This window comes from Nerophis lumbriciformis, linkage group LG28 (genome assembly GCF_033978685.3).
Source record: "Nerophis lumbriciformis linkage group LG28, RoL_Nlum_v2.1, whole genome shotgun sequence".
In the NCBI taxonomy this organism is placed as follows: domain Eukaryota; kingdom Metazoa; phylum Chordata; class Actinopteri; order Syngnathiformes; family Syngnathidae; genus Nerophis; species Nerophis lumbriciformis.
This window is the reverse complement of record NC_084575.2, coordinates 21,439,200-21,583,378: the sequence shown is the minus strand read 5'-3', so window position 1 is coordinate 21,583,378 and position 144,179 is coordinate 21,439,200. Positions and strand designations below refer to the sequence as shown.

Below are 144,179 nucleotides of genomic sequence, written 5' to 3'. Positions count from 1 at the left end.
CGAGCACAGTGCTGCTGTGAACTACTGTGCCACGTTGTGTGCCTTTTTACACATTTTCTAGTTTTGCTAGCTCAATAGGAGTCGAAAGAAAGCAACGGACAAACGATGTGTGGTTTAAAATGGGGATGTCCCGATCAGCATTTTTGATCTCCGATCCAATCCAATTTTTTTGTCCTTGAATCCGATCCGATTCAGAGTCTCTATCCGATACTGCGATCCGGAATGTTAAGGCAGAATATCAAGGAAATTTACATAAATGCAAGTGGAATGTTGTCATTGTAAGGAGAAGGAACATTTGTTTGGGAAAATAATGTGCTCATTTATCTCCGACACACTCAGCCGCCCCGTACTAAACTAAACAATGTGGAGACGGTCCCTTGAAACAATGACTAAAATACGGAGCTAAAGCTAACAAGAACAATCCAAACACCTACACCACATCTCATTTGCTTGTGTTGTAACTTGTGCACGACATTATCGATATAACATCAACGCACAAACAGAACCGCAGTCGCAACTTCAGAGGCCCTCTCTTTTTTACAGCCTCAAATTGTATCCTTACTCGTCGTCAAGCTCAGTTCCGTCCTTCACAATAATAGTGCGGTGCGCCACATCCAGTCTAACTGCGCTAACAAAATAAAGGTTTCAAAAATGTAACTTACACAAGCATAATGTACTTAAAACACTTTTTGATACATTTACACAATTATTATGCTCTGACTTAAAACACTGGTCAAAATTGTCCTAAGATGTATTGCACCATGAAATGTGAGGATTTTTGTATTTAATTAAACATTTTATGTGACACAAAAAACACACACTCTGTGCTGGTAAAATTAGTGTAAAAGGTAAAAAAACTGACTTAAAAACTAAACGTTATCGATTTTTATATTGCTGTTATTTAAATGTACTTTTATTTATATTATTGTTCTTACTTGTTTGTTATTAATTCATATCCATTTTTTTAAACAATACTTAAAGTTTAGTTGTGGTGGCCCAATAAATACTCAAGTTTTCAAATTAATGAATAATTGTGTTATTAATCGTGATTACAATATCAATCAAAACTAGAGTTTAGGCAATTCAGGTAGGAACTGCGTGTGGATGCCCCAATCATTGCTGAAGATGAATGACTGCAAAATTAATTTAACGAAAAAGTTTGAATAAACAGCAGGAATGGTTTAAATATTGAAGAGCTGAAGCTCAACTGAAATGCTAGTGGGATGTAAAATGAATGGTAGAAACATACTAAGAATATAGAAATGATAATCGTCTGTCGTAATGGTTTGAATTAAACTATTTGACTCAAAGTTTTAAAATTGCCAACATTTTTTTTGTTTTTTAGTCCCTTCCAGGATTCAAACACACATTACTTGGGTGAAAGGCACGGGTATTATCCTCTTCGCCAAACAGCCCTGCTGTCCACATATTGTTTCACTTTGGCTGTCAAAGGGAGATATTCAGCCATTAAAAATGACATCTAATTTCCCAGAATTATTTGTTGCAACAGTACTACGTTTTCAGCTAATGTTGGAGACAAAGCAACATTATTTTACAATTAAATATTTTACCCACTTCTATGAATATTTACTTGCAAACAAGCTAACATTTAGAGGGGAAAATTGAACTTATAATAGTATGGGAATTATAGACATCCCTGGCTAAATGATAACACTTTAAAGGTGCCATATGTAATAATTTCATCTCAAGTCATCATTAAATCGCCCTAATATATCAAAAGGCATTAATAAATTAGTTTTTTTTTCCAAATACCTTTATAACTGATAACATGGTCCAGCTGGGAAATGCTCATACAGCCCCAAAAGAGGTTGCCAGTTACACACTGCCATCTTAGTCTGCCACTGGTAAAGATACTAAACATGTCAGACCTTAGTAAATCTGAAAGGCTTTGTTACGGTTTTCAACTTTTTTTTTCAAATTTTAGACTAAATAAATGTTTTTCGACCACAACAAATAGATTTCCAATTGTGTTGATTCTGTTGAACATTTACTAGCACTCAATGTAATTTTCAGGGAGGAAAAACAATATCCTTAAGTGAGAATGGTGGACCGTTTTGAATGAAAATTAAAAAAATTATGAAATGATGGATACTGTAAGAACTTGGAATATTCCCGCTTTAATTGGCAGATAGCTTTATTGGCCTGACTAAGACAAACATTTTAATGGTGGAACGGTTGAAATTGGTTAAAAGACATGGGAGCCAGAAGATTAAAAAAGGGGGTAAATACTGGAAAATTATGAATGACAGTAAAACTGATAATTTTTGGAAAGGTTTGTTGAAAGAGTACACACGTCCTGAATGCGCTGAACATTTTGACGTTTGAACGGGATCAATCCGATGAAGAATGGAGTCATGGATGACCGAAGAACAAAGTGGGAGAGGTAGAATAAATGAACAATGGTGACGAATAACATAAGTGCCTATTGGCATTCACAATAATCGCGGTTATTATTTTTGCCATAATCGTTCAACCCTAGGATTGGTGACAGTGCGTGTGCATGTTGTCAAAAGAAGACAGTTGAGCCAGTTATTAAAGAGAAAGTTAATCCATCACCCCTTACTAAAATATAGAGATGTCCGATAACGGCTTTTTTGCCGATAGCTGATGCTCCGATATTGTCCAACTCTTAATTACAGATTCCGATATTAACCGATACCGATACATACAGTCGTGGAATTAACACATTATTATGCTTAATTTTTTTGTGATGTCCCGCTGGATGCATTAAACAATGTAACAAGGTTTTCCAAAATAAATCAACTCAAGTTATGGAAAAAAATGCCAACATGGCACTGCCATATTCATTATTGAAGTCACAAAGTGCATAATTTTTTTTAACATGCCTCAAAACAGCAGCTTGGAATTTGGGACATGCTCTCCCTGAGAGCGCATGAGGAGGTTGAGGTGGGCGGGGTTGAGGTGGTTGGGTAGCGGGGGGTGTATATTGTAGCGTTCCGGAAGAGTTAGTGCTGCAAGGGGTTCTAGGTATTTGTTCTGTTGTGTTACAGTGCGGATGTTCTCCCGAAATGTGTTTGTCATTCTTGTTTGGTGTGGGTTCACAGTGTTGCGCATATTTGTAACAGTTTTAAAGTTGTTTATACGGCCACCCTCAGTGTGACCTGTATGGCTGTTGACCAAGTATGCTTGCATTCAATTGTGTGTGTGAAAAGCCGTAGATATTGTGTGACGGCCGGCACGCAAAGGCAGTGCCTTTAAGGCACGCCCCCAATATTGTTGTCTGGGTGGAAATCGGGAGAAATTCGTGAGAATGGTTGCCCTGGGAGATTTTCGGGAGAAGCACTGAAATTCGGGAGTCTCCCAGGAAAATCGGGAGGGTTGGCAAGTATGACTGGGAGATGCAACTGCTCTGCACTTCTCCCTACGTCCGTGTACTACTCCGTAGAGCGGCGTTTTAAAAAGTAATACATTTTACTTTTTGAAAACGATACCGATAATTTCCGATATTACATTTTAAAGCATTTATCGGCCGTTAATATCGGCAGTTCGATATTATCAAACATCTCTACTAAAATATATAATTTTGTCGAGGCTGGAACCCATCATTCTTGTTTACATTGTTTGTTATGGAGAAATTTGCTTCAATATACAAACCTTTCTTTTTATGAACCCTGTTTAACAACCACCGTGTTCCTAAATTGAGGTTCCACTGTAAACATTTGTGAGTTACAAGATAAAACAACAAGTTAAAGAACAATTTGGGGTTCAAACAAGAGAACACCTATTGAAACCAACGCCAACAGCGTGTTGGTTGTGCGTGACAGAGAAAGCAGGTGTGCTGCAGCTCACAGACAAGAGTGGAAGTAGAAGAATGAAGGAGCCATGGACAGTCACATCACATGCACACAGGGTACACACACACACACACACACACGCGCGTTCAGAGATACCCACCATCCACATTTATCTGCATTGAGTCGCTGTATCCAGGCCTGCTGCGATAGGCCTCAGGCTTGTGATTGTGTGGGGGGGGATGTTTGAATGGCATTTTCAATTTGGGTGGAGGGCACAATACTGAGATGTCAATATTCTCCTCACTACCTGTGCAGTCTGTTCATACAGGGAAGGGGGAAGCAGATGTGAAACAAGTTTGAAAATAGATTTCATTTGACGTATGCCTATTGGGGATGAGACAAGCATTATGGAACAATGGGATCAATTCAAAAACACTCAGGGACGCCGTCAACATTTGGATGTACTCTACCATTATTTCAGGCCATTAAATGTGGTTAGGGATGCATTGATTATACATTTTGACTGTATGCTTGTAGACTGAGTACCCGGTAATAATCAGGTTCACAATTATGCATTGATTAACTTCACAGCACAAAAATACGTAAAATCAAAGACATTCCTAGGAGATTGTGATGTTATTTATTACTGTCGGAAATTACAGTAGTCAAATATTAACATAACGGTACAAAATAATATATATAAACAAAGAGTATTAAAAATTAATAATGTTTTGTATTACTGTAAGACTAAGATTAACTATATTCATCAGCCAGGGGAGAATAATAAAATATAATTATGCCTAATTATTCATTTTTAATACTCTTTTAAAAGTTACTTTACACTTGCTATATTACCGTAACTTACAATACCTATAGTTTATTCAACATCGATAGGAAAAAGCAATCTTTAAAGTACCAGTAGTGCAAAAACAATTTTGACTTTATATGCTTAATTGTGTTTCATTGTATCCATTAAACCATATCCAATTGTATTTACGATCTGCAAAGTACCGTCTGAATATCACAAAATGCCACAAATTCAGTAATTTCGAGCTGCACAATTAATCAAAGTTTATTCGTGATGACGATTTTGGCCGCTACGATTAAATGAGAGTCTGTGATATTCAAATTTAAAAATCAGGCTCCGCTGCATATCACTGACCAAAAGTCAGTGGACTCATGTGAGAGCAAATAAGAGTGAGTGAGAGGGTGACAGACAGTTATCAGCTGTTCGCCTGTAGCTACCGAAAAGATTTGGAAAAATAAATGCATTATTACAGTGGTGCCCCTCTCTCCCATAGAGTGACCCATATTTTATTGCTTAAAAAAACACGCCCGCACGCCTCACCGTTCTCTCGGCATCCTCCCGCAAACCCTGAAATGCCACAATAAGTTGCACGGCAAAGCTGCGCTGGTGTGCACATTTAAACAAATTATTATGTTGCGGCGGCAGGTTAAGCATTAGAAATACTTTCCTTCTTTCCTCAACCGCCATTGTTTGCCCGTGACGTGAAGCTAATAATCCAAACAGTTACGGTTGCTCACAGAGCTGTCCCCGCCCGTCAACGGCTTACAGCCCCGACCGACGTACAGAGTACTGGAACATCAACCCTGGACTAAGGGACCGACACCATATCCATCCATCTCTCAAACACACGCATAAATAACAGATGTAATACGTTTTATTTAGCAAAGACACAAACCGTAGAAAATGGTTGGATTAATGGATGTCCTATATACACTGAGCAGCACAGTGTGTTCCTTATATCTGTCTTTTCTGCATAATCTTATTTTTTTCACTTATTTGCACTTTATGATCGCACTCTGCAAAGGCATATGTATTTTTAGTTAGCCCTTTGTAAATTTGTATTATATTTAATTTTGAAATGAACGCACAGTTAACACTTATTTGTGTTTAAAATAGAAAGGGCAATAAAATTAGGTTGACATAACATTGTAAATAATCATAACAATCGTGATTTCAACATTGATAAAAAATAATCGTGATTATTATTTTGGCCATGATTGTGCAGCCCTACGGTCAGCCATTTTTGAATATTCCGCTCCGAACGTCTTCGGTAATTTCCGTAGATTGACCTCACTGGAGTAACACTTCTGCACTTCGACCATAGTATCAGATCAGTCATACTGGAAATACGCAAAAATGATCATAATACCAGGGCGTCTAGTGAGGGGCATTTTGTACTCCCTCGTCCCAGGAAGAATGCTTTGCGGAAATCTTTTATTCATAGATCTGTATCACTCTGGAATAACCTGCCTCAAATTCTCACCAGCATTGAAAGTAAACAGGTTTTTAAAAGGAAAGTAATATTTTATCTGAGTCTGTAATTTAGTTTGCTTATTGATGATTTTTGTTTGGTTTTGTATTGTGTAGCTCTATTTATATGGTAATTATTATTCTGTGACTGTAAATTGTTTGCTTGTTTTCTTATTGATGCTTTTATTTGTTTCTGTATTTGTGTCGTTATAATTATGTTTTACTTGTAATTGTATTGAGTTGGTGGACCCCAGGAAGACTAGTGGGTTGTTGTGGCAACTAGCTAATGGGGATCCTTAATAAAAATCAATAATAAAATCATTCACAATCCTTACGTAAGACGTGAACACATATGTTTTTCTTTTTTTATGCATTCTAAGTCGTAAATAAATACATAAAAAGTCCACTAACAATGTAGTCAATGGAGGCTCTCTATTCCTCCCACAAAACCCTCTAAATAAACATCCAAAACCCGCCAACAATGCCCTATATACATATCGTGACCTGAATATTAACCAAATATTAGCAATGTTGTTATTATAAGCGCTAACGCAGATAAACTATTTTTTAGCGGCGGATTGACAACACCCAGCTAAGTAACCCTCTGCTGCTTTACTGTGAGCTGGCCGCGATATCCTACTGGTCTCGCATTATCGCGTCTCGGCTCGTCAAAGTTATTCTAGATTATAAAACCTGCCTCTCATTTGGATATTAGGAGGATTTAGCCATGTAACTAGAAGTTGTTAATCTGTGACATTCAATGTATACCTGGAGACAAACACACACAACCGAAGGTGTCTGCAGGAATAATTTTCATGATTAATTCTTCATATAAAGGGGAATATATGGACATCCTATCAGTCGTCATCACAGTGAGAGCAGACATTGTACAGTAAGCTATATTTATCATGTTTGTAGTTTGTATTTTTTGTTTGGCACTTAGCAACACTGCTACACGATGCTTGGTGTTTCACTAAAGCAAGATCTGTTTAGCAGAGCTTGTTAAACTTGTAGCTCATCCACCTTATATTCAGGATCAAAAATATAAGGTTCTGAATCATATTTTTTCTCCAAAGTAATCGTTTTTGGCTCTCACAAAGTCTGCATGATTTACCGCAAGTCTTGAACTATAAAATGCAGTTCAATGGTTGGAATCTGCGCTTTTGAGTGACTTATGGGATATTACTCGGGATGTCGCATAATGGCTTTTTGCCGATATCCGATATTCTCCAACTCTTTAATTACCGATACAGATATCAATCGATACCGATATCAACCGATATGTACAGTCGTGGAATTAACACATTATTATGCCTAATTTGGACAACCAGGTATGGTGAAGATAAGGTACTTTTTTTTTTAATTAATAAAATAAGATAAATAAATTAAAAACATTTTCTTGAATAAAAAAAGAAAGTAAAACAATATAAAAAGTTACATAGAAACTAGTAATTAATGAAAATTAGTAAAATTAACTGTTAAAGGTTAGTACTATTAGTGGACCAGCAGCACGCATAATAATGTGTGCTTACGGACTGTATCCCTTGCAGACTGTATGGATATATATTGATATATTATGTAGGAACCAGAATATTAATAACAGAAAGAAACAACCCTTTTGTGTGAATGAGTGTGAATGAGTGTAAATGGGGGAGGGAGGTTTTTTGGGTTGGTGCACTAATTGTAAGTGTATCTTGTGTTTTTTATGTTGATTTAATAAAAAAAAAAAAAAAAAAAAAACGATACCGATACGATAATTAAAAAAACGATACCGATAATTTCCGATATTACATTTTAACGCATTTATCGGCCGATATTATCGGACATCTCTAATATATATATATATATATATATATATATATATATATATATTTTAATACTGGTCCCCAGACACATTTTTTGCTGTCAATGTGGGCCCCCCCGAGTCAAAATAATTGCCCAGGTCTGCTTTAACCGCAACTTTCCTTTGGCAGGTTTTGCAAGTGGGTAAGATATCGTCTTCAATTACTTCCTGGTCATTTTTTACGTACCCAAACTGTTGCCACACTGCCGACTACAGCATTTTTTGGGGGTGAGAACAGTTTGCAGCTTTGTCCTGCCGCCATTTAAAGCTACGAGAGCGTGTATCTCGAATGGAGCGTGTAAATTTGTTTTCATCCCGTGCAGGTTGTGCCGAAAATGACGTACCGGCATAATGTCCGTTTAAGGCGAATGAGGAGGACTCTAACACATGGTGTAATGTCGCCTTTGCACTTAAATAACCGTGACGTTTTGAATCACGGCTAATAGTAAAACCGGTTAATCATTGGGTCCCTGAATGTCATATGGCTCATCGGTGGAAGGGAGCCGACACGTACACATACGTACATGCATAACTGAGAGCGATAAGTGTTTGAATGTGTTCAGGTTAGTCATTATTAATTCCACAGTACAATCTGCCTTTCGTGCTGTTGCAATGTAATTAAATCAGGCTTAAGAGATGTGAGAGCATATTATTGGATTGGCTGAATGGGGTGATGGATCCGGTAACAGATGTAACACTTCTCCCACACACAGAGGTTCAGCCACCACAGCAAACAGGACAAAATGGGGGACTCCCATACTGTTCAGCTAAGCCACTTTCACAATGTAACAGTGAGTGGACATGCAGAGCTGCAGATGTATGCAATGGCATGATGCACAAAAGCCTTGCTTACCAGACTGGAGCTTTTTCTTTTTCTTCCTCTTCTTTAGCTTAATGCGAAGGAAGTCCTTCTGTTTGGGTTTTTCTTTTGGCCTGTCTTTCATTAGACCTAGAAAATTTGCAAGAAATGTGTGCAACTTAACACTGCTATTATCCGCAAGTGTGGTCATTTTACACGGGGGAAATATTACTGACCAAAGTCAAAGCTGCACTTGTCTGCCACTTTATCCTGTAGGCATCCATTTCTGTTCAGCTGGTTCTCCTTGCTTTTCTCCCTGAGTAGCGCCCTCTGCTGGTGGCCATGCATGTTGATTGCAGAGGGAGCAGATGTGCGTCTGCCTGCAGGTTTCACTTCACCTCGAGTAGCTGCAGCAGCTACAACAGTGTCTGGGGGGGAAATGTGCGCATTGGGCAAATATGAGATGGTTGGAACCTGCAATAATGTGTTACTTAATGTTGATTTATCGAAGCCACCAGAATCATGAGACTGTGCACTACTAATTAACCATCAATAATGCGGATTCCTGTTTTTAGATGAACACAACCGGTTTAGAACCAGTTGAATCTGCTTGATTAGCATTTAGTGTGAGCCTCGTGAGCACGCTCGTGCTGACTTTCTCTATCTATCCAATGAGGAACTACTCACGCATAGAAGCCGAAATGGTTCTCCTTCTCTTTGGGCCGTCCAGACTGGAGCCTGTGGCTTGTTTTTCTGATGCTCTGGTCTGGATGCTCCTGGAGGGGCTGCACTCGGACTCCAGAGGTTGCTCCTCACCATGGTAATATTTCATATGGTAATGCAACAGCTTAGCCTTACGGAATGACTTTGTGCAGCCGGGGGCACTACACTTAAACGGGTTGTGGTCGAGGTTGATGGAGAGTACGGGAGGAGGTTGGTTTTTGATGACGCGGTACACTGCAAAGTGCAATGGGACAAGTCAGGTATGATTCAGAGACGTCTATTAAAATGCAACGTATCTTTTATAACAGAGGCACACATTTCAGGATGCACTCACGTGGTTCTCTGCTGAATCTGTTTGGATTGTGGAAACCCTGCTTCCTCACCGCTGTCAAAGACAAGAGTGACAAAGACATTCATCAGACTTTCCTCAGCCCCCACATTAGTATTAGGTATGTTCCGATCAGGAATTTTTGCTGCTGATTCCAATCATCCATGAGCGAGACCGGCCCATTATTCTTTTTATTTATGGTGAGTGCTATTGAAAGTTCAACAATATCAGCAACATATTTAAAGGCCTACTGAAATGAATTTTTTTTATTTTAACGGGGATAGCAGATCCATTCTATGTGTCATACTTGATCATTTCGCGATTTTGCCATATTTTTGCTGAAAGGATTTAGTATAGAACAACGACGATAAAGTTCTCAACTTTTGGTCGCTGATAAAAAAAAAGCCTTGCCTGTACCGGAAGTAGCGTGACGTCACAAGTTGAAAGTCTCCTCACATTTCCCCGTTGTTTACACCAGCAGCGAGAGCGATTGGGACCGAGAAAGCGACGATTACCCCATTAATTTGAGCCAGGATGAAAGATTCGTGGATGAGGAACGTGAGAGTGAAGTATTAGAGTGCAGTGCAGGACGCATCTTTTTTCGCTCTGACCGTAACTTAGGTACAAGAGCTCATTGGATTCCACACTCTCTCCTTTTTCTATTGTGGATCACGGATTTGTATTATAAACCACCTCGGATACTATATCCTCTTGAAAATGAGAGTCGAGAACGCGAAATGGACATTCACAGTGACTTTTATCTCCACGACAATACATCAGTGAAGCACTTTAGCTACGGAGCTAACGTGATAGCATCGGGCTTAACTGCAGATAGAAACAAAATAAATAAACCCCTGACTGGAAGGATAGACAGAAAATCAACAATACTATTAAACCATGGACCTGTAACTACACGGTTAATGCTTTCCTGCCTGGCGAAGCTTAACAATGCTGTTGCTAACGACGCCATTGAATCTAACTTCGCTACGGACCTCGACAGAGCTATGATAAAAACATTAGCTCTCCACTTACGCCAACCCTCATCTGCTCATCAACACCGAAGCTTACCTGCGTTCCAGCGATCGACGGAGCGACGAAGGACTTCACCCGATCATCGATGCGGTCGGCGGCTAGCGTCGGATAGCGCGTCTGCTATCCAAGTCAAAGTCCTCCTGGTTGTGTTGCTGTAGCCAGACGCTAATACACCGATCGCATCTACAGGTTTCTTCTTTGCAGTCTCCATTGTTCATTAAACAAATTGCAAAAGATTCACCAACACAGATGTCCAGAATACTGTGGAATTTTGCGACGAAAACTGAGCTTTTTGTATTGGATACAATGGCGTCCCAATACTTCCGTTTCAACCATCGACGTCACGCGCATACGTCATCATACCTAGACGTTTTCAACCGGAAGTTTCGCAGGAAATTTAAAATTGCACTTTATAAGTTAACCCGTCGTATTGGCATGTGTTGCAATGTTAAGATTTCATCATTGATGTATAAACTATCAGACTGCGTGGTCGGTAGTCGTGGGTTTCAGTAGGCCTTTAAACTAGTTCCTTATTCTCTTTTATTAAATACAATTATTTTAGCTAAACAGTCGATAATACACAATAATTAAACAAAATCAAAAACCACTATCTATTACTAATTGATATCATTTTTATCTTCAAAGACCTTCTGTGTCCAGGGAATTATTCTCAGAATTTGTAAACATTAACATACACAGTAAAAAAAATTATGTTCAGAAAATCTAATCATTCTAGTATTCATTGGTTTCGACAACACCTTAATCCATCTATCTGCCCTACTCGTACATGTGTACTGACTGTGACAATGCTGACACACCAACAGTTTAAATATTATCCTTATTAATCTACTTGTTAATATCTGATAACTTTCTGCTGCGAGGTGATTTTGTCTACACTTCTTAAACTTTACTAAGCACTTATTTCTTCTGTTGGTTTTGGCTGGCTACGCTATTAGCATGCCTGCTTCTGCTTGCTCTCGGTGTGTAACATGTTTAGTCTCGTCCTAATAATTGATAATGATACTTAAGATACCGGTACTCAGAAACGCAGTTTCTTTGCCGTAATGGAGGTGATTTGTATTAACTTAGGGTAGCAGCTGCACACTGAGTATGGAGAAACATAATTAGCTGCTACTTTGTCAGCCAGGGGACTAAGAATAAATATTTTAATAGGGAATTGGCGTTTGTGATCGACTTTGAAAGGCAGTAACTGGAAATTGTGAATGCGTAGTTTTTCAAGAAAATCGGCTGATACTGATTGGTGGCTGATCAATAGGCACATCCCTAATTAATACCCACTAAAAAATATGTATTAGTATTTACATCTGCATTTTAGGGAAAAAAATTATTTATTGTTCACTGTATAAAGACTTACGTTTCACAGGCGGCGGGGCAGGCGGCGGCACGTCTTCTGCAGGCTGTGAGGTCTCTGATTGGATGTTTGGTTTCTGCTCCACATCTCCATTGGATTGTGTGGGTGTCTGCTCTACTGGATTGGGCACTTCTGTGCATGGCTTGACTGAGTCAGAGTATTGCTGTGTTGCGCTTGCTTCAATTTCAATATCCTCTTTTTTCACTTCTCCGTTTACATGAAATGTGTCATCATTTTGTTTATGAGAGTCATTTGCTCCGTTTGTAAGTCGGCTGGTCGCTTCTGCATCACCGCAGGGCTTCTTCTGGTCCGCTTGCACAATTTTTTCCTCCGCCTGTTTAAGAGCGGGCTCCATTTTACCATTTGCTCGCTTGTTTTTTCTGTTCGCCATTCTGGCTTCGTGCTCCTCGTCTTCACTGTTACTTTCATCCTCCTGGTCAGAGGTGCTGCGCCTCGCCCGCTTGGTCCTGGGATCGCCGTTAACTTGAGGCCTCCTGCGGTTTGCCACTCTCCTAACCATATTTCTTTCCAAACTCCGAGGTTTCCCTGCAGCTCTCTGTTTTTGGGCAAACAAGGACACTGGGTAAAAAATGGAGTACTGTACCAAGAGATTTGGAATATTTGTCATAAGTACCTCTTTAATAAAAGGTTTCACGTGTATTTCCTTTACTGTCTGAATGACCCCATCAAAGAACTTCACAGTGTACGATGCTGTGGAAGACAAAAGTACAATAAAAACAACAAGGCTTTGTTTTACGGCAGCTTCTAATTTTAAATGGAAATCGAAGCTAAAAAAATAAACGTGCACAATATTGTAATTTGATTCTGTAAAATATGCAGTAATCCATCGCTTGTCACTGTTAATTAGTTCTGGACAAGACTGCGAAAAACACATTTCCGCATAGTAGTAATCATTAATTATGAATCAAATATTTCCTAAAGAATAGAAAGAAACAGATTTTGAATTCACCCACCATCTTTGTTGACGGAGATGACTTTAGCAGGATAGAAACGGCAGTCAGACCAGCTTGCTAGAACCTTATCATTCACTTGAAAACCCTGGAAAAGATAAACAAACATTTCAGTCCCAGTTTGCACAGCCTTGTTTACTGGTTAATGCACTGACATAAAGGTTATGGGATGGGCTTTAGTGACAACACATTTGAGGGCCAAGTCATAAAAAAAAATGTGCAACGCACCAAACACAGAACATTTCACAACCTTTCCCAGTACAGGATAAGAAAAAAAAAAAAAATTGAACTGGAAGCAAAGCCAAGAGCCTTCCTGACTTACAGGCACAGGAGCGTCGTCTTGCAGGCCTTGACGCCTCAACTGGACCCTCTCCACGGGTCTCAAGTAAGGACTTGTCCAGTCAAACCACTCGTCGTAGCGATGGCTCCAGTGACGGTAATGAATTAGCACTTTCTCATCGTCGTAGTCAATCTTTTCAATGGTGCCAGCATACCTAAGGGGCAAAAAACAGAACATTTTAAGCCCTTTGCTTCCCAATAACCATAAAATAAGGATGGTGATATTCTCAAAAACACTTTTTAACCTGATCTAACATCCTCCTGCAGAATTCAGTATGTTTAACATTGCTTTGCCAATGATAGAAAAAAACAAACAATGACGAGACAGATAAATCAATTAGGGGTTGAACGATTATCTGCGCAGATATTTGGTATTTCGACAGGTATATGGGGATTGGCCTTTTTTTTTTTTTTTTTTAAATCGGTATTAGCTTTTTAAAAAAACGTTTTTTTATTGATAATGAATAGAGATGTCCGATAATGGCTTTTTTGCCGATATCAGATATTGTCCAACTCTTAATTACCGATTCCGATATCAACCGATACAGATATATACAGTCGTGGAATTAACACATTATTATACCTAATTTTGTTGTGATGCCCCGCTGAATGCATTAAACAATGTAACAAGGTTTTCCAAAATAAATCAACTCAAGCTATGGAAAAAAATGCCAACATGGCACTGCCATATTTATTATTGAAGTCACAAAGTGCATTATTTTTTTTTAACATGCCTCAAAAAAGCAGCTTGGAATTTGGGACATGCTCTCCCTGAGAGAGCATGAGGAGGTTGAGGTGGGCGGGGTTGAGGTGGGAGAGGCTGGAGTGTAGCGTCCCGGAAGAGTTAGTGCTGCAGGGGGTTTTGGGTATTTGTTCTGTTGTGTTTATGTTGTGTTACGGTGCGGATGTTCTCCCGAAATGTGTTTTTCATTCTTGTTTGGTGTGGTTTCCCAGTGTGGCGCATATTTGTAACAGTGTTATAGTTGTTTATATGGCCACCCTCAATGTGACCTGTATGGCTGTTGACCAAGTATGCTTGCATTCACTTGTGTGTGTGAAAAGCCGTAGATATTAAAAGTACAATGCTACTGTGGCAAGCGGAGTCACATACTCAAAAGATAGTGAAGTAAAGGAGCAAGTAGGATGTATTTGAGTACCATTACCAACTACTAGCCTTACATGCATAATACATTTACAGGTCATTGTGAATTATTTTGATTAAACACTTAAAAAAAGAAAATGCCCTTGTTACTAGGTCATTGTCATGCCAACGTGCCCTTGGTAACAAGCACGAGCAGCAGCAGCAGCAGCAGCAGGTGTTTTCTACTGCTAGACTGACTGTCCAGTGTGCATGTGAAGAGCGGCTTGACAATTAAGAATCTTTGAAGGTAAAGAGGAAATATTTAAATTGTACAAAACTGAGGGCGTACACTCACTAGGCAATTGCACCTTGTGTGGATTAGGTGGTTTTAATTAGCCCTTTTTAAAAAGGCAATTTTTGTTGGTGACTAGAGCTAGGTGAGGGATCAGACAAAGAGTTGTGCAATATACACAACATAAATGATTCCGTCTACAAATAGACGGCATAGAAATTGAAAGAGTAAATGAAACCAAATTTCTAGTTATAATGATTGATGATAAATTGAACTGGGAATCTCATGTAAAAAATATACAACATAAAGTAACAAGAAACACGTCAATAATGAATAAAGCAAAACATGTTCTAGACCAAAAATCACTTCATATTCTCTACTGCTCGCTAGTGTTACCATATCTGAGTTATTGTGTAGAAATATGGGAAAATAATTACAAAAGTACACTTCATTCATTAACGGGGTTACAAAAAAGATCAGTTAGAATAAAACATAATGTTGGATATAGAGAACATACAAATCCTTTATTTATTGAATCAAAAATACTGAAATTCCAAGACATAGTGAATTTGCAAACAGCTAAAATTATACACAAAGCAAACTATAACCTGCTACCCAAGAATATACAACAATTCTTCTCAAAAAAAGAGGAGAAATATAATCTTAGAGAAAAATGTAATTTAAAACATTTGTATGCACGTACAACACTTAAGACCTTCAGTATATCAGTATGTGGAATTAAATTATGGAATGGGTTAAGCAAAGAAATCAAACAATGTACTAATATGATCCACTTCAAGAAACTCTTCAAACTAAAGTGTTTACAAAGTACAAAGAAGAAGAACCATGATAAACATTCTGAATTTATTTCATCCATCCATTCATTCATTCTCAAAATAATCTTACTCATCTCACCATATGAAATATAACTTACTTCACCAATTATTATTTATTAATTTATTTTTATTATGGAGTATATTGTGAATAAATTGAGAACAGGAAGTGAACAAAAGTTTTAGCAACTGTTATGTAAAAGAAAAGGGGTAGGATTAAATAAGCTCTGCTTCTTCCTACTCCTTTTTGAACATGTTGAAAAGAGATACTGGAAATTGTGATGTATCATGTTGTATGCTTGCATGTTCAAAATAAACTCAAACAATTTAGCCAAAGATGGAGCTTTTAATACTTTCCTCATATCGGGATAAAACATGTTAATGACACATTCTAGCTGCGTTGATCTAGCTACAGTTGATAGACAGTTGCGATAGCCAATCAGATCACCAGTTGTTGTCAGTAAGGCCTTCGAGATGGCCTCATGTTGAACGTGGCGTTTACGCGTCCTGTGATTGGATACTCATCAGGACCGTTAGCGGATGAATATGAGAACACATAGAGTTGATAGACAGTTGCAATAGCCAATCAGATCGCAAGTTGTTGACAGTAGCCTATCCAAGTAGCCTGATGTTAACGAGACTGTGATTGGATACTCACTTGTCATTCCAAAGTAAGTATCCAATCACAAGTTTCTATTTAGCAGGAAGCAGGAAGTGTTGCGCCTTAGCCAGACCGGGATAGCAGAGAAGGAGAACAAAACGTTGATATATATTTGCAAGGCTATTTTCAGAAGGATATTTAAAGAGAAACTACATCTTATGAGACGATGTCGGCCAACCCCGGAAGCTAGCTCAGCTGTTCTGGCGTCGAATAGGTCCTACTAATTGTGAGTTCAAATATTTAATTTTTTCCACATTTAATATGTTTTTTGCAATTTTATTTCTGACAGTACCGCGTAAGATATGTTTATTTTGCTGACGCCTTTTACCGTATTTTCCGCACTATAAGGCGCACCTAAAAACCACAATTTTTCTCAAAAGCTAACAGTGCGCCTTATAACCCGGTGCGCTTTATTACGATTAATTTTCATAAAGTTTCGATCTCGCAACTTCGGTAAACAGCCGCCATCTTTTTTCCCGGTAGAACAGGAAGCGCTTCTTCTTCTACGCAAGCAACCGCCAAGGAAAGCACCCGCCCCCATAGAACAGGAAGCGCTTCACCCGCCCCCATAGAACAGGAAGCGCTTCACCCGCCCCCGGAAGAAGAAGAAAAAACGCGCGGATATCACCGTACGTTTCATTTCCTGTTTACATCTGTAAAGACCACAAAATGGCTCCTAATAAGCGATCCGGTTCATAAAAAGACGCAATCTCTCCATCCGCACACGGATTACTACCGTATTTCACAGCAACTGAACCGCACTGTGGAACGGGAGCACGTACGGTGAATATTCGCACCACAGGGAATGAAGTCATCCTTCACTGTGGTTCTAGCTTGCCATGCTAACTTCCACTCATGGTGATATTCAAAAGGAAGACCTTGCCAAAAGAGACCTTTCCAGCCGGCGTCATCATAAAAGCTAACTCGAAGGGATGGATGGATGAAGAAAAGATGAGCGAGTGGTTAAGGGAAGTTTACGCGAAGAGGCCGGGTGGCTTTTTTCACGCAGCTCCGAAGGCGAACACACCTTCACTAAGACGGGCAGACAGCCTCGGACGACATACGCCAACATTTGCCAGTGGATCGTAAATGCTTGGGCAGATATTTCGGTCACAACTGTGGTCCGAGCTTTCCGGAAGGCAGGATTCACAGAACAACAGCGACACTGACTCCCGATGACTTCTACGAGACGGAACCGGCCATTTTGGATACCACGCTTGCACAACTTTTCAATTCGGACACCGAAGACGAAGAATTCGAAGGATTTACGAATGAAGAATAACTTCAGAAGGTGAGCGCTATGTTTATTTTGTGTGTTGTGACATTAACGTTCGAGCAACATTATGTTAATATTGCTCTACACCATTTTGAATTTTACTATGTTTGTGATTGCACATTTGCGTACATTTTGGGACAGAGTTGTTAGAACGCTGGTTTTCAATATATTATTAAAGTTTGACTGAACTATCTGACTGTTTTTTTGACATTCACTTTAGCGCAGCGTTTTTTTGACATTCACTTTAGCGCAGCGTAGGCGCGGCTTTTAGTCCGGGGCGGCTTATTGGTGGACAAAATTATGAAATATGTAATTCATAGAAGGTGCGGCTAATAGTCCGGTGCGCCTTATAGTGCGGAAAATACGGTAATTGATTTTTAAATGCGGCATTTTTTTTGTCATAAAAAAATACAATCATGTGTGCTTACGGACTGTATCCCTGCAGACTGTATTGATCTACGGTATATTGATATATAATGTAGGAACCAGAAATATTAATAACAGAAAGAAACAACCCTTTTGTGCGAATGAGTGTAACTGAGGGAGGGAGGTTTTTTGGGTTGGTGCACTAATTGTAAGTGTATCTTGTGTTTTTTATGTTAATTTAACAAATAAAAATAAATAAAACAATTTTTTTTTTAATTCTTGTTCGGCCCGATACCAATCGATCTACGGCCCGAACCTCAAAGCTATTTTATTTGGTACATGGTGTAATGACAAGTGTGACCAGTAGATGGCAGTCAAACATAAAAGATAAGTGTAGGCTGCACTATGATGGCAATATGACTCAAGTAAACAACACCAACATTTTATTTGTTCCATTGAAAATATAGAACATTACACACGGCGCTCAAAAATCTATCGAAATGTTTTAGTACGACTTTGGCAAGCTATGAAGCAGCACAGCTTGATATGCTTCAACATACTAGTATTACTCTGGTGTGTGTATAAGGTAAGACATTATCTGGCGTTTTGATTCGCAATATTATGCAAAAGACACTTTTCTTACCTTCTGATCTGTATTTGGGATCTGCTTAAGTCCTGAAAATGTGCGTGCGTCCGCCTTTGCAGTCTGTGTCGATAGTCGATAAGCTTCTTCTTTTTCCCTATCTTCTTGTTATGGGACATTCATCCTCCGCTGTTGCCATTTCTAATATAAGGTAGTGTAAAGTTCTTACTTACATATCTGTCAGTAAACTCGCCATGAAAGCTCTAAAACATATTGGTGTAGTGAGTTTACATTATTCACCCAAGGAACTTTAATTATTAGAGAGTTCCGGTCTGACGTTTTTTCACGGGACATATTTACGGCGTTGTTGTTTCCAGACGAGGAGGTGCTCCGTTGTTGATTTAAGTAACGTCTGAATGTCATTAAAACAGTTAGCTCCATCTTTTGACACTTCTTCCACCCCCGTCCTTGCACGCTACACCGCTACAACAAAGACGACGGGGAGAAGACGCTGCCGAAGGTGAGCCACGTAAATAAGACCGCCCACAAAACGGCGCATCAGGAAGCGACTGTCAGAAAGCGGCATGAAGATGATCTGTGAAACATAATCCATGCAACATTTTGACCAAAGAACCACCATTACATGTTATGTAGACCACAAGGAAGTGTTTTTAGAATTTTTTTTGAATATGACTCCTTTGATGTGCCTTATAATCCGGTGTGCTTTATATATGAAAAAAGATCAAAAATAGACCATTCATCGGCAGTGCGCCTTATAATCCGGAAAATACAGTACTTGAAATTTAGGAATATAAATCGATCTATTGATGAATCGTTACACCCATAATGATCTTCGTGAGCAATATTACATCTAGGCCTCCCGGTGGCTGATACGAGGCCTTCGAGAGCGCTTTAATATAACCTTGGATACCATACTGTTCATTAAAGAACAATGACATATGAAAGCTATGAGTGAAACGCTACACATAGAGCAAACACCTAAACACAGTCCCAGAAGGAATGTAAAACTAAAGCGGTGGAGAGTTTCAAGGATGGAAAGGAATGAATGAGGCCATGACTCACCAGTTTTTGAGGCTATCTCTGGCCTCGAGCTGAGCTCCCACCTCAAATGTTATCCCTCTTCTGTTAGGGGGCGTCTTACTCATACTGCCCACATCAAGGCTGTATTCCTGTACACACATACAAACACACACATCAACTAATGAACGCACCATTCAATAAACTACGACTACTGATGAATAATGACACCCCTGACAATTACGTTTAATCACTACCGCTGTATCCCAATTGAACAACTTGTGAGCTGCGTGTGGGAAATGATAGGACGGTGTCAAAGTACACAAGTTAGTTGATGCAACACAGCAAGGAGAAAACTAACACGCTAAAGGTGAGCCAGGCCGGGTAATGATAATGAGATGAGTTACAAATTCAGGTTTAGGATCAGCGTTCCCTTCACCTTAAAATAACAAGTAAACTCCTTTAGTAATTAAACATGTCCAATGACTGGTGATCAGCAGTTAGAAAAAATATGTTTTGCAATTTTTTTTTTGTCATGCAGTCTCACAAACAAAAGAGCAGGCTTCCCTTTGTCTTATGAAAGGGAAATGATCAAGGATAGTCTTTTGTCATATAGAGAATAACCATGCCCTGCCCATAATAGTGCCTCTGATGGGAGACATTCAGTAGACCAGTGTTTTTCAACCACTGTGCCGCGGCACACTACTGTACCGTGGGACATTGTCTGTTGTGCCGTGGGACATTGTCTGTTGTGCCGTGGGAGATGATGTCATTTCACATTATTGGGTTAAAAATATTTTTTGCAAACCAGTAATTATAATCCGCAAATAATGTGCCGTTGTTGAGTGTCTGTGCTGTCTAGAGCGCGGCAGAGTAACCGTGTAATACTCTTCCATATCAGTAGGTGGCAGCATGTAGCTAATTGCTTTGTAGATGTCGGGAACATGGGAGGCAGCGTACAGGTAGAAAGGTAACTAATGTCCTCCATCCATCCATTTTCTACCATTTGTCCCTTTCGGGGTCGCGGGGGTGTGCTGGAGCCTATCTCAGCTGCATTCGGACGGAGTCGAGTCGCCACCTCATCGCAGGGCCAACACAGACCAATTTAGCGTTGCCAATCAATCTATCCTTAAACCAAAAATAAACAAAAGGCGCTAAGAAAAAGGCATTGAAGCTTAGGGATGACTATGCAAAACGAAACTAAAACTGAATTGGCTGCAAAGTAAAAAAAAAACAGAATGCTGGACGACAGCAAAGACTTACAGCGTGTGGAGCAGCAGACGGCGTCCACAGAGTACAGCCGTACATGACATGGCAATCAACAACAAAATAGGAGCGCAAGACAAGAACTGAAACACTACACACAGGAAAACACCAAAAACTCAAAATAAGTCAAGATGTGATGTGACAGGTCGTGACAGTACACCTACTTTGAGAGGAGCTACAGTGATGCATGGTTGGTTACGGTTTGAATTCTTATCAAACAATTTTAAGGTTTTACTACTTACATATAAAATACTACACATTCTAGCTCCATCCTATCTTGCTGATTGTATTGTATCATATGTCCCGGCAAGAAATCTGGGTTCAAAGAACTCTGGCTTATTAGTGATTCCCAGAGCCCAAAAAAAGTCTGCGGGCTCCAGTACTATGGAATGCCCTCCCGGTAACAGTTAGAGATGCTCCCTCAGTAGAAGCATTTAAGTCCCATCTTAAAACTCATTTGTATACTCTCGCCTTTAAATAGACCCCCCTTTTTAGACCAGTTGATCTGCCGTTTCTTTTCTTTTCTGCCCCCCTCTCCCTTGTGGAAGGGGGGAGGGCACAGGTCCAGTGGCCATGGATGAAGTGCTGGCTGTCCAGAGTCGGGACCCGGGGTGGACCGCTCGCCTGTGCATCGGTTGGGGACATCTCTGCGCTGCTGACCCATCTCTGCGCTGCTGACCCGTCTCCGCTCGGGATGGCCCCCTGCTGGCCCCACTATGGACTGGACTCTCACTATTATGTTAGATCCACTATGGACTGGACTTTCACAATATTATGCTAGACCCACTCGACGTCCATTGCATCCGATCTCCCCCACATCTGCGGTCCTCTCCAAGGTTTCTCATAGTCATTCACATTGACATACCACTGGGTTGTGAGTTTTTCCTCGCTCTTTCTCTCTGGCACTCATCGAGGGTGGACGCTCCCCTTTCCTCTCCCTTATCTCTCCTGCTTGCTTCTTTGTCTTGTCTTAACATTCTTGTTGCCTCTTTTTGCACTGCTCTCCAAATGAGACTCTCCTGAAGGACAGTGCAGCGAAGACATAACAAACTCACTTACAACCCCCCCCCCCCCAACCCAAAGCCCTCGACGCTTGGGTTTGGGGGAACCTGCTAGATATCTCGAGATGTATATGTGCTTTGCTATGGAGGTTTTTTCCCACTCCAGACTGGGCCCCCTTAGGAGCCCAGTCTACATTGTATTTTTTTACTCATCCTTCCCCAGCGTTTTACCTTTTTCCCATCTTCTACGGGGCGCCTTATGGCGACCCATCAGCGTTCCTGTTCTGTAACCCTGTACACTGTTTGTTTTGTCCAATCTTGAACGGGTTTGTGCTGAAAACAAAGTTTTGTTGTACTTGTGCAAGGACAATAAAGACTTAACCTATCCTGTCCTTATGTGGGCTCTGAACCGAGGATGTCGTCGTGGCTTGTGCAGCCCTTTGAGACACTTGTGATTTAGGGCTATATAAATAAACATTGATTGATTGATTGATACTTTGAGACGAGCTACAGTGATGCATGGTTGGTTACGGTTTGAATTCATATCAAACAATTGCGAGAACGACTTTTTACTGTCAATATTGGCTGCTGAGTTTCATTTTTGCAAGTGGCATGCCTCTGGATTTTTTTTCAATGAAAAAATATGTGCCTCCTCAAAAAAAGGTTGAAAAACACCGCAGTAGACGGGATTGAGCCATCAAATAAATACGTAATAAGAATGGCAATATCTTCCTTGGGGCCATAGATGGGCTTGGTTTGTGCAGACACAGCAAGTGTCTTGCAGACCAAACCGGATATTCTCCACACACACACACACCACTCAGCCCACGTGGTTGCTGGTCACGTTCAGACACAATGGGAGGCGAAGCTAACAGGCAAAAAGAAAGGCGGCGTTTGTCCCCTGACGACATTAGGGCAAAAAAAACACACAGACTGTAAAAGAGGAAAAATGCTAAAATGGTGACAAAACTGCATGTGTTTTATAGACAGATCCCAGCTACATGCATTACAAACCAAGCTAAAAAAAAAGGAGGGAACCAAAAGAACAGTGCGTCTTAAAATGTCATTTAATTCCATTGTATGAAATTGAAACATGTTTCGCAAACATGTTAAATATTAAGTCCGTATTTCTGTGTTGTTTTTGGTCGCATCATGCCTGGACGTCACACTTTATTGTCCTGTTTTATAACCGGTGGGCGGTGACACATTTGCTTACGGAAGGACAAAGAGCCAAGCGGATTGGTGGAGAGCGTCTGGTCTGCCTTGTCTGATTGGCCAAAAGAGCTGTCACTCAAAAAGCGCGCTGGGCCTCGCGTTAGGCCTTTACTTCTCCATACTTTTCTCACGGCGAGCGCCGCCGCCGCCGCCGCGTGGGAACACAAAGCATTTAACTTCCTCAAGTGTACACGCAGACAAGCCGCACAAACGGCACCAACAAGGGAGCCCGGCGAGGGGGAAAAAACACACCAAATAGCCCGCGCAATTACCGCGGAACAACATTGTATTGCCGACTTTGTCGCATTTGTTTTGAACTCCGAGAGCCGACATGCGGCATCCAGCCAGCTACGGTGTTGATGCGGCGACCAAAACGGTATTTCTGGTACATTATGAGCTCAAGAATACGATTTGGGCTTCTTACCCGTTCCCCAATCACGTTGTGTCCGGTTTTGGTGTAAAATAGGAGCCCGCAAAATCCCTCCAAGACCAGGAAACAACGCCTGCGCCTGTCTGCCTCTCGGATCACGCAGTTGAATTTCTCTCGCTTGCATTCACCACCGGCGCGGGCTGCGTGAAGCTCAAGAGCGCATGCGCGTGCAGCGGTCCCTAGCGTCATTCGCCAAGATATTTTTTTTCTGACGACGATAAAATAATCACGTTTTATATATATACATATATAATTTTGTATGCATTTTGATTAATTTACTGTGTATTTGGTAATAAAACGCCCACGAAGGGTTTTATTTAAAAAATTGTTATCTCACCCATACTTACAGGACATCTTAGTTCAAAATAGTCGCCAATATATTTTTTCTGACGACGATAAAATAAACTTTTTTTTTTCTTTTTTAAATGCATTTTGATGAATTTACTGTGTATTTGGTAATAAAACGCCCTCGAATATTTTAAATTTTTAAATTTTTTATTTTTATGCAATTAAATTTATCTCACACAAGAGGACATCTTATGAACGTTCGTTCAAAATAGCCGCCAATATATTTTTTCTGACGACGATTAAATAAAAACATTTTTTTTGATGAATTTACTGTGTATTTTGGTAATAAAAAGCCCTCGAAGGGTTTTATTTAAATTTTTTTTATGCATTTAAATTTCTCCCACACATACTTAGAGGACATCTTATGAATGTTAGTTCAAAATAGTCGCCAAGATATTTTTTCTGACGACGATAAAATAAACACGTTTATTTTTTTTATTTTTTTTTTGATGAATTTACTGTGTATTTGGTAATAAAAAGCCCTCGAAGGGTTTTATTTTAATTTTTTTTATGCATTTAAATTTATCTCACACATACTTAGAGGACATCTCATGAACGTTAGTTCAAAATAGTCGCCAAGATATTTTTTCTGACGACGATAAAATAAACACGTTCATTTTTTTTATTTTTTTTTATTTTTTTTATGAATTTACTGTGTATTTGGTAATAAAACGCCCTCGAATATTTTTTATTTTTTATTTTTATGCATTTAAATGTATCTCACACATACTTAGAGGACATCTTATGAACGTTAGTTCAAAATAGTCGCCAATATATTTTTTCTGACGACGATGACATAAACAATTTTTTTTGATGAATTTACTGTGTATTTTGGTAATAAAAAGCCCTCAAAGGGTTTTATTTTAAAATGTTTTATGCATTTAAATTTCTCCCACACATACTTAGAGGACATCCTATGAACGTTAGTTCAAAATAGCCGCCAAGATATTTTTTCTGACGACGATAAAATAAACACGTTTATTTTTATTTTATTTTTATTTTTTTTGATGAATTTACTGTGTATTTGGTAATAAAACGCCCTCGAATATTTTTTATTTTTGTATTTTTTTTAATGCATTTAAATGTATCTCACACATACTTAGAGGACATCTAATGACCGTTAGTTCAAAATAGTCGCCAATATATTTTTTCTGACGACGATAAAATAAAATAAAAAATGTTTTTGATGAATTTACTGTGTATTTTGGTAATAAAAAGCCCTCGAAGGGTTTTATTTAAAAAAGAATTATGCATTTTAATTTCTCCCACACATACTTAGAGGACATCTTATTAAGGTTGGTTCAAAATAGTCGCCAAGATTTTTTTTCTGACGAGGATAAAATAAACACATTTATTTATTTTTTGATGAATTTACTGTGTATTCGGTAATAAAACGCCCTCAAAGGGTTTTATTAAAAAACATTTTTTTATGCATTTAAATTTATCTCACACATACTTAGAGGACATCTCATGAACGTTAGTTAAAAATAGTCGCCAATATATTTTTTCTGACGACGATAAAATAATCAAGTTTTTCTTTTTCTTTTTTCTTTTTAATGCATTTTGATGAATTTACTGTGTATTTGGTAATAAAACGCCTTCGAAGGGTTTTATTTAAAAATAAAATAAAAAATTATGCATTTAAATTTATCTTACACATACTTAGAGGACATCTTATGAACGTTAGTTCAAAATAGTCGCCAATATATTTTTTCTGACGACGATAAAATAAACATGTTTTTTGTAAAAAAATTGTATGCATTTTGATGAATTTACTGTGTAGTAAAAAAAATTATGCATTTAAATGTATCCCACACATACTTAGAGGACATCCTATGAACGTTAGTTCAAAATAGCCGCCAAGATATTTTTTCTGACGACGATAAAATAAACACGTTTATTTTTATTTTTTTTTATGAATTTACTGTGTATTTGGTAATAAAATGCCCTCGAATATTTTTTATTTTTGTATTTTTTTTAATGCATTTAAATGTATCTCACACATACTTAGAGGACATCTAATGACCGTTAGTTCAAAATAGTCGCCAATATATTTTTTCTGACGACGATAAAATAAAATAAAAAATTTTTTTGATGAATTTACTGTGTATTTTGGTAATAAAAAGCCCTCGAAGGGTTTTATTTAAAAAAGAATTATGCATTTTAATTTCTCCCACACATACTTAGAGGACATCTTATTAAGGTTGGTTCAAAATAGTTTCTTTTTTTAGGGATTTTGATGAATTTACTGTGTATTTAGTAATGAAACGCCCACTAGGGGTTTTATTAAAAAAAAAAAAAAATGCATTTAAATTTATCTCACCCATACTTAGAGGACATCTTATGATCGTTAGTTCAAAATAGTCGCCAATATATTTTTTCTGACGACGATAAAGTAAACAAGTTTTTCTTCTTTTTTAATGCATTTTGATAATTTACTGTGTATTTAGTAATAAAACGCCCTCGAAGGGTTTTATTTATTTATTTATTTTATTGCATTTAAATTTATTTCACACGTTAGTACAAAATAGATTTAATATACATATTATGACATTTGCTTTGTTTAAAACATGCTTGGATTTAAACAATGCGACCCCAAAAGGGACAAACGGTAGGAAAATGGATGGATGAATATAATTATCAACAGTCAGATTATCATACATTGATATACGACTGCTGAATACAGTGGTACGCGGGCTCCCTCTAGTGGTACGTCAAAGAATGACTAATTCAATATTGTAATGACGTGACTCGAGCCGTTCTCAAAAGCTTTATCGGCCTTCAATGGAAGTCGTTACAGTACGACCACTATAGGCCGTAATCAACACGAAAACAAACAATTAGGACACAACAGAACCGTCATTCTATCACTCAACACGCATGGGAACCGGATGTTCCTCAAATTACTTCCGCCCGTTCCCAGCCTCCCAGCCAATCAACACAGAGCAGACGAACATAGGCAGAGAAAGCTGCACGTAACAATGACAGAATGAAAACAATGCATTTTTATATTTATTTCAGTACAATGTTTATTCAACTTTTATGTGCTATTTTTTTTTTCCAATCAATCAATCAAAGTTTATTTATATAGCCCTTAATCACAAGTGTCTCAAAGGGCTGCACAAGCCACGACGACATCCTCGGTTCAGATTTTTTTTATTCATTATTCAAGAACAATGTTTTATTTTCCTATATTCAAACACAGTGTTACTGTTCAATCTGTGTGTAATGTTACCGTGGCCAAAAAATATTAAATATACTTAAATAAAACCTCTGCCTTGTTTTTAATTAATACTTAGGCCTACTGTGCTACTGCATTTAATGTCGGTCATTATGGTGGTACTTGGAGAGACAAGTTTTTTTCTGAGGTTGGACTTAGTGAAAAAAGTTGAAGAACCACTGGTCTAATATGAACAAAAACAGAACGTGCCAACTTATGTTTGGACCGTGCTATTAAAAAAAAAAAAAAAATTAACAAAAGATGGGAGCTGATCCATTTCGGTAACGTGCTGTTTAGAACATTGCATTGTTTGGCAACGTCTACTTTGAGATGTTTACCAAAAAACAATGTCATCAATTTAGTGATTAAAAAAATGAATAAAATCCAGACCTTTTTACATGACGTACATATATATATATAGTCGTGGTCAAAAGTTGACATACACTTGTAAAGAACATAATGTCATGGCTGTCTTGAGTTTCCAATCATTTCTACAACTCTTATTTTTTTGTGATAGAGTGATTGGAGCACATACTTGTTGGTCACAAAAAACATTCATGAAGTTTGGTTCTTTTATGAATTTATTATGGGTCTACTGAAAATGTGACTAAATCTGCTGGGTCAAAAGTATACATACAGCAATGTTAATATTTGGCAAGTTTAACTGCAATAAGGTGCTTTTGGTAGCCATCCACAAGTTCTGGTTGAATTTTTGACCACTCCTCTTGACAAAATTGGTACAGTTCAGCTAAATTTGTTGGTTTTCTGACATGGACTTGTTTCTTCAGCATTGTCCACATGTTTAAGTCAAGAGTTTGGGAAGGCCATTCTAAAACCTTCATTCTAGCCTAAATTAGCCATTCCTTTACCACTTTTGATGGGTGTTTGGGGTCATTGTCCTGTTGGAACACCCAACTATGCCCAAGACCCAACCTCAGGGCTGATGATTTTAGGTTGTCCTGAAGAATTTGGAGGTAATCCTCCTTTTTCATTGTCCCATTTACTCTCGAAAAGCACCAGTTCCATTGGCAGCAAAACAGGCCCAGAGCATAATACTACCACCACCACCATGCTTGACAGTAGGTCTGGTGTTCCTGGGATTACAGCCCTCACCTTTTCTCCGTCAAACATATTGCTGGGTATTGTGGCCAAACAGCTCAATCATGTCAGAAAACCAACACATTTAGCTCAATTTTGTCCAGAGGAGTGGTCAAAAATTCAACCAGAAGCTTGTGGATGGCTACCAAAAACACCTTATTGCAGTGCAACTTGCCAAGGGACATGTAACCAAATATTAACATTGCTGTATGTATACTTTTGACCCAGCAGATTTGGTCACATTTTCAGTAGACCCATAATAAATTCATAAAAGAACCAAATTTCATTAACGGTTTTTGTGACCAACAAGTATGTGCTCCAATCACTCTATCACAAAAAAAATAAGAGTTGTAGAAATGATTGGAAACTCAAGACAGCCATGACATTATGTTCATATATATATATATATATATATATATATATATATATATATATATATATATATATATATATACATATATACATATATATATATATATATATATATACACACACACACATATATAATGATAATCATCAATCAATCAATCAATCAATCTTTATTTATATAGCCCTAAATCACAAGTGTCTCAAAGGGCTGCACAAGCCACAACGACATCCTCGGTACAAAGCCCACATAATAATATTATAATAAATGATAAATGATAAATGTCTGCTGTGATGAAGTGAGCGCTTATAGTTCCGCTGGACGTCCACCCGTCTGTCATGAGCGCAACAGATGATGCTCAGGATAGTTCATCCACAACTTTTTTCTTCTCCTGCTCATAAAGATCTGGCACAATCTTATTGCTGAAGTGGGTGCGCGACGGGGTGTCGTAACGTGGTTCAAGCACGTTCAGCATGTGTTTAAAACCCTCGTTTTGCACAACCGAGTCTGCACTTATAAACACACCGATTCAATGGTGGGGGCGTTCAAGCTCCTCCGTTACTCCGCTCGCCATGACCACGCTGTGTGTGGACTGAACGTGCCAACAACTTTTTTTCCCCACACCCACACCCACATAGACCGCGCCTCTTTTCTTCTCTCCGGCTTGTGACAGAGGAAGATTCAGAAGAACGACACCGCAGCGCTTCTGTTTCTAGCCGATACTACATCAAAAGTAACGTAAAATAACGCAGTAACGGTAACTAAATTACTGAATTAAAAAAAATAACGCGTTAGATTACTAGTTACCGCCGAAACTAACGGCGTTACAGTAACGCGTTAGTCCCAACACTGCATATATATATATACAGTGGGGCAAAAAAGTATTTAGTCAGCCACGATTGTGCAAGTTCTCCCACTTAAAATGATGACAAAGGTCTGTAATTTTCATCATAGGTACACTTCTGTGAGAGACAGAATGTGAAAAAAAAATCCAGGAATTCACATTGTAGGATTTTTAAAGAATTTATTTGTAAATTATGGTGGAAAATAATTATTTGGTCAATAACAAAAATTCAACTCAATACTTTGTAATATAACCTTTGTTGGCAATAACAGAGGTCAAATGATTACTATAGGTCTTTACCAGGTTTGCACACACAGTAGCTGGTATTTTGGCCCATTCCTCCATGCAGATCTTCTCGAGAGCAGTGATGTTTTGGGGCTGTCGCCGAGCAACACAGACTTTCAACTGCCTCCACGGATTTTCTATGGGGTTGAGGTCTGGAGACTGGCTAGGCCACTCCAGGACTTTCAAATGCTTCTTACGGAGCCACTCCTTCGTTGCCCGGGCGCTGTGTTTGGGATCATTGTCATGCTGGAAGACCCAGCCACGTTTCATCTTCAAAGCTCTCACTGATGAAAGGAGGTTTTGGCTCAAAATCTCACGATACATGGCCCCATTCATTCTTTCCTTAACACGGTTCAGTCGGCCTGTCCCCTTAGCAGAAAAACAGCCCCAAAGCATGATGTTTCCACCCCCATGCTTCACAGTAGGTATGGTGTTCTTGGGATGCAACTCAGTATTCTTCTTCCTCCAAACACAACGAGTTATTTTGGTTTCATCTGACCACATGACATTCTCCCAATCCTCTGCTGTATCATCCATGTGCTCTCTGGCAAACTTCAGACGGGCCTGGACATGCACCGGCTTAAGCAGGGGGACACGTCTGGCACTGCAGGATTTGATTCCCTGTCGGCATAGTGTGTTACTGATGGTAACCTTTGTTACTTTGGTTCCAGCTCTCTGCAGGTCATTCACCAGGTCTCCCCGTGTGGTTCTGGGATTTTTGCTCACCGTTCTGATGATCATTTTGACCCCACGGGATGAGATCTTGCGTGGAGCCCCAGATCGAGGGAGATTATCAGTGGTCTTGTATGTCTTCCATTTTCTGATAATTGCTCCCACAGTTGATTTTGTTACACCAAGCTGCTTGCCTATTGTAGATTCACTCTTCACAGTCTGGTGCAGGTTTACAATTATTTTCCTGGTGTCCTTCGACAGCTCTTTGGTCTTGGCCATAGTGGAGTTTGGAGTCTGACTGTTTGAGGCTGTGGACAGGTGTCTTTTATACAGATAACGAGTTCAAACAGGTGCCATTAAGACAGGTAACAAGTGGAGGACAGAAGAGCTTCTTAAAGAAGAAGTTACAGGTCTGTGAGAGCGAGAGATCTTCCTTGTTTGAAGTGACCAAATACTTATTTTCCACCATAATTTACAAATAAATTCTTTAAAATTCCTACAATGTGAATTCCTGGATTTTTTTTTCACATTCTGTCTCTCACAGTTGAAGTGTACCTATGATGAAAATTACAGACCTCTGTCATCATTTTAAGTGGGAGAACTTGCACAATCGTGGCTGACTAAATACTTTTTTGCCCCACTGTATATATATATGAATATATATACATATTTATATATATATATATATACACATACATACATATACATATACACATACATATATATATACACATACATACCGTATTTTTCGGACTATAAGTCAGTTTTTTTCATAGTTTGGCCGGCCGGGTGTGCGACTTATACTCAGGAGCGACTTATGTGTGAAATTATTAACACATTATCGTAAAATATCAAATAATATCATTTAGCTCATTCACGTAAGAGACTAGACGTATAAGATTTCACCGGATTTAGCGATTAGGAGTGACAGATTGTTTGGTAAACGTATAGCATGTTCTATATGTTATAGTTATTTGAATGACTCTTACCATAATATGTTACGTTAACATACCAGGCACGTTCTCAGTTGGTTATTTATGCCTCATATAAAGTACACTTATTCAGCCTGTTGTTCACTATTCTTTATTTATTTTAAATCACCTTTAAAATGTCTATTCTTGGTGTTGGGTTTTAGCAAATACATTTCCCCAGCGACTTATACTCCAGTGCGACTTATGTTTTTTTTCCTTCTTTATTATGCATTTTCGGCCGGTGCGACTTATACTCCGAAAAATACGGTATATATATATATATAAATAAAACTGTTGTAAGGTTCAATGGTGTTGATCCATATTCCCAACTACTGTTATAAAAACAGACAATCTAGAATTGAACAAAGCTTTATTTATTGACAATTGCTCCATTCATACAAGGTACACACACGGTGAGTGGTTTGAGTCAGTCCTATGTCCAAAAGGCAGGTGTTTACAGCAGAACAAAAACAACAAAATGACAAAAACAATTGCTTTTTGAAGCCACTCTCCCCCCTTATCCTTCATTTGAATACACCTGCAGTGTTAATACTATTTACAGTCTGTATTTACAATGGGGAAAAAAAATCAGAGAGGACTCGCTAACCTTCATCTACATTCTCAGTTGACACATTTTTTTTTTAATACAGTTACCACTTCCCGCACCCCAATTTTTTTAATTTTTTTTATAAGAAGACCTGAGCCACAAAACAAAGACCACAAAGAATATAGCACACAAATCCAACTCAAACAAATAATTGTAAGCTCCCACGTCACAAAGACACAATGCTGTAAATACACACATCTGTCCAACAAAATCAAAGCGCTTACAAATGTGTTTTGTTAAGAAAATCCGCAATATAAATAGCTTTCTTTGTATTTTCCCTTGTATGCGCTCTGAAATGTACATACACTCTGCTCAAAATCTTGCACAATAAAAGACCAGTGATCGGATGAACTACTTCGGAGCAACAAATGCATATTATTATTAAGACATCTGTATAGATGTTTTTCTCTTCATAATACTTCTATATGCTGCATGAGTTTCACTTTGTAGAGCTTAGTATGACCTGCCTACTTAGGGTAAGAAATATATATTGTATATTTTAGTGTCATTTGACGAGTTGTTTTCCTTTTACTCTCCAAGCCAGTTGTCACGTCAAGAAGAGTTTCCAGTGTTTACCGTACATAGCGACACTGAGTCTGCATGACTGCGCAGGGAGGAAGGAGTGATGTGGGTGTCTACACCACCCCTTCCACGAAAGTGGTGTCCAGGTGAACTATAAGCATTCTCAGGAAGGACATCTCTTTGCGTGTATTCTCAAAGATAATCCGCGGGTCGTCCGACTGGCACCGGAGACAGTTTGGGGCCATCACCATCGCCAGATTGTTCACGTCCATTTTGGTTATAGCCACGTTAGAAGGTTGAGCAAACACCTGTAATGATGCCAGAAAGAAAACAATGAGACGACTAAGATCATATATAGAGATGTCCGATAATATCGGCCGATAAATGCTTTAAAATGTAATATCGGAAATTATCGGTATCGGTTTCAAAAAGTAAAATTTATGACTTTTTAAAACGCCGCTGTGTACACGGACGTAGGGAGAAGTACAGAGCGCCAATAAACCTTAAAGGCACTGCCTTTGCGTGGCGGTCCAGTCACATAATATCTGCGGCTTTTTCACACACAAAAGTGAATGCCATTCATACTTGGTCAACAGCCATACAGGTCACACTGAGGGTGGCCGTATAAACAACTTTAACACTGTTACAAATATGCGCCACACTGTGAACCCACACCAAACAAGAAGGACAAACACATTTCGGGAGAACATCCGCACCGTAACACAACATAAACACAACAGAACAAATACCCAGAACCCCTTGCAGCACTAACTCTTCCGGGACGCTACAATATACACCCCCCCCCAACCTCAACCTCCTCATGCTCTCTCAGGGAGAGCATGTCCCAAATTCCAAGCTGCTGTTTTGAGGCATGTTAAAAAAAATAATGCACTTTGTGACTTCAATAATAAATATGGCAGTGCCATGTTGGCATTTAATTTTCCCATAACTTGACTTGATTTATTTTGGAAAACATTGTTACATTGTTTAATGCATCCAGCGGGGCATCACAACACAATTAGGCATAATAATGTGTTAATTGCACGATTGTATATATCGGTTGATATCGGAATCTGTAATTAAGAGTTGGACAATATCGGAATATCGGCAAAAAAGCCATTATCGGACATCTCTAATCATATATTCTAATTTAGCTGTTCTTAACCATTTTTTTTTGCTGCTAAGCTGAATGCTCCGGTGAATTTCCATATTAAATTGCATTTAGCTAAAATAGTGCATGTGCCTGCTTTCCACTAAGTTTTATGGAAATTAGTTATTACTTTTTTATTATTATTTATTTTATCGTGCATCTAACCGGCTCTTTAATAGCTCCCTGGAGCATTTTTAAAATAGAATTGAAAATGGAAAAATATCGAGGGAAATAATTTTTTTGTTTTAGTATGTTTTTTTTTAAGACAAACATGACACAAACCTTCCCAATTGTTAGAAAGCCCACTGTTTAATATGTTTGTGTGTATGCTTCACTGATGACACTATTTGGTGAACATCGTTTTGTTAATTTCGGCGGTTCTTGAACTCACCATAGTGTGGACTGTGACGCAACAGTTTGTTTACATGTACAATCTTACACTCCTTTGTCTCATTTTGTCCACCAAACAAGGCTATTATAGCTAATATAGACACTTTCGTCATGTGTTGCCTTCATTATAAGACTTATATACTTCTTTTTATTCTTTGCGGCTCCAGACAGATTAGTTTTTTGTATTTTTGGTCCAATACGGCTCTTTCAACGTTGTTGGTTGTCGACCCCTGTGCTAACAACCAAACCACCTTTGCGCTGGCCTGAGATGAAAAGAAGTTTTATCAAGTTCAAACAACATTGTAAATGTCTAACACACCTTGTTTGAGTGCAGCAAAGCATCTCCACGCCCGTTCAGACTGGCTGACTGATGTCGGCACAAGCGGTTGTAGCCACAGCCAAAATATAAACAGAAATGAATCATTGCTTGTACATTTATTTATGACTTTGCTAGAGGAGGAGTGCCCAACAATGATTTTTACCATGCAACACCACGAGTGAGGAATTTAGCCTCATACCGGCAATAATGAATTATAAGCTAGTAGAGATTGTCACAGTTATGTGCCCAATTCAGTGAGCATACAACTCTGCATCTTTTATGTACATTTGTAACCTCAAAACCTCCAAAAAGGTCATTTTCTGCAGATTCCCACCATCTCTCCGTGTTAATATCTCTCCTAGATATTTCTTCCCATTGCTTTCAAACTTTACCTTTTCAGTGTAGGAGGTAGTTTTGTCCCGATACCAAACCAAAATGTATTTCGATAATTTTTGGTACTTTGATACTTTTCTAAATAAAAGGGACCACAAAAAATTGGCATTATTGGCTTTATTTTAACAAAAAATCTTAGGGTACATTAAACATATTTTTATTATTGCAAGTTTGTCCTTAAATTAAATTGTCAACATACTAGACAACTTGTCTTTTATTAGTAAGTAAACAAACAAAGGCTCCTAATTAGTCTGCAGTAACATATTATGTCATTTTCCATTCTATTATTTTGTCAACATTATTAAGGACAAGCGGTAGAAAATGTATTATTAATGTACTTGTTCATTTAATGTTAATATCTGCTTACTTTCTCTTTTAACATGTTCTATCTACACCATACTTGCCAACCTTGAGACCTCCGATTTCGGGAGGTGGGGGGGCGTGGTCGGGGGTGGGGCGGGGGGCGTGGTTTGGGGCGTGGTTAAGAGGGGAGGAGTATATTTACAGCTAGAATTCACCAAGTATATTCATTCATATATATATATATATATATATATATATATATATATATATATATATATATATATATATATATATACACATATATATATATATATATATATATGTATATGTGTGTATATGTATGTATGTATGAAATACTTGACTTTCAGTGAATTCTAGCTATATATATATATATTTATTTATTTTATTATATATATAAATAAAAGAAATACTTTTTTGAATTTCAGTGTTCATTTATTTACACATATACACACACATAACACTCATCTACTCATTGTTGTACTTGAAAGTACAATGCAATACAATTCCGGGGCAATGGCACCTATCAAATACACAGTAATGAAAACACAGTTGTTCTACTAACTGTACTTTGTGTTATGAGAGTAGAGTATGTGTGCGTGTGGCCCTTTAATAGGTGACAGCATGTGAGGTAAGTGACGTCAGTGAGTGTGTGGGCGAGAGAAGAGAGGGAGCGCTAGCGAGTGCGGGGAGGGACTAGTTGGTTTTGTGTTGGATTGGCTGTGTGCAAGCAATCAATAAAGCAAGATTTGCAACTAATCGCTGGACTCATCATTCACCCTAAAGTCGTCCGCTGTGGAGACCCACTGCCGGGTAAGGTGAAAGGTGTTGCCCCGATCATACATCGGCCCTGGAGAAGTGTCTCCCCTGCGCTCTTAGACTATGGTCTCGTTCTTCTGCTTCGTCTCCTTGTGTGCGCACACTGGACTCAGGTCCGCATGGAGCTGGAGGGGGCGTGGCCTCCAGCTCCGGCTGAATTCCGGGAGATTTTCGGGAGAAAATTTCTTCCGGGAGGTATTCGGGAGAGGCGCTGAATTTCGGGAGTCTCCCGGAAAATCCGTGAGGGTTGGCAAGTATGATCTACACTTCTGTTAAAATGTAATAATCACTTATTCTTCTCCTGTTTGGTACTTCACATTAGTTTTGGATGATACCACAAATTTAGGTATCAATCCGATACCAAGTCGTTACAGGATCATACATTGGTCATATTCAAAGTCCTGGGACATATTTCCTGAGTTTATAAACATAATATAAATAAAACAATTAAAAAAAGATGATTTTGTGATGCTAAAAAATATCGACGTAATCATAGTAATATCGACAAGATACGCTACTGTACTTGGTATCATTACAGTGGATGTTAGGTGTAGATCCACCCATGGCGTTTGTTTACATTTTGACGCCGGTGAGCTACAGTATGTAGTGAAGCATGTTTAGCTATTCCTCGTCCTGCAGGGATGATACTTGTAAGAAACTTATTTTATTTGTCGCCAAGGAAGCGAAGATTAGTGACTTAGAAGTAGCTACAAAAATGCAGACTGCGGGTGGACTTGTCTTGTCTAGCCATGTCTTAAAGCACCTCTTCCTGAGGGCGTTTCAGTGTTATAACTTTACCTTTATCTTTAGTTTTTAAGCCAAAATGCGTCCGTTCCCCTTTTTCTGTCTACACACTGTCTGTTTGTAAGTACTCTGTGATTGTGCGCTGCCGAACATGCTCCTCTGCTCGTAAACCAGCAATGTCACGACGTGACGACGAGAGGGGTGAGGGCGGATAGTACCAAATATGATTCATTAATATTGCGGTACTATACTAATACCGGTATACCGTACAACCCTAATAGCAGGTGGTCAAAGCATAGTGACCAAGATTATCCTTTTCTATAGCGAGTCTAAAAGTCACAACTTCAAACGCAACTAGTTAGCCTGTAATTAAATAAAAAAATCTATAGATTTTACTGTTGAAAAAACTGGCAGCTCAGTCACCAGAACTTTACCATAAAGTTTACGCTTTTTAGTTTTTTTTACACCAAATAACTAAGTTGAAAAACTGTACAACTGTTTTATGTTCAATTCTGGTGACTGAGCTGCCAGTTTTTAACCATAAAATCAAATGGCCATTTTTTTAGAGTGCATTATTATAAACAAAAACAAACAAACAGTACAACCGTTATTTTTGTTGCAAAATTATGGCGGCTGAGCTGCTACTTTTTTTTCTCTTTTTTTTTTTACCGTAAAATCTATGTTCTATGTTTTTACAGTGCATTACTGTAAATGGAAAAATGGTGTGAGTCTATCTGTGTTGGCCCTGTGATGAGGTGGCGACTTGTCCAGGGTGTACCCCGCCTTCCGCCCGATTGTAGCTGAGATAGGCCCCAGCGCCCCCCCGCGACCCCGAAGGGATTAAGCGGTAGAAAATGGATGGACGGATGGGTACCACTTATGATTTTACGGTAAATTTCTGGCGACTGCAAGGTTTTTAAGAATAAAATCTGACTTTTTTACAGTGCAGGAATGCCATCAATGATTGTGCAGCTTGAAAGAGGTCAGTGTGACTATGGATTACATTTGATAGCCACCCTTTGGTGGGCCGGTCCAAATGACACAATGGGCCAAATATGGTTAGAAACATAAGGAGAATAAATGTTTAAAAAAGGGGTCCCAAACTACGGCCAGCGGGCCACATCTGTGACATATCAAGTAAAAAAATAAAAATAAAGATGTAGATACCCATCTGCTGTACATATTTACTTTAAAAAAAGAGAAAAAAGAGAAGTGTGGGATACCTCTTGTGGCCTTATTTGTCTAGTATTGCCTGTGATTCAGGGGTTGGCCTACAGGGGGCAGTGTTGGCTAGTTAGAGCTGTTAGTTAGAGCTTTAGACAAATGACAGCTCTACTAAATGAAGTCGGAGAAAAAATAAAAATTCCGAAGTGTGGGATTATTTCGATTTTATAGTGCCAAACAAGGTTCATTTTCTTATTTTCCTGTTTACTATTTGGCTCATTGACCAAGAGTGCCTGTTCCATATTCCTTTCTGCGCAGCTATTTGTTGAAAAAAAGTATTGGTAACTATTAATTTTATTTTTTGGTCAAATTACATTACTTTACTTAATCTATCTGACAACTATTATGAAACAATAGGAGTATCAGTGCATTATTAATACACTGAAGCATCATTTACCCATTGCTATTGCCAAGTTTTAATATGAGGGTCATTTTGCACGCTTTATTGCTGTGTAACTAAACAGTAGTTATGTTGTGGGACGCTGCTTAACAATAACGAGGACAATATTACTACACATCTATGGAACAGATTTCATACAAATGGCTGCGTAGGCTTTGGGGATTTTTTTGAGCGCGCAGTTTTACTATAGGGTTTTTGTGAACCCTTTTGTGATGGAACTGAAATAGTGATCTTGGTTATAACTGATTAAAATATAGATTTGGTTAATATAAAGTCTACAGATCAATTAGGATGACACAATGTTGGATATAGAGAACATACAAACTAGAGATGTCCGATAATGGCTTTTTTGCCGATATCCGATATCAACCGATACCGATATATACAGTCGTGGAATTAACACATTATTATGCCTAATTTTGTTGTGATGCCCCGCTGGATGCATTAAACAACGTAACAAGGTTTTCCAAAATAAATCAACTCAAGTTATGGAAAAAAATGCCAACATGGCACTGCCATATTTATTATTGAAGTCACAAAGTACATTATTTTTTTTAACATTCCTCAAAACAGCAGCTTGGAATTTGGGACATGCTCTCCCTAAGAGAGCATGAGGTTGAGGTGGGCGGGGTTGGGGGGAGCGGGGTTGTATATTGTAGCGTCCCGGAAGAGTTAAGTGCTGCAAGGGGTTCTGGGTATTTGTTCTGTTGTGTTTATGTTGTGTTACGGTGCGGATGTTCTCCCGAAATGTGTTTGTCATTCTTGTTTGGTGTGGGTTCAGTGTGGCGCATATTTGTAACAGTGTTAAAGTTGTTTATACGGCCACCCTCAGTGTGACCTGTATGGCTGTTGACCAAGTTTGCTTTGCATTCACTTGCATGTGTGAAAAGGCGTAGATATTATGTGATTGGGCTGGCACGCAAATGCAGTGCCTTTAAGGTTTATTGGCGCTCTGTACTTCTCCCTACGTCCGTGTACCACTCCATACAGCGGCATTTTAAAAAGTCATACATTTTAATTTTTGAAACTGATAGATAATTTCCGATATTAGATTTTAAAGCATTTATCGGCCAATAATATCGGCAGTCCGATATTATCGGACATCTCTACCTGCTACCCAAGAATGTACAACAATTTCTTCTCAACAAAAAAGGAGAAATATAACAAAGGACAATCTAATTTGAAACATTTGTATGAACGTACAACACTTACAACCTTTAGCATATTCGTAAGAGACTGTTCAAACTACAAGTGTTCACAAAGTACAAAAGAACAATTATGATGAACATCTTGAACCTTTTTTATTTTTTTATTTTTTTTTTAAATGGGATGATTACTTATTTAGAATTTGTCTACTTACTTACGGTATATTTATTTATTATTTATTTAGTCACTGTTCTGTTACAGACAGAACAAGGAAATGGGATAAAACTGCTATGATATGAAAAGGGGGTAGGATTAAATAAGCTCTGCTTTTTCATACTCCTTTTCGTACATGCTGTAATGAAACAACTGGAAATACATGTCGCATTACGTTGTATCCGATGCATGTTCGGAATGAACTGAAACTGACCCGAACATTCACATTGTCCGTATTATAGTGTTTACCTGTAGGAAGTGGATGAAGTAGCAGAGCACCAGCCGGTTAAGCTCCGGCAAAGACTGAACCACTGCAATGGCTGCCACTGGGTCATCGCAATTGTTGACACACTGCTTATAGAAGTTTGTGGGGATGAGAGGCTCCTCCAGCTCTCGGTACCACAGCTTCATCAGAGAGGCTGACGGGGACACGTTATTAAGCACCGGTGTACATGACTTGCAGATCACTTAAAACATAATTCCTCACCAGGAACATTTGGATCTGACAGGTTCTCAGGAATCCTCCACTGGTCAACTTGTAGCTTCAAAGCGTTGACTTCATCAATGTCGCCGGGTACTCTAAAGCGTGACACCAAAGCCTGTCAGTTGCATTACGTGGCCACAAGAGGGACCCCTCGTACTACTTTGGAGGGTTCATGAGGTGTATTCTGAAGAAATTAGGATTCAAAGCTAAGAGAATGTCATTTTGAGAATCCTTTGAACAAACAAAACCGATGAGTGGATCCCACATGCAGTGATGTAAACACATTATGATGCATCGTATAAAACAGTACAGGACTGTACTAGAGTACACACAAAGGGGCTTACTTTCTCCGTAATATCGCTAAAATTCGTTCTATTTTATCCAATAGCGACGCTGAGATCATTATTCATGCGTTCGTTACGTCTCGTCTCGACTACTGTAACGTATTATTTTCGGGTCTCCCTATGTCTAGCATTAAAAGATTACAATTGGTACAAAATGCGGCTGCTAGACTTTTGACAAGAACAAGAAAGTTTGATCATATTACGCCTATACTGGCTCACCTGCACTGGCTTCCTGTGCACTTAAGATGTGACTTTAAGGTTTTACTACTTACGTATAAAATACTACACGGTCTAGCACCGTCCTATCTTGTCGATTGTATTGTACCATATGTCCCGGCAAGAAATCTGCGTTCAAAGAACTCTGGCTTATTAGTGATTCCCAGAGCCCAAAAAGAGTCCGCGGGCTATAGAGCGTTTTCTATTCGGGCTCCAGTACTATGGAATGCCCTCCCGGTAACAGTTAGAGATGCTACCTCAGTAGAAGCATTTAAGTCCCATCTTAAAACTCATTTGTATACTCTAGCCTTTAAATAGACCCCCTTTTAGACCAGTTGATCTGCCGTTTCTTTTCTTTTCTCCTCTGCTCCCCTCTCCCTTGTGGAGGGGGAGACACACAGGTCCGGTGGCCATGGATGAAGTGCTGGCTGTCCAGAGTCGGGACCCGGGGTGGACCGCTCGCCTGTGCATCGGTTGGGAACATCTCTGCGCTGCTGACCCGTCTCCGCTCGGGATGGTGTCCTGCTGGCCCCACTATGGACTGGACTCTTACTATTATGTTGGATCCACTATGGACTGGACTCTCACAATATTATGTCAGACCCACTCGACATCCATTGCATTCGGTCTCCCCTAGAGGGGGGGGGGGGGTTACCCACATATGCGGTCCTCTCCAAGGTTTCTCATAGTCATTCACATTGACGTCCCACTGGGGTGAGTTTTTCCTTGCCCTTATGTGGGCTCTGTACCGAGGATGTCGTTGTGGCTTGTGCAGTCCTTTGAGACACTTGTGATTTAGGGCTATATAAATAAACATTGATTGATTGACTTTGATGTGAAGCCATACACACATACTTTGTTGAAACACACTGCATACACAATACAGTGCATACACACAAAACCAAATCTCCTGGACTCATGTTGAGGCATGTGTAGGGCCGACTTGGAGGGTCTTACCTAAAGATGCCCTCCGTCTGAGCCCCGCCCAGTGCAAGAACATACTGGGAAAGTTGAACTTGCACCCAGGGCAATTTCCTGTCTGGGAAGAGTTCGCTCTGCCTCTCCATTACTTCTTCCAAGGAGCTACCAAACAGGGAGGGCGTGATGATGGCTCGCCTACTGTGGTCGACCTCTTCCAAGGTTGGCTTACGTAGCCCCTGGCAGGAGACAGAACGAGAGAACAAAGGCAGATTTAAGTGACAATGTCAGGAACCAATATATACCAATCATGAGTCTGCTCCGGTCTACAGCTGTACCGGGTCTGTGTTTATGTCTACCTGTGACTGTGTCAGTGTGCTTGTAATTATATCTATGAGAGTATGCAGAGTGACTCAAAGATGAATCTCACATGTGGAAGGGACCAACTTTGGCAGCCCTCAACATACCCACAACATCTGGGGAAAACATGGACGTAAGTAATCTTGCATGACGTCATATTGTATCTCACCTCAGCGGGCATCCGAAACAAAGGACTTTACAAACTTTTTCCAGAGGGTCGTGTAACATACAAAATAAAGGATGCAGGAGCCAATCTGATCTTTTTTTTATTTTATTTTAGTTTTTTTGTAGTTTTTTTGTGATTTCCCTCCTAATTCGCAAGGCATTGAACTGATCCCAACTGGCGCGTTCAGGTTGTCTGAGAAGATGTTTCGCCTCTCATCCAGGCAGACTTCATCAGTTCATGCTGGAAGACTAGGTAGGGGACAGCTCTGGTCTAACTTGAGATGTGTCCAAAGTAGGGACAGTGGGCAATTTGCAGCCCACAGATCCCTAGCATATTTTAAAAAGGAAATTAAACATGGCCTGTGTCAGATGATTAGGAGGGAAGTTCAGTAGATAGGAAAGCTCTAGTCAAAGCAGCGTTGTTGAGAATTGTATGTATCCATTCTATTATATCTATAATACATTCCCATTAACCTATGCTATTTATAACCTACTGTATGTCCTCTTTTATTTATGTACATACTATTCTTCTTGTGGCACTCATTTGTACATTGGTACTAAATTTCATGCCTTTTAATTAGTGCTAGAATGACAATAAAGTTCCTTGAATCCTACCCAATGATCTAATGCGGTACATGTTTAATTTAAGTTTTAAAGTATGTCAAATGATTTCCTGGCCCAACTTTAAGCACATCTGATCTAAAGGGTTAACCTCACCTTACGTAGCAATCACTGGTGGAGAAAAAAACTGTTATTAACCCTTGTGTAATGTTCATATTGTTGTTACTCAGCCAGTGTTTGTGGGTCTGACGGACCCGTTGCATTTTGATGTTTATCTTATCCCAATAAACATCTGTTCAGTATTTTTACATAAAAGTGTTTGATTGTGAGGCATTAAAAGCCACAAAATGCAAAGGGTCCATCAGACCCACAAACGCTGGCTGAGTAACAACAATATGAACGTTGCACGGAAAATTTCTCTGCCAGTTTCTGTATCCCACAGGGATTCTTCTTTTGTGTTTCTGCACCTGCGGTTCCCACACAAGGTTGCAATATTGTTTGTCAACACTGTCTGCTCTCATTTTCTCGCACATTTGACCCTCTGATGTTCTGTGTACCTACACTCTGTCCTCCTCCTGTCTAGGCCTGCTGTGTGTGTGTCTGTGTGGGTGGGTGGGTGCGTGTAGTACACAGAACATTAATTTCCACACTTCTTTTAGCCCCGGGTCCAGTGGACCCGGACATCTTATATGTAATAGAAATGTGTAGGGGGGTGTATGATGTGTGGTCATTAAATATGTATTCTGATATATGTTCTTCACAGAAAATAAGCCAAAGTCAGTGAGTCTCAGTTTGAAAAATTAATTAATTGTATCATTTTTCTTTTAATAAAAAATGAAAACAGGTCCCACAGACCCGAACACCACACATAAATGTAAGTTGCAACATATAAAAACATCTCCGTAAAATCTTGCCAAATCAAGTTGAAATCAGTAATTTCATAACTTTTTTTTACACTTGTATTATTGTAATATTACCTAACAGTTTGACCCTGGAACAAATAAATTACCAGGGCGCTGAAATTTTTTAAATATTTGGATTCTCAATTTTTATTTGTTCCTATTCTCAATCGATTCAGAATTCTAAAAAAAATCCTAATAAATTACTAGTTTTTAAATTAAAGAATAATTAAATGGTAAATGGGTTATACTTGTATAGCGCGTTTCTACCTTCAAGGTACTCAAAGCGCTTTGACACTATTTCCACATTTGGTACAAGTTGGGGATTGAACCAGGAACCCTCAGGTTGCTGGCACGGCTACTCTCCCAACCGCGCCACGCCGACCCCTAAATTATAACCATTCTTTTTAAAATAATACATTCTTAAAAATACATTTTTAGGCCATTTTTATACTTACTCTCTGCACGTATGTCAGCAGCCAAGAGGAGCTTTTGAAACGGTAACCTGTTTTGAAAAGGTTTTATTATATTTTTTATACCAATTAATATATTTAATCAAGAATCGTGTTGAATCGAGTATTGATTCTGAATCAAATCATCTCCCCAATAATCAAATTGTGATTTGATGTAAGATTCCCATTGCAATTTATTAAATTTGGATTATTTCTATTGTGGAAATAACTTAAATACAGAGATGGAGTGTGTTCAATTGTACTCCTGGTTTACCTTTTTGCCTCCTGTGATGGCCACCTTTTGCAGTTTTCGATGGCAGAACTTGGCATACGTGCTGATCGGTAAGCCTGTTGGTTTAGAGAGGAAGGTAATTTAGCAATGAGATTGATGATCCAAAAAGTGCAGTTTGAATTCAAAGTGAGACCATCCGGCATTAAAACTGGTGAAAAACCAAAATAAGTAAATAAATTAAGACGATATTTTTCCACAAATGTCAAACCTGGTAGGAGTGGTAATTGGAGAGACATGTTGACAGTGTGATTCTAGCATATGGGGATTAGAGGAGGACTGGCTAAAGTGTCAGGCTGGGAGAAGATTTACTGCTATTGAACAAAAGCTTTAGACACAGAATCCGCCTACACCTTCAACGTTCAGGTGATTCATCACTATACACACTTAAAGGCCTCTGGGGAGAAAAACACAAGGTCTATCGTTTCTGTGAGGCAAAAATAAATTCTTAAAGGTTGCAAAAGCACTTTTTTTTTCAAGATTTCAAGGATGCAGCACAGACTTTCCGGCAATTTGTAATGTAATCAGGTGAAATTCCAACCAATCGTCTCTAAAAAGGAAAAACCTGACCCTTTGGGTCAGCATGTACTAGTAAGAAAATCTATATATCATCTCTGTTTACACTAATTTATTCCTCATACCCGAGTTTTCCAACACAACAGGCACCTGAACCCTGGCCAGATGGACACGCTTACTAATGTGATTTTCTAGAGTAGCAAACATGTTCCAGCATGTTTTCCTTTAGTCAAAGGTCCTTCGATTTATAGCAAACAGGTGACTCTCATGCACGACCAAAACTGACTCAGCAATTATGTCTGGTAGATCTTGAAGACAATTATTCATCCAGAAACCCAAACGTGCAAGGACCTGTGGAGAGAGGTTCAACACGGCCGATGTTCTAAATTTACGTGCTTGATTGTATGAAAACAGCAACCAAGCAACCAAAGTCCACAGAGAATCAGTGTGAGCTTGTTTGACTTGTGTGCACTGTACCCAACGCCAAGCACACCTGTTAATATAGCTATATTTAACAAGTAAACATTTAAAGGGCGTGTCTTGCTGCTGCTGTTGTTCACCAGGCTAGTTGAAAACAATGTAGCCCCCTGTTCATACATGCAACAGACCAAAAATATGTGTTTCAGCTCCTCTATCAGTAAGTCATTTGACTATTTTTAAACATGCTGGGATTTCTGGCTAGTGACCAGTCATTGAAGTGTCTTCCCTGAATAGTGCACGTGTTCTGGTGTATCTTCATGATTTCTTAGTCAGCGTAGAAGCACCGAGTGAGTCACTGCGGCACAATGTAAGAGGTTGCTGCCGCAGAGATGACTGTGGCCCCGATTGATGACATCATCACAACAGCTGGCAGTGTGGGTTCCTCTAATGAGGCCTTGTGCCGATGAGAAGGTTGTGAGACCACTGATGTGATTCACAGACTGTCCATTGAGAGCAAACAGAACCTTCTGAAATTCTCATCCTTTTTTTTTTTCTCCCAAAACAGAAGTTCTGTGAAACTCATTTATTGAGTCTGTGAGTACATCGGCATGGCCTCATCTGATAGTATTTTCCATCCCACTCAAAAGAGGTCACTCTTAAAGGGGAACTGCACTTTTTTTTAAATGTTGCCTACTGTTCACTAAGGCTGAAACGACGCGCGACGTCATCGATTACGTAAACACGTCGACGCCGTTTTTGTGCGTCGACGCGTCGCATACTTGAATAGCCGCCAGGGCGCTAATTAATTTAAAACCTCTTCTCACTCCTGCGCTTACTAAAAGGCGTGGGGTACATTTAGGCCTGTGCTTATAAATTTGAGTGATGTAAGGATACCATCATGAAAAGCACATTTAATACAAAAAACGTTATTATGGTCTTACCTTTACTTATGAGTCCATGAGCAGCTGCTTCTGATCAAAAGCATCGATAACTTGTTTATAGAAGTCTTCCTTATCTTTCTTCAGTTTTAAAAGTCTCTCTGTCTCAATGGAGATATTCCTTTAAGTATTACCTCCTGCTTCGATTGAAAGTCCAGTTTAGAAAACTGTTTTATTTTAGATATGTAATCCTCCATGTTAAAAGTGCAAGCAAACGATCGCTGCTCACTCTTGTTGCTTGTTGTCTTCTTCTGCAGCACCGGTCTTCTGCAGTACCGGTAGTCGCAAGAAGGATCACTAGCGCCCTCTACCACCAGGAGGCGGGAGTCATTTAATGACTCATATTTGACACACGCAGCTACAGTATATTAATAAAACATAGCTGCTTACAGTTCTTTTTAGCATATTCAAAAGCTTGGACCTTAAATCCTACTGAATAGCTCTTAATCTTCTTCCCTTTATGCGATTTCAAATGATTGAAATCAGCCTCCTCCATTTTGAAAATGATGACAGGTGAAGTGTCACTCATGACGTGACGAGTTTGACCCAGCGGAAGTTCTAGACATATGCTAATTATTTTGCGAAACGAGTTTGACCCGGCGAAAATTCCAGACATGCGCTAATAAAATTAATATTTTGCGAAACGAGTTTGATCCGGCGTTAATCCTGAGCCGGCGGTAAGGCAAAGCATGCGCTAATTATTTTGCGAAACGAGTTTGACCCGGCAGTAATTCGAGGCATGCGAATGCTATATACCCGGCGCCAATTCAAGGAAATAATGTTTATCTTTATTTTTGCACATTTTAAAGCAAAATAAGCAATACTTTTACTTTTGAAATGCTTATACTATTGCAGAATATTAAGATTTGCACTGTATGTTTATTTTATATTTGCACATTAAAAAGCAAATACGCTACTTTTAATTTTGTTAAATGTTAAAAGTTTTAAATGTTTACATTGTTACAGAATATTTTGTCATGTTGTTGTCAATGTTGACTGAGTGGCCATACTTTTTTTTTTGTAAATAAAAGCCATGCCTTTTGAAAAAACTGGCCTACATTTATTTTTTCATCTTCTTTTTAAATAAAAAAAAAAATCGGTAAAAGGAAAAATAATCTATAGATTAATCGAAAAAAATAATCTATAGTTTAACCGATTAATCGAAAAAATAATCTATAGATTAATCGATAGAAAAATAATCGTTAGCTGCAGCCTTACTGTTCACAATCATTATGAAAGACATGACGGATTGATATATTTTTTAATGCATTCTAAATATGAAATAAATAGGGATGTCCGATAATGGCTTTTTGCCGATATCCGATATTCCGATATTGTCCAACTCTTTAATTACCGATACCGATATCAACCGATATATACAGTCGTGGAATTAACACATTATTATGCCTAATTTGGACAACCAGGTATGGTGAAGATAAGATACTTTTAAAAAAAATGAATAAAATAAAATGAGATAAATAAATTAAAAACATTTTCTTGAATAAAAAAGAAAGTAAGACAATATAAAAACAGTTACATAGAAACTAGTAATTAATGAAAATTAGTAAAATTAACTGTTAAAGGTTAGTACTATTAGTGGACCAGCAGCACGCACAATCATGTGTGCTTACGGACTGTATCCCTTGCAGACTGTATTGATATATATTGATATATAATGTAGGAACCAGAATATTAATAACAGAAAGAAACAACCCTTTTGTGTGAATGAGTGTGAATGAGTGTAAATGGGGGAGGGAGATTTTTTGGGTTGGTGCACTAATTATAAGTGTATCTTGTGTTTTTTATGTTGATTTAATAAAAACAAAACCCAAAAAAAACAAAAACAAAAACAAAAAAGACACCGATAATAAAAAAAACGATACGATAATTTCCGATATTACATTTTAACGCATTTATCGGCCGATAATATCGGACATCTCTATAAATAAACTTACAGCGGAGCTAATGGGAGCTCCACTCTTCCGCCCATAAAATCTGGTAAATAACCATTCAGAAAGCACCAGCAATACTCCATTTACATTTTGCGACTTGAATATTAACCAAGTATTAGTGATATTGTTATTAAAAGCGCTAACGCAAACAAACTATTTATAGCAGAGACGTGATCACTTCCATGTGTGCCTATGTTTACATCATTGAGTGGTCTGCTGTTTCCTCGCTTCCCTGCAAGTTTTTTGTTGATCATAAATCATGCCTCCCACCTGAAAAGTACATGGCTGAGGATATAATCCGACAAGTTGGGACACTTTGCCAGCCATTTAGGACCTGGAACTGGTGAGAACCACAAGAAAAGTGCTTCTTCCTGCCCCGTTTTTTTGCGAGTATTATGAGACATTTTTCATCGAAATGGGAATATATGAACATCCGAGTAGTCAGCAGCCTAATGACAGCAGATCTCGTACAGTAAGTGATTTTTTATTATGTTTGTTGGCTCTCAACAAACGTAATAAATAAATGGGGCCGTATAGCTCGGTTGGTAGAGCGGACGTGCCAGCAACTTGAGGGTTGCAGGTTCGAACCCCGCTTCTGCCATCCTAGTCACTGCCGTTGTGTCCTTGGGCTAGACACTTTACCCAACTGCTCCCAGTGCCACCCACACTGGTTTAAATGTAACTTAGATATTGGGTTTCACTATGTAAAGCGCTTTGAGTCACTTGAGTAAAAGCGCTATATAAATGTAATTCACTTCACTTCAAAGTCCACAGTGAGCAGAAATCAGTGATGAAAAAAAAAAAAGCAAATGTGATGCGTTTTTGAAATGAATGCGCCGTGTATGCTTAAAATGATAAAATTTTATTATAAATGTGCCTGTTACTACATTACATACTGTATATACGTACATCATGTATATAAAACCTTGAGGTGTTTGGATGTTTTTAGGGGCTCTATAGGCAGAATTGAATGGCTCCCATAAGCTTCATTGTAAGCAGACTTTTGATCAAATTTATTTAACATTTACAATGCATTAAAAAAAAACAACATCCGTTATGTCTTTCATAATGATTGCAAAAAAACTGCAGCTCCCCTTTAAGAGGGAGCAATAGGCTTGGTTTCTAAGATGTCTATGGATGTTCTCATTCCTCCAGGTCATTGTATTCTCAGGGCACTCAATTGATCGCAACTCGACTATTCAGTTTGTCTTAAAAGCCGTTTCGCATTATATCCAAACATCATGCTCATCGGTTTATGCTCAGACTTAGATTGGTTGGATCCAGTCTAGATGCTGGTACCAAAACATTTTAGATGAACGACAGTTACCATCTCCCCCAGTTACATTTTGGGGGATGGTCATTTATTCAATGTACCTTCGTCTTCGTCTGTGCTTTGTTTCATCTTTTTCCTGGATTTCGAGTTCTTCTTTAATTTCAGTTCCTGTTGTTCCAATACGAACTGAGTCACTGTGAAAGATAGAAGACAGTGAGGGTCATATGTTGGATGGTAAAAGACTGAGGTCATCACATACAATTGGGTCATACTAGTAAAAGCCATATGAAAAAAACAATTCATTTGTGCCTTACATAAGTAAAGTGGACTATCTGACAACAAAGGGGCATCTAAAAGGGGAAGAAAAGGTGACCCACCGTTTTGCTCAGTCTGAGACTCACATTTCTTGTCGCTGGTGGGGTCCGTGTGTCTCTGGATGTAGCCTTCTAGGTAACATCGGAACTTGGGCGATGGGGCAAAGAAGGCCAAGCTGACAGCCATCAGCTCCCAACCTGCCGCTAAGCTACTGGGGCTGGCGTTTCCTGTGGTCTGCCTCACTAGCTGCACATACAGCTCGTCCCGCAGGCCCGCCATGTCCCAGCACTTGGTGACAATGAGTAGCGCAGAGTGACGGCGGTTCAGACGAGAGGGTCTGTCTCCCATGTAGGCCTGCACCAGCTTGAACATTTCGCAAGCCTCCTTCCTGACAGTGCGGTTGGTGGTGACGAGCATAGGCTTTTTGATGGAACCTCGGTTCCAAGACAACATGTTGGCGATGGAGACCCGGCGCCGGAACAAGCCTTGTGTGTGCATGTTGAGGTGCTTGCTGGCCCAGTCCTCCATGCCCATGACTGGAGGTGGTGGCTGTCGCAGGGTGGCGTAGGGGAACTGGTAGGAAGGTTCTGCTGATTTTGTTCCATCAGAGCCCTCTCGGTTGTCATGGCTGGCAGGCCGATGTGGGCCAAGTGATGCACTCCGTCCATCTCCCATGTCTTTCTTTCGGTTCTCCAACTGAGCCTGCAATTCAAGTGTGCCCACCTACAGGAGAATGCAATTGGGGTTTAGAAAAGGCTGAGAAAAAAACAAGTACAGCAGAAGAAAAAGCTTGCAGGCTATTCTGCTCTCTTTTGCTGTGGCTTGGTGAGAAACTGTTGCCTTAGAGGATGGCTATGTATGGTCTCAGCAGCAGGTGACACGCTAAGGACATTTATTACTACTTATTGACCCATACAAAACCTAGTCCTGATTCCTGCGGTGAGGTTTATGACCATATGGAGCACCAACTTCCCTTAACAGAGAAAGCAAGCAGTAAGCCAGACACATTTTGAATCAGCCAAATACGACATCATAAAATCTAGAACTCAGCCAAAATCAAAATAACATTTTGCCAGCGAGCATAAAATTTGATGGCTTGTCTTCTGAATTGTATCCTGATGGAACGTGGAACAGTTTGATGCCAGACACGCTCAACTTTGGTTGGACTTTTATTTGTGCGGTTTCTCAGTCTACAGGAGCAAATCAGAAGTTCGTGCTATTTCAGATGTGGCAATATGCCTCGAGTATCGAACAGAAAGGGACAAAGGCTGTAGCTAATACATTGTAATTATTCATGGTTTAATGGAAATGTCTCAAGTTAAAAGGATTATAGTGAACAAGTTCAATCAAAGGTCTTGCAGTAAAAACAGAATGTTTAAATAGGGCATTCATCAAGCTTGTAACTAGTGAACCATAATCCTAGAGTCAGTGAGTGTGTGTGCAAGTGATTTGCCACCAGGTCTGAGGGACATTCCAGGACAGACTTAGTAGTAGTGGGGCCTGCCCGGTGTCAATTGGCAGTCAACTACAAGTTACGGTGTAGCAAACAAGGCTTGATGGTTGCCTTCCTCTCCTACAATTTTGCTGCCAAGCATGAACCATATGGACCACAGCTTCCCTCCTTCCTGAAGGAGGGAGGCCATGTCCTGAATCTCTCTGGTCTGGCATGTGCCCCATATGCCCAAGCATGGAACGGGCATATGGGTATACAGTACCTACAGAGCAGCACAGATGGAAGATGATAGGTAATGCTGGGACCATGGCCACTATGATCTGTAGAGACCAGTCTGCCAATTTAGGAGATATTTGGTAGTGGGTACACTATTGAGTAAGAAGAATCACTCATTGTTGTTTTTGTTTCTCTAAAAGATGATACTTTTCACTCACTTTTCTAGGTTCTCTTGAACCTTGATTTTCATAGTACATGCTCATTGATACTAAAAATTCTGACTTTTTAAAAAAACAAACTTTTGCTGTACCCTGTACATGTGACTAATGCAGTCCCTAATTTTAATCTTTAGGATGATTTGCCATCAGTGATCACTAATTTGGGTGTGGTGCGCCTTACCTGAGAGGGTGGTCCTGGAGTTTCAGGTGAAGACAGGCTGGCCTGGCTAGTAATACTCATCTCCAAGGTGTCAACTTTTTCAAATGTCCTTTTCTGCCGCCCTGGTATCTCTAGAGGCGTCAGCGCAGAGTTACTCGGAGAGCAAGAAGCACCAGTGATGTCTTCTCGGGATGAGCACCTGCCGGTTGATGCACCCCCAGCCCCAGCATACCACCTGAGAGAGTCTGCAGGGGAACGTGTCCGGGATAGCATCACCCTCTCGCCTATCTCAGGATCCAGTCCCACTCTCACCTCCCTCATAGTGTTGGAACGACTAACTACTTCCCTCATCTCAGCCATGAGTCTCTCATTGAGGGCACAAAGCTCCCCATTGCTGCCAACTGACCCAGGCCTTCCGCCAGCCCCTCCGCCGGCGCCCATTCTTCTCCTGCTCTTCCTTCTCAAGCTTGGAGAAGGCCCGGTTGAGTAACCGGAATCTTGATAGTTTGCAGTTGCCTGTGGTGTTGAGGAAGTAAAGTCCTGTGAAGCTTGACTGCTCTGCCTACTGTGTCGGGCCTCCATGGCACGCTGCACTGTAGCCTCCAGTACGCGCCAACTCTGCTTCTTATCCAGTGTACTTGGGCCTGGGGTCACTGCTTCTCTGTCTCTCAACTGACCTCGAACTTGGGGCAAAGAGTGAGCTTGTGTTTGGGGATGTGGCTGAGCCTGTGGCTGTGTTGGGACAACGTCTTGCCTGGAGGTAGGAGAAGGTGTATGTGAGGGTACAGGGGAACCAGGAAGGAGCCCCTGTTTGGGGTCTACATTAATCATATGTTTGATGCACTCAAGGCCAGCTGGGCTATAATCCGAAGCAGAAGGATTTCTTCTGTGTCTAGGACCTGGGTGAGGTGGACCAGGGTGCTGGAGAAGTCTTGGTTTCTGGAGGCTATGGGTGGGTGTCAGGCGAGACAGTTGTTGCCCATTGTAAAGATGTGCCCCTTCCACCTCCATGTCTATTGGGGGTTCATCATATATGGGACAGTCTGTAACTGGCTGGTCATAGATTGGGGCACTGCAACCATATTGAGGGGAGATTGGGCGTGGTGTGCTGGTCTGTGACCTGTTCAGGAGCGGACTGGGATGGTTACTGTCTGTTGTCGCTAAACAGAAGCTGCCATTACTGGCTTTTCTCAGGTGATGGGCCTGGCGAGGGTCAGGTGCTGCTTTGCCGGAGGGGACGGTTTTACATGCTTGGGTGGAGCTTGAGCATCCTCCTTGGGTCTTATTGCTGGATGCATGGGGCGTGAAGTTGTTGGCTTTGTTGGGTGCATTGTGCTGCAATTGCTGCTGCAAAACTGGACTTGGCTGACTCCGACTCATGCTGTTCACCTTTACCAACATGGCTGCCTTAGAACCCGGTGCAGGCTGCCACCTTTGATGGGCATCCCTAAGAAAAACACATGGTGCACAACATGTAAATCATGATGATTGTGAAAATCAGAGTTGATTAAAAAACACTAGTTAAATAAATAAATGATAAATGGGTTATACTTGTATAGCGCTTTTCTACCTTCAAGGTACTCAAAGCGCTTTGACAGTATTTCCACATTTACCCATTCACACACACATTCACACACTGATGGCGGGAGCTGCCATGCAAGGCGCTAACCAGCAGCCATCAGGAGCAAGGGGTGAAGTGTCTTGCCCAAGGACACAACGGACGTGACTAGGATGGTAGAAGGTGGGGATTGAACCCCAGTAACCAGCAACCCTCCGATTGCTAGCACGGTTATTAAATAAGTGAAAACAACACATGCCGCTAGAGTCCATCCCGTGGGATTTCTTCCAATAAGAGGCAAATGATATTTTGGGAACGCTAGAGTCCATCCAGTGGGATTTCTTCCAATAAGAGGCGTATGGAATTTTGGGAACATTTTTGATAATCTATTTTATCTAAATAGGAACAAATTAACATATGCCAAGTTAATCTGAAGGCCTTATAAAAAAGTGTGCCCTAAGAGAAGTCAGGATTGCAGTAGCTCACAAGGTTAATTTGTCTCCTTTTTGGTTGAGCGGCTGAGCTAACCTCAAGCAATCTGCCATCAATCTGGTCACACTGCTCTGGTCTGCTGCCTTCCTTTCTTTCTTGCGCCGCCTCGTAATCTTCTCCTGAAATTAGGACTTATCATTCCTCCAACTTGCCCTCATGAACCGGCTTCCGTCAAACATGGGCATTACAAAACGCATGGCTAAAGTTGGCAAGGTGTGTGAAATTACAGTGTGACGCAGTAAATAATGGACAATCTCACCATACATACAGTACATATATATGTGGAGAGCAGCAACAGACTTACCCTAAGTGTCTCGACCTTGGCGTGATTAATTAAATTAAAGTTGATCACCTGCTGTCGTGCTAATCCAAATGTAAATACCGTTACAAAGTCTTCCATTTTTCCCAAGTGCACTACATATCAGTTGAGATTTTGATTGTGGCAGGAGGAAGGCGACGCAAAAGGGAGGAGGGAAGAAGGCGGAGTGAGGCCCCCCTTCTCTTTCCCACATCTCTCTAGAACAATGCTAAAATAATTCCCTGAAGGTCCAAGGTCCAACGGCAAACTTCCTTTAAAACCGCCCCCCCAACTAAAACTTGTCGCTCTCTTTCTCTCCGGGCCCACAACACATCAGTTAATTGAGAGTCACCCCAGAGCAGTTTGAATGTAAACAAGCTCTCATCTTCAAACGGTTCCATAGATTTCCCATCCAAGCTTTGCCTATAAACAGCTGGGTCCACACCACCTGGCACGGCACCAAGACTGCCACGGCCGTTGGGAAGGCGCCAAAGTCGTCTCCTAACTGACACCAATCAAGACAGTTTACTGCCTAACACACAATAGAACAGACACACGTGTGAAGACAAGAAGCTTTCCTGGGATTCACCCCAAATCACCAGTGTTTGGTTGTTACAAGTAAGTGTGACGTGTTACACAGGAGGGGGGTTTGATGGGTGACAGCTGTAAGTCGCTGTTTGTACTCTTTGAAGCACTGTATGTTTTTTTCTCTCACTGTGGTTGGGTCACGTTGTATGAGGTGAGACAAACTTAACAAAATCATTGCCACCATGGCAGTTGACACGCAGCTCACCATTTTGCACCAGTTTGCCATCATGTAACATCAAGGTCCTTCTTCTGATTGGCTGAGCAACAACAGACCTCACACACTAAAACCACAATAATCAAATTCCTCTTTCTTTATCAGCAAACACATCAAGTCTGTAACAAATCAACTTCTGGGGTTCGTGCAAGGGCCAGTTGTGAAAAACATGAATCTCCCTTCTGTGTTTTTGAGCTCATGGAATTCTTTTTTTTTTTTTAAACAAACTGACCCCGAGACAGTAGCAACATCCATTTCCTGCAACAGCAGAAGCATTGGTGGATGGAGAGAGGGGGCTTCCTTTCACGTTGCACAAACAGGCTGTTTACACCCTGCCTTTATGACAAGGACATTGGCAAAATTATTACAATAGGTTATTTATGATTGACTATACAATCGCCCCTCGTTTATCGTGGCTAATTGGCATGGTATGAACATGGTCAACAAAGAAGAAGGAAAAAGCCTTCCACAAACTGTTCCCACAATGTTGGAAATAATAGCTTGTCCAAAATAGGTTGGTAGGATAGCAAATTAGGATTTAAGAAGGACCTAACAATACACTTGGATAGATATTGCTCAGAATTTAGTTTCATGATCATGAGTTTCAAAAAGTGGTCAGTAGCTAACTACGGCAGTAAGACTGTATCGTGTTTTTGATCTCTATCTAAAGCCAACATTCATCTAGAACAGCACTTGGATGTAAGTAACACAGGGCCAGGTAAATAAAATGACAAAGCCCTAACCAAGGAAAAGTGAAATTGTGAGAAAAAAAAAATAAAACCAACGAGAAATTGGAGAGACCAATGTGGGAGTGGAGGAGACCAGAGAGACAGAAGAGGAGCGTAAGGGCATGTGTAAATGAGAAGGGGTGGGGATTAGTCGTGGGAGAGTGCAGCAAGGGAATGAGCGAGAAAGCTGGCATTCCTCAGAGCTCTTTCAAGGGGCCTCTGTGGCTGTGTGGGGAGTCCCTCACAATGCATGGCTGTGCCATCGTCACGGAGACGCCTCTGTAAATGACAAAGATAGAGTGCAAGGTGGGGGAGGATAGGACTAAGGCTGAACCTGAATCGTCAATCTCCAGAGTTGGTCCAAAAGGGTCTGACACAACACCAAACAGGCCTAGACTGGGTACTAATATAAAGAATGGCAAAATGGTTGTACCATTAAGAACCACAGCAATTTATGATACAAAAACAAAAATATGTTCAGCTGTCTTTGGAATTCAAAGAAATGACTGCTGCCCTTCAAGCAAGAAAGCATGTATTCCCACAGCCGATATGCCCACATCGCCAGTAACAATCCCCTTATTCAAAACCTAATGTGAGCATGTGATAACTTTAGAAATCAGAGAAATATAGGATGAAATCAAGTTAGAGGCCCCTCGGACAACTTGCATCTTAATCTGATTGGCTTCTGGGGCAGCAAATCAACTTAACGGTCAGCAAACTCATATTAGTCTCAGCGGCTCGAGTGTTTCACATCACACAGTGTCTGAAACCTCACAGTCACAGTGCTGAGTATTACTGTGGTCAGATTGTCTTAGTGACTACATTTACCATAGGGATTGTCACAGGTGTTGTCTTTCCGTTCTTTCCTGCACAGAGTATCCTCTGTTACAGAGCTATCCACAGAGCACCCTTTGCAGAAGAGTTTATGGATTTGGTTTGTTTTTAAAATATACACCCTGGGAATAGTGATGTCTGAAAAACAGTGGTTATTATTAACATTGGCTCAAAGGAAGAGGAAATACGTTTGTACAAGCCAAGATTTTGCTACACAAACATCTTACAGCACTGACCAATGGGATAATTGGAATGTATGTGTAGGAAGGAAACTGAAACAGACAAAAGAGATATCTGTAAGGACAGTACCGTATCTATATCTCCATGTGTTTTTTCTTCTTGCGTTTGATCATATGTGCTCTCATACAGGCCGGACGTGTGTCCCCCACAATATTAAAGTCAGATACATCTGCTCCACCCAAAAAGTATACCACATAGGAGAAAAATGTCTGGTTTTGAAATCTTTTACTTTTGTGCGTTAATTTTGAAAGCGTAACACAGTGCCAAGTCACTGGCCTGCCCCTTTACTCAGTGGCTCTGACCCTGAGAGAGACGAGAGACTGCAAGTGGTCTTTAAAAGAGTGTGTAGAAAAAGTTGCTGGAAATATGGCTCGTTTATATCGTCTTGCCGTTAATTTATATTCATATTTGGAACCTAGGTCTTTTGAGTGAAGTCATCTTAATCCTAGGTTATTAAGTTGTAGTCATCTGTCAGTTTTCTGATATCTGTCTCCCCCAATGGTAAACTCATTCCTATGCCTTTGTCTGCTCCAAAAACTCAAGCACAGGTACAATGTTGCCCTACTTACAAACATTTGTGTTACAAACATGTCGTGTTTTAGCAATACTTCTTGAATTGTGCGTCTTTAGTATAGTGCAACGTTTTCTACTACACCAAATCTACGCAACGCCATCAACATAGTGCCAAGTTTGAGTTTCAATGAACAACGGTGCTCAGAAAGAGAGAGGGAATGTAAAATATAAAATAACGACGTACGAACAGTACATGATACAGACAGTGACGATAACGAGTTTGTATGTGAGGGAGTGTCTGCATAGCATAATATTTAGACTTGGTTCTTTTTACATCTTTAAAAAAAATCCTAGTAGAGCCACCTGTCCTACAACAGCTGAACTGGCACCTTCATCAGAGCCAAGACGTCTACCAGCTGTGCATGTTTCTGCTGTCAGGGTGCGATCTTGAGGAGTGCCAAACTGCACCATTCAACAGCCACTGGTACCATATTGAAAAGATAGCAAGCAAGACCCAGTCGACACACTTCTGGAATTTGAACATTTATTTGCACCTCTTTTTGTGAGAGTAGATCCTACTACAGCACAATTTTAAACAAACAAAGAATGGTCAAAGGCAATCTCAATGACAAACAACAAAAGAGCAATGAATGAACAAATTAGTCAGGACAACGGTGGCCACTGATACCGCATGAAAGTAGTTGTCATGCACTGTAGTTTAAATGAAAAACCATAAACTTTCAAAGGAGATTGACCAAATGGAGATCTTAAAACAAGAGTGATATCAGCTTTTCTTTATTTTAAAAGGGAACATTATCACCAGACCTATGTAAGCGTCAATATATACCTTGATGTTGCAGAAAAAAGACCATATATATTTTTAACCGATTTCCGAACTCTAAATGGGTGAATTTTGGCGAATTAAACGCCTTTCTATTATTCGCTCTCGGAGCGATCGTCACATCGGGAAGCAATCCGCCATTTTCTCACTTTCGTCGGTGTGTTGTCGGAGGGTGTAACAACACGAACAGGGACGGATTCAAGTTGCACCAGTGGCCCAAAGATGCGAAAGTGGCAAGAAATTGGACGGAATTTGTTCAAAATACGAGGCTGTGGGGAAAGCCGACGAAATGGTCAGTCGTTTGTTCCGCACACTTTACCGACGAAAGCTATGCTACGACAGAGATGGCAAGAATGTGTGGATATCCTGCGAAGATGATCAAGAGAAGAATATCGATCCTAGCTTCCCTGGCCTGCTGACATCAACTCCAAATCTGGACAGATCATCTTTCAGGAAAAGAGAGCGGATGAGGGTATGTCTACAGAATATATTAATTGATGAAAACTTTATTCATTACTCGCGGTTTTACGTAAATTATTATACATAAACTGTGTTTACCAATAATTTAGCTTAAAAACTTCTTCTTTTTTTTCAATCATTCGAGTACATTCGGGTAGTCTTGTGTAATGCAGTATTTTGTATCTATTTAGGTATGGTTAACCTGAGTGCTGAAATTGTGGAAAAATATATGTTCTTAGCGCGCCTGAAATGGGCTGTCTGCACTCTCAAAGTGCATGTTGTTGCCAAATGTATTTCATATGCTGTAAACCTAGTTCATAGTTGTTAGTTTCCTTTAATGCCAAACAAACACATACCAATCGTTGGTTAGAAGGCGATCGCCGAATTCGTCCTCGCTTTCTCCCGTGTCGCTGGCTGTCGTGTCGTTTTCGTCGTTGGCAGATATGGCTCAATAGCTTCAGTTTCTTCTTCAATTTTGTTTTCGCTACCTGCCTCCACACTACAACCATCCGTTTCAATACGTGCGTAATCTGTTGAATCGCTTAAGCCGCTGAAATCCGAGTCTGAATCCGAGCTAATGTCGCTATACCTTGCTGTTCTATCCGCCATGTTTGTTTGTGTTGGCATCACTGTGTGACGTCACAGGAAAATGGACGGGTGTATATAACGATGGTTAAAATCAGGCACTTTGAAGCTTTTTTTAGGGATATTGCGTGATGGGTAAAATTTTGAAAAAAACTTCGAAAAATAAAATAAGCCACTGGGAACTGATTTTTAATGGTTTTAACCCTTCTGAAATTGTGATAATGTTCCCCTTTAAAATAAAACTTGGTCCTATGAAAAAAAACGTAGCAAAAACATAAATCATGATTATAAACAGGCTCACGACATCATGTAGAAAAAGTTGAAAATGAGCTAACCACATCAGAAGCAGATATATTTTAAATGAACATAAAACAGCGGTACTTACATCCTCTAAAGTGGTGACAGATGATAGCTTGAAAGACTCCCGCTGTACACATATATACAATGTGTGACTCATTAAGAACATAAAGAAGTGAAGTTCTATCAAACCTATAAGACACCCCCTCGTTTCACCCCTCTGTTCCTGAAAGAGCAAAAAGGTGATTACTTCTACATGACTCACTGACAGACAGTCACATGCACGGAGGGCCAACTTGCATTGTTTTGGCTTTTTTACACTTTCGCTTCCTTACGCACATACGCACGCACGCACACAAAAACGCACATAATTCTTGTAGAAAACCCCCCCCCTCCGAACTCATTGTTTAATGTCACAAGACTTATGCCTTCTGATCTCTCTCTCTCTTTCTATGTCCACTACTTGCTGTACATATCCTACCAAGTCAGACCTACACTGTTTCAATATCCATTTCTCTGTTCTCAATTGTTGATGACTGATGATAACAACCAAACCTACCCCCCCCACACACTCCGAATTGTAAATAATGTAAATAATTCAATGTATACACCCTGATGATTATCTTGTGTGATGACTGTATTATGATGATAGTATATATGATAGAATATATCTGTATCATGAATCAATTTAAGTGGACCCCGACTTAAACAAGTTGAAAAACGTATTCGGGTGTTACCATTTAGTGGTCAATTGTACGGAATATGTACTTCACTGTGCAACCTACTAATAAAAGTCTCAATCAATCAAAAAAACAAGCTGCCAGCGAGTGCAGAAGCGACCTGGCAGTGGTTTTCAGTCTAAGACAGTTGAGTTTACCAATGTTGTTTTAGCGTTTTTGTGGCCAACAGTAACTTAGGTTTTTGCAAAAAAAAGACATTGTTGATCGACCAGCACACTGTCATCCTTACAATGCCCGGGGAGACGCAGTGCTTTTAGATGGGGAAGGGGACTACAGTGGCACCAGAGAGATATAAAAGTCGGGCAAAGTCTCCAAAATTCTCCACTAGATTGGTCGCTATTAGCTCTTTTGATAAAGAGTTCTGAATAGAGATGTCCGATAATGGCTTTTTTGCCGATATCCAATATTCCGATATTGTCCAACTCTTAATTACCGATTCCGATATCAACAGATACCGATATATACAGTCGTGGAATTAACACATTATTATGCCTAATTTTGTTGTGATGTCCCGCTGGATGCATTAAACAGGGGTAGGTCGTAGCGGGGGGGGGGGTGTATATTGTAGCGTTCCGGAAGAGTTACTGCTGCAAGGGGTTCTGGGTATTTGTTCTGTTGTGTTTATGTTGTGTTACGGTGCGGATGTTCTCCCGAAATATGTTTGTCATGCTTATTTGGTGTGGGTTCACAGTGTGGCGCATATTTGTAACAGTGTTAAAGTTGTTTACACGGCCACCCTCAGTGTGGCCTGCATGGCTGTTGACCAAGTATGAATTGCATTCACTTGTGTGTGTAAAAGCCATAGATATTGTGTGATTGGGCCGGCACGCAAATGCAGTGCCTTTAAGGCACGCCCCCAAAATTGTTGTCTAGATGGAAATCGGGAGAAATTCGGGAGAACGGTTGCCCCGGGAGATTGTCGGGAGGGGCACTGAAATTCGGGAGTCTCCCGGGAAAGTCGGCAGGGTTGGCAAGTATTACTGGGAGACGCAACTGCTCTGTACTTCTCCCTACGTCCGTGTACCACTCCGTACAGCGGCGTTTTAAAAAGTCATACATTTTACTTTTTGAAACTGATACCGATAATTTCCGATATTACATTTTAAAGCATTTATCGGCCGATAATATCGGCAGTCCGATATTATCTGACATCTCTAGTTCTGAAAGTTCTGAAATATACAGGGAGGAACATTTAAATCAACACAAAGTGGTGCCACGCAAACCCTAAAAGAAAATTTTGAAAATCAAGATTACATTTTCTACAATTGGGTGCATTTCTACACTATATTTTACTTTCAGATTTATTCTCATCTACCAACCTCTTTTGACTGTCTTTTTGACACTTATGTCACATATAATGTACCAAGTATTTGTTTATTTATTTGAGTTGATCATTTTCTAACATTATTGTCATTGAAAATGTAATGTAAAATTATATAACATGCATGCAAAGAACTCAGAAAAAGTTTCTCATTTGGCAACTGTAGCAATGCCCCCTCAGGTAATATAGGGCTTGAACGTGTGACGTGGAAACACAATGCATCACGGGCCTTACTGCAACGTAATAGTATCTTTACATTGGGTTGACTGCAAGACTGAAGGCATCAATACGGTTGTCATGATTGCTTCAGGAAGAGAAAAAAAAAAAGATCTGGTGAGATTTGTCTAATTTCCTAGCATAGAAGCAAAGCCAAGGAACTCGGATTAGTGAGTTAATAAAGAGACAATGAACAGCCTGGAACACAGCTGTGAGATGATCAAACATCACTTACCGCCATCACCTGGTACATGTTGGTATGTTGACGTTATTTTCACACTGATAAGTTTGAATTGAAGCCTGTTTTATTCTGTTGCACATATACCATTAGTAGGATGTAGGGTTGTACGGTATACCGGTACTAATAAAGTATAACTGTACTAATCAATTGAAATTGGTACTATACCACCTTTGAAAAGTACCGGTACCGTTCTTTCATTTGAATGCCGCTGTGCGGCGGTGACTACAGAGCCGAGGCGCATGATGTTGAGTGTGTCAAAACGCAAACACAAAGTGCATACAAGCAATAACATCTTGGAGAGGAACAATGGCAAAAAACTCAAAATTCTACTTGTTAAAGGGGAACATTATCACAATTTCAGAAGGGTTAAAACAATTAAAAATCAGTTCCCAGTGGCTTATTTTATTTTTCGAAGTTTTTTTTCAAAATTTTACCCATCACGCAATATCCCTAAAAAAAAGCTTCAAAGTGCCTGATTTTAACCATCGTTATATACACCCGTCCATTTTCCTGTGACGTCACATAGTGATGCCAACACAAACAAACATGGCGCATAGAACAGCAAGCTATAGCGACATTAGCTCGGATTAAGACTCGGATTTCAGCGGCTTAAGCGATTCAACAGATTACGCATGTATTGCAACGGATGGTTGTAGTGTGGAGGCAGGTAGCGAAAACGAAATTGAAGAAGAAACTGAAGCTATTGAGCCATATCGGTTTGAACCGTATGCAAGCGAAACCGACAAAAACGACACGACAGTCAGCGACACGGGAGAAAGCGAGGACGAATTCGGCGATCGCCTTCTAACCAACGATTGGTATGTGTTTGTTTGGCATTAAAGGAAACTAACAACTATGAACTAGGTTTACAGCATATGAAATACATTTGGCAACAACATGCACTTTGAGAGTGCAGACAGCCCAATTTTCATCAATTAATATATTCTGTAGACATACCCTCATCCGCGCTCTTTTCCTGAAAGCTGATCTGTCCAGTTTTGGAGTTGATGTCAGCAGGCCAGGGAAGCTAAGGTCGATATTCTTCTCTTGATCATCTTCGGTGGCATAAGGGACGGTGTGAGCCAAGACATCCAGGGGGTTTAGCTCACTCGTCTGCGGGAACAAACTGCCGCCATTGCTTGCCGTGCTACCGAGGGCCTTTGTCCCTGAATTGCTCACACACTCCGGCAGATTCAATGGGGGTCTGGCGGCAGATTTCTTTGACTTTATCGTTGGAAATGCATCTGCTTTGAGTGTCGCAGGATATCCACACATTCTTGCCATCTCTGTCGTAGCATAGCTTTCGTCGGTAAAGTGTGCGGAACAAACGTGCAATTTCTTGCCACTTTTGCATCTTTGGGCCACTGGTGCAACTTGAATCCGTCCCTGTTCGTGTTGTTACACCCTCCGACAACACACCGACGAGGCATGATGTCTCCAAGGTACGGAAAACAGTCGAAAAAAACGGAAAATAACAGAGCTGATTTGACTCGGTGTTTGAGAAAATGGCGGATTGCTTCCCGATGTGACGCCACGTTGTGACGTCATCGCTCCGAGAGCGAATATTAGAAAGGCGTTTAATTCGCCAAAATTCACCCATTTAGAGTTCGGAAATCGGTTAAAAAAATATATGGTCTTTTTTCTGCAACATCAAGGTATATATTGACGCTTACATAGGTCTGGTGATAATGTTCCCCTTTAACAATAAAGGTGACGCTTTAAACAGGGAGGCAGCGTGCTGCAAATACTGTTTTACACCTTTCCTGCTTGTCGGTGGGCTGTCACAAACAAATGATTGGAAAACACTAGGTGTGGTCAGCATTCACACTTTCCTCACTCAGGACTAAAGTCCACTTGTAGGCAGACCAAGACCCATATCTTAGGCATTCTGAACCCGTCTGTTTGGTCCTGGACTGCGTTCACACTTGACCAATGAACTGTACTAGGGACTACAGTATGTTTGAACTGGATCAAACTGTCAAATATGTTAACTGATCCAGCCCATTCCCCGACATTTAGCCCAATGAGTACTTCCAGTTCTAAATTTCGTGCCATCTCATGTGTGCTGGTATGACAATAAGTTAAACATATGTAAACACACAACCTTAAACAAGACAATTACAGATGGGTGTAAAATGTCACCATGATTGCCTGACAATACCATTAGAGAGCTCAATGAGAGGGCATATCCAATCCTTCACATTGACTTACTGCTAAGAAAGAGCTTCTATTTGACCCAGGGAACAGGCCTTTGTTCTTTATAGTGGTCCATTATACACTTATGACCAGCCTATAAGACAAAAGACAACTTATTGAAGCCCAACTAGAAAGGTCTGTGGAAGAAAGCCCACACACATGGTAGGTCTGCTCAAACTTGCGTGGCTAACTGTGTGCGGTGAAACACCCTACATATGGTTCATGGCAACAACAAATAGACACATATGCATTAAAAGGCGGGTGAAAATCAACACAAATGCTTTGCACTAGGTCAGGGGTCGGCAACCCAAAATGTTGAAAGAGCCATACTGGACCAAAAATACAAAACCAAATCGGTCTGGAGCCGCAAAAAATTAAAAGCCATATTACATACAGATAGTGTGTCATGAGATATAAATTGAATTAAGAGGACTTAAAGGAAACTAAATGAGCTCAAATATAGCTACAAATGAGGCATAATGATGCAATATGTACATATAGCTAGCCTAAATAGCATGTTAGCATCGATTAGCTTGCAGTCATGCAGTGACCAAATATGTCCGATTAGCACTCCACACAAGTCAATAACATCAACAAAACTCACCTTTGCGCATTCATGCACAACGTTAAAGGTTTGGTGGACAAAATGAGACAGAAAAAAAAAAGTGGCATAAAACACGTCCGAGAAAGTCGGAGAAAGTTATACATGTAAACAAACTACGGTGAGTTCAAGGACCACCAAAATTAGTAGGACAAAACGGCGCTCGCCAAATACTCGAATCAGTGAAGCATGTTTAATATAAACAGTGTGCTTTATAACAATTAGGGAGGTTTGTGTTATGTTTGTCCTCCTATAGAAACCATATTAAAACAAAAACTATATTTTTCCCCTTTCATCTTTTTCCATTTTTCATACATTTTTTAAAAAGCTCCAGAGAGCCACTAGGGCGGCGCTAAAGAGCCGCATGCGGCTCTAGAGCCGCGGGTTGCCGACCCCTGCACTAGGTATTCTTAAACACATCACAATTTTACATTATGGAAAGCGATCCGTTTGCATGTTTCCTTCAGCACTAACCACATGTGACTGGTATGTTTACCTGTAGAAACCACATGACTTTCCTGATGAGCTCCACAGGCTCAAAGTACTCCAGAATTCCCAGGACATGTGATAAGACTTAGCAAATGACAGATCAAGCCCTCAAACTTGCTGAGAAGAGATCACCAGTGTGTGAATGCTATGTAATAATATTTGTGAACAATTTGCAAAAGTGGAAATATACAAACAAAAAAACGATACTGTTGTAGCCTAATGAAAACTTTGTATTTTGACATTACGATTTTAATTTTAGGGGGGTTTTATGCATGTAAAAGTTACAAAAAAAACACTAAAAGTAAAAAAAAAATAAAGGATATAATCAAAATATTTATACATTCATCTTTGGAAGACATTTTATGGTGACATTTACTATGGCCTCTCTTGGACTTTGTGATGTTTAAAAAAAACTAAACAATAATGACAACAACACACTACATTTGAACATTTCATCACACCTCTGTCTTATATTATCATATTGGCATACTCTTTTGAAAAAAAAAATTAAACTGTCTTATCTATCATAAACAGATTTGTGCATAGCCAAAAACAAAAGGAAACTGGTGGAACAACTGGGATCTTTTATCTCCACAGAGAACAGTATTGTTTTTCCAAATGTGACCAAAAAGCCATTCAATCTCTACTAAGATCTCAGCAACAAAGCTAACAAAATTTTAACAAGCAGAGACATGAACTGTGGAAGATATAAAATAGAACATAATTTTAAAAGACAGCTCAATCTTACATCAAAGCCGTCCACAAAGGGTGGAACACTATGTAACAACCACAAACACAAACCATAGAGACCCTTTTTATATCATTTCAAATTTCTTCCTCACCCATTCATCGATGTCATCATCAATAAGGTCCAGCACTGACTGAAGGCAAGCATGCCTCAACGTTTGTTTTAGTCCATTTTGAGCCAGAAACGACTGTGCATTTTGACATGGTCTCTAATTAGGGCCCAAGATATATTAACTAGTGAGCACATGAGGTATGGTGAAGTATGGTATTAGGCTCCCGTGGGCAAGATAATCTTCCGCAGCACACAGCTGGCCATTGTTTTAGGAAGAGACATACCGGTAAATGGTTCTGAGAAAGGTTGAGTCACCGGGGCAGAGTAGGACCTAGTGGGGTGATTTAACGCTTGGTTTTTAAAGCTACTGCATTGTCACCACAGCGACCCTTCTCACTCTGTATTGAACTTTCCGAAGTTCAGGGCTGGGAGAATTTAATGCAGTTTCTGTTGAAACCATTGACAACCAGCACAAAGTTACTTTTATTTTTTGTGCTTTTGTCCAAACTCCGAATATGTTTTGTGTGACATTTTAGCATTCTGTCATGCGTTGGTGGGTCGAGAAGAAAGTTGTATTTTGGAGATCAGGAACTGTTTCCGCTCTGTGACAGTACGCTCTTGCGGCATATATAGCTACTATTTAATAGTAACATTCAAAAACAAAGTTATCTTGTACAAAATGTATTCCTTTTACTCTGCTTTTATGCTACTTGAATAGTACAATTATTAATACCTTTAAGTAGCTAGGTACATTGGGAATATTGGGACAGTCACATTCATTGCCAATGTTGATTTGAGTGGAAGGCATTTGGGAATGTTGGCTGCAGACTAGACTTGGAAAAGGCATTCGACCATGTCCCTCGGGAAGTCCTGTGGGGAGTGCTCAGAGAGTATGGGGTATAGGACTGTCTGATTGTGGCGGTCCGCTCCCTGTATGATCAGTGTCAGAGTTTGGTCTGCATTGCCGGCAGTAAGTGGGACACGTCTCCAGTGAGGGTTGGACTCCGCCAAGGCTGCCCTTTGTCACCGATTCTGTTCATAACTTTTATGGACAGAATTTCTAGGCACAGTCAAGGTGTTGAGGGGATCCGGTTTGGTGGCTGCAGGATTAGGTCTCTGCTTTTTGCAGATGATGTAGTCCTGATGGCTTCAGCTGGCCAGGATCTTCAGCTCTCTCTGGATCGGTTCGCAGCTGAGTGTGAAGCGACTGGGATGAGAATCAGCACCTCCAAGTCCGAGTCAATGGTTCTCGCCCGGAAAAGGGTGGAGTGCCATCTCCGGGTTGAGGAGGAGATCTTGCCCCAAGTGGAGGAGTTCAAGTACCTCGGAGTCTTGTTCACGAGTGAGGAAAGAGTGGATCGTGAGATCGACAGGCGGATCGGTGCGGCGTCTTCAGTAATGCGGACGCTGTATCGATCCGTTGTGGTGAAGAAGGAGCTGAGCAGTAAGGCAAAGCTCTCAATTTACCGGTCGATCTACGTTCCCATCCTCACCTATGGTCATGAGCTTTGGGTTATGACCGAAAGGACAAGATCACGGGTACAAGCGGCCGAAATGAGTTTCCTCCGCCGAGTGGCGGGGCTCTCCCTTAGAGATAGGGTGAGAAGCTCTGTCATCCGGGGGGAGCTCAAAGTAAAGCCGCTGCTCCTCCACATCGAGAGGAGCCAGATGAGGTGGTTCGGGCATCTGGTCAGGATGCCACCCGAACGCCTCCCTAGGGAGGTGTTTAGGGCACGTCCGACCGGTAGGAGGCCACGGGGAAGACCCAGGACACGTTGGGAAGACTATGTCTCCCGGCTGGCCTGGGAACGCCTCGGGATCCCCCGGGAAGACCTGGACGAAGTGGCTGGGGAGAGGGAAGTCTGGGCTTCCCTGCTTAGGCTGCTGCCCCCGCGACCCAACCTCGGATAAGCGGAAGAAAATGGATGGATGGATGGATGGGCTGCAGACTATCTGAATGAGTCTTTAAATATCAAAAAAATATGCACCAAAAGCAGACAAATCGTATCATTTTAATCTGTATCTTGAAGTTACATTTACGTAAACAGACACGGTTCTGTTTCTTTTTGAAGACATGTTCAATCAATTAATTAGTCACCCTGCAAATCCCAAATGACAGGAAGACCACAGGAGACACCTCCAAGAGCAGCAAGAAGATCTCGTAAGAGTCACTATGGCAAAGCCTGTGAAAATATAGCAGGGTTTGCTTTGTTTGTATGTAGCTGGAATGCAGCGTCTTAGTTTGTTATTAATCACAGGCAACACTCTCACATGCTTCTCGTGCAACCACACAGACGCTCAACCTTAACAGGCCTTACGGTCTTTGATGGCCTGGAGCCTAGATTTGTTTTAGGAAAATGAAATGAGCATTGGATCAGAGCAGCCCGGGGTGGTGGTGAGCACGCATAAGGACACTAAGATGGTTCCAGGGGCCGTTTGCCAGACGAAACAAAAGTGGCATGCGTGGAATTTGAGGGAGGAGATGGTGGTTTAGACGAGGCCACAACGTAAAGCATATGATGGGATTTTTAAATGACTTACTGTTTGGGGCCGCTATGCATCTAATAACCTTGCATAGAGGGGGTAATGTTGCACACTGCAACGTACAACAGGCCATTCTCGCCATTTGGTAGCAATTTACTAAAAGAGTTGAAATTGGTTCAAAGGCAGTAGAACAGAAAACATTGAACATATGGAACGGTCAGATAAGCAAAGCAAAATGGAAACAGTTTGAAGAGATAGATCCAACTGGTCTAAAAGTCTAAACGCTTTGAGTTCTTATTTCAGCAACATTTGGGAGCTATTAAGACACATTCTACATTCATGATCCCATTTCCCCTGGTAATTTGATCTACAAATGATACACCACAATTTCCCCTCCACTTACTGTTGAGGCTACTGTCTTTTCTAGGCTTACCTCTGTGGTTCTTGGTGTTCATTGCTGCATCCATCTGCCTGTGATCTGACATCCAGTGCTGGGTCTGGCTCTGGGTTTGATGCCACCTCAATGGTCTCATGACTATCTTGGTCGGGCAGAGATGTGCACTGTCCTTGGCTCCCTACGCTGCCGACACTCCCTGTGGTCCCATGGTGGTGCCGGTCTACACCCACAACCGCCCGCTTGCCCTCGCTGCAACGCTTCATGGCCTGAAGCTGGGAAAGGGGAACTATATCAGCTCCTTGCGGCTGATGCCAGACTGTGCGGCGCCCGGTGGAGTTGTAGTAATAGAAGCGGCCACTTTGAGGGTCAAACAGCTCCCACCACTGGTTACCGTCTGCCTGGCGGACAGGAGCGCCCAGAGGAGGATCCCAGCCGCATTCACCAGTGGTCAAGTTCACAAACATACGCTGACGGGAGCGTGGCTCCAGGATCTCCACCCAATCAGAGCTGGATGAAAACAAACAGGATGGAAAATACACGGTGTTATTCATTGCTGAAAACTTACAACAGCCATTATGCATGAGCAGTAAATCAACAAAGTACACCTTGTTTACATTCAAACAGTTTTGAGTCACAAGACTTGCAAACAATGGATGGGAGAATCTTTGACTGTTCTGAACTACTGTTATGCCGTAATGCATGTTTGTGTGGATGTATGCCTTAATTTTTTCAAGATCATCTACACCCATTCATCCATCCATTTTCTACCGCTTGTCCCTTTTGGGGTCACGGGGGTTGCTGGAGCCTATCGCAGCTGCATTCGGGCGGAAGGCGGGGTACAACCTTGGACAAGTCGCCACCTCATCGCAGGGCCAACACAGATAAACAAACATTCACACCAATTCTACACAATTATCAGAATTCTCAACCATAAATAAATGAGTTAACAGTTACTAATTTTACTCTTAGACTTGCATGTGCATCCGCATTGCCGGCAGTAAGTCGGACCCGTTTCCAGTGAGGGTTGGACTCCGCCAAGGCTGCCCTCTGTCACCGATTCTGTTCATAACCCTTATGGACCGAATTTCTAGACGCAGTCAGAGCGTTGAGGGTATCTGGTTTGGTGGCTGCAGGATTAGGTCTCTGCTATTTGCAGATGATGTGGTCCTGATGGCTTCATCTGGCCAAGATCTTCAGCTCTCACTGGATCGGTTCGCAGTCGAGTGTGAAGTGACTGGGATGGGAATCAGTACCTTCAAGTCCGAGTCCATGGTTCTCGCCCGGAAAAGGGTGGAGTGCCATCTCTGGGTTGGGGAAGAGATCTTTCCCCAAGTGGAGGAGTTCAAGTACCTCGGAGTCTTGTTCACGAGTGAGGGAAGAGTGGATCGTGAGATCGACAGGCGGATCGATGCGGCGTCTTCAGTAACGCGGACGCTGTATCGATCCGTTGTGGTGAAGAAGGAGCTGAGCCGGAAGGCAAAGCTCTCGATTTACCGGTCGATCTACGTTCCCATCCTCACCTATGGTCATGAGCTTTGGTTCATGACTGAAAGGACAAGATCACGGGTACAAGCGGCCGAAATGAGTTTCCTCCGCCGGGTGGAGGGGCTCTCCTTTAAGAGATAGGGTGAGAAACTCTGTCATCCGGGAGGAGCTCAAAGTAAAACCGCTGCTTCTTCACATCGAGAGGAGCCAGATGAGGTGGTTCGGGCATCGGGTCAGGATGCCCCCCGAACGCCTCCCTAGGGAGGTGTTTAGGGCACGTCCGACCGGTAGGAGGCCACGGGGAAGACCCAGGACACGTTGGGAAGACTATCTCTCCCGGCTGGCCTGGTAACGCCTCGGGATCTCCCGGGAGGAGCTGGACGAAGTGGCTGGGGAGAGGGAAGTCTGGGCTTCTCTGCTTAGGCTGCTGCTCCCGCGACCCGACCTCGGATAAGCGGAAGAAGATGGATGGATGGACTTGCATGTGGATAGAGATGTTTCTGGAAACATGATATATGCCTATCTCTTTGGACAACACTGAGCAGATTGTGTGTTTCCTGAATAAGGCGACAGGTGGACCCTCCCTGGGAGCCAACAGGCATGGAGTCAGCAGGGCACAAAGAGGAACCACCAACAGACAACAAAAAAACCACTGTGCTTCGTGACAATCGCAAAGTGACAACAGAAAGCTCAGCAGAATACACGCACACAACAACAAAATGAGAGAGTGGCGAGGCCCAAAAATGAAATATACTAAAAATACACAAGGGGACAAGCCAATTTCTAGAAAAGAAAAAAGGGCACAGATAAGCTAGACACAGTTACAGTACGATAATTAGAGCATGAACTGCTTTTCAGAGAAATTATAAGGCAGTAATCGTGTTTCAACTCAATGGTCCCAATGTAATCGATGTATGCGGTAAACACTAACAATGCCTTTAACAACATGACGATTAAAGAGGACGTGAAAGATAGCATGGCCAACGCTACCTTTAGTGTCCATCGAGTAGCCACATTTGTTCCCATGCTCCTGCCAAGTCCACGCTGCACGCACAGCAACCACAGAAAAGGAGCATGGTTCCACTCATTGCTACACAGTGTGAAAAAGACAGCTGTTTTATATTTGCAAAAGCCAGCTTGACTTCATTTCCTCTACCTGTTAATCAAGTAAATCAATCAAGTAAGCAATCAACTAAAACACTACACTTTATTTCATTTATATCTCATCTAGCCAACAAAAAACATTGATGTAAGAGTGTTCCGTCATACTGTCCAGCCATGTGTCCATGCGCTCTACGCTGGGTGGCCATCTGGTGCAATCCCTCACACCAAGCATGCAGCCCTGACCTTATGGGGCTCGGTGTGCACCGTGTTTTTACGCCGCCTTTCAACCAGAGCAGTAGGGAGAGGAAATTTGGGAAAATGACTAAAGTGTCTACACGTTTGTTGATGTAGCTGTGAGAGGATTCATTTCATCAACATATAGTGTTGAGTTGAGTTTGAGTTTATTTCGAACATGCATGTATACAACATGATTAGGGATGTCCAATAATCGGCCGATAAATGCGTTAAAATGTAATATCGGAAATTATCGGTATCGTTTTTTTTATTATATCGGTATCGTTTTTGTTTTTTTAATTAAATCAACATTAAAAACACAAGATACACTTACAATTAGTGCACCAACCCAAAAAACCTCCCTCCCCCATTTACACTCATTCACACAAAAGGGTTGTTTCATTCTGTTATTAATATTCTGGTTCCTACATTATATATCAATATATATCAATACAGTCTGCAAGGGATACAGTCCGTAAGCACACATGATTGTGCGTGCTGCTGGTCCACTAATAGTACTAACCTTTAACAGTTAATTTTACTCATTTTCATTAATTACTAGTTTCTATGTAAATGTTTTTAATGTATTTATCTTATTTTATTAATTCTTTTAAAAAAGTACCTTATCTTCACCATACCTGGTTGTCCAAATTAGGCATAATAATGTATTAATTCCACGACTGCATATATCGGTTGATATCGATATCGGTTGATATCGGTAACAGTAATTAGAGAGTTGGACAATATCTGAATATCGCATATGCAAAAGTGCAATATATTTATCTGTGCAGTAATCTATTTATTTATATCTGCACCTTATTGCTCTTTTATCCTGCACTACAACGAGCTAATGCAACAAAATTTCGTTCATATCTGTACTGTAAAGTTCAAATTTGAATGACAATAAAAGGAAGTCTAAGTCTAAGTATGGAGCACCGTTTTTAGCATTTAGACAGGAATGCCGCTTCCAATGAATCTTGGGGTCCAAAAAAGGTTGCAAATATATTCTGAAACTTGATGTGCAACACTTAAGACAGGAAACCTTGCAAATAATGGAGCTCTGGAACAAGAGGACAGAGCATCAACACCGCCCACACACACAGTAAGGAACCTTTACTACTTCCGCCCTCCGAAAGAAGCATTCAAATACCTAGAATATGATCTCTCTTAATGCAGTATTCCCATGTGTGCTGAAGTCCATGTTTATATCCAAGTCCAAATAAGCCAGAGAAAGTTGAGGCCTCATACTGTGCCCTTTGTTGTCTCCTAAAATGTCACACTGTGATGACACGGAGGAAACGGCACAAGATTCCACATGCTAAACGGCGTCCAAAACACCCCAACAGGAAGTCAGTCTTCGAGGGTCAACTGTTGAGGGCATGGCTGACTGTTTCCTTTGCACATGGTGTCGTGGTTGCATAAGGACCGTTCCCTCTGGATAAATAAGCACCAGTTAGAGCCGAGTGTGAACCTGTTGGGCTTTGTTGACATGACTAGATAAGCCGGAAGACAGTCCGGAGTTCAGGTCCTGAAATTCCTGAACATCTCTTTAGGGAGTATTCAACATAAGAGAACTCCATTACATGGATTATATAAAACTAGCGGACTGGGGCGCTGCAGGATTTGCCTGTCAACACATAATAAGTAAATATGCAATCAAAATGTAATTGCCCAGAATAGACAGTCTAATATAAAAAGAGACTCAGCAGAGCAGCACTTATTGTTATTCATTCCTGATGAGGTTTTTGTAATACCCTGCAAATTAGTCATTTTTTGCTGACTGAAAGGAGAGTAAGGCATACAAGTAGAGAGAGTAGAACTCCAGCGTACCGTGGCAGCTCGCCTTATCCTGCAAATGTTCATAAATGGTTTGGAATGCAGTCTGCACCAGGTCAGCGAATCTCCAGCAGAAATGCTTTCTATTGATCTAAAATAACTCCTTGCACATGCAGCTATTCGACTGGCAGTCTAGCTCCAGTGCTATAATAAATTAAAAGTTTCTAATGGCTATTGTTTGTGTGTTAAATAATATATTTAAAGGGGAACATTATCACCAGACCTATGTAAGCGTCAATATATACCTTGATGTTGCAGAAAAAAGACCATATATTTTTTTAACCGATTTCCGAACTCTAAACGGGTGAATTTTGGCGAATTAAACGCCTTTCTATTATTCGCTCTCGGAGCGATGACGTCACGTTGTGACGTCACACCGGGAAGCAATCCGCCATTTTCTCAAACACATTACAAACACCAAGTCAAATCAGATCTGGTTTTTTCCGTTTTTTCGACTGTTTTCCGTACCTTGGAGACATCATGCCTTGTCGGTGTGTTGTCGGAGGGTGTAACAACACGAACAGGGACGGATTCAAGTTGCACCAGTGGCCCAAAGATGCGAAAGTGGCATGAAATTGGACGAAATTTGTTCAAAATACGAGGCTGTGGGGAAAGCCGAAAAAATGGTCAGTCGTTTGTTCCGCACACTTTACCGACGAAAGCTATGCTACGACAGAGATGGCAAGAATGTGTGGATATCCTGCGACACTCAAAGCAGATGCTGACATCAACTCCAAAACTGGACATATCAGCTTTCAGGAAAAGAGAGCGGATGAGGGTATGTCTACAGAATATATTAATTGATGAAAACTTTATTCATTACTCGCGGTTTTATGTAAATTATTATACATAAACTGTGTTTACCAATAATTTAGCTTAAAAACATTTATTTTTTTCAATCATTCGAGTACATTCGGGTAGTCTTGTGTAATGCAGTATTTTGTGTCTATTTAGGTATGGTTAACCTGAGTGCTGAAATCGTGGAAAAATATATGTTCTTAGCGCGCCTGAAATGGGCTGTCTGCACTCTCAAAGTGCATGTTGTTGCCAAATGTATTTCATATGCTGTAAACCTAGTTCATAGTTGTTAGTTTCCTTTAATGCCAAACAAACACATACCAATCGTTGGTTAGAAGGCAATCGCCGCATTCGTCCTCGCTTTCTCCCGTGTCGCTGGCTGTCGTGTCGTTTTCGTCGGTTTCGCTTGCATACGGTTCAAACCGATATGGCTCAATAGCTTCAGTTTCTTCTTCAATTTCTTTTTCGCTACCTGCCTCCACACTACAACCATCCATTTCAATACATGCGTAATCTGTTGAATCGCTTAAGCCGCTGAAATCCGAGTCTGAATCCGAGATAATGTCGCTATACCTTGCTGTTCTATGCGCCATGTTTGTTTGTATTGGCATCACTGTGTGACGTCACAGGAAAATGGACGGGTGTATATAACGATGGTTAAAATCAGGCACTTTGAAGCTTTTTTTAGGGATATTGTGTGATGGGTAAATTTTTTTTAAAAACTTCGAAAAATAAAATAAGCCACTGGGAACTGATTTTTAATGGTTTTAACCCTTCTGAAATTTTGATAATGTTCCCCTTTGAAGGCATTCTTATTTTCGTGAGAGCAATTCCCCAACCTTCGAAGGAAAAGGGAAGGCAATTTAACTCACTATTACACAATCAAACGATTGAATTATAATTATTATAAATGATTAATTCCTCATTTTCCTAAGGCGAGAGGAGATGGAGCCTGTGTTCAACTCAGCGTTGCTGTTGTACGCAGGTCCTCTGTCTTTATGGGTCAAGGAGAAGCTTGTGCTTACTATGGTCACTCATTATTTCACAGCAACCAAAAATACACCGTAAAAAATTGCTCTGCAAAGCCTGTCCTGCAGGCATAAACAAATAAACTCAGCCATTAAAGTGACAATATTTACACACGCTACCATTTGTAACCCTCTTGCTACACTAAGTATGATGGGCCAGAGTTCTCTAGTGAAGGAGAAATATATACGGCCATGGTCAAAAGTTTACATACACTTGTAAAGAACAATGTCACAGCTGTCTTGAGTTTCCAATAATTTCTACAACTCTTATTTTTTTTTGTGATAAAGCAGCGGTCTCCAACCTTTTTGAAACCAAGAGCTACTTCTTGGGTACTGATTAATGCGAAGGGCTACCAGTTTGATACACACTTAAATAAATTGCCAGAAATAGCCAATTTGCTCAATTTACCTTTAACTTATTATTAATAATTAATGATATTTATCTTTGTGGAAACACTGATCATCTTAATGATTTCTCACAATAAATATATATAGAAACAGATAAATATCAATATGCAACACTTTATTTTTATATTTTCTCTAAGTGCACATTTTTCAAATTGAACATTTTCAAATGATCACTTCCAAGACAGTCTTGTGAAATCACAATATCCCATTTTAACTAGCTAGCCACTAACATTTTTATAAAAGAGGAGAAAACACGAAAAAAATTAAAATTAAATTATGAAACATAGTTTATCTTCAATTTCGACTTTAAAATTCAAAATTCAAACGAAAAAATGAAGAGAAAAACTAGCTAATTCAAATCTTTTTGAAAAAATTAAAAAAATAATTTATGGAACATCATTAGTCATTTTTCCTGATTAAGATTAATTTTAGAATTTTGATGACATGTTTTAAATAGGTTAAAATCCAATCTGCACTTTGTTAGAATATATAACAAATTGGACCAAGTTATATTTCTAACAAAGACAAATCATTATTTCTTCTAGATTTTCCAGAACAAAAATTTTAAAAGAAATTCAAAAGACTTTGAAATAAGATTTAAATTTGATTCTACAGATTTTCTAGATTTGCCAGAATAATTTTTTTGAATTTTAATCATAATAAGTTTGAAGAAATATTTCACAAATATTCTTCGTCGAAAAAACAGAAGCTAAATTATCAGGAAAGAAGAGGAAGGAATTTAAAAGGTAAAAAGGTATATGTATTTAAAAATCCTAAAATCATTTTTAAGGTTGTATTTTTTCCCTAAAATTGTCTTTCTGAAAGTTATAAGAAGAAATGAATTTATTTAAACAAGTGAAGACCAAGTCTTTAAAATATGTTCTTGGATTTTCAAATTCTATTTGAGTTTTGTCTCTCTTAGAATTAAAAATGTCAAGCAAAGCGAGACCAGCTTGCTAGTAAATAAATACAATTTAAAAAATAGAGGCAGCTCACTGGTAAGTGCTGCTATTTGAGCTATTTTTAGAACATGCCAGCGGGCTACTCATCTGGTCCTTACGGGCTACCTGGTGCCCGCGGGCACCGCGTTGGTGACCCCTGCCGTAGATGCATTGGTGTGTTAGCAGGTTAATCTTAAATTGGGTCCGGGATGCAATAGGGAGCCAGTGGATTGAATTGAGAATGTGTGATGTGATCACGCTTGCGCACTCTCGTCAGTTTGTTCACAACTTTATCATCACAGCCTTAAAGTGCTGGCACCTTTGGGAGCATGTTTAAAGACTTGTCTGATTTAAATTTTCTTTGAATTTATTATGGGTCTACTAAAAATGTGACCAAATCTGCTGGGTCAAAAGTATACATAAAGTAATGTTAATATTTGGTTTCTTGTCCTTTGGCAAGTTTCACTGCAATAAGGCGCTTTTGGTAGCCATCCACTAAATGACAAAATTGGTGCAGTTCACCTAAATTTGTCGGTTTTCTGACATGGACTTGTTTCTTCAGCATTGTCCAGGACTTTGGGAAGGCCATTCTAAAACCTTAATTCTAGCCTGATTTAGCCATTCCTTTACCACTTTTGACGTGTGTTTGGGGTCACTGTCCAGTTGGAACACCCAACTGCGCCCAAGACCCAACCTCCAAGCTGATGATTTTTCCTGAAGAATTTGGAGGTAATTCTCTTTTTTCATTGTCCCATTTATTCTCTGTAAAGCACCAGTTCCACCTTTTCTCCTCCAAACATATTGCTGGGTATTGTGGCCAAACAGCTCATTTTTTTGTTTCATCTGACATCACATGGACAAAGATAAGACCTCCTGGAGGAAAGTTCTGTGGTCAGATGAAACAAAAATTGAACTGTTTGGCCACAATACCCAGCAATGTGTTTCGAGGAGAAATGGTGAGGCCTTTTTGCTACTTTTCAGTAGACCCATAATAAATTCATAAAAGAACCAAACTTCATGAATGTTTTTGTGATCAACAAGTATGTGCTCCAATCACTCTATCACAAAAAAATAAGAGTTTTAGAAATTATTGGAAACTCAAGACAGCCATTGTTCTTTACAAGTGTATGTAAACTTTTGACCAAGACTGTATATATATTAGGGCTGCAACTAACGATTAATTTGATAATCGATTCATCTGTCGATTATTACTTCGATTAATCGATTAATAATCGGATAAAAGAGACAAACTACATTTCTATCCTTTCCAGTATTTTATTGAAAAAAAACAGCATACTGGCACCATGTTCTGGACATTGGGGATGCAGCATACTCCAATAATAACACAGATCAGAACTGAATCAGATATTGTACACGTTTCTATTATGAATAATACAAGATTCATTTTAGGCTGCCTCTGAATAATAGCATGAAATATTCCAGCACCTTCATAACATTTAGTTATACTAAAGCATCACTCAAATCTAAATATATTTATATAGCTTTATCGGGCCCGGCTACATTGATCCATTATGAAACGAAATTGAGATATTTCTGTCCGTTACGTTTATTTCGAAATTGGTAACCGTGCGTTTTCTCTCTCAAAACGGAGTCAAATGTGCCGGAGACACATTACCAGCCCCGCGTTGCAACAAAGGCATAACGTTACTCACAAAAAAGCTGAACTCATGAATGCCTGTTGCCACTATGGACTTAAAAAGTTACGTACTGTGAGTTCTTCCCTTCATCCATGGCTCCAACATGTTTCCTTTTCAGGTGCTCCTGAAGCAACGTTGTACTTCCGTGCCATCTTCTTTGAAGTCTTTAAAGTAAGGTGTTCCCACACTTTTTGACGACTTAGGTCGTACACTTTTCTCCTTTGAAGCAATAACCTCAAGATGTTTTTCCACTGAACTATCGGTACTGTTTTCCTGCGCCATTTTTCGAATGTTTCCAACAAAGGAGACGGCGTCGTCACGTGAGGTGCACATGACACATCATTGGCTAGCTTACCTCCACCTCATGGGACGTAGCCTCAGCGCCGCCCTGGCGCTCTTTTCTACTGTTTATGTACTTATTTTGATTATTGTTTCTCAGCTGTTTGTAAATGTTGCAGTTTATAAATAAAGGTTTATTAAAAAAATAAAAAATAAATAAAAAAAAGAAGCCTCCGCGCATGCGCATAGCATAGTTCCAACGAATCGATGACTAAATTAATCGCCAACTATTTTTATAATCGATTAGTTGTTGCAGCCCTAATATATATATATATATATATATATATATATATATATATATATATATATATATATATATATATATATATATATATATCCATTATCCACAACTTACCTTGAGTCCAAAAATAACTAGAAATGCGTTCAGTTTCCCTCCATGTGAGGGAAACAACAGAATATAGCTCATGGAATCTGCCCCATTGTTCCAAGTCAATGCCAAAATGTAACTGGCACTTTTCCCAGCAGCAGTAAACAGAGGCCTGGACAATACATTAACTTGAAACTAGCCAACATGCGGCCTTGTGTCCTTGTCCAGTGCTGAAAGTTGGATGATTCAATCGAAATGATAACCAAACAGAGACTGTCTATTTTTTTTTTTGACGAAGGTAAAGCAGCAGTAATCAGAGAACTTAAATTTGTATTGACTAAAACATGAACAAGGTTTGACGCAAAACTAAAAAGCTAATAAACTATACTAAACTGAAAAGGTCTGAGACACACCATTTTAGGAAGTAGAATGTTCCCGAGCCCACTGAAAGACAAATGAGGTCGATTACCACATGAAGTTGTTCATAAAACTGTTAAAGTGAGACGGAAAATAAAACCCTGTTAGGCTCCCATTACTATTTAGCTTTTCCGTAAAGTAACCTTTAACCTTTCCAACAACAGACTACTCTGGGCTGTCTCTTGTGGGTGCATTCTCACACAGGGGTAGCCATTCATCTAAGAAACCTTAGCTGGTTGTTCTGCAAGCACATCAATAGGTGCCAAGGCCCACCCCCTGCGTGGTATATTTACAGACCTGATTTTCCTCTTTAGAGACTCAGGACCATACTTTCTCCTTAGATACTATTCCTAAAATAAGTAATGACTTAAAATAGAAAGTGCTTACCCTCACCAGGACGCCAAATTAACTTTCCGGTATATAAGCTGTGAAGAATCAGTTGTGCTCTTACAGAGAACACCGTGAGTGAGTCCTTGGAGCAAAGGTTGTTTGCCAACCTTGTACAACATCTAATGAAGGTGGCTGCTAGGCAACTTTCTTATCTAAATATTGTAAAGCAAACTCATCGATAAGAGTGACAGCTATGTTTCTAGCAGCATGTTGAGTAGCTTTGTTTAAACCAGGGTATCCACAGTTTCTAAGTTTAAGACTTAAAGGGGAACTGCACTTCTTTTGGGAATTTTGCTTATAATTCACAATCCTTACGGGAGACAAGAACACGTCTTCATTTTTAATGTATGCTAACTCTTAAAGGGGAACATTATCACCAGACCTATGTAAGCGTCAATATATACCTTGATGTTGCAGAAAAAAGACAATTTTTTTTTTAACCGATTTCCGAACTCTAAATGGGTGAATTTTGGCGAATTAAACGCCTTTCTATTATTCGCTCTCGGAGCGATGTTGTGACGTCACATCGGGAAGCAATCCGCCATTTTCTCAAACACATTACAAACGGGTTGGGGAGGAGATCTTGCCCCAAGTGGAGGAGTTCAAGTACCTCGGAGTCTTGTTCACGAGTGAGGGAAGAGTGGATCGTGAGATCGACAGGCGGATTGGTGCGGCGTCTTCAGTAATGCGGACGCTGTATCGATCCGTTGTGGTGAAGAAGGAGCTGAGCCGGAAGGCAAAGCTCTCAATTTACCGGTCGATCTACGTTCCCATCCTCACCTATGGTCATGAGCTTTGGGTTATGACCGAAAGGACAAGATCACGGGTACAAGCGGCCGAAATGAGTTTCCTCCGCCGGGTGGCGGGGCTCTCCCTTAGAGATAGGGTGAGAAGCTCTGCCATCCGGGAGGAGCTCAAAGTAAAGCCGCTGCTCCTCCACATCGAGAGGAGCCAGATGAGGTGGTTCGGGCATCTGGTCAGGATGCCACCCGAACGCCTCCCTAGGGAGGTGTTTAGGGCACGTCCGACCGGTAGGAGGCCGCGGGGAAGACCCAGGACACGTTGGGAAGACAATGTCTCCCGGCTGGCCTGGGAACGCCTCGGGGTCCCACAGGAAGAGCTGGACGAAGTGGCTGGGGAGAGGGAAGTCTGGGCTTCCCTGCTTAGGCTGCTGCCCCCGCGACCCGACCTCGGATAAGCAAAAGAAGATGGATGGATGGATGGACATTACAAACACCGAATCAAATCAGCTATGTTATTTTCCGTTTTTTCGACTGTTTTCCGTACCTTGGAGACATCATGCCTCGTCGGTGTGTTGTCGGAGGGTGTAACAACACAAACAGGGACGGATTCAAGTTACACCAGTAGGCCAAAGATGCGAAAGTGGCAAGAAATTGGACGAAATTTGTTCAAAATACGAGGGTGTGGGGAAAGCCGACGAAAATGGTCAGTCGTTTGTTCCGCACACTTTACCGACGAAAGCTATGCTACGACAGAGATGGCAAGAATGTGTGGATATCCTGCGACACTCAAAGCAGATGCATTTCCAACGATAAAGTCAAAGAAATCTGCCGCCAGACCCCCATTGAATCTGCCGGAGTGTGTGAGCCATTCAGGGACAAAGGACCTCGGTAGCACAGCAAGCAATGGCGGCAGTTTGTTCCCGCAGACGAGCGAGCTAAACCCCCTGGATGTCTTGGCTCACACCGCTTCTACCGTTTCTTATGCCACCGAAGATGATCAGGAGAAGAATATCGACCCTAGCTTCCCTGGCCTGCTGACATCAACTCCAAAACTGGACAGATCAGCTTTCAGGAAAAGAGAGCGGATGAGGGTATGTCTGCAGAATATATTAATTGATGAAAACTTTATTCATTACTCGCGGTTTTACGTAAATTATTATATATAAACTGTGTTTACCAATAATTTATCTTAAAAACATTACAACACTTAAAAACAAACACATACCAATCGTTGGTTAGAAGGCGATCGCCGAATTCGTCCTCGCTTTCTCCCGTGTCGCTGGCTGTCGTGTCGTTTTCGTCGGTTTCGCTTGCATACGGTTCAAACCGATATGGCTCAATAGCTTCAATTTCTTCTTCAATTTGGCTTAAGCCGCTGAAATCCGAGTCTGAATCCGAGCTAATGTCGCTATACCTGGCTGTTCTATCTGCCATGTTTGTTTGTGTTGGCATCACTGTGTGACGTCACAGGAAAATGGACGGGTGTATATAACGATGGTTAAAATCAGGCACTTTGAAGCTTTTTTTAGGGATATTGCGTGATGGGTAAAATTTTGAAAAAAACTTCGAAAAATAAAATAAGCCACTGGGAATTTTTAATGGTTTTAACCCTTCTGAAATTGTGATAATGTTCCCCTTTAAATAAAAAGTCTGCTTGTAATGGAGGCTATGAGAGCCATGAAGTCATGACATTATTGAATCTATTCCAACCATACAACCCAATAGAAAACATTCAAAAAGTAGGGATGTCCGATAATATCAGACTGCCGATATAATCAGTCGATAAATGCTTTAAAATGTAATATCGGAAATTATCGGTATCGGTTTCAAAATTACCGGTATCGGGTTCAAAAAGTAAAATATATGACTTTTTAAAACGCCGCTGTGTACACGGACCCTAGGGAGAAGTACAGAGCGCCAATAAAGCTTAAAAGGCACTGCCTTTGCGTGTCAGCCCAGTCACATAACAACTACGGCTTTTCACACACACAAGTGAATGCAAGCATACTTGGTCAACAGCCATACAGGTCACACTGAGGGTGGCCGTATAAACAACTTTAACACTGTTACAAATATGCGCCACACTGTGAACCCACACCAAACAATAACGACAAACACATTTCTGGAGAACATCCGCACCGTAACACAACAAACACAACAGAACAAATACCCAGAACCCCTTGCAGCACTAACTCTTCCGGAACACTACAATATACACCCCCCGCTACCCCCTACACCCTCCCACCTCAACCTTATGGACCAACAAGCTCTAGCTTGCTTAAATTTAAAGTTAAAGTACCAATGATTGTCACACACACACATACTTGCCAACCCTCCCGAATTTTCCGGGAGACTCCCGAATTTCAGTGCCTCTCCCGAAAAACTCCCGGGACAACCATTCTCCCGAATTTCTCCCGATTTCCAGCCGGACTTAAAGCACTCCCCCTCCAAGTCCGTGCGGACCTGAGTGAGGACAGCCTGTCGTCACGTCCGCTTGGCCAACCAAAAAGTAACCACAGAACACTATACCGTATAGTGTTCTGTGGTTACTTTTTGGTTGGCCAACGGTTTACGTTGTATTGCGCACTCTGACGGCAAGTGTGGGAGTCGGTTCTGAAGTATGAAGTAAAGAGACGTAACTTCGTCACCTCGCCTGGTTATTGACTCCAACCCAGAATATTACACTGCCCATACCTATAAAATGGCAGAAGATAAACATATTTAAACACTCAAAAAAATATATGGTTCTTATGAAGCCAGAACAATATGTATTGTTTCTTCTGCCCATAAAGTATATTGTGTGTCTATTTATTTTAGTTATTTGAAAAAAAAAAAAAAAAAACTTCGTTAAAAGATTACAGTATGCGATAAGTACTTTTTGAGCACATTCAACAATACTGAGATAATAATGATAATTGTGATCATTTTGGTCACAATAACCGTGATATGAAATGTTTATATTATTACATCCCTACATGTGCTGCCATCTCCAGCCAATGTTTTTTGATTGATTGATTGAAACTTTTATTAGTAGATTGTACAGTACAGTACATATTCCGTACAATTGACTACTAAATGGTAACACCCGAATAAGTTTTTCAACTTGTTTAAGTCGGGGTCCACGTTAATCAATTCATGGTACAAATATATACTATCATCATAATACAGTCATCACACAAGTTAATCATCAGAGTATATACATTGAATTATTTACAATCCGGGGGTTGGGGTCGGGGGGTTAGGTTTGGTTGATATCAGCACTTCAGTCATCAACAATTACCGTATTTTTCGGACTATAAGTCGCAGTTTTTTTCATAGTTTGGCCGGGGTTGCGACTTATACTCAAGAGTGACTTATGTGTGAAATTCTTAACACATTACCGTAAAATATCAAATAATATTATTTAGCTCATTCACGTAAGAGACTAGATGTATAAGATTTCATCGGATTTAGCGATTAGGAGTGACAGATTGTTTGGTAAACGTATTGCATGTTCTATATGTTATAGTTATTTGAATGACTCTTACCATAATATGTTACGTTAACATACCAGGCACGTTCTCAGTTGGTTATTTATGCGTCATATAACGTACACTTATTCAGCCTGTTGTTCACTATTCTTTATTTATTTTAAATTGCCTTTCAAATGTCTATTCTTGGTGTTGGGTTTTATCAAATAAATTTCCCCCAAAAATGCGACTTATACTCCAGTGCGACTTATATATGTTTTTTCCCCCTTCTTTATCATGCATTTTCGGCAGGTGCGACTTATACTCCGAAAAATACGGTATATCATCTGAAAAATGGTGTTTCTTTCCGTTGTTAATTTCTTCCAGCGAAAATCAATACAGTAGAAAAACTATGTTAAAGGGGAACATTATCACAATTTCAGAATTGTTAAAACCATTAAAAATCAGTTCCCAGTGGCTTATTTTATTTTTCGAAGTTTTGTTCAAAATTTTACCCATCACGCAATATCCCTAAAAAAAAGCTTCAAAGTGCCTGATTTTAACCACCCGTCCATTTTCCTGTGACGTCACATAGTGAAGCCAACACAAACAAACATGGCGGAAAGAACAGCAAGCTATAGCGACATTAGCTCGGATTCAGACTCGGATTTCAGCGGCTTAAGCGATTCAACAGATTACGCATGTACTGAAACGGATGGTTGTAGTGTTGGGGCAGGTAGCGAAAACGAAATTGAAGAAGAAACTGAAGCTATTGAGCCATATCGGTTTGAACCGTATGCAAGCGAAACCGACGAAAACGACACGACAGCCAGCGACACGGGAGAAAGCGAGGACGAATTCGGCGATCGCCTTCTAACCAACGATTGGTATGTGTTTGTTTGGCATTAAAGGAAACTAACAACTATGAACTAGGTTTACAGCATATGAAATACATTTGGCAACAACATGCACTTTGAGAGTGCAGACAGCCCAATTTTCATCAATTAATATATTCTGCAGACATACCCTCATGTCAGCAGGCCAGGGAAGCTAGGGTCGATATTCTTCTCTTGATCATCTTGGGACGGTGTGAGCCAAGACATCCAGGGGGGTTTAGCTCGCTCGTCTGCGGGAACAAACTGCCGCCATTGCTTGCCATGCTACCGAGTGCCTTTGTCCCTGAATTGCTCACACACTCCGGCAGATTCAATGGAGGTCTGGCGGCAGATTTCTTTGACTTTATCGTTGGAAATGCATCTGCTTTGAGTGTCGCAGGATATCCACACATTCTTGCCATCTCTGTCGTAGCATAGCTTTCGTCGGTAAAGTGTGCGGAACAAACGTCCAATTTCTTGCCACTTTCGCATCTTTGGGCCACTGGTGCAACTTGAATCCGTCCCTGTTCGTGTTGTTACACCCTCCGACAACACACCGACGAGGCATGATGTCTCCAAGGTACGGAAAACAGTCGAAAAAACGGAAAATAACAGAGCTGATTTGACTCGGTGTTTGAGAAAATGGCGGATTGCTTCCCGATGTGACGCCACGTTGTGACGTCAACGCTCCGAGAGCGATTAATAGAAAGGCGTTTAATTCGCCAAAATTCACCCATTTAGAGTTCGGAAATCGGTTAAAAAAAAAAAAGGTCTTTTTTCTGCAACATCAAGGTATATATTGACGCTTACATAGGTCTGGTGATAATGTTCCCCTTTAAAAACAATTAAAACATCCGTACTCTTAACATGTATCAATTAATTTGCCGTCTATCATATAAAACTTGTTCAAGGGCTTGAACTAACCAAAACATGAAATCCTGTAATTATCTATTTGAAAGAACAGCTATGGAATGGAACACAGCAGTAACCAATGGTCTGGCTTTAGGGCTTCCGCTTTTAAAATGACATTACATGAACACAACCTCTATACTTATTGCCTTTAAAAAAAAAAAAAAAATTCATTCCATTTAAAAAAAGCTGCCATTAAAATTAAAATAAAAGCGGAAAGGTTTGTCTCTGTGTGCAGAAGTATAAGCAGGCTTCGGCGTTCCAGAACAGCCAGAAAAAGAAGAGTGCGCATGTTTCAGATGACAGAAAAAAAAAAAAGGTCTGCACCTGTCAAACACATTCTTTGTCCCTTTTGTTTAACACCTTCAATTCCTGGCGTGTCACCAGGGTCAAATGTCAGTAAACCTTGCAGCACATTGGTCTTTGTGTGTGTACAGTATGTGTTGTATATAATTACAAAGTGCGCCAAGAGCGGAATAGAGTAATAGACTTCTAAGCGATGACAAGGCCATCACTTTCATTTCAGATATTTTAGATGTCTCGTGTCCTGTGCGTATGTATGCAACACTTTCTTGTATTTCAGAGCTACCAGAGTCCACGTGGCAGGGACATCGCATGAAAACATTTTAATCCACAGCAAAAATAATCAATTGTCCAGACCATTAAGCATCATTCACTCCGTCGATCAATCACGTTAAGTACAGAAACATTTATACATGTCTGATTTATTTATCTTTTTTTGTATTGCAATTGCAGCAAGTTCTATTAGCTGTTTCTACATAATAGCCTGGACATATTAACGTATAACAGCTAAATATTGTTTTTTGATGGGCATGTCATTAATAACAATAACCAGCCAAGGTTATTGTTATTTAAGTACCACTGGATTGGATTTATATAGAGCATTTTTCCAGAGACCCAAGGTGCTGAAACCCATTATATTCATATAGTCCGCATTTACACAAATGATACAAATACTGGACATACAAAAATACAAATATTTAGTGGGTCCTTGAAATCTCTGTTGTAGTTTACTTGTATTTCATTCGTTTTGATTATGTCAGATAAGGTACCAGAGTGATTTAAAGAAGCAAAGTATTTAACTGTTATAATTTTTTTAATTAATAAAAGAAATACAGTAAATTCCGGACTAAAGGCAGCTACTTTTTTCCTACACTTTGAACCCCGCAGCTTATAAAATGGTGCCACTAATTTAGGGATTTTTCTTCACTGACTGCCATAATACAAATTGTAAATGAACAAAAAAAAACAAGCAAATACACTGAAAAGGTTTTTTATTGTTCGTGCTACGACGCCATCTTTTGTTTGGTCGGTGAGTTGAAGTTTATTTTGAACATCCATCCATCCATCCATATTCTACCGCTTATTTCCTTCGGGGTCGCGGGGGGGCGCGCTGGAGCCTATCTCAGCTACAATCGGGCGGAAGACATGTATACATGAAATTGATACATCACATATTTTCTTTTTTTTCCTTTCTTAACATGCCTGAAAAGAAGTTTGCTCACTTCAGGTGCTGCAGTGTCCTTCCATTTAGTGCTTTTAACCGGATGTACACGTGCCTTTTAGTCACCTCGCCGTCCATAGCGTTTCTACTCGTATGGATTCTTCATTCATCACTCCAAGCAACGTTTGTAAGTGTTACAGTATAACTAAAACTGTTCGTAAATGCAAACACATTTACGAGTGTGTGTTAGTATTATTAACTAACGATGACATTATTTTTGTATTGTTTCAGTTTCACAAATTCCTGAGTAAATTTACCAAAACATCACTGTGGAGGTAATAAGTCTGTTTAGTTGATTGGAGAGCGAGCTTCCGTAGTTAGTGGGTCCATAATGATGACTTCTGTTTTGTTTGATCAGATGTTTTACTGCCGTGTTACAGGCACCATTTGGAAACAATTAAAGGTATGTAAATATACGATTACAGAATCATTTTACGTAAATAACTCATTTGGCAACATATATATTTGCAGGTTATAGTTTGGTGCGACTATTATGGGGAAAATAATCTTTAAAGTTTGTGGGCGCAGCAAATATACTGGTGCACGCTATAGTTCGGAAAATATGATATACAAGAGTTGTGTTCGATCTATACTAAAAATTTGACTGAATAGCAAATGTGAACACATTTCACAATCTCCCCCATCTTTCCAGCCCTCAACAGCAGTTGTCAGTGTCAATTTCTGTCAAGTGTGCTGCCACTGATTTAGGAGTCGTCTTTCACAGTAAAAACGTGTCGGGCTGGACAGAGCCAGCTTTATGTTCGTTGACTCAAGCACAGGAGCAGCAGGTTTCTAGTTATGGGTGGAAAGGTAGCAACGAAGAACCAGATGGCCTGGTTCTGGTTCAGTGCAAAAAACACTCTTACAAAATGTTGAACACGTACGTGGTTTATTTTAGGATGATTCATCAACTTTAAAAGAAAAGCAGACATGCCTATGCAGCATTGTGCTGTTATCGTTACTATACTGTTCTTGTGAAACAAATATGTACAAAGTAGGGCAGGGAGTTTACGGCAAAAATATAAATCAAGATTAATTGAGCCTTTTACCTCAATTTCGGTTAAAGGGGAACATTATCACCAGATCTATGTAAGCGTCAATATATACCTTGATGTTGCAGAAAAAAGACCATATATTTTTTTAACCGATTTCCGAACTCTAAATGGGTGAATTTAGGCGAATTAAACGCCTTTCTATTATTCATTCGTTGTGACGTCACATCGGGAAGCAATCCGCCATTTTCTCAAACACATTACAAACACTGAGTCAAATCAGCTCTGTTATTTTCCGTTTTTTCAACTGTTTTCCGTACCTTGGAGACATCATGCCTCGTCGGTGTGTTGTCGGAGGGTGTAACAACACGAACAGGGACGAATTCAAGTTGCACCAGTGGCCCAAAGATGCAAAAGTGGCAAGAAATTGGACGTTTGTTCCGCACACTTTACCGACGAAAGCTATGCTACGACAGAGATGGCAATAATGTGTGGAAATCCTGCGACACTCAAAGCAGATGCATTTCCAACTGGACTGCCTTTCAGGGAAAGAGAGAGGATGAGGGTATGTCTACAGAATATATTAATTGATGAAAACTGGGCTGTCTGCACTCTCAAAGTACATGTGCCAAATGTATTTCATATGCTGTAAACCAAGTTCATAGTTGCTAGTTTCCTTTAATGCCAAACAAACACATACCAATCGTTGGTTAGAAGGCGATCGCCGAATTCGTCCTCGCTTTCTCCCGTGTCGCTGGCTGTCGTGTCGTTTTCGTTGGTTTCGCTTGCATACGGTTCAAACCGATATGGCTCAATAGCTTCAGTTTCTTCTTCAATTTCGTTTTCGCTACCTGCCTCCACACTACAACCATCCGTTTCAATACATGCGTAATCTGTTGAATCGCTTAAGCCGCTGAAATCCGAGTCTGAATCCGAGCTAATGTCGCTATACCTTGCTTGCTGTTCTATGCGCCATGTTTGTTTGTATCGGCATCACTGTGTGACGTCACAGGAAAATGGACGGGTGTATATAACGATGGTTAAAATCAGGCACTTTGAAGCTTTTTTTAGGGATATTGCGTGATGGGTAAAATTTTGAAAAAAACTTCGAAAAATAAAATAAGCCACTGGGAACTGATTTTTAATGGTTTTAACCCTTCTGAAATTGTGATAATGTTCCCCTTTAATGCATGATTATTCCACGCTCAACTACTTTCGTTAATGTAGCCAAAGTGTGTCCAAACAACTAACATGGATTCCCTTTTGGGGTACAAGCTGCTCATGTTGTATTGTTGGCTCAGTGTTTCAGTTTTCCTCCATGGCGCTTCTGTGTAGCAGACTGGATGGGACAGTGTTACTTGGCTGCTGCTGCTTCTTCTTCTGCAGGGATTCTGGCAGCTTTGGAACACCTGGCTTCCTGTCGTAACTACACAGTCAGTACTGTACTGTAAGGGAATGTTGTGTCAGTAGGGGGGGGGGGGCAATCAAAATAATCGACACTACAGTTTTCCGTTAGTTAAAAGTAGAGATGTCCGATAATAGCTTTTTTGCCGAGATCCGATATTCCCCAACTCTTAATTACCGATTCCGATATCAACCGATACAGATATATACAGTCGTGGAATTAACACATTATTATGCCTAATTTTGTTGTGATGCCCCGCTGGATGCATTAAACAATGTAACAAGGTTTTCCAAAATAAATCAACTCAAGTTATGGAAAAAAATGCCAACATGGCACTGCCATATTTATTATTGAAGTCACAAAGTGCATTATTTTTTTTAACATGCCTCAAAACAGCAGCTTGGAATTTGGGACATGCTCTCCCTGAGAGAACATGAGGAGGTTAAAGGGGAACATTATCACAATTTCAGAAGGGTTAAAACCATTAAAAATCAGTTCCCAGTGGCTTATTTAATTTTTGCCCCACAACAAAAGGATAGAGCAAAAGAAGGAACTTATTGACTACAACTTTGGACTACAACTAAATAAAAATGGTTGACTGCGCAAAACTCTTTCTTTAAGTAAATCTCTACCAAATCAGGAGACATCCGCGGACGCAACCAAGGCAAAATACGTCACTAAAGTCCAAATTCCAAACAGCTTCTTTGGAGCAAGTTTAGAAGAAGGAGAGATTGTTTAATAAATATCTCCGCCATGCCTCCATGGTTTGATTTCACATTTTCGGGACTTATGCAAATCCAAAATACACAAAGACATGTACCAACAGGTAAGAAAAGTTGGGTTTGCATAATAGGACCCCTTTAAAGGGGAACATTATCACCAGACCTATGTAAGCGTCAATATATACCTTGATGTTGCAGAAAAAAGACCATATATTTTTTTAACCGATTTCCGAACTCTAAATGGGTGAATTTTGGCGAATTAAACGCCTTTCTAATATTCGCTCTCGGAGCGATGACGTCACAACGTGGCGTCACATCGGGAAGCAATCCGCCATTTTCTCAAACACCGAGTCAAATCAGCTCTGATATTTTCCGTTTTTTTCGACTGTTTTCCGTACCTTGGAGACATCATGCCTCGTCGGTGTGTTGTCGGAGGGTGTAACAACACGAACAGGGACGGATTCAAGTTGCACCAGTGGCCCAAAGATGCGAAAGTGGCAAGAAATTGGACGCTTGTTCCGCACACTTTACAGACAAAAGCTATGCTACGACAAGAGATGGCAAGAATGTGTGGATATCCTGCGACACTCAAAGCAGATGCATTTCCAACGATAAAGTCAAAGAAATCTGCCGCCAGACCCCCATTGAATCTGCCGGAGTGTGTGAGCAATTCAGGGACAAAGGACCTCGGTAGCACGGCAAGCAATGGCGGCAGTTTGTTCCCGCAGACGAGCGAGCTAAACCCCCTATCGACCCTAGCTTCCCTGGCCTGCTGACATCAACTCCAAAACTGGACAGATCAGCTTTCAGGAAAAGAGCGCAGATGAGGGTATGTCTACAGAATATATTAATTGATGAAAATTGGGCTGTCTGCACTCTCAAAGTGCATGTTGTTGCCAAATGTATTTCATATGCTGTAAACCTAGTTCATAGTTGTTAGTTTCCTTTAATGCCAAACAAACACATACCAATCGTTGGTTAGAAGGCGATCGCCGAATTCGTCCTCGCTTTCTCCCGTGTCGCTGGCTGTCGTGTCGTTTTCGTCGGTTTCGCTTGCATACGGTTCAAACCGATATGGCTCAATAGCTTCAGTTTCTTCTTCAATTTTGTTTTCGCTACCTGCCTCCACACTACAACCATCCGTTTCAATACATTCGTAATCTGTTGAATCGCTTAAGCCGCTGAAATCCGAGTCTGAATCCGAGCTAATGTCGCTATAGCTTGCTGTTCTTTCCGCCATGTTTGTTTGTGTTGGCTTCACTATGCGACGTCACAGGAAAATGGACGGGTGGTTAAAATCAGGCACTTTGAAGCTTTTTTTTTTTAGGGATATTGCGTGATGGGTAAAATTTTGAAAAAAACTTCGAAAAATATAATAAGCCACTGGGAACTGATTTTTAATGGTTTTAACCATTCTGAAATTGTGATAATGTTCCCCTTTAATTTACGCGTTTCACCACAAACTATCAAATGGGGCAAGCTGAGTTTGTCCTATTGATGACTATGCGGGCCACATGCAGAACATGGCTGTTTTTCTATGGCCTTGAAAAAAAAAAGCTAAACAAACAAAAAAAAAAAGCTTATTTAAGTTTTGAAAAAAAAGGTGAAATGTTGATACTGATACACAAAATCATTCAAATGTTGTCCTTAAATATATGCATAACATTATTCAGCCCTTTTATTAGACTATTTCATTACAAATTATATGATGACTTTCATGAGCTTTTTATCCCATTTTAAGTTACAAACTGGCCCATGGGAAACAGCTACTCAGAATAAAGCTTCTCTTCTTATTTAGCCCACCAAAAGTTGAGTCTGTGGCCTTGTTTGATTTTTGGAAATGGTTACCAAGTTGCAAGAATGTCATGTGATGACTCATACTCATATGCATTACAAAGCCCATGCAATGCTGCCTATTCTGAAGCCTGTGATGGTACAGAACAATGCAGACTATTGTCAAATCAACGGGTGGACATCATTCAGTGGGGACCTCTCTCACTGCAAAGCCAAGCCAATCGAGCTGGAAGGGAAAGAAGATTCCAACAGTTCTTGGGTGACGTTCTTCAACAGCTGTCCTGAGCCACAGCTAGGCTCAGTTTCCCTTTGCCATTAGACTAGATCACACAAAATTAATCAGCCAAAGCCAGACTTTCCCATGCTGCTTTCCAATTAACAATCGTCAATTGATTCATATCCCTTTAATCCAAATATTTTGCTCCTCAGATTCCAATTAATGTGTGAGATAATATTGCCTACCTTTCAACTAGTTCCAGTGCAACAAGTCAGTCAACTCAAAATTGTTGTAGTCCAGACTCATAAATTAATAATTAATTAAGAAGAGTACTGTTTTGTCTTGCCATAAGCAATAAGCAAATATGCAATTCCAGCCACAACCGCTCTGCTCAACAGCCCCACATCATGTCTGAGCCTCAAGTCCGCTCCTGACCAAACACAAGTCATGGTCCTTCCTAAAATCCTCCCCTTTTTCTTACTCAAGGAACATGTGTCAATGGTTGGGGTTGGAAAAGACAGTGGACGAGAGTGAACATGTGCGGGGGATGCTGGGAGTGTGGAGGATCAGTGTGTTTACTACATACAGGGAGGCCTTTCTGCCCAGTACACCAGCTGTCTGAGCAGGAACAATGAGGTCACTTGTGCAAACAAAAGACGTTAAATGAACCTGTTAGGATGTAACAGTACTTAATTATGAAGGTACCTAAAGATGATCTTGTCAGTTTACTTAGGGCCACACCGTATCTGACAAGACTGACAAACTCAAACTTGCGTGCCACTACCTAAACAATATTTCCCTACCTGTCTACCACCAGTTAGTAACTTCATTTTGGAGTCGGACCAACCATCCCCCTGAAACCTCCCTGCTGCTGACAAGACAAACGAGGCCACCGTCTAATCCCAGAGTAGAGTTACAGGGTTAGTAGGGGGTCAGAGGCCGACCGCGGAGCCACACAGGAAAGAAATGTACCGATTGTCCTCTGAAGGAAGTGGAGGTGCGACAGGATCGCAACGATTAGAGAAACAGGACAGTGTGGCGAAGACGTAAATGCTTGGTCTGTGTGGACCTGAAGTGTACAGAGTGGGGTGGATTACGATTGAAATAATATTATGATGTAAATGATTACTGCAGAATGATCCAACAGGAAAGAGGATTAACAGTGCCCTAATAAAACAAACAACTTTTAATTTCAAAATATTTTTACTCCCTCCGTATTAAAGGGGAACATTATCACCAGACCTATGTAAGCGTCAATATATACCTTGATGTTGCAGAAAAAAGACCATATATTTTTTTAACCGATTTCCGAACTCTAAATGGGTGAATTTTGGCGAATTAAACGCCTTTCTAATATTCGCTCTCGGAGCGATGACGTCACAACGTGGCGTCACATCGGGAAGCAATCCGCCATTTTCTCAAACACCGAGTCAAATCAGCTCTGTTATTTTCCGTTTTTTCGACTGTTTTCCGTACCTTAGAGACATCATGCCTCGTCGGTGTGTTGTCGGAGGGTGTAACAACACGAACAGGGACGGATTCAAGTTGCACCAGTGGCCCAAAGATGCGAAAGTGGCAAGAAATTGGACGTTTGTTCCGCACACTTTACCGACGAAAGCTATGCTACGACAGAGATGGCAAGAATGTGTGGATATCCTGCGACACTCAAAGCAGATTTATTTCCAACGATAAAGTCAAAGAAATCTGCCGCCAGACCTCCATTGAATCTGCCGAAGTGTGTGAGCAATTCAGGGACAAAGGACCTCGGTAGCACGGCAAGCAATGGCGGCAGTTTGTTCCCGCAGACGAACGAGCTAAACCCCCTGGATGTCTTGGCTCACACCGTCCCTTATGCCACCGAAGATGATCAAGAGAAGAATATCGACCCTAGCTTCCCTGGCCTGCTGACATCAACTCCAAAACTGGACAGATCAGCTTTCAGGAAAAGAGCGCGGATGAGGGTATGTCTACAGAATTTATTAATTGATGAAAATTGGGCTGTCTGCACTCTCAAAGTGCATGTTGTTGCCAAATGTATTTCATATGCTGTACACCTAGTTCATAGTTGTTAGGTTCCTTTAATGCCAAAAAAACACATACCAATCGTTGGTTAGAAGGCGATCGCCGAATTCGTCCTCGCTTTCTCCCGTGTCGCTGGCTGTCGTGTCGTTTTCGTCGGTTTCGCTTGCATATGGTTCAAACCGATATGGCTCAATAGCTTCAGTTTCTTCTTCAATTTCGTTTTCGCTACCTGCCTCCACACTACAACCATCCGTTTCAATACATGCGTAATCTGTTGAATCGCTTAAGCCGCTGAAATCAGAGTCTGAATCCGAGCTAATGTCGCTATAGCTTGCTGTTCTTTCCGCCATGTTTGTTTGTATTCACTATGTGACGTCACAGGAAAATGGACGGGTGTTTATAACGATGGTTAAAATCAGGCACTTTGAAGCTTTTTTAGGGATATTGCGTGATGGGTAAAATTTTGAAAAAAACTTCGAAAAATATAATAAGCCACTGGGAACTGATTTTTAATGGTTTTAACCATTCTGAAATTGTGATAATGTTCCCCTTTAAGGATGTAACGATAAACGGTATTAATGATGACCGCGGTAAAACTCCCATGGTTAGTATTACCGTTTTCAATTAAAATCATCGAAAAAACGTTATGATAACTGCACTCTGATAAACTCACTCACTGATTGGTGCTAGCTCGCTAGTTTAAGTGGGTCATATAATTATTTTTTTTCTATTTTGAAACACTTTATTTTGGTCTATACAACATGTAATGATGGTTCTTGGGTCAAAATTGTGCATAGATTTTTCAGTGAAGACCTATCTTCAAGTCAATTTTTGGCTTCCATTAAAAACTGTTGGTTTTGAGAGGCAGAGTTGTTGGGTGCATATAAAGCCCTCCTTACCACACCAACTCACGCTGACTAGCCTTCGTCCCTGCGCCGGCAGCCTTGTTTACTACAGGAGTTGTTTTTTGTTTTGTTTTGCTAAGACCGTAGGAAATATGGACACGGGTGATCGCCACCAGCCATCTAATTTTTACTCAACTTTCACCAAAACCCAACATCCCGGATGCAGTGTTTCCCCCAGAAAATGTGTTAGTTAAGGTGGTGTCTCTCCGGCGGACAGACCGGGGAAGGTTTGGTGTAAGGATCGGTGTAACTCGGCCTGTCACCATCACGCCTCCACCTCGTCGGTGCCACCACAGCCTGGGGGGCAATAGACTACAGACTGCGGTGAAGTAGGCCGGCTTCGTCGCGTGAAGATGCCTACAGTTTTTGGTTGTGTTTTCCGCAACATTTGCTGAATGGCGATATAAGATATATATCTCGGTATTTTTTCCGTAAAGTAAAAACAAAATCAGTCCTAGTTACCTGAGATACTAAGTATGTCATTATTATGACTTAGTAAGTCAATATTTTGACTTAGTAATTTACTAAGTCAAAATAATGACTTACTGAGTCAAATTAATGACTTACTGTAAGTAAGCGTTTGAAATAAAAGTTAAAAGTGGGGTCACATGCTGACATATGTTCAACTATCATGCTTAATTTATTACAGCATTTGGGAAGCCTGCAGTTGATTTTTATTATGTAAATGTTATATTTTTATCAACATGTGATAGTTCAAAACTAGGCTGCTACATTACTAATGATTGATGTAACTACAGCTGAAAAAATAGTACAATAGCAATAGGAGAGACTATTCATCCCTGAACACCATGGAGTTCATGTAGGCTTTATAATGCAGTTACATTATTATATCAACTATCAGAGACAGAAACTCATCATGTAACATAATGTCCTTTTTTGCTGATTCAACACAGCTCAATCAACACAGAAAAAGGTAAAGTGAAATAACTTAGTTGTTAACTCTAGGTTAATAATGCTTGTCTTTCTCTCAGACACACAGGGCTTTGCTGTCCGTAACACGCACACACCGCACAGTGAGCTAACGTTACGCTAAAAGCTAATTAGCCTTCACATCAAGGACTGCGAGCGAGTTGAGCTGCCGCTTATTTTTCTTGAACGTCAACGTAGTGATGTTACTAGTAGTTGACTGGTAGGTGTTTATTATAATTTGGGGAGAGTCCGCTGCCTTACCTGCTAAACACCTTTCTGCTCACTCCACCACAGGGTCACTGACTCAATGCGCTCTGAATACGCACTGCTGATTGGCTGTTACATGCACTCTTAAAACGCACTGCTGATTGGCTGTTACATGCGCTCTGAATACGCACTGCTAATTGGCTGTTACCGCTCTGCGTGTAACCAATCAGATGGTTCTGTGGGTGGGACAATGCTTGGTGCTGCAGAGACGTACTGACAGAGGCAGAGGCAGAACTAAGCGGAGCAACTTGTCAAGACTTTAGTTTAGGCGGTGGCTCTTTGTTGTTAAGGCGGCCGCCTTAACAACAACGCGCTGCGTTTAACCCTGCCGGATGGTACAGCGAGACCATGCAGCTCGCCGTCATTTTTTTTTGTCGGCTGAAGGAGAAGACGACACGGTGGACACAAAGTAAGGAAGCCTGGTCAAAAATTTCTGGTGCAAAATGCTGGCTAAGGTTAAACTTTACCGAGTTATTATTTCTCCAATGCTAGATCCTGGATGTATGCATATGTATATTGACAATAAATGTATTTTCTATTCTAGATCATGTTAATACTTTTACTGCACTGCTGCTTTGAACCCTTGTAAACAATAGAGGCCCGAGCCAGTTCTCGAACCGGATTATTATAGTAACTGGTCCCTTGCCAAACACACTGATCCAATTAAAAGGTGTTTTTAAGAAGATCATTCTTTATCTTGCCGGTGGCCAGTGATGCTATTGTCTTACATTAGAAGGCTAAGTTAGCTGCACAACAAAGCGAGCTAACATTGCTAACTTATTATTTACACATTTCTAACCTACAGTTATTACTTACTTTCATTAGCAGTAGTCACCGAGCCCCCCATTAAAAGTATTTTATTTTGGAAAATCCATCTTTTTGTGAAGGTCTATGGTTGAAGCAGGGCTAATCACTGCACACACTTGAAGCGACGTCTTTACAGTTAAAGGCCCTTTGCCAGGAATCATAAAAAAGCAAGGCACTTTTTACTTTAGATGAGGCTGAATGTTAGTGTAGTGACTTGTGCTGGTTAAAGCAAACAAATAAAGCCCTTTTCTTTGTTGGGTTTCATCGTCGACATGATGTTGTAGCACAGACGGTTTCAAATAAATTTAAATTGGCTGAGTCACGCAAGCATATTTGGGTAAATGTCTACCATATATGGCTAAGCCGTTGACGTCACATATGGCAAAAACGTCACAAAAGGAGCACATTTGGGGGAAGTATGAAGGAAGGCAAGATTGCTTTATAAATATCTCGGCAATGCTTTCACGGTTTGATTTAAAGTTTTCGGAACGTATGCAGATCCCAAATACACATAAGCAGGTAAAAAAATTAAAAAAAATACATTTGTACAAATATATAAATATTTACATTTTATTACAACAATATAAAATAAAAATAATAATGCTGAGGCCAAACGCTGATTTTTTTTACCCAACAGGAAAATAATTACATAAAAATAAAAAACAACACAATCTCATAGTTGGAGGATAACTCAAAGTTTTGTCATTTGGTTTACTTCTGCGGCAATTTACAACCGGAAGTTTCATTTCAGCCATGTTTGACCGAGTTAATGATATTTTAACAGGATTTGTGTCAATGGTCACGATCATATAATCACTCAGCTCGAGACTAAAGCATATTTTTCTTTCAGTATACTAGAGAATAATCAAAGTGGTAGCTGTAGTACAGCACAATACAAAACTAACTTTGCTCGGTTATTTTCACATTGATGAATCGCAAATAAGATAAAAAAAATACAAAAACTTTGTACAGAGAAGAATCTAGATAAAAGTTTAGGAATCATTGGAACTATCAAACCCTTGCAATAAAAAAAACATACAGATCTTAGATCCTACTGTCTGGTCATCAAACTGCAGCCAAACTAACCAAAAGATTGAAAAACCAACCAGCATTTGACCCAGCTTTCATTGACAATTCGACAGAGGTGGAGGTCTGGGCTCTCCAAAGTGACATTCTAGTAATGTATGGACAAAATACTAAGACTCGTACAATCCTGTATGCCTGCCTTTCATTACTATGGGTGACACGAAGTTACCTGTTAGACTTTATAGTATTGGACAATCTAAACAACATTTTCAGTGGACCTATTACATCACAAAAATGCAGCCAAATTGTGGGTTGGTGTAAAAGTGACCCTGCACTAAGGCCTGCCCTCCTTACCTACTGTTGCTAAGTTAGACAAGCTTTCCAAGCAAACATGGCACTTCCACCGCCTGCACTCCATGAAGAGGAAATATTCAAAATGGTTCCAATTTCAGACAGAAGCAGAGTCTCTAAAAGGCTTTTCAAAGTTTCATCAACAATATCAATCTGACACCAAGGAATAATGCGGAACAAATACAAACCCTGTTTCCATATGAGTTGGGAAATTGTGTTGGATGTAGATATAAACGGAATACAATGATTTGCAAATCCTTTTCAACCCATATTCAGTTGAATGCACTACAAAGACAAAATATTTGATGTTCAAACTCATAAACTTTATTTTTTTTTTGCAAATAATAATTAACTTAGAATTTCATAGCTGCAACATGTGCCAAAGTAGTTGGGAATGGGCATTTACACCACTGTGTTACATGGCCTTTCCTTTTAACAAGACTCAGTAAACGTTTGGGAACTGAGGAGACACATTTTTTAAGCTTCTCAGGTGGAATTCTTTCCCATTCTTGCTTGATGTACAGCTTACGGTAAGTTGTTCAACAGTCCGGGGTCTCCTTTGTGGTATTTTAGGCTTCATAATGCGCCACACATTTTCAATGGGAGACAGGTCTGGACTACAGACAGGCCAGTCTAGTACCCGCACTCTTTTACTATGAAGCCACGTTGATGTAACACGTGGCTTGGCATTGTCTTGCTGAAATAAGCAGGGGCGTCCATGGTAACGTTGCTTGGATAGCAACATATGTTGCTCCAAAACCTGTATGTACCTTTCAGCATTAATGGCGCCTTCACAGATGTGTAAGTTACCCATGTCTTGGGCACTAATACACCCCCATACCATCACAGATGCTGGCTTTTCCACTTTGCGCCTATAACAATCCGGATGGTTCTTTTCCTCTTTGGTCCGGAGGACACGACGTCTACAGTTTCCAAAAACAATTTGAAATGTGGACTCGTCAGACCACAGAACACTTTTCCACTTTGTATCAGTCCATCTTAGATGAGCTCAGGCCCAGCAAAGCCGACGGCGTTTCTGGGTGTTGTTGATAAACTGTTTTCGCCTTGCATAGGAGTGTTTTAACTTGCACTTAGATGTAGCGACCAACTGTAGTTACTGACAGTGGGTTTCTGAAGTGTTCCTGAGCCCATGTGGTGATATCCTTTACACACTGATGTCGCTTGTTGATGCAGTACAGCCTGAGGGATCAAAGGTCACGGGCTTAGTTGCTGACGTGCAGTGATTTCTCCAGATTCTCTGAACCCTTTGATGATATTACAGACCGTAGATGGTGAAATCCCTAAATTCCTTGCAATAGCTGGTTGAGAAAGGTTTTTCTTAAACTGTTCAACAATTTGCTCACGCATTTGTTGGCAAAGTGGTGACCCTCGCCCCATCCTTGTTTGTGAATGACTGAGCATTTCATGGAATCTACTTTTATACACAATCATGGCACCCACCTGTTCCCAATTTGCCTGTTCACCTGTGGGATGTTCCAAATAAGTGTTTGATGAGCATTCTTCAACTTTATCAGTATTTATTGCCACCTTTCCCAACGTCTTTGTCACATGTTGCTGGCATCAAATTCTAAAGTTAATGATGAGTTGCAAAAAAAAAAAAATGTTTATCAGTTTGAACATCAAATATGTTGTCTTTGTAGCATATTCAACTGAATATGGGTTTAAAATGATTTGCAAATCATTGTATTCCGTTTATATTTACATCTAACACAATTTCCCAACTCATATGGAAACGGGGTTTGTACAATATGCAAACTAATTTGTATGGACTTCAGAGCATAAATGAACGATTGCATCTTCTGAGGATGGATACAGATGGACAATTATATTACACATCTCATGGATATCCAAAGTACCCGGTAACACTGTTCCTCTGAAGCTGGGTCGGTCTATGTTTAATCTTACAATTCAAATGACTTTGCAGATTATCTTAGTATTTTGGGTACGAGAAAGGGAACAACAAAAACAATATCCACACAACCTCTCCGGATAACGTGTGTCACTTGGGCAGGTGCCCCTAGCACACCTTTTAATTATAAATTGGTAATTGGAAATGTAGAGAAAAAAACTGTCTGCAAATCTTGGTTGAATTGTGCTTGGTCAATTTGCATTTCTGGAACATGGCTAAATCAGTTGAGAATTCCTATTATGGCAAACGGATGGGAAAGTGGTGTTACTCTAAACTAGGGGTCGGCAACCCAAAATGTTGAAAGAGCCATATTGGACCAAAACTACAAAAACAAATCTGTCTGAAGCCGCAAAAAAATCAAAAGCCATATTACATACAGATAGTGTGTCATGAGATATAAATTGAATTAAGAGGACTTAAAGGAAACTAAATGAGTTCAAATATACCTACAAATGAGGCATAATGATGCAATATGTACATATAGCGAGCCTAAATAGCATGTTAGCATCGATTAGCTTGCAGTCATGCAGTGACCAAATATATCTGATTAGCACTCCACACAAGTCAATAACATCAACAAAACTCATCTTTGTGGGTTCATGCACGACGTTAAGTTTGGTAGACAAAATGAGACAGAAAAAGAAGTGGCATAAAACACGTCCTAGAAAGTCGGAGAAAGTTATACATGTAAACAAACTAAGGTGAGTTCAAGGACCGCCAAAATTAGTAGGACAAAACGGCGCTCGCCAAACACTCGAATCAGTGAAGCATGTTTAATATAAACAGTGTGCTTTATAACAATTAGGAAGGTTTGTGTCCTCCTACAGAAACTATATTAACACAAAAAAATTTTTTTTCCCCCCTCAACTTTTTCCATTTTTCATACATTTTTGAAAAAGCTCCAGAGAGCCACGAGGGCGGCGCTAAAGAGCCACATACGGCTCTAGAGCCGTGGGTTGCCGACCCCTGCTCTAAACATTCATTACCTGAACTTCTTGCATTCTACTTTCGAGTGTTGTGGTAAAGAGTGTCTTTGTCTGGTTCAATTAGTTGTTTATATGTCATAATACCTTGACTCCTATAGCACGAGATTTACCCAATAGCCCCAACTTCTTAATGATAGAGGCAAAACAGTGTCTTGTATTAATGTTAGCCTTTACCTAGCTAGTGATTAATGTGCTCGCTCCTCCTCCAGGAAAAGAGCAGTATAATATCTCTGTAATGTTTTCAAAGTGCAGTGTTGCGATAAGTAAAGTTTGAAACAGTAATGCTATCATTAATTTTGCCACAGCTTATAGAAGTACGAACGAATCTTTGGGCACCTCACGATTCGATTACGGTACAGGGGCTACGATTTCGATTAAAAAATATATTTTTTAGACATCTATAAATTACATTGTATATTATTATTATATTGTATATAATATCGGACTGCCGATATTATCGGCCGATAAATGCTTTAAAACGTAATATCGGAAATTATCGGTATCGGTTTCAAAAAGTAAAACTTATGACTTTTTAAAACGCCGCTGTGTACACGGACGTAGGGAGAAGTACAGAGCGCCAATGAACCATAAAAGGACTGCCTTTGCGTGCCGGCCCAATCACATAATATCTACGGCTTTTCACATACACAAGTGAATGCAATTCATACTTGGTCAACAGCCTTACAGGTCACACTGAGGGTGGCCGTATAAACAACTTTAACACTGTTACAAATATGCGCCACACTGTGAACCCACACCAAACAAGAATGACAAACACATTCCGGGAGAACATCCGCACCGTAACACAACAGAACAAATACCCAGAACCCCTTGCAGGACTAACTCTTCCGGGACGCTACAATATACACCCCCCGCTACACCACCGTCTGAGCCAAGGCACATTTTTTTCATTGAAAAAATCTCGAGGCACACCACGAGCAGAAAACATTAAAAAATTAAACTCAGCAGCTGATATTGACAATAAAAATTTGTTCTCGCAATTGTTGGATATGAATTCAAACCATAACCAACCATGCATTAATATAGCTCTTGTCTCAAAGTAAGTGTACTGTCATGACCTGTCACATCACGCCGTGACTTATATAGCGTTTTTTGGTGTTTTCCTGTGTGTAGTGTTTTAGTTCGTGTCTTGCGCTCCCATTTTGCTGTTGATTGTCATGTCATGTACGGATGTATTTTGTGGACGCCGTCTGCTGCTCCACACGCTGTAAGTCTTTTAGGGCTGCAACTAACAACTAATTTGATCATCGATTAATCTGTCGATTAGTACTTCGATTAATCGATTAATAATCGGATAAAAGAGACAAACTACATTTCTATCCTTTCCAGTATTTTATTGGGAAAAAAACAGCATACTGGCACCATACTTACTTTGATTATCGTTTCTCAGCTGTTTGTAAATGCTGCAGTTTATAAATAAAGGTTTATTAAATTTTTTTTTAAAAGTAGCCTCTGCGCATGTGCATCGCATAGATCCAACGAATCGATGACTAAATTCATCACCAACTATTTTTATAATCGATTTAATCGATTAGTTGTTGCAGCCCTCAAGTCTTTGCTGTCGTCCAGCATTCTGTTTTTGTTTACTTTGCAGCCAGTTCAGTTTTAGCTTCGTTTTGCATAGCCATCCCTAAGCTTCAATGCCTTTTCTTAGCGGACACTTTCCTTTTGTTTATTTTTGGTTTAAACACTAGACACCTGTTTACCTGCACCCTGCCTCCTGCTTTCGTCTGCATATTGTGATCACGACAGACCATGTTCCCGACATCTACAAAGCAATTAGCTACCTGCTGCCATCTACTGATATGAAAGAGTATTACACGGTTACTCCGCCGATCTCTGGACAGCACAGACACTCAACAACGGCACATTTGCGGATTATAATTACTGGTTTGCAAAAAATGTTTTTAACCCAATTAGGTGAAATTACATAATCTCCCACGGCACACCAGACAATATCTCACGGTACACTAGTGTGCTGCGGCACAGTGGTTGAAAAACACTGATTTAACACACATAAATAATAGATATTTGGACATTTGATTCATGGTTTGATCATGACGCATCGGAGAATGGTTCATTTTTCCCCACCTCCAGCTATTTATCATTCAGTATAAACCTGTTCGACTCAGTCCTTAGACTCATTACAAGCACAAGTGTTAAGGCAGGTCAGTGTTGACGAACACATTGAGCATTAGGTTTAGCCAGTGATGACCAGACCGTTATACCAGACCTTAAAGGGGAACATTATCACAATTTCAGAATGGTTAAAACCATTAAAAATCAGTTCCCAGTGCCGTGTTATATTTTTCGAAGTTTTTTTCAAAATTTTACCCATCACGCAATATCCCTAAAAAAAGCTTCAAAGTGCCTGATTTTAACCACCCGTCCATTTTCCTGTGACGTCACACAGTGAAGCCAACACAAACAAACATGGCGGAAAGAACAGCAAGCTATAGCGACATTAGCTCGGATTCAGACTCGGATTTCAGCGGCTTAAGCGATTCAACAGATTACGTATGTACTGAAACGGATGGTTGTAGTGTGGAGGCAGGTAGCGAAAATGAAATTGAAGAAGAAACTGAAGCTATTGAGCCATATCGGTTAGAACCGTATGCAAGCGAAACCGACGAAAACGACACGACAGCCAGCGACACGGGAGAAAGCAAGGACGAATTCGGCGATCGCCTTCTAACCAACGATTGGTATGTGTTTGTTTGGCATTAAAGGAAACTAACAACTATGAACTAGGTTTACAGCATATGAAATACATTTGGCAACAACATGCACTTTGAGAGTGCAGACAGCCCAATTTTCATCATTTAATATATTCTGTAGACATACCCTCATCCGCTATCTTTTCCTGAAAGCTGATCTGTCCAGTTTTGGAGTTGATGTCAGCAGGCCAGGGAAGCTAGGGTCGATATTCTTCTCTTGATCATCTTCGGTGGCATAAGGGACGGTGTGAGCCAAGACATCCAGGGGGTTTAGCTCGCTCGTCTGTGGGAACAAACTGCCGCCATTGCTTGCCATGCTACCGAGGTCCTTTGTCCCTGAATTGCTCACACACTCCGGCAGATTCAATGGGGGTCTGGCGGCAGATTTCTTTGACTTTATCGTTGGAAATGCATCTGCTTTGAGTGTCGCAGGATATCCACACATTCTTGCCATCTCTGTCGTAGCATAGCTTTCGTCGGTAAAGTGTGCGGAACAAACGTCCAATTTCTTGCCACTTTCGCATCTTTGGGCCACTGGTGCAACTTGAATCCGTCCCTGTTCGTGTTGTTACACCCTCCGACAACACACCGACGAGGCATGATGTCTCCAAGGTACGGAAAACAGTCGAAAAAAACGGAAAATAACAGAGCTGATTTGACTCGGTGTTTGAGAAAATGGCGGATTGCTTCCCGATGTGACGCCACGTTGTGACGTCATCGCTCCGAGAGCGAATATTAGAAAGGCGTTTAATTCGCCAAAATTCACCCATTTAGAGTTCGGAAATCGGTTTTAAAAAAAAAAGGTCTTTTTTCTGCAACATCAAGGTATATATTGACGCTTACATAGGTCTGGTGATAATGTTCCCCTTTAATCCTTTCACTGGAGAAGTTTACGCGCCTCCGTAGTTGTAGTCACAGATAAACATGTTTGGGAAAACCATCTTAACCTTGTTACAGACGGCTCACTATGGCCGGCTATGGATAATGTAAGTAAAAAAACAAAATTAAATAGGTTGGGAGACCAGCTGGCAAACACGATATGAAAATGTAACAGTAACAGATTGTTGCTTCCTCTCAACAGACAAGTAAGTCCATTGTCAAAACACTTGAAGGATGGACATCCTGCTTGTGTATGTGCAGGATTCATCTAGCTGGGGAAATACTTTGTTCTATTTGGTCAGCATATTAGTGTGAGCAGGCAGGATAACAGTGAGACAATATCCTATAAAAAGGTTCCATTCCCTACACCCTTTAAAGGGGAACATTATCACCAGACCTATGTAAGCGTCAATATATACCTTGATGTTGCAGAAAAAAGACCATATATTTTTTTAACCGATTTCCGAACTCTAAATGGGTGAATTTTGGCGAATTAAACACCTTTCTATTATTTGCTCTCGGACCGAGAAGCAATCCGCCATTTTCTCAAACACATTACAAACACCGAGTCAAATCAGCTCTGTTATTTTCCGTTTTTTCGACTGTTTTCCGTACCTTGGAGACATCATGCCTCGTCGGTGTGTTGTTGGAGGGTGTAACAACACGAACAGGGACGGATTCAAGTTGCACCAGTGGCCCAAAGATGCGAAAGTGGCAAGAAATTGGACGAAATTTGTTCAAAATACGAGGCTGTGGGGAAAGCCGACGAAATGGTCAGTCGTTTGTTCCGCACACTTTACCAACGAAAGCTATGCTACGACAGAGATGGCAATAATGTGTGGATATCCTGCGACACTCAAAGCAGATGCTGACATCAACTCCAAAACTGGACAGATCAGCTTTCAGGAAAAGAGAGCGGATGAGGGTATGTCTACAGAATATATTAATTGATGAAAACTTTATTAATTACTCGCGGTTTTACGTAAATTATTATACATAAACTGTGTTTACCAATTATTTAGCTTAAAAACATTTATTTTTTTCAATCATTCAAGTACATTCGGGTAGTCTTGTGTAATGCAGTATTTTGTGTCTATTTAGGTATGGTTAACCTGAGTGCTGAAATCGTGGAAAAATATATGTTCTTAGCGAGCCTGAAATGGGCTGTCTGCACTCTCAAAGTGCATGTTGTTGCCAAATGTATTTCATATCCTGTAAACTTAGTTCATAGTTGTTAGTTTCCTTTAATGCCAAACAAACACATACCAATCGTTGGTTAGAAGGCGATCGCCAAATTCGTCCTCGCTTTCTCCCGTGTCGCTGGCTGTCGTGTCGTTTTCGTCGTTTTCGCTTGCATACGGTTCAAACCGATATGGCTCAATAGCTTCAGTTTCTTCTTCAATTTCGTTTTCGCTACCTGCCTCCACACTACAACCATCCGTTTCAATACATGCGTAATCTGTTGAATCGCTTAAGTCGCTGAAATCCGAGTCTGAATCCGAGCTAATGTCGCTATAGCTTGCTGTTCTATCCGCCATGTTTGTTTGTGTTGACTTCACTATGTGACGTCACAGGAAAATGGACGGGTGTATATAACGATGGTTAAAATCAGGCACTTTGAAGCTTTTTTTAGGGATATTGCGTGATGGGTAAAATTTCGAAAAAAAACTTCGAAAAATATAATAAGCCACTGGGAACTGATTTTTAATGGTTTTAACCCTTCTGAAATTGTGATAATGTTCCCCTTTAAGGCAAATGGAGTCAAGAGAAGTTTCAAAAGGTAACAGTAAAAAAACTAATCGATCACGGAATGGTTCCATCATTCTGGAGTTAGAATACTAAACGCAGAAACCAGCAGCAGTTATTGGAGGAGCACCAACCGGTTGGTTTGCATGACATGCCAAACTGCTTAAGGCTACATAAATTATATTTGACCACACCAATGCCTGCATTAAGCAAAATGTAGCACATTAAAATATCATTTTGAAAAGGCTTGGATCAAAATGACATCAAATTGAAAACATAAGCTGCGTATTAAATCCCAGGGGTGTAGGAGTGCGGAACAGAGCGGAACCTTTGGTTCGCTACAGAAGCATAGCAATTTCCCAAAAGTGAGGGACTAGGAATGGGCGATATGCCCGAAAATCCATACTGCAAAATATATTTCAGCCTCTTGAGGTAACGCATTTACCAGTGGTTCTTAACCTTGTTGGAGGTACCGAACCCCACCAGTTTCATATGCGCATTCACCGAACCCTTCTTTAGTGAAAAATAAAATGTTATTTTTTTTCAAATTCAAGACAAATTATATGTTTTTGGTAACACTTTAGTATGGGGAACATATTCTAAGTAATAAAGACTTAATTTAGAGTTACTTGGACACTAGGGGAACATATTCTAAGTAATAAAGACTTAATTTACAGTTATTTGTTAGGGTCAGGGTTAGAGGGTTAGGGTTATAATAAGTCCATGCCGAATAAGGCATTAATAAGTACTTAAAAATCAATAGTTAAGAGCCATTATGTTACTCATTTGCATGTTAATAAGCAACTAATTAATGGTGAATATGTTCCCCATACTAAAGTGTTACCATGTTTTTTTTACTGGTGCACAAAATGAACCGTGCATGAACATCACATCTCTCGTTTATGTTTTACTTGGTAAACACTTGAACGCAACATTTTTACTATTGATGTACTTAATAGACATTTGAACGCAACAATCTCGTTAATATTTTACTTGGTAAACACTTGAACACACCATCCTTACTATTGATGTACTTAATAGACATTTGAACGCAACACTCCCACTATTATTTTACATAGTAAACACTTGAACACACCATCCTTACTACTGATGTACTTAATAGACATTTGAACGCAACACTCCTGTTTATGTTTTACTTGGTAAACACTTGAACACAACATTCTTACTATTGATGTACTTAATAGACATTTGAACGCAACAATCTTGTTTATGTTTTACTTGGTAAACAATTGAACGCAACATTCTAACTATTGATCTACTTAGTAGACATTTGAACGCAACACTCTCGTTTATGTTTTACTTGGTAAACATTTGAACACAACATTCTTACTTTTAATGTACTTAGTAGACATTTGAATGCAACACTATTATTTTACTTGGTAAACACTTGAACACACCATCCTTACTATTGATGTACTTAGTAGACATTTGAACGCAACACTCCCACTATTATTTTACTTGGTAAACACTAGAACACACCATCCTTACTATTGATGTACTTAGTAGACATTTGAACGCAACACTCTCGTTTATGTTTTACTTGGTAAACACTTGAACACACCATCCTTACAATTGATGTACTTAGTAGACATTTGAATGCAACACTATTATTTTACTTGGTAAACACTTGAACACACCATCCTTACTATTGATGTACTTAGTAGACATTTGAACGCAACACTCCCACTATTATTTTACTTGGTAAACACTTGAACACACCATCCTTACTATTGATGTACTTAGTAGACATTTGAACGCAACACTCTCGTTTATGTTTTACTTGGTAAACACTTGAACACACCATCCTTACTATTGATGTACTTAGTAGACATTTGAACGCAACACTCTCGTTTATGTTGTACTTGGTAAACATTTGAACACAACATTCTTACTTTTAATGTACTTAGTAGACATTTGAATGCAACACTAATATTTTACTTGGTAAACACTTGAACACACCAGCCTTACTATTGATGTACTTAGTAGACATTTGAACGCAACACTCTCGTTTATGTTTTACTTGGTAAACACTTGAACACACCATCCTTATTATTGATGTACTTAGTAGACATTTGAACGCAACACTCTCGTTTATGTTTTACTTGGTAAACATTTGAACACAACATTCTTACTTTTAATGTACTTAGTAGACATTTGAATGCAAAACTATTATTTTACTTGGTAAACACTTGAACACACCATCCTTACTATTGATGTACTTAGTAGACAATTGAACGCAACACTCCCACTATTATTTTACTTGGTAAACACTTGAACACACCATCCTTACTATTGATGTACTTAGTAGACATTTGAACGCAACACTCCTGTTTATGTTTTACTTGGTTAACACTTGAACACAACATTCTTACTATCCATCCATCCATCCATCCATCCATCTTCTTCCGCTTATCCGAGGTCGGGTCGCGGGGGCAGCAGCTTAAGCAGGGAAGCCCAGACTTTCCTCTCCCCAGCCACTTCGTCCAGCTCCTCCCGGGGGATCCCGAGGCGTTCCCAGGCCAGCCGGGAGAGATAGTCTTCCCAGCGTGTCCTGGGTCTTCCCCGTGGCCTCCTACCGGTCGGACGTGCCCGAAACACCTTCCTAGGGAGGCGTTCGGGTGGCATCCTGACCAGATGCCCGAACCACCTCATCTGGCTCCTCTCGATGTGGAGGAGCAGCGGCTTTACTTTGAGCTCCCCCCGAATGACAGAGCTTCTCACCCTATCTCTAAGGGAGAGCCCCGCCACTCGGCGGAGGAAACTCATTTCGGCCGCTTGTACCCGTGATCTTGTCCTTTCGGTCATGACCCAAAGCTCATGACCATAGGTGAGGATGGGAACGTAGATCGACCGGTAAATCGAGAGCTTTGCCTTCCGGCTCAGCTCCTTCTTCACTACAACGGATCGATACAGTGTCCGCATTACTGAAGACGCCGCACCGATCCGCCTGTCGATCTCACGATCCACTCTTCCCCCACTCGTGAACAAGACTCCGAGGTACTTGAACTCCTCCACTTGGGGCAAGATCTCCTCCCCAACCCGGAGATGGCACTCCACCCTTTTCCGGGCGAGAACCATGGACTCGGACTTGGAGGTGCTGATTCCCATCCCAGTCGCTTCACACTCAGCTGCGAACCGATCCAGTGAGAGCTGAAGATCTTGGCCCGATGAAGCCATCAGGACCACATCATCTGCAAATAGCAGAGACCTAATCCTGCAGCCACCAAACCAGATACCCTCAACGCCTTGACTGCGCCTAGAAATTCTGTCCATAAAGGTTATGAACAGAATCGGTGACAAAGGGCAGCCTTGGCGGAGTCCAACCCTCACTGGAAACGTGTCCGACTTACTGCCGGCAATGCGGACCAAGCTCTGACACTGATTATACAGGGAGCGAACTGCCACAATAAGACAGTCCGTTACCCCATACTCTCTGAGCACTCCCCACAGGACTTCCCGGGGTACACGGTCGAATGCCTTCTCCAAGTCCACAAAGCACATGTAGACTGGTTGGGCAAACTCCCATGCACCCTCAAGGACCCTGCCGAGAGTATAGAGCTGGTCCACAGTTCCACGACCAGGACGAAAACCACACTGTTCCTCCTGAATCCGAGGTTCGACTATCCGGCATTCTTACTATTGATGTACTTAATAGACATTTGAACGCAACAATCTTGTTTATGTTTTACTTGGTAAACATTTGAACACAACATTCTTACTTTTAATGTACTTAGTAGACATTTGAATGCAAAACTATTATTTTACTTGGTAAACACTTGAATACACCATCCTTACTATTGATGTACTTAGTAAACATTTGAACGCAACACTCCCACTATTATTTTACTTGGTAAACACTTGAACACACCATCCTTACTATTGATGTACTTAGTAAACATTTGAACGCAACACTCCCACTATTATTTTACTTGGTAAACACTTGAACACACCATCCTTACTATTGATGTACTTAGTAGACATTTGAACGCAACACTCCCACTATTATTTTACTTGGTAAACACTTGAACACACCATCCTTACTATTGATGTACTTAGTAGACATTTGAACGCAACACTCTCGTTTATGTTTTACTTGGTAAACACTTGAACACACCATCCTTACTATTGATGTACTTAGTAGACATTTGAACGCAACACTCCTGTTTATGTTTTACTTGGTAAACACTTGCACGCAACATTCTTACTATTGATCTACTTAGTAGACATTTGAACGCAACACTCTCGTTTATGTTTTACTTGGTAAACATTTGAACACAACATTCTTACTTTTAATGTACTTAGTAGACATTTGAACGCAACACTCTCGTTTATGTTTTACTTGGTAAACACTTGAACACACCATCCTTACTATTGATGTACTTGGTAGACATTTGAATGCAACACTCTCGTTTATGTTTTACTTGGTAAACACTTGAACGCGACATTTTTACTATTGATGTACTTAATAGACATTTGAACGCAACAATCTCGTTAATGTTTTAATGTTCAAACCACAAAACCAACACAGTGCATAAACTCACAACAAATTACACACCTGCAAACCAGTCAGCTGTTGCCGTATTCGCAATACGCCGATAGGGAGAAGTTTGTATTTACACGATGAGTCGGGTGTGTTTTGACCTCGGCCGAACCCCTGAGGCCGACTCACCGAACCCCTAGGGTTCGATCGAACCCAGGTTAAGAACCACTGGCATGTATAAACTATATTGCCAAAAGTATTTGGCCACCCATCCAAATGATCAGAATCAGGTGTCCTAATCACTTGGCCTGGCCACAGGTGTATAAATCAAGCAGTTAGGCATGGAGAATGTTTCTACAAACATTTGTGAAAGAATGGGCCGCTCTCAGGAGCTCAGTGATTTCCAGCGTGGAACTGTCATAAGATGCCACCTGTGCAACAAATCCAGTCATGAAATTTCGTCGCTCCTAAATATTCCAAAGTCAACTGTCGGCTTTATCATAAGAAAATGGAAGAATTTGGGAACAACAGCAACTCAGCAGGCCACGTAAACTGACAGAGAAGGGTCAGCGGATGCTGAAGCGCATAGTGCAAAGAGGTCGCCGACTTTCTGCACAGTCAGTTGCTACAGAGCTCCAAACTTCATGTGACCTTCCAATTAGCCCACGTACAGTACGCAGAGAGCTTCATGGAATGGGTTTCCATGGCCGAGCAGCTGCATCTAAGCCATACATCACCAAGTCCAATGCAAAGCGTCGGGTGCAGTGGTGTAAAGCACGTCACCATTGGACTCTAGAGCAGTGGAGACGTGTTCTCTGGAGTGATGAATCACGCTTTTCCATCTGGCAAGCTGATGGACGAGTCTGGGTTTGGAGGTTGCCAGGAAAACGCTACATTTCGAGTGTGAAATTTGGTCAAGGAGGAATTATGGTGTGGGGTTGTTTTTCAGGAGTTGGGCCTGGCCCCTTAGTTCTAGTGAAAAGAACTTTGAATGATCCAGGATTCCAAAACATTTTGGACAATTCTATGCTCCCAACCTTGTGGGAACAGTTTAGAGCGGGCCCCTACCTCTTCCAACATGACTGTGCACCAGTGCACAAAGCAAGGTCCATAAAGACATGGATGACCGAGTCTGGTGCGGATGAACTTGACTGGCCTGCACAGAGTCCTGACCTGAACCTGATAGAACACCTTTGGGATGAATTAGAACGCAGACTGAGAGCCAGGCCTTCTCGACCAACATCAGTGTGTGACCTCACCAATGCGCTTTTGGAAGAATGGTGGAAAATTCCTATAAACACACTCTGCAACCTTGTGGACAGCCTTCCCAGAAGAGTTGAAGCTGTAATAGCTGCAAAAGGTGGACCGACATCATATTGAACCATATGGGTTAGGAATGGGATGGCACTTCAAGTTCATATGTGAGTCAAGGTAGGTGGCCAAATACTTTTGGCAATATAGTGTATCTATCTTTTCAGTATGTATATACATGCATATGTGTATTTGTATGTATATATTACCAAATTAAGCACTAATGTACCATGACCCCGAAAGGGATAAGCGGTAGAAAATGGATGGATGGATGTAATCAAAAATATATAATAATACTGCAAGTAAACCTTTTAAAAACGCAATAAACAAACCTGTAAGATCCGCCCAAAGCATCTGGTCTTACTTGCAAGCATTACCTTATCACTAGAAATCGCCATAACATGTTTTCCAAACATGAGAAGAATAACTAAACAAAGGACAGTGCTGGGAAGATGAAGTGGATATCATTCATTGAATTTAAAGAACGAAATAAAAAAAAAACATGACTTGGTGAAGCAGTTTGAACAGAACATGGCTAGTCTGCACCAAACTGAAGCAAGATGAGTCAAAAACACCAGCCGCTAGTAGGGTTGTACGGTATACCGGTATTGGTATAGTACCGCGATACTAATGAATCATGTTCGGTACTATGCCGCCTCTAAAAAGTACCAAACAACAGAAGAAGTGATTATTACATTTTAACAGAAGTGTAGATATAACATGCTAAAATAGAAAGCAAGCAGATATTAACATTAAATAATCAAGTACATTAATAATTCATTTTCTACCACTTGTCCTTAATAATTTTGACAAAATATTAGAATAGAAAATGACCCAAAATGTTACTGCATGTCACCAGCTAAATTAGGAGCCTTTGTTTGCTTACTTACTACTAAAAGACAAGTTGTCTTGTATGTTCATTCATTTATTTAAGGACAAACTTGCAATAAGAAACATATGTTTAATGTACCGTAAGATTTTTTGTTAAAATAAAGCCAATAATACCATTTTTTGTGGTCCCCTTTATTTAGAAAAGTAACAATAAGTACCGAAAAGTATCGAAATACATTGGTACCGGTAGCAAAATATCGGTATCGGGACAACACTAGCCGCTAGCATTAAAATAATATTTGAACGTTGGACATTTATCCATGAAAGTATGGAAAAGCTGCTGATGGTGTGTTTGACAGAGAAGTAGCCGGAAGGACAAAGTGTAAAAGTATATTCTCTATGATAAAATAATGTGCATCATTATGGCATTACTTCATAAAACTACTGTAGTTGTTTGTAGTTTAATCTATTGCATTGTTTTTTTGTACAATATTTTGGATCAAAATGAGTCAAAAACACTAGCCACTAGCAATAAAATAACATTTGCACATTGGACATTTATCCATGAAAGTATGGAAAAACTGCTGATGGTGTGTTTGACAGAGAAGTAGCCAGAAGGATATAGTGCAAAAGTCCATTCTCTAAGATAAAATTATGTGCATTATTATGGCATTACTTCATAAAACTGATGTAGTTGTTTGTAGTTTAATCCATTGTATTGCTTTTATACAATATTTTGAAGCAAAATGAGTCAAAAACACTACATATATATTAAATACACCATAAAATAAAAAATAATATTAGAACGTTGGAAATGTATCTATGAAAGTATGAAAAGGCTGCTGATGGTGTGTTTGACAGAGAAGTAGCTGTAAGGAGTTACTGTAAAAGTCCATTCTCTAAGATAAAATTATGTGCATTATTATGACATTACTTCATAAAACTACTGCAGTTGTTTGTAGTTTAATCCATTGTATTTTTTGTATACAATATTTTGACGCAAAATGAGTCAAAAACACCAGCCACTAGCATTGGATTAATAATTCAACGTTGGACATTTATCCATGAAAGTATGGAAAAGCTGCTGATAGTGTATTTGACAGAGAAGTAGCCAGAAGGAGATACTGCAAAAGTCCATTCTCTAAGATAAAATGATGTGCAATATCATGGCATTACTTCATAAAACTGATGTAGTTGGAGTTTAATCTATGGTATTTTTTGTATACAATATTTTGATGTAAAATGAGTCAAAAACACTATATATATATATATATATATTAAATACACCATAATATATATATATATATATATATATATATATATATATATATATATATATATATATATATTAAATTAATATTAGAACGTTGGACATGTATCCATGAAAGTATGGGAAAGCTGCTGATGGTGTGTTTGACAGAAGTAGCCGGAAGGAGATACTGTAAAAGTCCATTCTCTAAGATAAAACGATGTGCATTATTATGACATTACTTCATAAAACTACTGTAGTTGTTATTAGTTTAATCTATTGTATTGTTTTTATACAATAATTTGAAGCAAAATTAGTCAAAAACACCAGCCACTAGCATTAAAATAATATGTGAACGTTGGACATTTATCCATGAAAATATGGAAAAGCTGCTGATGGTGTGTTTGACTGAGAAGCAGGAGATACTGTAAAAGTCCATTCTCTAAGATAAAATGATGTGCATTATTATGACATTACTTCATAAAACTAGTAGTAGTTGTGAGTAGTTTAATCTATTGTATTGTTTTTATACAATATTTATTATCTAAAGTTCAGGTGTTTTTAAAAGGCATGTTACAAGTTAAAATGTTTCTGTTGAGGGAGAAGCAAGCATCAATTGAATTAATTTCAACACCACAGAGCTAACATGTCAAAGTTTTGACCTACATTGAATTAGTTTTAGCATCTTTGATGCACAACGTTGCATTTTTTGACCTAAAACCCGAGCTATTTAAATGCACATATTTCAGTAGCTTTACATAGAATGTATGGATTGTAGCACATGGAAGCAATAAAAAGTTGCTGAGGAAACCAGCATGTGGAGAACATCAGAAAGTCATGCACCAGTGCAAGTGCAGCAGAAGGCAAATGGGCAGTTATGGGCGCTCTTAAATCATACTTAAGTTGCATTGTAGCTAAAGCAAACAGAGAAGTGGACCAGAACACGTCTCCACGTCTACTATTAAAGACCAACATCACTGAATGGAGACTCGACTTAGGCAAGCTGCATTTTTGCGTGTTCTAAAGTTCAAAGCTTTTAACAACGTCACAATTAAAAAAACATTGAAAAATAACAACCATGACTGTGAAACGTTACAGATTAGCATACAATAAAAGTAGCGTGGAAACAATTGTAAAGAGACGTGCTGGCGGCGTGCTGCTCACCGGCCAACGTCACGTTTAAACCTTTCAACTTTCAGTCACTTTTTTTTGTAAAGATACAACTTACCTAGTCCCGGACATTTTCTTCACATTGTAGAAAGAGCACACACACGGGGGAAAAAAAACAAAAAAAAGGCGCAAAGTGAGCTAAAATTGAGTTGGAGTCCGAGGTGAAGGTCCACGAAGCACACTGCCGACTGTGGAGTAAAGAAGGAGGGACGAGTGAGGAGGAGGGGGGGTAGGGGGGGTGTCCTGGGAGGATGAAAACTCCGCCCCCCCGCACGTGAGTTTGGGACGTGGGCTATACGTGAACCATCCGAACTATTTGGAAACAACTCGCGGCGAACGAGTAAGATGCTTTGTTGCGACTCGGAAGAGTCGACTCCCATCGACTTAGAGCGGGTGCTCTGACGAATCGAGCGACTTAGTCAAAGAGAGCTACCCGACGCTACTGAGCATGCGCATCAAATTGTCCTCCAAACAAATAGAAATGGACTACTTAAGTGTAGAGTGTAGATTTACGTCGTGTACACTTTGTCACTATTATTTATTTATTTATTTATATCACGACAACTGGCAGCTCGACAAAACAGCTTGATTCAACAGAACATGGATAATCTTTTTTTATGTTTTATTTTTTATTTGTTGCATTAATAGCAAAGAGTGGCAAATACTAGAAAGATGTGAACCATACTTGCCAACCCTCACGAATTTTCCGGGAGACTCCCGAAATTTAGTGCCTCTCCCGAAAACCTCCCGGGACAAATATTCTCCCGAAAATCTCCCGATTTCCATGCGGACCTGAGTGAGGACAGCCTTTTTTACAACTGGGTGACAAGAAATAAATCATCCAGACTAGAGATAAATTGTATTATGTTTATCTTACCTACAAATAAATATATTTATTAATAATAAAAATAAAATAAATAAATACATTTTTACTATATTTTGCTAAAAACATCAAAATTAATTGTATTTTTTCTGACTCCTTATTACATCCAGGCATTAGAATTATACATTAAAATAAACATATTTGAAATAATTAATTTTAAATTATCATAATAATTCATTTAAAATGCATCCATCCATCCATCCATCTTCTTCCGCTTATCCGAGGTCGGGTCGCGGGGGCAGCAGCTTAAGCAGGGAAGTCCAGACTTTCCTCTCCCCAGCCACTTCGTCCAGCTCCTCCCGGGGGATCCCGAGGCGTTCCCAGGCCAGCCGGGAGACATAGTCTTCCCAACGTGTCCTGGGTCTTCCCCGTGGCCTCCTACCGGTTGGACGTGCCCTAAACACCTCCCGAGGGAGGCGTTCGGGTGGCATCCTGACCAGATGCCCGAACCACCTCATCTGGCTCCTCGATGTGGAGGAGCAGCGGCTTTACTTTGAGCTCCCCCCGGATGGCAGAGCTTCTCACCCTATCTCTAAGGGAGAGCCCCGCCACCCGGCGGAGGAAACTCATTTCGGCCGCCTGTACCCGTGATCTTGTCCTTTCGGTCATAACCCAAAGCTCATGACCATAGGTGAGGATGGGAACGTAAATCGACCGGTAAATTGAGAGCTTTGCCTTCCGGCTCAGCTCCTTCTTCACCACAACGGATCGATACAGCGTCCGCATTACTGAAGACGCCGCACCGATCCGCCTGTCGATCTCACGACCCACTCTTCCCTCACTCGTGAACAAGACTCCTAGGTACTTGAACTCCTCCACTTGGGGCAGGGTCTCCTCCCCAACCCGGAGATGGCACTCCACCCTTTTCCGGGCGAGAACCATGGACTCGGACTTGGAGGTGCTGATTCTCATCCCAGTCGCTTCACACTCGGCTGCGAACCGATCCAGTGAGAGCTGAAGATCCTGGCCAGATGAAGCCATCAGGACCACATCATCTGCAAAAAGCAGAGACCTAATCCTGCAGCTACCAAACCGGATCCCCTCAACGCCTTGACTGCGCCTAGAAATTCTGTCCATAAAAGTTATGAACAGAATCGGTGACAAAGGGCAGCCTTGGCGGAGTCCAACCCTCACTGGAAACGTGTCCGACCTACTGCCGGCAATGCGGACCAAGCTCTGACACTGATCGTACAGGGAGCGGACAGCCACAATCAGACAGTCCGATACCCCATACTCTCTGAGCACTCCCCACAGGACCTCCCGAGGGACACGGTCGAATGCCTTCTCCAAGTCCACAAAGCACATGTAGACTGGTTGGGCAAACTCCCATGCACCCTCAAGGACCCTGCCGAGAGTATAGAGCTGGTCCACAGTTCCACGACCAGGACGAAAACCACACTGTTCCTCCTGAATCCGAGGTTCGACTATCCGGCGTAGCCTCCTCTCCAGTACACCTGAATAGACTATACCGGGAAGGCTGAGGGGGCGGTACCTCATTTAAAATGACCATATTTAATTATCAAAATAATTGCTTGTTCATCAACAACTTTAGCATTTTATTCATTACATTTTGAAGCTCTCAGAAGCCAAGTTATGTTATATTCCTTAATATTTATTTATGCAAGTTTGAAGTATCAATTATCTGAACATAGTTTTGTTTGCATATTTTCAGGATGTAGATATATATATATATATATATATATATATATATATATATATATATATATATATATATATATATATATATACATATACAGGGGCGCCGAAAAGGGGGGGTAAAGGAGACGGATTCTAGGGGCCCATGATGGAGGGGGGCCCAGAGAGGCCCCTAATGATGATGAAATTATAATACAGAAAAGATAATGACACTGTGTTGGGGGCCCTGTAAAGATTGTTTTCATGGGGCCCAAAATCCCTAGCAGCACCCCTGTATATATATATATATATATATATATATATATATATATATATATATATATATATATATATATATATATATATATATATATATATACCATATCCAGCACGGTGGTAGAGGGGTTAGTGCATCTGCCTCACAATAAGAAGGTGCTGAGTAGTCTGGGGTTCAATCCCAGGCTCGGGATCTTTCTGTGTGGAGTTTGCATGTTCTCCCCGTGACTGCGTGGGTTCCCTCCGGGTACTCCGGCTTCCTCCCACCTCCAAAGACATGCACCTGGGGATAGGTTGATTGGCAACACTAAATTGGCCCTAGTGTGTGAATGTGAGTGTGAATGTTGTCTGTCTATCTGTGTTGGTCCTGCGATGAGGTGGCGACTTGTCCAGGGTGTACGCCGCCTTCCGCCCGATTGTAGCTGAGATAGGCTCCAGCGCCCCCCGCGACCCCGAAGGGAATAAGCGGTAGAAAATGGATGGATGGATGGATATATATATATATATATATGTATGAAATACTTGACTTGGTGAATTCTAGCTGTCAATATACTCCTCCCCTCTTAACCGCGCCCTGCCCCACCCCCCGACCACGCCCCCACCCCCCAGAAATTGGAGGTCTCAAGGTTGGCAAGTATGATGGGAACAAACATGGGATAGATATTTTTAATTTATTAGGGACCGATGTCCCTTTGGGACAGAGGACCCTATTGTATTTCGTGCGTTTTATTATTATACCACCGCCTCTTTGAGCTATAATTTGACCCCCTTAACATGCTTCAAAACTCACCAAATTGGACACACACATCAGGACTGGCGAAAATTGCGATCTAATCAAAAAAACTAAACCCCAAAACTCAAAATTGCGTTCTCGTGCCCCCTAAGAAGAAACACAGACAAAACTGCTTGTAACGCCCAGTAGGAATGTCTTAGAGACATGAAACAAAAACCTCTATGTAGGTCTCACTTAGACCTATATTTCATACACTGACAACCCCCAGCAAAAATCAACAGGAAGTTTGCAATTCCCCCTTCAAAACAAAAGTTGTGTAAAAAAAGTCACCTTTTTTCAAACATTATCTCCTCTGAGCGCGTTTGTCGTGTCGGCGTCAAAATAGCACAGGAGACAGATTGAACCCTTTTGATTAAAAGTTTATGAAAGAGTTTTAATTACTGCTCCGGTTTGGATTTTATGAGCCCTCAAAGTCGGTCCCGTCCATCGCTGCTTGCAGCTTTAATTTTATTTATTTTCACAAATGTGTTTTTGACGCGTTGTTTAAATATATTACATACTTAGACTTAGACCAATCAACAAACTTTTTTCCACACAGTAGCTCAGTTAAAAAGGATGGAAAGGATAATGCAGGTATAAAGTAGACTAAAAATATACCCTAGTAGCAATATAAAATATAACATATGTAATATTTACATATTATATATACAGTATATGATATATACTGATGTATTATATTATGTTATATGTTTATATAATGTATACAATATATGACAATGACTATGTACAATATTACAGTATATGTAACAGCTGCAGCAGAAAATAGACATCATAAACAAAGAGAGGTACGGTACTAATATAATGTTTACAAACTAACTTTGGTTAAATCACCAAAAATGATTCCGGGGCGCGGCCACCACTGCTGCCCACTGCTCCCCTCACCTCCCAGGGGGTAAACAAGGGGATGGGTCAAATGCAGAGGACACATTTCACCACACCTAGTGTGTGTGTGTGACAATCATTGGTACTTTAACTTTTAACAAACTAAGGGGAATGCGTTATTGGACACAGCAGGGCTTTGGTGGATGTTGCTTTTGGTTTTGCACAATTAAAAGTTCAAAGAAATGCACCAAATGAGGCATCTTTGGGGACCCCTGCATTAGGGCTTGTTGATAACTTCTCTCTGGGAGCCGAGCCACAGAAAAGAGCTGGAATTCCCATCACTAGTCTTTTTCTGTTTGCTTAATTTTTTACATTTGACTAAATAGGACTTCTGTACTTGAAATTATTCAACTTTTTTTTTAATCAAACAAGCCATGTCTAGTATATGCATGTGTAAGTCTTGAAGGAACCATAAAGCGACACTAAATGTTACCATACGGACAAACAGCGACCTCTGCTGGACACTTGGTGGTCAAACAAGACTTTATTCACAATGACTACCAGCACTCAGGCAAACTGCTAGAGGGGGGAAAAAAAGTGGGAGAAAAGGTAGATCGCTTAAAATCACATCATCAGGTTCAGGTACATAACAATTGTTGTGTTCCTCATAAATTCTATAGATCGATGTCTTCACAGTGAATCCTTTGAAGTGCTTTTCCCATGTAAAGAAGCAAAAGACAAATTGCAGGCGTCAGAATTTCCTCATTCTACATTCCTCTATCTACAAGTCCGTGTTTCAACTCACACAGTGAGGTCCGCCTCTTCGCTATTATAAAAATATTGTAAACATTTATATTAATTGCACAACATACATTCAATTACAAACTGTACTGTACAGCACACGTAGTTTCTGTATCATTATCCTGTAGCACCATGGTATATATTATATAGCAAGCTGGATGGAGACTGTGTGGTACTGACAATACAAAAGGTGGGGAATGGAGTTAACTATGACACAAATACACTACATTGCCAAAAGTATTTGGCCACCCATCCAAATGATCAGGTGTCCTAATCACTTGGCCCGACCACAGGTGTATAAATCAAGCAGTTAGGCATGGAAACTGTTTCTACAAACATTTGTGAAAGAATGGGCCGCTCTCAGGAGCTCTGTGATTTCCAGCATGGAACTGTCATAGGATGCCACCTGTGTAACAAATCCAGTCGTGAAATTTCCTCGCTCTTAAATATTCCAAAGTCAACCGTCGGCTTTATTATAAGAAAATGGAAGAGATTGGGAACAACATCGCCGACTTTCTGCACAGTCAGTTCCTACAGAGCTCCAAACTTCATGCGACCTTCCAATTAGCCCACGTACAGTACGCAGAGAGCTTCATGGAATGGGTTTCCATGGCCGAGCAGCTGCATCTAAGCCCTACATCGCCAAGTCCAATGCAAAGCGTCGGATGCAGTGGTGTAAAGCACGTCGCCACTGGACTCTAGAGCAGTGGAGACGCGTTCACGGAGCGATGAGTCACGCTTTTCCATCTGGCAATCTGATGGACGAGTCTGGGTTTGGCGGTTGCTAGGAGAACGGTACATTTCGGACTGCATTGTGCCGAGTGTGAAATTTGGTGGAGGAGGAATTATGGTGTGGGGTTGTTTTTCAGGAGTTGGGCCTGGCCCCTTAGTTCCAGTGAAAGGAACTTTGAATGCTCCAGAATACCAAAACATTTTGGACAATTCCATGCTCCCAACACTTGTGGGAACAGTTAAGAGCGGGCCCACCAGTGCACAAAGCAAGGTCCATAAAGACATGGATAACAGAGTCTGGTGCGGATGATTTTGACTGGCCTGCACAGAGTCCTGACCTGAACCCGATAGAACACCTTTGGGATGAATTAGAACGGAGACTGAGAGCCAGGCCTTCTCCACCAACATCAGTGTGTGACCTCACCAATGCGCTTTTGGAAGAATGGTGGAAAATTCCTATAAACACACTCTGCAACCTTGTGGACAGCCTTCCCAGAAGAGTTGAAGCTGTAATAGCTGCAAAAGGTGGACCGACATCATATCGAACCCTATGGGTTAGGAATGGGATGGCACTTCAAGTTCATATGCGAGTCAAGGCAGGTGGCCAAATACTTTTGGCAATATAGTGTATTTTGGAGGGTTGGGTTGTACCTGTTCAGGGCGTGATCAAACCGCCTCAATGAGGACATTCATGAGAGTAAAGTTCAACTATGATACAAAAGATCATGGCGAAAGGTCAGTTCTACAATTCAAAGTCCACATTCGTACAGAATTATTTGCACGGACAATAAGAAAATCTGCGGTGGGTGGTATTGCTAGGGTTAAGCGTGTGCCACAAAACTACATGAATGGGCAGCAGCAGCTCGGTCCGCTCATGTCCAGTGTCTCATGGGTGATTAAAGCTAATTCTTATTATCTACAAAGCAGTGTAGAACCAGGAGCTGGCGCATCACAGAGTGTCCCGACATTTGACATGTGGACGTTCTTAGTTGATGGGAGCTTACACGGGGAATGAAAAGTGTCCAGGATGAACGGTGTCTCCCCTCGCAGTTTCTTTACGCCTCCTGTCCGTAATCTCCGTCATAAATCAGAACCCAGACTAATGAAGTACAGGTTCCGGTCCATCGGCGTGTGTCGTGTGGTCGGTCGTGGGAGAGTTTAACCCACCCATCCTTCCCAAATCTGGCCCCTGTCAGGAGAACATAGCAAAGTTCACGTGTGATTTGTGGTGTTTACTACTTCACCAAGCAAGGCTCCGGGTCTGCAGTGGTCTGATCCTAGAAGTAAGAAAATGACAATACAATACAGCGACAGTCGACGTGATACGACAGGACAGAACAGGGCGTCTGCATTGCCATGTTTACTTGAAAGGATTGCCAGTGACTTGCGGTGACATTCATGGCTGGTGAGGCTGACTTATTTCTTAAACCTTTGAACCTTGCTCAGTGGCCTTGTGGTTAGCGTGTCCGCCCTGAGATCGGTAGGTCGTGAGTTCAAACCCCGGCCGAGTCATACCAAAGACTATAAAACTGGGACCCATTACCTCCCTGCTTGGCACTCAGCATCAAGGGTTGGAATTGGGGGATAAATCTCCAAAATGATTCCCGAGCGCGGCCACCGCTGCTGCTAACTGCTCCCCAGGGGGTGGAACAAGGGGTTATGTCAAACACAGAGAGTAATTTCTCAACACCTAGTGCAGGGGTCGGCAACCCGCGGCTCCGGAGCCGCATGCGGCTCTTTGATCACTCTGATGCGGCTCAGCAGCTTACTTGCTGAACCCCCCAATTTTCCCGTGAGACTTCCGGATTTCAGTGCCTCTCGCAGAAAACTCCCGGGATTAACATTCACCGAGATTTTCACCCTTACGGCTATAATAAGGGCGTGCCATGATGGTACAACATTTGGCGCCCTCTACAATCTGTATTAACAGCGTGCCAGCCCAACACTTGTTATACAATATACATCTTCTGCTTGCACACGTAAGTGACAGCAAGGCATACTTGGTCAACAGCCACACAGGTTACACTGACGGTGGTCTTATAAAACAACTTTAACACTCTTACTAATAATGCGCCACACTTTGAACCAAAACCAAACAAGAATGACAAACACATTTCGGGAGAACATCTGCACCTTAACATAACATAAACACAACAGAACAAACACCCAGAATCCCATGCAGCCCTGACCTGACTCTTTCGGGCTACATTATACACCCCTGCTACCACCAAACCCCGCCCCCACCCCAACCCTGCTCCCTCACACATCAACCCCCCCTGTGCGTCGGTTGAGGTGGGCGGGGTTTGGTAGCGGGGGGTGTATAATGTATCCCGGAAGAGTTAGGGCTGCATGGGATTCTGGGTATTTGTCCTGTTGTGTTTATGTTGTGTTATGGTGCAGATGTTCTCCCGAAATTTGTTTGTCATTCTTGTTTGGTGTGGGTTCACAGTGTGGAGCATTATTAGTAAGAGTGTTAAAGTTTTTTTTTTATACCGCCACCGTCAGTGTAACCTGTGTGGTTGTTGACCAAGTATGCATGCTGTCACCTACGTGAGCAAGCGGAAGCCCCATACAACGTGTGGCTGAACAGGCACGCTGGCTGTAGTGGGTGCTATATGCTGTACCATCACGGCACGCATGACGCCGAGCCATACATTTAAAACCCGCGTGACGCACCAGCCTTCAAATTCCACATAAAGGTGTAGGCAGCGTGTCTGATACCCCTGGTTTATACATAGCACAAAGCAAAAAAAAAAACTTTGTATGCATTGTTCTTTCATTTAAAATTTCAAAAATTGTTTGCGGCTCCCATTGTTTTCTATAATTTGTGAAACTGGTCAAAATGGCTCTTTGACTCGTAAAGGTTGCCGACCCCTGACCTAGTGTGTGTGTGTGACTATCTATTAACTTTGAACTTGTGCTCTCGGTTGCTCATTAACAGGATAAACATAAAAACTAAGAAACATTTGTGGTCGTACCTTTATTTGCATACCAAATTCTGTAAGTAATTGTTAGCTTGGAAATAACTACCAAGTGTGCAGCTGCAGTGTTTATGGACTTAACAAAAGCATTTGACACAATTAATCAGAATATCTTACAGTGCAAATTATAACGATACATCAGAGGGTTGGTCTTGAAGTGGGTATGATACTTAACGAATAGGGAACAATACGGGAAGCTAGTGCCGCATGCGGCTCTTTAGCGCCGCCCTAGTGGCTCCCTGGAGATGTCCGATAATGGCTTTTTTGCCGATATCCGATATTGTCCAACTCTTAATTACCGATACCGATATATACAGTCGTGGAATTAACACATTATTATGCCTAATTTTGTTGTGATGCCCCGCTGGATGCATTAAACAATGTAACAAGGTTTTCCAAAATAAATCAACTCAAGTTATGGAAAAAAATGCCATATTTATTATTGAAGTCACAATGTGCATTATTTTTTTTAACATGCCTCAAAACAGCAGCTTGGAATTTGTGACATGCTCTCCCTGAGAGAGCATGAGGAGGTTGAGGTGGGTGGGGTTGGGGGAGGGGAGGGGGTTAGAGGGTAGCAGGGGGTGTATATTGTAGCGTACCGGAAGAGTTAGTGCTGCAAGGGGTTCTGGGTATTTGTTCTGTTGTGTTTATGTTGTGTTACGGTGCGGATGTTCTCCCGAAATGTGTTTGTCATTCTTGTTTGGTGTGGGTTCACAGTGTGGCGCATATTTGTAACAGTGTTAAAGTTGTTTATACGGCCACCCTCAGTATGACCTGTATGGCTGTTGACCAAGTATGCGTTGCATTCACTTGTGTGTGTGAAAAGCCGTAGATATTATGTGACTGGGCCGGCATGCAAAGGCAGTGCCTTTAAGGTTCATTGGCGCTCTGTACCTTTCCCTACATCCGTGTACACAGCGGCGTTTTAAAAAGTCATACATTTTACTTTTTGAAACCGATACCGATTATTTCTGATATTAAATTTTAAAGCATTTATCTCTACCCTGGACCTCTTTCAGAGATGTAAGAAAATGGAAAAAGTTGAAGAAAATTTTTTTTTTTGTTTAAATATATTTTCTGTAGGAGGACAAACATGACACAAGCCTTCCTAATAGTTAGAAATCCCACTGTTTATGTTATACATGCTTCACTGACGAGAGTATTTGGCAAGCACCGTTTTGTCGCACAAATTTCAGCGACCCTTGAACTCATCGTACTTTGTTTGCATGTACTACTTTCTCCGATGCTGCGCAGAAAGACGTGTTTTATGCCACGCCTTCTTTGTCTCATTTTGTCTACCAAACGTTTTATGCTGTGCATGAATGCACAAAGGTGAGCTTTGTTGATTGTATTGATTTGCTGGAGTGCATATCAGGCATATTTGATCAATCCAAGACAGCAAGCTAATTGATGCTAACATGCTATTAAGGCTAGCTGTATGTACATATTGCATCATTATGCCTCATTTGTAGGTATATTTGAGCTAATTTAATATCCTTTACTTTTATCCTCTTTGTATATATAATTCAGTTTTGCATGTCTCATGACACATTATCTGTATGTAATATTGGCTGCATTTCTGATAGTTGTTTGTGTGCCATGTTGTTCCAGACCACAGCAAACATTACCTATCTTGCCAAAGATTGTAATAAAGCCATTAGAAGAAGACAGCCTGCCGTTTCCTTAAACTTGGACACACACATCTATACCTTTGGCCATTCTGAGCCAGTAATTTCCAGGAGTTATCTCATTCTCTGAGAAACCTCCATTTTACTAATGTTTTCCAATGTGTAGAATAAAAATTAAAATACAACTTTTCTGTAAACGAAGATTTGCGTCAGCCTTTGATAGTAGGCTAATATAGCTAATATAGACACTTACATCATGTGTTTCCTTCATTATAAGACTTATGTAAGGCTTTTAATTTTTTGCGGCTCCGGACAGATTTATTTTTTGTATTTTTGGTCCAATATGGCTCTTTCAACATTTTGGGTTGCCGGGCCCCTGAGCTAGGCGAACACACGTCTACAGCTGTAAATATATCTGGCGGCGTACCCTAATACTGCATACTTGCCAACCCTCCCGGATTTTCCGGGAGACTCCCGAAATTCAGCACCTCTCCCAAAAACCTCCCGGGACAAATTTTCTCCCGAAAATCTCCCGAAATTCATATAAACAGCATACCTGCCCAATCACGTTATAACTGTAGAATGATGGAGGGCGAGTTCTTGGTTTCTTATGTGGGTTTATTGTTAGGCAGTTTCATTAACGTCCTCCCAGCGCGGTAACAACACACAACAATAGCAGTCATGTTTTTGTATACCGTAAAGCAGTTCGTCTGCCGTAAACAGCAATGTTGTGACACTCTTAAACAGGACAATACTGCCATCTAGTGCATTTGATGAAAGCACTTTTGTGCGTGCCACACATCAATGCATCATCAGAGAGGGTGTTCAGCATGGTTCGAAAAATAGTGACAGAGAATAGAACAAGGATGGACAATTCAACCCTTAACTCAACAATGAGTAGATGAGTGTTATGTGTGTGTATATGTGTAAATAAATGAACACTGAAATTCAAGTATTTATTTTATATATATATATATATACATAGCTAGAATTCACTGAACGTCAAGTATTTCTTATATATATATATATATATATATATATATATGAAATACTTGACTTGGTGAATTCTAGCTGTAAATATACTCCTCCCCTTTTAGCCACGCCCCCAACCTTGCCCCCGTCCCACCCCGACCACGCCCACCCCCACCCCCCCCGAAATCGGAGGTCTCAAGGTTGGCAAGTGTGCAATACTGGGACCAGAATGGTTCAATCGCTATAAAAACGACATTTGTAAAGTTACAAAGGACTTAAAGTTAGTACATCTTGCAGACGATTTAACTGCGTTTTGTTCAGGAGAGAGCAGACAGAAGCTAATACTCTCTGTAGAAAGATGGCAGCGACAAGCCCGTGCCAGCTCACAGTGAGGCGAAGAACTGTGTGCCTATTCCTCTGCGGTTTATTGTCCCATTAGCAAATATAATGATGTCACACTTACTTTAAAGACATTGCACAGGGTGTAGAAAACCAATGTGTAGAATAGATTAAATGTTTCTGCTAACATTATATTGGCGACTACTTGCTAACTAACCGGACTTCAACCCAGTTTGGAAGAGGATTGTGCAATCACAGGGTAGGCTCGGCTCGCCGCAGCCTCATCTCGACCCTGTATTTATGGCATTAGTTTATTTTGAACATGCATACGGTTGCAATATGGTGCCTCACATATTTCCAATTTCTCATTACAACATGTCCGGAAGGGAGTAGGAAGATTCCGAGCTTATTTAATCCTACCCCTTTTGTGTTTTATAGTAATAACTAACATTTGTTGGTTCACCGCCTGTACTCAATCTGTGACACAAACAATATCAACGAAGTGAATATTTAAGTAAGTTGTGATTCACATGAGATGAATGAGACTGTCATTTTTTGATAATGTCTAGGATGTTTATCTGGATTCTTCTTCCTTGTACTTTAAACAGTTTCTTAAAATGGATCATATTGGTACACCGTTTGACTTCTTTGCTTAATCCCTTCCATATTTTAATTCCACATACTGATATACTAAATATTCTATGTGTTGTATGTGCATTCAAATGTTTTAAATGAAGATTTTTCACCAAGTTTATATATTTCTCCCCTTTTGTTGAGCAGAATTGTTGTACATTCTTGGGAAGCAGGTTATAATTTGCTTTGTGCATCATTTTAGTTGTTCGCAAATGCGCACAATCATTGAAATGGAATATATAAAAATTTAATGTTCTCTGTAACCAACATTATGAATGATCCTAACTAGGGATGTCCGATAATATCGGCCTGCCGATATTATCGGACGATAAATGCTTTAAAATGTAATATCGGAAATTATCGGTATCGTTTTTTTTAAATAATCGGTATCTTTTTTAATTTTTTTTTTTTTAAATGAAATCAAAATAAAAAACACAAGATACACTTACAATTAGTGCACCAACCCAAAAAACCTCCCTCCCCCATTTACACTCATTCACACAAAAGGGTTGTTTCTTTCTGTTATTAATATTCTGGTTCCTACATTATACATCAATATATATCAATACAGTCTGCAAGGGATACGGTCCGTAAGCACACATGATTGTGCGTGCTGCTGGTCCACTGATAGTACTAACTTTTAACAGTTAATTTTACTCATTTTCATTAATTACTAGTTTCTATGTAACTGTTTTTATATTGTTTTACTTTCTTTTTTATTCAAGAAAATGTTTTTAATTTATTTATCGTATTTTATTTAATTTTTTTTTTTTAAAAGGACCTTATCTTCACCATACCTGGTTTCTCCAAATTAGGCATAATAATGTGTTAATTCCACGACTGTATATATCGGTATCGGTAATTAAGAGTTGGACAATATCGGAATATCGGATATCGGCAAAAAAGCCATTATCGGACATCCCTAATCCTAACCAACTTTTTTTTTAAACACAATTAGTACATTCAAGCACTCTTTAGTAGTTATTTCTCCATATTTCTGCACAATAACTCAGATATGGTAACACTAGCGAGTAGTAGAGAATATGAAGTGATTTTTGGTCCAGAACATATTTAGCTTTATTCATATTCATTTTTATACACTGATTTTTTTTTACTCCTAATTTTTTACACACTGATTTTTTGGAAACTTAATTTTTTACACATAATTTTTACTGAATTTTTAAACAATTACTTTTTTTTTTACACATACTTTTTACACGCTGACATTTTTTACACTAAATTTTAAAACACTGATTTTTGTTTCAATAATCATCCATCCATCCATCTTCTTCCGCTTATCCGAGGTCGGGTCGCGGGGGCAGCAGCCTAAGCAGAGAAGCCCAGACTTCCCTCTCCCCAGCCACTTCGTCCAGCTCTTCCCGGGGGAACCCGAGGCGATCCCAGGCCAGCCGGGAGACATAGTCTTCCCCGTGGTCTCGTACCGGTCGGACGAGCCCTAAACACCTCCCTAGGGAGGCGTTCGGGTGGCATCCTGACCAGATGCCCGAACCACCTCATCTGGCTCCTAACATTTTCAGCATTATTTGATGTAAAAAAATTCAGTTCACAAAATTCAAACGCAAAAAATTCAGTTGCATGAATTCAGTTAAAAACAACAACAACTTTTAACCTCCCTAACAAATACTAGTTTTATATTATCATTGAGTCTCATCTGCCAACAAAGGTTGCACGTCACGGATGTTTGGATTGATTGATTGATTGAAACTTTCATTAGGAGATTGCACAGTGCAGTACATATTCCGTACAATTGACCACTAAATGGTAACACCCGAATACGTTTTTCAACTTGTTTAAGTCAGGGTCCACGTAAATCAATTCATGGTAATTTAAATGACAGCATGCTGTTAGGCCATATAGAGATTGAACAATATTGGTCCTAATATTGATCCCCAGTTACGCCGCAATATATATTTACGTGTGTTTGCTTATCCTACATAAAATACATTTATAAGAGAGTTCAATGGATAAATACATTTTTTATGCCTACCTTGACCGCAAGTCACTGATGTTTGCAATACAGGTGCATGGAATTTAAGTGACAGCATGCTGCTAGGCCACATGAGCAAAGTAAAATGTGGTTGGAAGTGGGGGGAGCTTGGCTAGCTACAAGAGAAACAGATGGGGGTATGACAAACTCACAGCGACTTGGAGGACGGTTTCTTCACTTTTGGCCTCTTTCGACGATGAACTGGCCTGAAGCATGCACAGCACGGTTATACACGTGAACAGCAAATGCAGACAAACACACAGGTGTAAACACACACACACAAGGACAGACAGCAGAGACAATTCATTAGACTTCATAACGAAAAAGAGCATTCTTGCATTGTGGCCATCACAGGCTTCTGTTTGAAGGGATCGGTTTCAGTTTAATTTGAGCAAACACAAGTTAAAACCGCCCTGGGGTTTCTTTTTGTAACATGAATTTCATCTGTGAGAGTGTGTCAAAGTAATCAGGAGGAAAGAGAGGGAACAAAATACCTGTATTCACTAAAGTAGTTTCGTTCTTTGCCTCCTGAAAAGAAATGGAAGTAACATAAGTCTCACTCCATCATGTTTGCCTCGGGCGGCTTCTTCCTCACCCTTTTCAGGGTTGCACTGCTTATGTCCCTTGCACCCACGCAACTCCATGAGCTGTTGATGCAGGGAATTCAAAGCGTCGCGGTCCAGGCTGCTGACAGCGTTCATCAGCTGCAAGCACAATACAAAAAAAAAACAATTTAAAATCATAAGGCCCCCCGAAATGGAAAGTCGGCACATGTTTGTGAGCTCGGATGTCATTTCCTGTCTGGATACCTGGTAGGGGTCAGTGTTGAGGTCGAAATACTCCAGGAAACCAGTAGCAAACTCACAGAAGAGGAAGTTGTGTGTGTCATTGATGGTCCGCAGGCACCAGTACGTGTTGTTGTTGGCGCTGGTGCATGCGCAGAATGGGCCCACTGAGGGAGGGAGGGGTGGAAAAACGGATTTAAGAACTTTGTTTTCATCATACCTGTACTGGGATGCTAAACATAGACCATGTTTCCACCGAGCAGCACAGTTTGGATCATTCCATTCTTCTATCTGTGGTGTTCTTTCCATACAACACACAGTATTTGTCGGAGTAAGGTTGTTTAGTGGTACCTCAACTTCAGAAGGTTTATTAGGCAAGCAAAAATAAGAGTTACCAGCCTCCCTGCCATTAATTGCTGTAGCAAATATCACCGGGAACCCCGTAACACAGACCTGGGCAAATTAAGGCCCGGGCAGTGCCGGCCCAAGCCTCCATGGGGCCCTAAGCAAAATTTGATTTTGGGGCCCTCTATTTCTGCCAATAATATTGATTGATCATTCACACACCTACTATAAACTCATTGCGGCTCTGGCAGTGTTGTTTACATTATCCTATTGTCAGCCTGGCATGTCTTTACAAATGACATGTCATTTATAAAGATATGGGGGTGGCCCAGTTAAGAACATAAATAATACCAATGAATGAACGAATGATGTCCAGAGTGCCACATATGGTTCCTAATCTTAAAATGTAGAAAACATTCAGCTACAAGAGTGGCCTGGGGTTGAACAGTCCAAGTGATAAAGCTTTGTATTTACAGTAAAAGTGTCATCTTGTCTCATCAGTCTTGTACATATTAGTCGCAGTCTACTGAAGTTAAATTCCATGTGTGTTAAACATAACTGGACAATAAAGCTGATTCTGATTCACTTTATTTTTGGTAACAAAAACCTGAAACAGCAATGTGCAAAAATGTTGACCTAAAATTGTGTTTTTGTACAATAATATATCTTTGATCATTTAGAAATCATCAGTCAGACTTGTACATGCAAAATATAAAAAATAATATTTTTTTGTTAATTGCTTTTGGGGGCCCCCTGGTGGCCGCGGGGCCCTAAGCAAGCGCTTAGTACGCTTATGCCTTGGGCCGGCTCTGGGCCCGGGGGTCACATGCGGCCCGTTCAGCTTTTCAATCTGGCCCGCCGGACATTCCCAAATAATTTTTTTAGATCTTTAAGATGGAAACTGTAGCTGCCATTATGATGTGCAGTGATGTTTTCAAATAACCATAAGTCTTGAACTATAAAAAGTATTTCAATGGTTGGAATCTGCGCTTTTGCATGATATACTAGTTACCATGGTAATCTAATTAGTTACTATGGTAATCTAAGTCACAGCAGCTCAGACGAGGCACCAAGCAGTGTGGGTGGGGAGCGTTTCATCAGAGTGTTTCCAGAGCGGCCAGTCTGAAATGCGGGTGTCAGGGACAGACGCGGAAGGAGATTTTTACAACAAAGTTCTAAAGCTTAGTGATATATTAGATGTATCAGATTGTTGGTGGGGTTTTTTTTTTACTCTTCGCGTTCATATTTCGCTGTGTTTGTTGCATTTTTGTTGCGTTTTGCTTAATTGTAAAATATGTCGATCGACAGGGGGTGTGACGTTCATATGTTGTTGATATTCAGTGTTTTAATGTTCATAGAAAAATGGAAAATTCCATTTTGTTTTTTAAGGCGGTCTGTCATCACGTTTTTAGCATTCAATCAGACATTATTGTGAGGTTTTGTATTAGTGTTCCTATTTTTTTCTCTAAATTTGGCCCCCCGACTCAAAATAATTGCCCAGGCCTGCCGTAACATATGCCCAAAACATCGCTCGCATTAATTCATAGCTAAAGATTGACATACATTTGTTTTTCCAACCATGGGAAGGCAGAGGGTGAGTGTGAAGGACAGTGCTGAGAAGAAAAAAAAGGGTATGAGATTCATTGAATTAATGAAAGAAATCATCAAAAACATGGCTGAGCATGTGGCTAATTTGTGCGTCTCACTGCTAGTCTGCGCCATACTGAAGCAGAATGCGTCTAACGCCAGTCACGAATGTAAAAATATTATTCAAACGGCGGACATTTATCCATAAAAAAAAAGAAGAAAAAAAAAAGGAAAAACTGCTGATGGTGTGTTTGACACAAGAAGATACCGTACAAGTCCAATCTCCAAGGAAAATAGATAGATAGATAGATAGATAGATAGATAGTACTTTATTGATTCCTTCAGGAGAGTTCCCTCAGGAATATTAAAATTCCAGCAGCAGTGTACAGAATTGAGATCGAATTTAAAAAGTAAAAAGTAAATAATGGGGGTATAAATGGAAATAAAATAGAAAATATAACAATAAGAATGAAAATAAAAATCAACAATAAGAATAAAAGTATAACAGTAAAAATAAGAACATAACAAGATAAACTAGGCAGTAGTGACCATGTTATGAAAATGTATTGCACTGTTAATTGCACTGTTTTTTGTTGTAGTTTATTTCAGTATTGTTATTGTTTTGCATCCCCTGTACTGCTGTACATTATCATTACATCACTTCATAAAACTGCTGTAGTTGTTGGTAGTACATTCTGTTGTACTCTTTTCCATACAGTATTTCTTATCTTAACGTTTGTTTTTCCTTTTAAAAGGCATGTTGCATGTTGAAATGATTGAGTTTTGTGGGGGCCAAACACCCATATTGGATGTAATTATATACACATTCTGTAATTATATACTAAATATATTGATGTACTATAATGGAATGTACACTATGGTATACACTAAATTAATTTTGTTAAGTAAGGTCATGTATTACATCTGACTGATGAGGCAGGACATTTGCTTTTCTGCTCCATAGCATGTTATTTTTCTTTTTTTATTTACCTTTGATTGATTGATTGAAACTTTTATTAGTAGATTGCACAGTACAGTACATATTCCGTACAATTGACCACTAAATGGTAACACCCGAATACGTTTTTCAACTTGTTTAAGTCGGGGTCCACGTAAATCAATTAACCTTGTTAGAATTGTATCGATAGAGTATTTTTGGATGTTGTGATCGAAATAAAGAATAAAGTCAAAAGTCAAGTTATTTGTAAGTTCTCACTTGTCCAGAAGGGGGCGGTCTGCCAGTGATGATTGTCATGAGTAAAGCAGGTGAGGCCAGGCATGCTGCAGGTGTCGTTGTTCTGTAGCCTTTTGAGGAATTTACGAAGTTTCTTTCTACGCTTCTGCTCCTTCTGCATCCACTGGGCCTTCTGCTTTGACGGCATTCTGACGGGAAGGAAAACACATATTATGACCCTGACACATGGAAATCTCTGCATTGATAACCAGCGCTCATTGGGTGAATGCTCCACAGCATTTACACATACGGTTTTCTACACCAAAATTCATCTATTTATTCAACTACTTCTTCTTCTTCTCCAGATTTTGGCGTGCTTTACCTTCCACATTTTTCACCCGAGTCAAACCGTTCCGACTTCAAACTGTTCAGCCTATTAAGGAATCGCGGGCTTTCCCTTGACAAATTCCAAAAATTCCCAGATTTCCCAGAATTCCAGGTTTTCCGGGACATTTTTCCCCATTCAAAATTAATTGGCCATTTTTCAAACTTCCACCACGTCCACATTTTTCAGCCTATTCAAACGATTCCACCTTCAACATATTTCACTATTTTGGAAATTCAAACTTCCTTTTTTCCAGGTTCAAAAAAATTCCAGGATTTTCCAGAATTCCTGGTTTTCCAAAGCCCTATTTCCACCCTTTTTTCTGGCGACTATTCCTTCCACATTTTTCAACGCATTTCAACCGTTCTACCGTCAAATCATTCCTCTTAATAAGGACAAAAAACAAAGTTGTTTTTTTTAACTGGAAAAATTTCTGGTTTTCCCGAAATTCCAGGAATTCCGTAATACCATTTCTCAATTCAACATGTTATTACTTCAACATTCCTTGACCGATTTGAAACATTTCAACACCAACCATTTCAACTTATTCAGACCATTCAAGTTTTTTTTTTACCATTTTCAAAAAAATTCCCGTTTTTCCCTAAATTCACAATTTTTTTGGGGAATTCCCATTGAAATGAATGGGACATTCTTCAAAGTTCCACAACTCCCACATTTTTCATCTGATTCAAACCGTTTCCACTTCAAAATGTTCAGCCTGTTCAGGAATTGTGTGCTCTACTTCAGCAATTCTAAAAATTTTTTCCCAGATTTCCCATAATTCCTTTTTTTTGGTGCATTTTCCCCATTCAAAATGAATTGGCCATTTTTCAAACTTATATCTCCAACCCATTCAAACCATTCCACCTTCAACACATTCCACCATTCGGGAAATTCAAACTAACCTTTTTCCAAGTTAAAAAAAATTCCAGATTTTCCCGAAATTCCCTAATACCATTTACTACTTCATCAATTCTTGCCCAATTTAAACAATTCCAACACCAACCAATTCAGCTCATTTAGGACATTCATGGTCGTAATCATTTTCAAAAAATCCCACTTTTCCCAAAATTCACAAATTTCCAGGAAGTTCCCATTGAAATGAATGGGAGATTTTTCCAAGTTGCACAATTCCCGCATTTTTCAACCTATTCAAACCATTCCAACATTAACACATTCCTCTTATCCTGGACATTCAAACTAACACTTTCCAAAGTTCCAAACATTCAACATTCAAACTATTCCTACATTCATACTACATTCTGTCAGCATTTCACTTCAACTTCAGCATTGGAGCATTCACACGCAATTCCTTCAGGAGTTGCCTCTTCTAGTTATGTTTAAATTACTCTTACCTGAGGGAATGCACGCGCCCAGTGCTCAACATAAAGTTTTCTTTACTCTCCAGCAGATAACTGTAAAAAAAAAAAAATAAAATACAAAAACACTGTAAAAATGGAGCACAAAAACTACGAATAAAGTAAAACCTTTCTGTTTCTAACCTGGGTGTGCTACACTGACACTCCTCTGGCCGCACCTTTTTCAGGTGACCTTTGACGTCACGCAGGTTCTTTATTTTGGTCTGCAAGGTTTCAATCTACAAATGAGCAAGCACCGACACGGCTTAGCATGCTTGTCTTACATTGTATAGAAATAAGCCAGTACCTCGTGCTCAATATGCAGCTTGTGGTCTTTCCATGCCTGCAGGGACTTATAAAGGCCACCGTCGCATTTTACTGTGTCGTTCATGAGAATGGAGCACCTGCGCACACCAAAAATGCAAAGGTAGCGAATTAGTAAAAACAGTAGAAGCCACTGTTTCCCACACATTCATTTATTTGGGGTAGCGGGGGGTGTATATTGTAGCATCCCGGAAGAGTTAGTGCTGCAAGGGGTTCTGGGTATTTGTTATGTTGTGTTTATGTTGTGTTATGGTGCGGATGTTCTCCCGAAATGTGTTTGTCATTCTTGTTTGGTGTGGGTTCACAGTGTGGTGCATATTTGTAACAGTGTTAAAGTTGTTTATACGGCCACCCTCAGTGTGACCTGTATGGCTGTTGACCAAGTATGCATGGAATTCACTTGTGTGTGTGAAAAGCCGTAGATATTATGTGATTGGGTCGGCACGCAAAGGCAGTGCCTTTAAGGTTTATTGGCGCTCTGTACGTCTCCCTGTCCGTGTACCACTCCGTACAGCAATGTTTAAAAAAATCATAAATTTTACTTTTTGAAACCGATACCGATAATTTCCGAACCGATACCGATAATTTCCGATATTACATTTTAAAGCATTTATTGGCCGATAATATCAGCAGCCCGATATTATCGGACATCTCAAGTTTAAATTTTTTTTTCTTTCTAAGTTTATATTTCCCTTTTGTTGAGGTGAATTGTTGTATATTCTTAAGTGGCAAGCTATAGTTTGCTTTGTGCATCATTTTAGCTATTTGCAAATGCACCAAATCATGTAATTTCAATATTTTGGATTCAGTAAATAAAGGGTTTGTATGTTCTCTATATCCAACAATATGTTTTATTCTGTCTGATCGGTTTTGTAACACTGTTAGCAAATGAAGTGTACTTTTATAGTTATTTCCCCATATTTCTACTCAATAATTCAGAAATGGTAACACTAGCGAGCTGTAGAGAATACGAATTTTCCTGACATCTACAAAGCAATTAGCTACCTGCTGCCACCTACTGATATGGGAGAGTATAACATGGTTACTCTGCCGAGCTCTAGACAGCACCGACACTCAACAACGGCACATTATTTGCGGATTATAATTACTGGTAGAGATGTCCGATAATATTATCGGCCGATAAATGCTTTAAAATGTAATATCGGAAATTATCAGTATCGGTTTCAAAAAGTAAAATGTATGACTTTTTAAAACGCCACTGTGTACACCAGGGGTGCTCACACTTTTTCTGCAGGCGAGCTACTTTTCAATTGATCAAGTCGTGGGGATCTACCTCATTCATATATATAATTTATATTTACTTATTTATGAAATATATGTTTTTGTTAACAAGTTAGAGGTGTTTAATGATAATGCAAGCATGTTTAACACATATAGTTAATATTGTTAATAAATTAAAGGTGTTTAATGATAATACAAGTATGTTTAATACATATAGTTAATATTGTTAACAAGTAAATGGTGTTTAAAGATAATGAAAGCATGTTTAACTCATATAGTTAATATTGTTAAAAAATTAAAGGTGTTTAATGATAATACAAGCATGTTAAATACATATACCGGTAGTTAATATTGTTAACAAGTTAAAGGTGTTTAATGATAATACAAGCATGTTTAACACATAGTTAATATTGTTAAAAAATTAAAAGTGTTTAATGATAATACAAGAATGTTTAATACATATAGTTAATATTGTTAACAAGTTAAAGGTGTTTAAAGATAATACAAGCATGTTTAACACATATAGATTCCTTTCTTTCATGAAGACAAGAATATAAGTTGGTGTATTACCTGATTCTGATGACTTGCATTGATTGGAATCAGACAGTGGTGCTGAGATAAGGTCCGCATTTTCGAATGGAGGAGAAAAAAAGTCCTCCTTTCTGTCCAATACCACATGAAAGTGGTTGGTTTTTGGCATCTTATTTGTCCAGCTTCCGTACTCCTTTGTATACACTTTACAAGAAATACATTGTCGGCAAACTCCGTAGCTTGCTAGCTTGTGCACGCCAGCTTTCTGAGACTCCTATTTTGTTAGCGCAACTGTGCAACTGTGCAGTCGGTCTTTGGAGTTTTGACGACAGGTACGGCGCCAGAGTCTGTTGAAATAAAGTGTTTCTCGCCTTCCAGTCGGTAATTTTAATGAGCTGGCAGCAGCCAGCGTCATCTCAGAAGACCCTCGGGTGCCGTGAATGTCAATCAAGTGACGAAAGTGACGTCATAGTGAAGATTTATGATCGCTCATTTTTAGGACTATTTTTTTAATGCCTGGCTGGTGATCGACTGACACACCCTCCGAGATCGACCGGTAGCTCGCGATCGACGTAATGAGCACCCCTGCCCTAGGGTAAACTGGGTGTAACACACGGCACACTGACAAAGCTTAACCTATTGTGACTATAACAATCTACAAGGTTAATGTAGGTTGCTTCTCTTTCCCCCTCCATTTTTCTGCATTCTTTCGTATCTCAAGTTATCATTACATATATGTATTGTTGCATTTAAACAACTGTATTGTTGATAATAAAGGTAAATTATTGGTATTGTTCATTATCAATAGCGCTATTTCTATTGGTATTTGTATTGATCCATTTGTAGTGTAATAATGCTCATTGTCATTTCTGTATTATTTTTTATTTTTTGCTAACTGCTTATTTGCTATTACTTTTACCATCATATTTGTACATGTCGTATTTGCTGATGTTGCTCTATTGTTGTTGTTGTTGTTATTTGCTGTTGTTGTTTTTGTCCCTCTGTCTAATCCCCCTCTTGTCCCCACAATTTCCCCCTCTGTCTTCTTTTTTTTCTATTTCTATCCCTTCCTGCTCCGGCCCCGGGTGCACTAAATGATAATATAAATACATTTAATAAAGTGAAATACAAATAAGGCAACAAGAGAAGTATCCTACACTTCTCTTTTGTAAAGTAAATCTGAACAGCCGAAATGGGCATCTACATCAACTATATGATTTGCCTGAGAAGCTGGACAAGACACACAAAAAAAAAAAAAAAAATTTTTTTTTTTTTTTTTTTTTAATAATGTAATGCGATCTACCAATACTACCGTTGCGATCGACTGGTAGATCGCGATCGACGTATTGAGCACCCCTGGTGTACACGGACGTAGGGAGAAGTACAGAGCGCCAATAAACCTTAAAGGCACTGCCTTTGTGTGCCGGACCAATCACATAATATCTACGGCTTTACACCCACACAAATGAATGCAAGGCATACTTTGTCAACAGCCATACAGGTCACACTAAGGGTGGCCGTATAAACAACTTTAACACTGTTACAAATATGCGCCACACTGTGAACCCACACCAAACAAGAATGACAAACACATTTCGGGAGAACATCCGCACCGTAACACAACATAAACACAACAGAACAAATACCCAGAACCCCTTGCAGCACTAACTCTTTCGGGACGCTACAATATAAACCCCCCGCTACATCCTACCAGAGGTGTGGACTCGAGTCACATGACTTGGACTCGAGTCATGAATTTGATGACTTTAGACTCGACTTGACAAAATGTAAAGAGACTTGCAACTCGACTTAGACTTTAACATCAATGACTTGTGACTTCACTTGGACTTGAGCCTTTTGAATTGACATGACTTGACATGACTTGCTACTTTCCCCAAAACCCAAAGATGAAAAAGTTATTCGGGAGCGCTCCGTATTTTTCATTGTGTACTTGTCTATCAGCGTTGCGTGTGTCAGCTGGTGTGGTCTCAGTACAACAGCCAATCAAATTAGATTTACTTTGTTTTCATCACACAGCATTCATCCAATCAAATTGCAGGACAACCAACGAAGAAGACATGTCCAAACCACACGCCAGTGAACAAAAAATGATACCTAAAATAATTTTGTTTGGGTATAAAAATTACGAGGTGGTCAACACAAAACGGTTTGCAGTATGCAACACATGCGGTTCAAAAATGACTGATGGAGAGGCAACAACTTCCAACTTCGTCCGGCATTTGAAGTTGCACAAAGAACGGTTAGTTTTGAATGTAAGATAACGTTTATTGGCTAAGTAACGTGACTTTTATTTGCTGTGTAGTTAAATCAGTGAGGCTGTAAACTCACTGCTAACGTTATAACGTTATTGCAAACACGGGAATCTGTTGCAGTTCACTACCTTATTCATACTTTTTGTTCAGTGATTTTTTTTAAGCAGGGTTACGTTAGTCAATATATCACACGTAACGTTAGACGGCGGTCAGCAGCACCGCGTATTTTAGCCACCTAAAAAAAGACAAAAATAGTAAAATAAAGATCAGTTAAAATGTATACTATATTATGAATATGTGTACCGTTTTAGCTAGCTTTCTGACATACTGTTGGTTGTTTACCTCAGTGGTCCCCAACCACCGGGCCGCGGCCCGGTACTGGTCCGTGGATCGATTGGTATCGGGCCGCACAAGAAATATATATATATTTTTTTCTTTTTTTAATTAAATCAACATAAAAAACACAAGATACACTTACAAGTAGTGCACCAACCCAAAACAACTCTCTCCCCCCTTTTGTTCTGGGCATTGAACATGAAGACTCTTCCTTCACTGTTCCGAGTGGCCATGAGAGTCTTGGCAGTGCCTGCCTCCAGTGCTCCAGTGGAGCGAGTTTTCAGCCATGGTGGCATCATACTACGCCCCCATCGTGCACAAATGACTGACAGACTCTTGGCTAATTTGGTCTTTTGCAAATGCAATGCAGCATAGGGCCCTGACATATAAAAAGTACAACTTTTTTGTTATGTTCACGTATATGTCATGTTTTTTCAATGTTAACACTTTTGTACAAATAAGTACATTTGCACTTTATTTTTTAATGTGTTTGTTCTGTAAAGGAATGAGTTAATGTTTAAAATGACTGGTTAATAGTGCTATTATAAAGTGCAATGTCAGCACAATTTTCTTTCCTGCAATTTAAAATGCACTTGTTTTAATAAATAAATACAGCGTTTGAAAAGCATACACAATCTGTGTTAATATATTAGTCTGTGGTTAAAAGGACTTGAAAGGACTCGAAACTCAAAATGCAGGACTTAGGACTTGACTTGAGACTTTCCAGTCTTGACTTTGGACTTGACTCGGGGCTTGCCTGTCTTGACTCGGGACTTGACTCGGACTTGAGGGCAAAGACTTGAGACTTACTTGTGACTTGCAAAACAATGACTTGGTCCCACCTCTGCATCCTACCCCCCTCACCTCAACCCCGCCCACCTCAACCTCCTCATGCTCTCTCAGGGAGAGCATGTCCCAAATTCCAAGCTGCTGGTTTTGAGGCATGTTAAAAAAAATAATACACTTTGTGACTTCAATAATAAATATGGCAGTGCCATGTTGGCATTTTTTTCCATAACTTGAGTTGATTTATTTTGGAAACATTTTTTGTTTAATGCATCCAGCGGGGCATCACAACAAAATTAGGCACAATAATGTGTTAATTCCACGACTGTATATATCGGTATCGGTTGATATTGGTATCGGTAATTAAGAGTTGGATAATATCGGAATATCGTCAAAAAAGCCCTTATCGGACATCTCTAATTACTGGTTTGCAAAAAATATTTTTAACCCCAAATAGGTGAAACTACATAATCTCCCACGGCACCAAAAAAACACTGCACTAACTCGACTATCAGATATTCCCATTCTATTCTTTTCCAATTAAAAAGTGGTAGTTTGAGAACAGTTAAACACAGGAAGTGAACAGTATATGAACCAGAACTCAGAAGTGGAATAAAACATAAATATTTGCTTCTACTTACTACTTTTCAAACCGGTTTAATTGTGTCGGTGTGTGTGAGGTTCCTTAATAAGACTTTGTTCAAAATAAACGAAACCATTATCATGCATGAAGGCATGTTTATACTGTAAATGATGGTCGCCATGACACTAAGCATCAAATAGCAGAGGTACACACCTGTAAGTGACCTTTAGAGAAGCAGGTGGGGTGAGTATGTTGGAGGTGGGCCTGGCTGTGACTCCCATGCCACTGAACTCTTCATCATCCTCTCCGTGCAGCGCTCCTCGGCTTCTGTCTCGGGCCCAGCTGCTGTTGTGAAAGTTGGTGGGATGGTAGTAGGACTCCTCCAGGTCTACAGCGTACATGTCTCCATCAAGCTCAAATGATACAGAGCGGGCCCAACGCTTCCTGGATGCAGACTTGCTAAATTTCATCTCTAAAAAGAAAAAGATAGACGACACATGCTCAGATGATGTGAATACTACATATATCTACTGAAGTAGCAAAAGGAGGCGTGGGAATCAATCAATCAATCAATCAATCAATGTTTATTTATATAGCCCTAAATCACAAGTGTCTCAAAGGGCTGCACAAGCCACAACGACATCCTCGGTACAGAGCCCACATAAGGGCAAGGAAAAACTCACCCCAGTGGGACGTCGATGTGAATGACTATGAGAAACCTTGGAGAGGACCGCATATGTGGGTAACCCCCCCCCCTCTAGGGGAGACCGAATGCAATGGAATCAATGGGCCACATTCAGCAACCGTTCTTAAGAACACATTTTGTTCTTAGGCCCACTTACAAAGTTTTTTGTATTCACCAATGTTTTCTTAATGTCTGTCAAACACAAAAAAAACGAACTTAACCCTTTTGAATAGTTTTTACCTCCGTTTCTTACGGTTTGTTGAGTTAGCATTGGATTGATACGTGAACATGGCAAAGGAGGTATTTGATACCTAGAAGAGTTTACATGTGTTTTTTTTTCTATTTCCCGAAAGACTGTGACTTAAAGTTTAATCCTGGCTTTTTGTTGATAGACGAATTCAAAGCTTAGTGTGTTTTTGAAACTGCACCAATTTCCTCAGAATTTTCAACATTTGAAGTAGAGATGTCCGATAATATCGGACTGCCGATATTATCGGCCGATAAATGCTTTAAAATGTAATATCGTAAATTATCGGTATCAAAAAGTAAAATTTTGGACATTTTAAAACGCCACTGTGTACACGGACGTAGGGAGAAGTACAGAGCGCCAATAAACCTTAAAGGCACTGCCTTTGCGTGCCGGCCCAATCACATAATATCTACGGCTTTTCACACACACAAGTGGATGCAAAGCATACTTGGTCAACAGCCATACAGGTCACACTGAGGGTGGCCATATAAACAAGTTTAACACTGTTACAAATATGCGCCACACTGTGAACCCACACCAAACAAGAATGACAAACACATTTCGGGAGAACATCCGCACCGTAACACAACATAAACACAACAGAACAAATACCCAGAACCCCTTGCAGCACTAACTTTTCCGGGACGCTACAATATACACCCCCCGCTACCTCCTATCCCCCGCCCCCCACCTCAACCCCGCCCCCCGAACCCCGCCCACCTCAACCTCCTCATGCTCTCTCAGGGAGCGCATGTCCCAAATTCCAAGCTGCTGTTTTGAGGCATGTTAAAAAAAATAATGCACTTTGTGACTTCAATAATAAATATGGCAGTGCCATGTTGGCATTTTTTTCCATAACTTGAGTTGATTTATTTTGGAAAACATTGTTTAATGCATCCAGCGGGGCATCACAACAAAATTAGGCATAATAATGTGTTAATTCCACG

General features: G+C 40.3%; 3 protein-coding genes across 9 annotated transcripts in view; all 3 read right to left on the bottom strand.

The window, feature by feature from the left end:
* The window catches only part of phf20a (PHD finger protein 20, a), a 37,492-nt gene extending 13,840 nt beyond the window's left edge, over positions 1-23,652 (bottom strand). Inside the window, exons 1-11 of one of the 2 annotated variants that reach the window (XM_061923861.2) lie at positions 23,498-23,652; positions 19,637-19,743; positions 13,445-13,616; positions 13,126-13,210; positions 12,786-12,862; positions 12,155-12,707; positions 9,754-9,804; positions 9,384-9,653; positions 8,933-9,124; positions 8,751-8,846; positions 3,937-4,092 (exon numbers count right to left, since the gene is read on the bottom strand). In XM_061923861.2, the coding sequence (XP_061779845.2) occupies positions 3,937-4,092; positions 8,751-8,846; positions 8,933-9,124; positions 9,384-9,653; positions 9,754-9,804; positions 12,155-12,707; positions 12,786-12,862; positions 13,126-13,210; positions 13,445-13,616; positions 19,637-19,719 (1,735 nt within the window). In that variant the 5' untranslated portion in view covers positions 19,720-19,743; positions 23,498-23,652. The remainder of the gene's footprint in view (positions 1-3,936; positions 4,093-8,750; positions 8,847-8,932; positions 9,125-9,383; positions 9,654-9,753; positions 9,805-12,154; positions 12,708-12,785; positions 12,863-13,125; positions 13,211-13,444; positions 13,617-19,636; positions 19,744-23,497) is intronic. The other variant, XM_061923862.2, reaches the window with a different exon arrangement.
* An 8,009-nt stretch (positions 23,653-31,661) lies between these two features.
* On the bottom strand, positions 31,662-116,292 carry arhgap46a (Rho GTPase activating protein 46a). 3 transcript variants are annotated; one of them, XM_061923858.2, is made up of 10 exons: positions 116,141-116,292; positions 68,873-69,343; positions 51,727-53,152; positions 49,721-50,381; positions 49,445-49,537; positions 44,230-44,303; positions 41,558-41,757; positions 40,044-40,135; positions 39,806-39,975; positions 31,662-32,745 (listed from the first exon to the last, which is right to left on the bottom strand). In XM_061923858.2, the coding sequence occupies exons 1-10, from the start codon at positions 116,152-116,154 to the stop codon at positions 32,551-32,553; spliced, it is 3,396 nt and encodes a 1,131-aa protein (XP_061779842.2). In that variant the 5' UTR covers positions 116,155-116,292; the 3' UTR covers positions 31,662-32,550. The 3 variants fall into 3 exon arrangements, with proteins under 3 accessions (XP_061779842.2, XP_061779844.2, XP_072772695.1); XM_061923860.2 differs by having other exon boundaries at positions 49,745-50,381; XM_072916594.1 differs by lacking the exons at positions 68,873-69,343; positions 116,141-116,292 and adding an exon at positions 54,060-57,284.
* Positions 116,293-121,016: 4,724 nt separating this feature from the next.
* sulf2a (sulfatase 2a) overlaps positions 121,017-144,179 on the bottom strand; it is a 184,757-nt gene continuing 161,594 nt past the window's right edge. For 2 of the 4 annotated variants that reach the window (XM_061923865.2, XM_061923863.2), the window contains 10 exons: positions 142,511-142,769; positions 136,530-136,626; positions 136,367-136,461; positions 136,220-136,279; positions 134,522-134,688; positions 131,398-131,540; positions 131,184-131,292; positions 131,083-131,116; positions 130,741-130,794; positions 121,017-123,213 (listed from right to left, as the gene is read on the bottom strand). In XM_061923865.2, the coding sequence (XP_061779849.2) occupies positions 123,183-123,213; positions 130,741-130,794; positions 131,083-131,116; positions 131,184-131,292; positions 131,398-131,540; positions 134,522-134,688; positions 136,220-136,279; positions 136,367-136,461; positions 136,530-136,626; positions 142,511-142,769 (1,049 nt within the window). In that variant the 3' untranslated portion in view covers positions 121,017-123,182. The remainder of the gene's footprint in view (positions 123,214-130,740; positions 130,795-131,082; positions 131,117-131,183; positions 131,293-131,397; positions 131,541-134,521; positions 134,689-136,219; positions 136,280-136,366; positions 136,462-136,529; positions 136,627-142,510; positions 142,770-144,179) is intronic. The other 2 variants (XM_061923866.2, XM_061923867.2) reach the window with 2 other exon arrangements.

Excerpts from the sequence above, each read along its gene's own strand:
- arhgap46a (XM_061923858.2), bottom strand. Across the intron at positions 44,304-49,444 it reads AAGCACAGACGAAGACGAAG|GCTTACCGATCAGCACGTAT; the intron begins GTACATTGAATA and ends CTAAACCAACAG. Across the intron at positions 32,746-39,805 it reads ACTTCATCCACTTCCTACAG|GTGTTTGCTCAACCTTCTAA; the intron begins GTAAACACTATA and ends GCATCATTACAG.